The following is a 140,588-nucleotide window of genomic DNA, read 5'->3' as shown; positions in this document are numbered from 1 at the left end:
AGGTTCACTTGCCAGTGGTCAGTGAATTTGGCTAAAAGTTGAAATGTGTTGACAAATTAACTTAAGAGGTTATGTTCCATTTTGCACAGGAGAAACAGTTCTTTCACAAGGTGAATGAACGTCTGTCCCGACCCAATATATTTATTTTAAATAACCGCTGGGATGCATCTGTCTCTGAACCAGAATACTTGGAAGAGGTTTGTGGTTTCAGTTCCTTCTCTTTGCCTGGACTCCATCGTGGAGACCATTTTGACTCTAGATCTTGAGGGCAGAATCATGAAGCGTTCTTAGATACGATTGTTTTACAGTTTGTGTCTTTATTACAATGGTGTGGAAACTAGAGGGAGTACAGGCTAGTGGTTACAGCATGAGTCTGGAGATTTCTAAAATGGAAATTAAGATCTTCGCTGGACAGTTTATAAGTTAGATGATTTGGATGACTTCTAGAAGATTTTATAGGCCACAGGGTTGTCTTCTTACTCTTTCATATTGATAACGTAAACCTGCAGAGGGCATCTGAGTGCCTGATCTGACTTACTGAGATGGAGCTCAAAGTGGATCTAACTGCACTGGAGCTGTTCCCGTTTATCCCTCAGGTGCGTCGACAGCACATGGAGCGGTGTACCAGTTTCCTGGTAGATGAGCTGGGTGTGGTGGATCGAGCACAGGCAGGGGATCGGATCTTCTTTGTGTCAGCAAAAGAAGCGCTGAATGCCAGGATTCAGAGGGCCCAAGGAATGCCAGAAGGAGGTGAGGAAAGCTAACAGAGCCTTTCTGATAGCGGGGAAATAGGAGAATATCTCATCTCAGAAGCAGGCAAAACTGAGTTTATCAAAATTATCAAATTATTAAGAGAGCAGCTAAAACAAAAGAGAATGAATTGCCAATTTTATTGCATTGTCTTCAGGATAAAGCAGGAGTATTTCCCAATGTCCAACATCTCATTGCTTTCTGATAACCTGAGTGGTTGTTTTGTACTTTCCTACTCTCAGGTGGAGCGCTGGCAGATGGTTTTCAAGTGAGAATGTTTGAGTTTCAGAACTTTGAGAGAAGATTTGAGGTGAGTGTTAAGTGTCCAAGCCTTCCATTTAGGCTTAGTCCTGAAAGGCTGGGAAATGGAGTTTATGAACACGGAGTGGCACCACACTTCGGAGGTAGAACAGTTGTGTTAGCGTGTTTCTGCCTGCTGCTAATCTCGGCTGCCTCTTGTGTACAGGAATGTATCTCCCAGTCAGCAGTAAAAACAAAGTTCGAGCAGCATACAGTGAGAGCAAAGCAGATAGCGGAAGATGTCCGTCTCATCATGGATTCTGTGCATGTTGCTGCCCAGGAACAGCGGTGAGAAGATGCTGATGCTTGGTGCTTTCATGACAGAAGTTTGTGTTCTGGGGAAAAAAATAAAGGAACATGAAAATTTAAAATGCAAAGAAAAAACGTGGCAACATTGGGAGAGGAACATCCTTTTTGTCCTCTGTGCTGTGTGTATGTGGCGTACTGTAGGTATTGGGACACTTTGTGCTTGGGTTGGAGAATGGTTTGTGTGTGGCATTCCAGGTGTTTGTAGATCAGAAATGTGCTTATCTGGCTTTTTCATGGGTACCTTTTTTTTTAATCAGTGTTTACTGTCTGGAAATGCGAGATGAACGACAGGAACGTTTAGGTTTTATTGACAAACAGATGGAGCTCCTCACCCAGGACTACAAGCGGAAAATAAAACAGATCACAGAAGAAGTGGAGAGGCAGGTAAGGAGGAGGGGCTGCTGAAGAAGAGAAGAGATTCTCTGAAACCACCACTGGTGTGGTGGGAGAAATGGGAAGTACTGGCAGGTCTGAGGGGATAGGAGTGTGGGAGTTACAGATGGGAAGAGAAGAAATGCTTTCAGAAGAAGGATTTGATGTTCGTTTGCTTTCCTTGGGGTTCTAAAAGGAGAAGTAAAACACCTGGGGTTAACTTCCGGAGAGATTCATAAGATGCTTTCACTAAATGGTCTGCTAGCTTTGTCCTTTGTGGCTCTTTCTCCAGATATCAAACGCAATGGCAGAAGAAATCAGACGCCTTTCAGTGCTGGTGGATGAATACCAAGCAGATTTCCATCCATCTCAAGTGGTTCTTAAAGTTTACAAGAATGTAAGTCGTGTTTGCTTTTTGTAGGTTGCTAACACCTTCTGTACTGGCCTTCTATTAGTCAGCAGGCTCTGAGTCAGTAATTACACCAGCTTAACGTTTTTCCAACTAGGAAGAACTGAGCTTTTAGTATTGCGAAGTGTCTTCTCTTAAAATTTCTTTTGCATTGGGATAGCTTCTGTGAAAAGTGATGTATTGAAAAAAGGAAATTTATTTTTAGAACTAACCTCAGTGTTAAACATATGCATATGCTGTATTACATTATGTACCTCAGACAAAACCTTTCCAATCTACAGCATACACCTGAGATTTTGTGGTTTGTTTTTTCCCCTCCTTCACTGAAGAAAGGAGAAAAATGAAACTGATGATAGAAGAGTGGGCAGACAGAATGCATGCTCTTGCTTTGGGAGATTTTTGTAACTGTGAAGCTCTAGCACCTTCAGCTTGTGTCTCACTTATGTTTGTTTAATCTCAGTAACCCTTCTCTGTTTGTCAGGAGCTGCATAAGCACATTGAGGAAGGCCTGGGCCGCAACATGTCAGATCGTTGTTCCAATGCAATCACAGCTTCCCTGCAGACAATGCAGCAAGAAATGATAGGTCAGTTCTGCAGGCAATATTACCCTTTGTTCCTGTTACTGTAATGCAGAGTAACTAGGTGGATGTTCTGGGTTTCTCATTCCCCTGATGCCCGATTACAGGAGGCGTTGTCTTAGTTTCCATCTTGATTAGTAATGCTTATAAGGAGAGAATGAGTTATTTCTGTTCTTTCCACTCCTTGGCTAAACTTGTTCTGTGCTTTAGTAATGAATATAATCAATCAGCTTAATCCTTCATTACTGAGAGAGAAGCACTTCTAGAACTGGCCTTCTGTTTTCCAAGCTATTGCTAAACTGTAAACTGCAGATACCTTTAGGGATTTGGGGGAGTGTCTGTGGAAAGACATCCTTCCGAGCTGAAAGGGTTAAGAATTGATTGCATTGCAACTTGCTTGGCTTCAGGAAATTCGAGGTACTAACAAAAATAACTGCAGAGGATGGAACAACCAATGTCCATTCTGATTATGGAATGAAAGTCCAGTTAATTATTGTGAACTCCATTTCCTGTTTTCTGAACGTGTTTATATTTTGTTCTTGCAGATGGTTTAAAACCCCTGCTCCCACTCTCTGTGCGAGGCCAGATAGACATGTTAATTCCCCGACAGTGCTTCACACTCAGCTATGATCTGAACTGTGATAAGCTTTGTGCTGACTTTCAAGAAGACATAGAATTCCATTTCTCTCTTGGATGGACAATGCTGGTGAACAGATTTTTGGGACCAAAGAATGGCCGTCGGGCCTTGATGGGCTACAATGACCAGGTAAGGTAACTTAGTGAGTGCTCAGGGGTAGGTGGAATCTTCGTAACTCCAGTGTCTGCTGAACAGATGTTGCTGGGAAGGCAATGTCTTGCATTTTTATTCTATACTCTGTTTTTGTTTTCTTTGTCTTTGTGTCTGCTTTTCTAATCAGATTCAGCGCCCTTTAACACCAGCAAATCCCAGTCTGCCTCCTTTGCCTCAGGGTTCTATGACCCAGGAAGAGCTCATGGTGTCGATGGTCACTGGACTGGCCTCGTTGACTTCCCGAACTTCCATGGGGCTCATTGTGGTTGGTGGCGTGGTGGGTTGACAATCTGAGGAGCGCTGACTTAGAAAGTCACTGCAGAGTCCTGTAGATGTTTCCAGTTCACAGACAGTGAATTACTTTCCTTTTTGTGTACAAATAGAAGATAAAATATTGAGCAAAATTTTGCATAGTAGTTATGCAGGGAGACAGAGGTTTTGTGAAGATAAAAACCTAATTATATTATTAAATCTGGTGTTCTTGTGAGAATAGAAGAAAAAAGGTAGCATTTTTCCTGTTGACTAAGGAATGAGGGCTGAGGTTAAAGGGGAGATTTCTATTCTGATCCTCTGATGATGCTTACCTTCCTAACTGGAACAGGAGGAGAGCACTTAATTTTAGATGCTCTGTCTAATTCCTTTTGTATACAATCAGCACTGCCTACTTCTCTATCTTGTGGGAAGACAAGGGAATGTTTTGAATCCTAAGTCTTCCAAAACTGCAGAAGAGGAGAATAATAGAGATGTAACTTAAATTGCATGGTAACTAGTTCTCGTTCTACAAATAAGTTTCTCCAGTAATAGTTCCTTACCTCTGTGCTTTTTCAGACTGTGTGAGGGTGGATAATTTCTCAAAAGGAACATGGTTCACTGAAAATAGTTTTTCCTTCAGAAACAAGGATTCTGTGAACTAGGCCAAGTTCATTTGCACATGTAAATGTGACTTTAATGACCTGGAGAAGTTAACTCAGAGGTATTCCAAGTTTGTAGACTAAATGTTAGTAGCAAGCTGTATGATCAGTGAAACTACTTGCATAAGTTCATAAGGTTGGAAAGGACCTATAAGATCATCTAGTCCAACCATCCTCCTATCACTATCTCTACCCAACTACTAAATCAAATCCTTTAGCACCTCATCTAAACGCTTCTTGAACAGCGCTAGGGATGGTGCCTCACCCACCTCCCTAGGCAGGCCATTCCAGTGCCTGACCACTCTTTCAAAAAAGAAATGCTTCCTCAGGTCTAATCTAAATCTTCCCTGGCGCAAGTCAGGGTTGTCTTTGGACAACTTTCATGTGCTTAAAATACAAGTGCACTATTGCTAGGAGGCAGTGTCATTCCTAGCTAATGACTGTCATTTGTTTTTCCCTGTGCTTATTTTAGGTTTGGAAGGCTGTGGGCTGGAGGCTGATTGCTCTCTCCCTTGGCCTTTACGGGCTGCTTTATGTGTACGAACGCCTCACCTGGACCACAAAAGCAAAGGAGAGAGCTTTCAAACGACAGTTTGTGGAGTATGCTGGAGAGAAATTGCAGCTTATTGTCAGCTACACTGGATCTAACTGCAGCCACCAAGTCCAACAGTATGTTCACCTAACATCTTTATCTGAATTCTGCTGTTTTTTTATTACTGATTTTTTTGCTTTGTTTAGAGTGATATCTCTTGTTAAAGCAAGATATCTGCTCAGTGAACTCAGGACTAAAAAATGTGTGTTTGAAAAGAATACTATGGATTATTTTGGTTTTTTTTAATAGCATGATATAGCATGTGGGTGTTCCTAAGCACTAATCTCTCAAATTTCTCTTGTATTCTTGTACAGCAGTGGAAAGATGTTTTCATCTGAGTCAGTGTCATCACTACTCATCAAATGCATTTATTCCTTGAATTGTGTGTTTCATTCTTACCTTGCACAATTCTTCCTGTTTCACAGAGAGCTTGCTGGAACATTTGCTCAATTATGTCAGCAAGTGGATGTTACACGGGAGAATCTTGAGCAGGAAATTTCTGCCATGAGTAAGAAAATTGAAGTTTTGGATTCACTGCAGAGCAAAGCAAAATTGCTGAGGTAGGATTTCTTATTACAAAAACACCAACATCTGCATACAATTGTTTTTCCTGCAATTGCCACAAGATGTTCAGTTGAGGATGCACCTCTGAGTTTGATTCACAGCGTTTGATCATCATAGCATCTGATTTGCAGATATCAGTTAGCTGCAGTATATTAAAATGTCTGGTAGAGATATCAAAACAATATTCTGCAGCCTCTAAATGGAAAGGATATTCTTGAGGTATTTGTGAACAGTGCTTTTTTGTTTTTTAACCTGTGAGAAGAAGGAAAGATGCTAAGCCCATATACTCTGTACAGTCATTTAAATCTTTTGTCTCCTAAAAACCCAATTTCTTTCTTACTTCTAGTTTGTATAAAATTACAGTTCTTTTCTATTGACCAAAACATGGTCCTCTACTCCTGCAAACTCTTGCAGGCTATTAGAAGGTCATCCAAAAGGTCTCACCCTTGCCATTGCACAGGATGGAGCGTGGTGTTTGTCTTTGCGCTGCAAAAGCTGCGGAAGAATTGTTTTACACATACCTACACAAATAAGAAGGCCAACTTAAAGTTGTGACCAAGATCTCACTATGAACCTTAAAGCTGGGGGTTGAGGGAGACGGGGATTAGTAGCAGCATTTTGGAAAGGACCTCTTTGGCATTCCTCTTCACACCTTGCTGTGGGCTAGTCGTAGTCGTTCCTCATTCAGATTGGTGTGGGAAGAACAATTTCATTCACCTAACAGGGACTTCTTGTCTTTACAGGAATAAAGCGGGATGGCTCGATAGTGAACTTAACATGTTCACGCATCAGTACCTGCAGCAAAGCAAATAGTATGTGAAAAAAACAATGCTGTTTCCCTTCAGTGCTCTTACAGTTATCGCAGAGAATATGGTGGGTGATGGAATCTCTAAAGGGAATGAGCAGAAGGCCATTGGCATGTTTCCAGTTGCTGTGTGAACAGTAGGATTCAGCATCCTTGTTTTGTGTCCCACCTCTAAACACTAGGTGTTGTAGCTCTTCTTTTCCTGCTTGGGAGACCAGGCTACTTCAAAAGGAATGTGTGCTTTGTACATTTATAGGGGGCTTTTCAAATCAAAATGAAGTACAGTAACAGTGAATTCTAAAAACAAGCACTTTTCAGTTTAAAAGTTCCTCTAACACATCTTTCTGTGTGGAGTCATTCATCTTACTACACAAAGATGGAGCTTTTGTCTTCAAAGCTCCAAGTTTATGTATGTGACAGGCAGCTGTTTTTTTTTAAACAGCAATCTTATGCACACATTTATTTCACAGTACTTTTGTAGCCTGTGCAAACAGATCTCCTAATTTCACCTTCTGTTACTGTAAGACCTGGCAGAGATCTACTGTGCTGTTTATCTTCATGGACAGGTTTATTTTTGTCAGCATGTTTAAACCTGTGAGCAAAAGCTAGTTCTCACCCAGAGCAAAAGGGACTCAGATTTTGGTTTGGTATGTTTATCATCTGAGTTAACTTCTTCCTCTTCAGAGCTCTTTAATAATGCAGCCTGGCTCATTTCATACTGTAGGCAACTAATTGCGAAGTAGCTAGCTGCTGTGAAGGAGTTAGTGTTGATAATGGGCAGTTCGTTGAAGAAGGAAATTAGGAAGGAGAAGATTAAACCAGTTGGCAGGATGAAAATTACTGCCTTGTGAGATAGGTTATGAGTGTGGGCTTTGGTAGTTGCACAGCAGTGTTTCTGGAAGCAGGCCTTTGGAATTCCATTAGCATTACCTGGCCACGAGGACAGCACAGGGAGTACAAGCTGTAAGAGATTTTGCTTCACGTAGAGTTCCCATAGGATGATACAAGTCCATGCAGTAATATGATTTGTTGTTTCTGTTAAAAGTATGAGGAGGATGATAGAGACCTTTCTTTCCTATTTAATGCTGAGGTAAGAATGGATTAAGTCATTTTTTTTTCCCAGATGTTTTCTATTTGCAGATAGATCAAAGTAATTGAGGTTTTGCCCTGAAACAGTTCTTAATTTTGGTTGTAAGACTTGAGAATTGTAAGAACTGGAGCCTCTTCTTTTTGGAATTGATAGCAGAAAAATTCCCACTGATTTCAGTAGTACCAGGATCTTGTGTTGTAAAGCTTCTTTTCCACTTGGTGGATCTGTATTGTACCACATATTGGGAGTGATCTTTATGTCGCCCACAGAATGTCTCTCAGTAACCCAGAATTAATCCTGCAGTTCTGGAGTTAGGGTCAACCTAAATCTGTTCAGAATCAAACGTTAGGGAACATGAATTGTCTGTGAGCAAGTCATGGGTGAGTTTGGGAGTATGAAGGTGCTTATTTTTTGTTGTGTTATATGACAGTGAGATTTTTCACTTGAAAATGAGATCAGCTAGCCTTAGGATTTCTCATTCATACTCAGGTGTGAATATATGTGCCTGTGACAAGTTCACTGCTTCATGTGGAGTTCCAGAAAGAAGCTGCCTGGTACTTGAGGATAGTGAAGTGGCACTAAGTACTTGAGGCTCTTTTTTGTGGTAAGACTTGAAGTATCTTGGTTATGTTGGAGCTCTTAGTGTCCCTGGAAGGCAGGAAGCAAATAAGGCTTTCGCTTTCAGTGGACAGCTTTGAATTCAGGCCAAACCAAAAAGCAGTTTTCATCAGAGGGCACTTCATTGACTGCGTTCAGTTTCCTCAGGGAGCCACCAGGACACAAATGTGGCTTGGATCAGAACTGAGAATGGGCGAGAGAGAAGTGAGGCCTTGCTTTGGCAGTGTTCTCTGGGCTTGTGGTGAAGAGTGCCAGAGGAAGTGGCACTGTGTGTGGATTCAGAGCTTTGTTTCCCAGGCTGTTACGTACATGCTTATAACAAGTAATGTGCAGTGCTGTTGAGTTAAAACATGGAGCAGATCCCTGATAGAACTGGGAACTGCCAGTTCCAGCCAGGAGATGTGCTAACCAGCAGCTCTTGACAACCCAAAGTGCTGAGCTCACCCTTGCAGACGTGCTGCTAGATCTCCTCAGCAGGCTTTAGAGGAAATCTGATGAGTGAGCTGATCTTCAGAGCTGGGCTCAGATTTGTGAAGGGAAAGAGATGAAAGGCTTCTCAGAATCTGGTGTCCTGGCAGCGTGTGCTTCTGGCACTGCTCAGAAGGTGATGGAGGCGTTCTCACTGTAGTGCTGAAACCTAATGTATGGAACACAGGAAAGGGCCACTTGAATTTTGTGAGAAGTAAAAGTGCTAAACATGGGAGAGACTTGTTCAAGTGCACGTGTAACCCGTCACTAGAAGCTGGGTGATCTCGAATCAGACTTCTAACAGAAAGACCTGCGAGCTGGATTCCTCTGAAAACACAGCTGTATTTCTTTAATTTGGCTTGGTGGAGGAATGGTCGCGATTAGCAAGGAGGTTGTTATCTTCTGCTTTTCTTAAGAAATAATAAACGAATCGTCGGAATTTAGGTAATTGTAAAAGCAGTCTTCCCCCAGGCTCTTATTAAAGAGCGGCAGCTAAATGCACTTTATCTTATTGCTGCTATGTACTTTCTTGTCGTATTATGTTGGTGGAGCTCTTGGAAATACTCTTACCAGTGAGTTTTCTCTTTGCTGTATTTAAGGTGATAAATCTGCATGAATTATCCCTGTATCAATGCTGTAAAAGCAGTGGAACCCAAAATAAAAATGAATTGGAAAAAACATTTCTCCCGCTGTGTTCTGTGTATCCTGTGACAAAGTCTGCAAGCTAAGTATGGTGTATCCACACTGTGGAACGGTTGGAGTTGGAAGGGACCCTAAAGGCCACCAGGGCCAACCCCACTGCACTGAGCAGGGACACCCACAGCCCCTCCAGCCTGAGCTTGGTGTGTGCAGGGGAGGGACACCACCGCCTTTCACCGCCCTTATTGTAAAAAAGACTTCTTCCTTCTACCATTTCCCCTTTCCCATCCCCACAGACTGCTGGAGACTCTGACCCCTTTGTTCCTACAGTGTTCCTACAGCCCTGTTGGACACGGTCAGGCTCTCAGCCTTCTCTCCTCCAGTTGCACAGCCCCAGCTCTCAGCAGGAGCTGTTCGTTTCTGTGGCCTTCCTCTCCCACGTGTCCACCTCAGCTGCACTGAGGGCCCCCCGTGTGGGCACGGCGCTCCAGGTGGGCTCCAGTTGGTGTCACGCTGCTGCTGCAGGAAACTGCGCACACGCTAGTGACCTTTAATCTGTGTTTTTACAGTGAAGAGTGCAGTGGTGCCCAATGATCTGATTGGAGGCTTTGAGATTCTTAAGATACGCTAAAAATGTCAAGCCTGGATCTGATTTCTTGAGAATATTCTGAGAAGTAATGTTCAGCAAATGCTGCGTTAATAGACTGGCGGTGGTGAATCAGCATTCTCCCTTACAGAAAGCACGTCTCCAGCACCAGGCTGTCGCAGCTAGCTAGCCGCTTCCCCCCTTCCCCGCCGCCCGGGGCCGCCGGCTGCGCCCATCAGCCGAGCCGCGGGGCCCCGCCTGCTCCCCGGCCCTCAGCCCCGCGAGGCGGAGCCGCTGTTCCCGCGCATGCCTGACGGAAACACCGCGGCGGGGCTGGGGCTGCCGGGGGGAAGCCCGCGGTGGCCGGAGTGAGGGCGGGGATCCCCGGCCCTGCGGTGCAGGTGGGCCGGGCAGCGCAGGGAGCGGAGGGCTCAAAGCTCGCGGCTCCCATGCAGCGCTCTGCGCGGGGCGGGGGGGTTATCGGCTCTGCCGGGCTCGCCTCTTGGAGGGGACGGGGAAGTGGGAACGCCCGGAACCGGGCCTGGGCAGCTGCGGAGCTGTTGGCTGGCTTTCTTGCGGATGTGTGCTTACCTCGTTCCCGCGGCACAGCTCCCTTACACAAAGGGTTCTGACTACAGCGCTTTCCTAAGCTCCAACCTTAGGTTTGTGTGCCGCAGCTTCTTGTAGGTTGTGTGGGGTGGGTCTCGCCTGGTAAAACCCTTCCAGAAAGTCCCCTGACTAATATTAATTTCTGAGTATGGGCTTTCTAATGAGCAACGATGAGGGGATGCTGTTAGTTCTGTGTGGTGAATACCATGAGAAGTTTTCTTTTGCTCCAATAATCTCAATGTAGTGTCTCAAGACTGATATTTTTATACTGCATCCAGTTATGCACCTTTCTTGTAACTGGAAGATGTGCAGTGGGTTTTTCAGTTATTAGCACTCCTTTCCCCTACTGCTGTATGGTGAGCGTGTTCGGTTCCTCGTGCTGCCAAGGCAGCAGACACAAAAACAGATCAGGTGAACTTCCATTCATGCAGATCACCATTCCTCTGGCTTTACAGTAGCACACACAGATGGAGTCAGAACACCTCAGGCTGCGTCGGGCCAACCAGGACCTTCTACAAAGGCTCAGAATGAAGCAGGAAGAGATAAGAAAAAGTCTTCCCAGCGAGTCACTTCATCCAGAATCTCTTCGTAAGAGAGCAGCTTCTGAAGGATATGTCCCCTTGCTGAGGAGAGGGGTATGTGTTAGGTGTGTGTGAAAAGTGCTGAGCATCAAATGGGCCTCATATGGTAGGGAGGCAGTGGCTCTGCCTGAGCACACAGAGCATCTGGTAGAAAGGGAAATAGAGAGCCCCTCAGAACAGTAGCTAGACCTTTGTTGTTTGTCTTGTTGTCTCAAACACGTTCTCAGTGCAAAGACTTCGTAGACTGGCTGCTGCCTGACAGCTGCAGGCCTCTTAACACAAGATAGGAAGGATTGTCACGGAACATAATTCTGTTGTTTTTTCCAAGCATGAAGACTGAGTTTGTCAGTTTCTTGGCTTGGGAATGAGGTGCATTTAGTTAGAAGTGAATCCTTTTCTTACCTTCTCCAAACAATGGAGCTCTCATGAATAACACTAAGATTGTATGTTTATCCCAACAGAAATCTAAAGGGGTAAGCAGACCAGACTGAGAGATTGATGCTTCTCTTGCTGACTAAATTGGCCTAGTAAAAGATGCTTGTAATCTCAGTGTTGCAACATGATAGAAGTGTCTTTGTCCTTACAGGAGGAAAATCAGGTTGATCCTGTGTTGACACAGCATGATCCTGCAATGTTGGTGTCTGTGGAGCCCAGAGCTTGCACAGCCAGAGCAGCACTCTGTTCATCACTCAAATGCAGCAGCAGTGACAGAAGGGTGCAGCAAGAAATGAAGGTGCAGGAATCAGTTCTGGAATCCAGCTTCTGCAGTAAAGAGAAGAATCTCATACCTGTATCTGCAGTCATTACACATGATGGAGAAACTTGCAGAGTGGTCAGGGGTAGCTGTGATCAAGGAAGTACAGAGGAAGGCTCCTTTCTTTTAGGACATGGAGAGAACAGAAAGCAGACCACTCTTCCACATCAACCTAGTGAGAAAAATAACCCATCAGTGAATAAAATACAAAGTGAGGAGGCTCCCAAGGAATCCATAACCCCTAAATCAATACTGCTGATATCTCAGTCCAAAGAATTGAAGGTAAATGCTAGAACCAACACCTTCCTTGTTTTCATAAGTCAGTAGGATTGGAGGGGGGGGGGTTGTCAAGAGAATACTGCTTATAAAACTTTGGTTCTATGAACTGAGAAGGCAGAGGTCTGGTGAGCAAATTGCTGTTAGAGCATTCTGTTAGACAGAATCCAGCCTCAAACTAAGCCACTGCTGCCTTATTTACAACCCTAACCCTAGTGGCTAGTTATGTCCCTGGCTGTACCTTTGAATGTCCTGCTAGATGTATAGGAGGCCTTCATGTTTTATTTTCTTTTCCCAGAAGGAGGCTGTTCATGTGACTTTCCAAGATGAGACTGAAGAGTATACTGTGAGTAGCTGGTCCATGCACCCATTCCTGGGCTACGACTGGATTGCAGGTGAATCTTAAACCTTGAAGCAAAGCTCTTAGCATGACATGGTAATGTGAAGAGTTAAAACATGGTTTATCCTCTGTTAAAATTGTAGTGTGACAGAATTGCAGGCCTAGAGCAGAGGAGTTCTAGTTCTGTCAGCAGCCATTCCCCCACCCAGGATGAAGGTGACCTGTGCTTCACTGAAATAGTGAAGTGGCAATTGGGTGAGAATCCAAGCAGCAAATGGCAAAGGTTAGAGGGGCTAGTGAGCAACCAAAAATGAGTGCATTGAGGAACCAAGGTCACACCAGGAATCTCTGACTTGATGTTGTGATGTTGTCTTCTCCTTATCCTCCTTAGTGCTCCACACCTTTGGCTGTCTTGATCATTTTGAATTGAGTCTTTCTTTGTCTGCTTCCTCAAATTCATTAAAACCTTGAACTCTTTCCTTGATGTTCTCAGGGCTCCTGGATGCAGACTCTTCAGTAACAGAAAAATCTGATCAATATTTTGCTGAGCTGCATGAGTTTCGACAGGCCAACAAAGAAGCGTGTATCTATGAGCAGCACCTGGAGTAAGTGGGTACAGGGGAAGGGCTGAAACAGCAATGAATCCCTTTAGAGTTACGAGTAGTGGGAAGGGGTGGCTGTGAAGGCCTCTGTGTCCCATTCAGAAATGTATGCTCAGGAAAGCTATGTTTGGAGGGGAGGCAATCCTGTCAGTAACTTGTTTTTTGTGTGTGTTTATTTAGGCCCAAGGCTCTGGAATACATCATTCCTGAACAAGACTTGATAACAAGTTCCCATAAATGTAAGGATTTCTCATAAGTGTTACTTCCTAATCCAATTTCTTTGAACAACTGAGAATTCTTCACCTGTTATTCTGGGTGAGCCCCACATCACTTAAGAGAGGGAAGGATGTGTTATTTTTAGCTGCAATTTTTAATCCATTCTCAACTTCCTCCTCCGAAGAGAATTGAGTCTTCTAGGCACTATCTCTGAATCAGTGTAAGGATTTTTCTTGTAGCTCACTGAAGTTCTCTTTTTTAGTTGAGAGGGTTGAGTTTTGGTTTTGCTTTTTAGGAACTTAATTGGGGCAGGAAACGTAAAAGCTAATTTAGGGAAAGCAGCACCATTTCTATAGAAGGCACGTATTGCTCGGAGATAAAAGACTGCTGTATTTTGCTGATGTTGAGGAACCTTCTGACAAACCAGAAGTACTGTTATGTTTCATTATTCTGTGGCAGGTGTTTACTGTTACCGATTAAACCAGCGCCTCTTTGTGGTCCCCATGGAGCCAGACTCTGCCTGTCCTGTATGTAAGGTCCCACGTGCCCACCAGCCCCCAGGGACACTGGAAGAGCCAGCCTATGTCAGGTAGTTGATGGTTGTTTCTCTGTAGTATGCAGAACTCAGGGGACAAAAGCAAAAAGCTGATCACGCGAGGTAGAAAAGAGTCCAAGTAGTTCCACAGAAGGTTGCTGCACTCAAGGGAGAGAGAAATCTCCTTCTTAAAATCTCCCTACTAATTTTCCATGAGCAGAAATAGTTTTGAAGGTGGTGAGATATTATTTTTGTATCTAAATTTGGTCCAGAATTAGAATGTGTTTTGTTTTTAAGTGTCTGATGAATAGTTTGCCTTTGTTCAATTTTGAAATTAGATCCTTGAATTTTGAGTGGAGAAGGCACGTGAATTTACTTTACCTTGTGGAGTACGTGAACAATTGCTCTCCTTGTGTGGTTGCAGGGTCAGCATTCCCAGGTCTACTCTAATGCCTGCCTACAAATACAAAGCTCACTGCAGGAAGAGCTTTGAGCCAGCAGACAGTCTAGCATTACCTTTGGTAAGTTGCTGTCTTTTTGCAGACACTAATTGCACAACCCACATTGGGCACTGTTACAGTACAAGAAGGAAGGAGAATATAGGACTTGTCCCTCACCCTCAGCATACTTTTTGCTAGAATTTCTGAGGTGAATGATCTCTGGACTGTGTGTGGTGTTGGATGAGGTTCTGATCCGGGTTGCTGGCACAGCAAGAAAAGCTGTTTGGGCATGCTTCTGAGTTCACACCTTATAAAACTGGCATGAGGTATATAGCTTATCTCCAAATGCTTTATGCACGGGAAAAGAAAGTGCCATATGAAGCTATATATACGGTTGGAACATAATTCAAGTGATCGGTTTCAAGCATCAGCCTTTCAAGCAGTACCACCGTACCTGTGAGTGTCTTATTTCCCTAATATCAGAGAGCTTAACAGACAGATTTCTGTTAAGTATCCACATTGTGTAGAGATCAGGCCAAATACGTAGTGACAGGGTTGGATTTAAAACTGTTTTTGCAGAGCTGGTCCTCTATACTAACCACTGCAGAATGTTGCGAGTGGTAACCTTGCCCTGTAGTGAAGAGGCAGGAAGAAACCTGGTTTGAGGTTTGGTGAGCAGGGTGAGTCAGCTGAGACAAGCTGAAGGTCAGGTGTTTGAGTTCACAAAGCAGGATATCCATTTAGAATGAATTAGCCAGTGAAAGGTGGAAGAGGAGACAGCTATACAGTTTTGCTTCATTAGAAAAGATTTCTTTTTGTATAAAACTCAAGAAATTAGTTAATCAACCTGCCAGTGCCTCTCTGTGGAGTTGTTTTTACTTAGAAAACACTGTCATTCCACATCCCTCTATGTTCTCACAGCATTGTTTGGTTGGCTGGGAAAATATTCCTTCCAGTGACCCCACACTGAGCAGCTTGGATCTGCGAGCTTCACTGGAAGAGATTCCTCACCATTCTCACCTGGTAAGGGTAGCTTGTGAACAGTCATGGAGATGTGAATTGCATGTATAGGAAGTGTTGTTCTGTCTCTCTTAAGAGTATGGTAATCATTGATGGCCAAGCAAAAGGAAAAACCTGGAAGACTTCCCTCATCTCTCCAAAGAAAGGTTGTTCCTTGTGCTCTGTAAACCTAAACAAAAAACAAATAGAACTGGATAAGAGCAGCATGTGTATGAAAGCCTGTTCAGCTCCCCAAGTCTTCAGCAAAACAGAAGCAGTCACTTACTTGGCATTGTTTGGTTAATGATGTCTTTGTTTGCAGAACTTGGTGTCCAGAGTGTCAGGAGGAGTCGGAACTGACCAGCTTCTAAACCTGACCCACTCAGCACTCTTCAGATTAAGCAGTGCTTCTCAGCAGAGGGAGCAAAGCAAACATGGACATTACAGAGTGGCTCCAAATTTAAATGCTACTGCCTCAGTTGTCAACCAGTGACTTGTTGGCCCTGGGGAGGGGATGGGGGCAGGTTAATTTGGTTAAAATAAATCCTTGATTTGGTTAAAAATAAATCCTTGAGCAGGAGATTTTTTTTTTCATTTTCACAGTCACATACCTCTGTGCAAGCAATCCACTTACTTCAGTGTACAAACTCATGTTCTTTCACTTTGCACATTTTGCAGCTACTTCTGAGCAGATGCATGAGCTTTCCTACCTAGCGCTGCGTGAAGAGGTGTGGACTGCACAACTAAGAGAGATACATGGTTTGCAATAGATATGCACAGAGTTCACCAGACACTTCAGTTAAGCAAACCAAGCAAATGTTATCTGAGAATGCCAGGGCCAGGAACTAGCTTGATGAATGGCCTGGTTCAGTGGGAAGCATGCAAATATGCTTATTTTCAAACATGTGAACCATAACAAACACAAACTGCTAATGCCATAAGCTTGAGTTACTCGTGTTGAGTTACTGAACTCGAGTTAAAACAGAGCATCCAGTTTATCTTTCATGTCTGTGTCTACAGGGTACGTTACAGGGTAATAATAAATCTGGAAAAGCACATTTTGTTACTCAAATACCTCGAAAATGCCTTAAGATGTTTGCAAGTTACGCTTACCTCTTCTTTTCCAAGATTTTTGGAGGTTAGCAAAAAAAACTTTGTGGAGTTCTTAAACTGTACCAAAGCATTGCGTTATGTATGGTTTGAGTTGTTTGGACTTGGTGGATTGATCTTTCCTTGTCTAAAAATGATAAAGCTGATGTTATGTTTTGTCTCCAGTAAGCCTGAAAGATAAATTCCTTTCTGAAGACTTCTGGAAGTTATTGTGAAATCAGGACTAGTAATTGCATTTGTGAGCTTTGAATCAGATTTATTGCTGGGATCTAACTTCACAGAAAACTTTGGGTTTGCACCAATATTTTCAGCTTCTTGCTGTTCAGTGTTATTAATTAATGTATCCAATGCTTTATAAAACAAATGTATGATTAGACTTTTTTTTTAAGCAAGGGAGCAGTGTTGCAAGTTGGTGAAGTCTTACTGTGTGACTGGAATGGAAAGCAAATGGCATGACCAACTAGTTTTGCTTTGGGTTGAATATTGAGGGTAAAGTGAAAGGAATTGGTCACATGCTTTCCATTAAAGCACAATCCCAAGTTAACTCCCCCTTTGTAATGTTTTTTACGATGTTCATACGTGCTCTTTCAGATGGAGCTTTCCAGAAGTACTTAGTCTCGATCCATCTGTCTAGGTGGATGCAACCATTTGAGCTGTCCCCATGTGCCCCTTTTGCTAATAAAATTGAAAATTTCACTTTCACAGTAGGAGAACTGTTTCTGGTTTCCATCTTTAAATACTGGTAACTTCACTTCTCTTCCTTGGCTGAACTATTTTGGAACAGAAAATGTGGTTTGCTTATTAACATAGAGAATAACCTCATGGCTCTATGCAGAATTTTGTCTCCACATTTGTGTGGAGTAAGTATATATCATGATCCTTTTTGCACAGGGAATCTAACCAGTGTTACTCAAGTTTTCTTGATGCATGTTTTATTGCCATTCCAAGCAGTCACTGTGTCATTTTATGGTTGGTGGTATACAAATACACTTTTTTGTGGACAACTTGATTTTTGTCTTTCCATTGCAATTGAAATCAGTAAAGGCTTTGTAGTTGGAACTCGGCTAATACTGTTGGTATGTGGGCCAGAACTGAGATCTGGTAGTCTGATGGAGAGTAAGTGTTTGTTTGTTTTAATCAAGACACCTGACTACAGATGTACGTGGTGGCCTCATCTAGTAAAAATGTGGTTCATAGTCAAGTTTCTCATAATAATCACATTTAGAAATAGAACCATGAAAGAAAATGAGGCATGCTCCAATTCTGTTTAACCCACAGCTGAGCTAAATGAGTGTTTTCCCTTCATATGTTTTCTCACAATTGCTCTGCTGAGGGTATGTGCAAAGCAGTGTGGCTGCTGATTGCATTCATGATAGTTACAAATCCTAGTTAGCTTACTTTCAACAACAGTAATGCAGGGAATGACAGGTCATTTCTAGAAAGCGAGGTCAGGCTTTCTGAGAACCAGGTTATTTATTTATTATTTTTTAGCATTGAATATGAGACTAAATCCAAAAGACTGGCAAAGGAAGTTTGATCCAGCCTAGAATAATTATAAATAACTACAAGATGCAGTTTTTGTACAGTGTGCTATGAGTAATCTGGGTTTGGGTTAATGAGTTACAGTGTATTAAGGTTTTGTACAGTGTCTTTTTGCCTTCCAGTAGATGTTATGCAAACAAAGATGCTGTGCCTTTTCAGGAAGGAGAGCAGCTGAGAAGGCACCTGAGAGTAATTATAAAGGAAAACATCTATTGACAGGTTGAAAAGTTGTGTTCATCTAGTGTTAAAGCAGCTTGTGCACTTGGACTAGCTGTGATGAAGCCAGTGCTGGAATCTGCACTAAAAGGGAAATGTGGAAGGTGGGATTAGCGTGCTTGGGATTTTGGGACTGTGGGTAAGGAAAATGTGAGGTTGGTCAGGAGAGGAAAATAAGCAGAGGTGAGACTGTGGGATTATATAGTTGGAAGCCAGAGTGGTAAGAGAGGTGTGGCAAGAGATAGAGGGCATAAAAGAGGGAGTGTGGAGAGGAGGACTGGATTGGGAAAGTATGAATTTAAGAAGTGGAATGGGGGGAGACCTTTGTAGATCAAAATAGTATGGTAAAGAATAGGATTCCCAATGATGTACCAGTATCTCCAGGATTATGTCACCCACAAAGTAATACAAATACAGAACTCGATTGCACAGGCACAAGGCCCCATGGTAGCTTGTCTTCATTCCTGGAGGCAGTTGTGCTGTTATGTGTCCTCTGACTGTGCTTTAGGGACATTTGTCTACGTGCATATTGATGAGCAAGAAAAGAAGTGACCCCACATGCCTGAAATGAACAAGAATCCCCAAGGAGAAGGAGCTTTTCTGATTTAAATACGACACAGTAAATAATGCTTCTGTTATTTGTTATAATAGACAAATCTGTTTTTTAGTAATAGCATTAGACTGCCATCAGTGTTATTTTGTTTGCCTCCTCTACGATTGCTATAAGATGGATTTGGTGATGTCTCTGGATCGGGTGTTTCTTGCTGACAGTACATTTCAAGAACCAATACTGAGTCTTGAATGAGTGTGGTGCTGGTTTATTCATTCTGTTTAGTTATTAGCATGTCAAGGAATGACATCTCAGGAACCCTCAGGTGAATCATTTGCTTGTGGCACGAACTTGTTTTTTGAGTGATTTCCAAACTTTGATTTTTGGGGCTTTCATCTTTTTGGAACTTGGGTTTTCGTAGCCCAGAACATGTTTGCAGTGCATCACATCTGAAGACACAGATGTGTTTTCTTCTTTTCTCTGTTAAAACCCTTCGTTTCACAGATTTCCTGGGATGGCAGACCAATGTAAGGACTTGTCTTTCCACTTCAGACAGAGCTTTGGTTTCTGCAGAACAAAAAAATGCTGTTAGGAAGAGGAATCACAGAACTGTAGGGGTTGGAAGGGACCTCCAGAGATCATCGAGTCCAACCCCCTGCCAAAGCAGCTCCAGCCCAGGCTGCACAGCTCAGCATCCAGGTGGGTTTAATATTAGTCTCCAGAGAAGGAGACCCCACCACCTCTGTGTGCAGCTCCAGTGCTCCATCACTGCCCTGTGAAGAAGACCATTGAATTTCAGTGTTCAGATGTGTTTGAAACGCTTGTTGGGAAAAACAAAACCAAACAGTGTGATCCTGCAAATCCTTAATCCTTCTTGTTTACATCACAAAAGTCGTTTAACATTTCCCCAAATTCTCTCTGTGGTTCCAGCAGAGCAGTACTCATCTTGTTTCTGTTAGTAGATAAACTTTATAACTCCCAGCTTTTAGATGAAGAGAACCACTGTACCATGAGAGAAATAGTTTCCAAACTCCCACTCCTTTGTTTTAATGATATAGCCAATCCTTACCAAATATTTTCACTTTTGTTCCGAATTAAAATGATATGATGGGAACTTTGGGCACTTTTGCAATTTTCTTGTTTTATTTCCTACACATACCCATGGAGCACATTTCAATTTCAACAATAAAAATTGTCTGTCAATGAACATTATCTGTGTTTATACAGCTAAGCCCAATTTTCCTTACAAAATACTAATTATTTGGATTGAGTAACCTTCTTTTCCTTTCTGCAGGGGCTGCTCTGAAAATAATGCCTCCTGTTTTATGATGGCCCACAACATGGTCAGAGGCAGATGTTCATGGGATGGCAGTAGAGGTTGAACCTTCCCAGCAGATATCCCATTACGTTTTGTTGCTGTGTGACAGGTGGCAGCAGAGAGGCAGTCTGGCACAATGGCATCTGGCGTGGAGAGGTGTGCATGAAGCAAAGGTGTGGAATTCCTCCATGCTCAAAAAATGGCATCCGCTGACATTCATTGGTGCTTTGAACCAATGAAAAATGGGCTGTGTAGGCAATGTTTTCCCAGCAGTTATACTATCATAGCAGCTGTGAAACAGTGGACCACTTCTGCTGATGGAGGCACTTGTTCATTGCTGGTGAAAATGCGGAGTTCTTGGTGACTATGTTGAAAAATAGTTTACTGAAACTGTGAGTTTGTTCTATCAAACTATCAAATAGTGCTCCTTGTAGCTGTTGTAGTTTCTGTGGAAATAAGTAGGAGGCATTACTTCTGGAGTGAGCAAGTGACCCGGAGTTACTTTGTTGAATTCATTAGAGTTTGTTTGGAGTCGTGTTTCTGTAAATGTGTGCAGAAATTATTACCAGAAGGAGAAGAAGTGCTCTTAACTTCAGTAATCTTCTGAAGGAGACTATTTATTTCCAAAGTAAAAAACCAGTGGTATTGGGAGTGCACTAAGATTATAAGTAATTTCCTGTAAGTGATGGAAGTGTTTCGTTCTGAAACAGGTAGTTTATTTGGGAATTGTTCAGTGCCTTACAGGTGAACTGTACGGGTTCAATGCTTTTCTGAAATAAATGTACCTACAAAAACCTGTCAGTTCACACTTGTTAACATATCTGAAAGTAGATCTTTTGTGAAATGACAGGGCTCTGCAAAAGCTCTTTTACCTCTCAGTTTGGTTCTGTCCTGTGTTTGAGTCTCATGCTTTTAGGTGAAGTTTTATTCAGCATCTTCTGCCAAAATTACAGGCTGGAACTTCTTGAGTGCACGAGCTTGAGTGGCATCTTCTGAAAACTGGGTGTGAAAACTGGATCTGATGATTTTGTTTTATCAAAGGAAATCTTGAACAGAACCCTGAGTCTGGAGTACCAAGAGCACCATTAGAAGTGCTGAGTCTCTGCATAATGTTGATGCTCTACATTTAATAAATGCTATCATTAAAATTTCTCTGTACATCCCCCTTCCCTCAAACACAGCTTTTACTTTCAGTATCTGATCACTCCAAGTTTCCCTTATCAGCTGTTTTCCTCCTTACAGTCCTGATTGGGAGTTTCTTCTGGTCTAAGCTGTTTCATCCCTTGAGCTGATTCTTCTGAAAGTAGACAGTCTTTCTCCTAGTTTGAATTTCTGGTCGTATTCTGGTGGGAATCCAATGATGAGAGAGGGAAGATCACATTAAAGAAGGACTGATTTTGCTTTTGAAAATCCAGGTGGGAATATAATGATGTGAATTTGTTGTGCTTTAACACTTGATAATGTTACCAGTGTGTAGGTAGCCAAAAACTCAAGGTATCTATGTGCAAGGTGAAGCTGAGGAGCAGATCTGTAAGGAATAACTGTGCAGCCAAAATCAAATAATGCAAACCTTGAGCATGCTGCTTTGGCGACGACTGTAGACTTCAAGTAGACTTTCTGTGTGGGTGAAGTTATGATATAAGATGTGAATTTACTGCAAACTGCTGCTGTTTATGGGCTTTGTAGGCAGACATTCTGTACATTTAGAAACTAGCTGAAGGCAGTACATACTTGGTTTCTTGCTTTTTACCAGTTCTTTCATGCAGCTGATGGCGCTGTAGAAGCCTTCCTGCATTTTGTGGTTAGGGAGAGGAAACTATGAGCTTTGCAGTGCTCCAGACAAAGATTGTGACATGATTTAAGACCAAGCGAAAGTCAGAAGTGGGTGCTTGTGGATTAATTTGTCTCAGTGCCATGGTTGGGGTGTGGGGAAAGTGGCCCTAAGCAACTCCTGTTGGGTTGTGTCACTTAGCATTATGATTACTAAAGCAAACGAGCAGCGGCAAAGACTGCATTGAATTAAAGCAGCACTAAAGAAGTGTGAAGAGGGGGCATGAAAGATCTTTAAAAATACCTCAGCCTTCACACAAGAGTTTCTGCCCAATCTTTGTTACCCACCGTTTTCCTTAGAGCTGTAGTGATCAAGTGGCTGTCCTCTCGACTGTGGGATGTGCACTGTTGAAGGGTTTAATACAAATGATATTCAGATACCATCTCATCTCTATCAAGTCCCATCTCATTCTCTGTGGAGAATGACAACGTGTAAACCTAGCTCTCTCAGAAGCTACAGTTGGAATTACAGAAAGTACAGACATGATGTGATCTTTTTTCTAAGGTCATCTCTCTCTCAGCTAGCCTGTGGGCATAGTAATTCTGTGATCTGGTTTTGGTTTCTTTCATGGAAGCCAAGTCTTTCCCAAGTGCACAGAGTTCTCTGTCAGCTCTTCTCATTTTTCAGTCTGACTCAAAGCGTGCTTCAGTTTTGAAGCTACAATGCACTGAAAAAAATGACAATTTATATAATTTTTTTCCTCTTGTATTTCTTATTCTATCTCTGTATAAAGCAGTAGAATTAGTTGAGAGGACAAAATCAGCATTCTAAGGTTGTTGCCCTCTTCAGCTTCATATAAACAACATTTGTTAAAGAAAATGGATTGAAAACTAATTGCCGTTATTGCTGTTGTTCAGATGATCAGCATGGCCCATTTTTAGCTGCTTACATTTTTGCTTCATTCAAAATTATCAGTGATTCAAGAAGTGAATATCCCAGCTGCCCTGAGAAGCTGTGGATGTCCCCTTCCTGGAGGTGCTCGAGGTCGGATCTGATGGGGTTTGGGGCAGCCTGAGCTGGAAGGTATCTGTGCACATGGCATGGTTGGAACCAGATGGTCTCTGAAGTTCCTTCCAACCCATACCATTCTATGGATGAAATTTCAGACATATCATCATATCTGTTTTTGCATATAAACAGCTAAGCCCAAATCTGTGGTGGCAGAAATTGAGAAAATTGGATGTTTAAAGTATAGCAATGCTCAGAATGACTTTGGTATTTCTGGAAGGCGAGGATGTAACACTGCCGTATGTTGTATGATGGCTGCACTGAAAGTTATGCCTCCTATTCTATGATATTGGCCGCAAATATCAAGAGAAAGAAGTTGGTGGGATGGCAATAGAGGCTGAACCTTCCCCCCAGTATCCTGTTATACTTCACTGCCGTGTGACTATGGCAGCAGAGAGGTGATCTGATGGAAGTGGGAAGCAAAAGTGGGGAACCTTTTTCCTCCATGTGGAAAAAAATGGCACCCACTGATACTCATTGATGTTTGCTGAGTGTTTACAGAGGCCAAACAGTGGATGTGAACTCATTGAGGAGTGCTTTCAGCAGTGGTGACAGAGGGTGACCACCTCTGGTGGAGTTTTTTTACAAGCATGGCACGCAAACTCCTGTTCATTGCTGATGGAAATGCACTGCTAATGGTGGTGACTACGCTGAAATAAGGGGGAGGCATTACTTTCAGAGCAATCTGTGTACTATTTGAGGCGAGGTTACTTTGCATGGAAGTAGCTGGAATGAAATTAGTCAATGGGCTTTGCATGTGGGAGTTTGTAGATCTTGGCTGAAGCAGGACTTGTTGCAGTAAGGCCCATATCAGCTGAGGAAATTCTTTTATTCTGAGAAGAGAGAGGTTCTGTGCTTTCTGGAGTGCTCTTCCAGCAGCTAACTTATGGCTCAGTCAGCAAACAATTACGGTTAACAGCACTGCTGAACTTTCCTCATCAGGAATTGGCTGTTCCTGGTAGGTACTTTTTGACATTATACTTTGAAATAATAATAAAAATAAATAAATACATTATTGTTTGGGAACAAAGACCAGGATGCATCTCCTTCCGTTGGCTGTTCATTAATTGCCAAGGAATTTTCTGTGCTCAGCGAGAGCAGCCTATTGAGGCAAAAGTCCCCAGTCACAAACAAACAAGAATTGTTCTGTTCTCCTTTTAGACTTTCATTTGCATGTATGTGAAACTGTATAAAGCAAGGAAGTTAATTTCTTTTTCTGTTACTTTTACTAGAGAACAGAAATGACGTGAAACTGTCTTCTGAAGCTGCAGCTGCAGAAATGACTTGGGATTTCCCTCGTGTATCAGGATTTTATTATGATCCCACCTTGTTATAACCAGTTATTTTCCTGCTGGGAACTCTTGATTTAAGTCATTGCTGTATTTCAACTAGTGTATAACAGGCTGCATGCCATCCTTCTTGTTGCTGATCACAGAGGACAAAGGTAAACTGGAAAATAACGAACTCTGCAGGTCATGTTGGCAAGATCTCCTGCACTATATTTTTCCATATTGCAGTGTGGCTTGATTAATGAGGCATAATTAAGTGGATTGATGAGTATTTAATACAAGGAGTATATGGCACAAAATAAGGATCAATACTAGATAGGTGTAGAGGGATAGATTCTTGCAAATCTGTGGCACAGTCGACATAAATGAGATGTATATTTTTGTATGTATATTTTTACATGTTCAGACGAGTTCAACTATTGGCAGCTACAGCTTCTTCAGGCTGCCGTTGCTTGCTTACTGGGTGATGGTTTCTCAGTGAGGTGAGGTGTTGCACCAGCGTTGCCCTTCTTCCCATCTTTTTTGGGTTCTGAGTTCCAGAGAAGTTCGGTGTGTTGACTTCACTTACAATACCTGAAAGCATTGGGATCTTGAGTGCTGTCACTGCAGGTTCTACCTCTGTGCTATGCAGTATGCATCCCAGCAGATGTTCCCTTTGGTACTGCTGAGTTTCAGTGGAGTTTCAGGGTCTGGTGTTGTTTCATCCAGCCGAGCAGCAGGACGTTGTAGTGCTTTCCATCCGTGCATTGTGGTGCTCGAAATAGCGACGCTGAGAGACACTGAAATACAGATTTTAGACAAGGTTATTTTGATGTGTCTTTTTCAATTCAGTGATCTCCTCTGTGCGTCTGGTGATGTTTAGAGATGATATGTCTTGGTGGTTTTAGTCCCAGCTAGGTATGTATTTCAGAGCAGGAGGAGCTATGCTATCTGTGCAGCATGAGACTAAAATCAGCCACCTCAAAATCAGAAAATGCCATGAGTGCTTTTGTTGGATCGTGTGTGTAACAGTGCTGCTTCAGTAGCATTCTCTAAGTGCTTCCTTCCCTCAGTTAGCACACAGACGTGCTGCAGGAATGGCTTGGGCATGAGTTAAGAGACTTCTTGTAGCTTACCTGGTTCTCTGTGCTCTTTTGCTCCACGCATCAAACAACATTTGAAGAACCAAAGACTTTAACAGGATCAGCTCCATGCAGCGCATGGAGGTATACAGCACAGATGAGATAGCTGGGGTGAAAATCAGCTAAGTAATAGCTAAATTGACAAAAGAAAACGCCAAGCAACTTTATATTCACCATTTCTACCTTGAACACCTACAGCAAAAGGAGTTCTGGGTGTTAAAGACGGAGGCGTGTAATCAAGTCAGTGTTTTGATTAATAATATCGTGCTCATCGGGGCTTTTCCGTTTATCTAGTAGACATCATCCCCTGACAGAAGAACAGAGAAATGAGGTTGTTTGTTTGCTTCAATTTGTTCAACTCTATTATTCCTTTGAACTTGCTTGGAGGATTTTCTAGGAAATCCAGGCAATGTTTAGAGAATGACAGCGTGGGTTTGTTTGAAAACTGAGGGCCTTCTGCACCGGTTACTGACACAGCTCCTGTTGGAAAGCCCCTTTCACTGTGTTTGAGATCAAAACACACAAACCCTGAAATGAAGGGTGCATTCAGATTGGAGCGTTGCTGCTGAACACAGGCTCTTCACCTGCTTGTTGTGCCATTTGAAACAGCCCTTTATAAGTCGTGAACGTTGCCTAATGGCATATTACTGCACAAGATTAAGACATTTTGTAGCTCATTATTTAATTAGGAAAAAGAAGAATGTAATATTTGAATGTTCAAATGCTTAGCTGTCTCTAAACCTCGAAGATTTATCTACTAAAATTGTCTTTTCTAGCTAAGAACACATAGATAGTGAGAAGTAAGCTGCTGAAGTGCTGAAAGGAGGCTGTATCTGAAAGTATATGTCAGGAACACAGTATGCAGTCTTCTGAAAATGCCTGTTTTGCTTTTGTGAGATGGTATTGCTAAGAAAGAAAGTGTTCCAGCACGGAGTTAAAGGCGATACGTACATCATCCTTGGATCCCTGAGGAACACTCTCACCTTTGCATCTCTGTCACGGTGGCAGTGATGTAGCTGGCAATGCAAACACCAGTTACCCTCCTTTTGAATTCTTGGGTTTTTTTCTGCTGGTAAGTGTGGAAAGAAGCATAGAAACGTGTGTGTGAGAAAATGAATTCTCATTGTTTTCCTGGGCACCTCAGAGGGATTTTCAAGGCCGTCTGCCTTTTTGTTTGAAGTGCGTAATTTTTACTTTTGATAAAACTTTCAGGGCAGATAAGAATACTGCACAACACTTTAAATGAGCCAAAATATTTCCATGTCACCAAACGTTATCCAGAGCACCAAATCAAAGAGGTAAAATGAGAAGTATATCAGTGCATGGGACAGCTCTCAGCAGCAGGAATTGATTTCACATAGGGTTGGAAGGAAGAAGGGATTTTCGTGAGGATGCTCTATGATGTGTTGGTGTTCAGTTAGGAGTTTTCACACACCTTTTCTGAAGTTTTTTGTTGTTTTTTTTTTACTGAAACACTGTGTTTCTTAGTGAGAAGTCTCTCAAGGCCTGATTGCAGCTCTGACAGTGGACAGGGCAGGGCTTGGACTCGTGCCTGGACCAAAGCTTTGGGGAGTGCTCTCTGAGAGCAGCCTATGATGCCTCAGATCTTTAGGGGCAGTCTGCATTTACTGCTCAGCCAGACACGTCCTCGGGTGACAACCTTGGTGCACGCATCTGACTCACAGACACCCAGCAGCTCGGGGAGTAGCAATTGAAGTGGTTTTGTTTTGTTCTTTTTTTTTTTTTTTAACTTTTCTCCTTTTGGGCAGCCCCCTCCCGCTTCCTTCCAAATTGTTTTCTCAGCCTGATTGACTCTCAAATCTGTCGCCTTCATGTCTTGAACAGCTGGAGTGGTCCTGGACTTAGTGAGCCGACACCGAGTGAGGCTGGAGTGGATGCTGGGAGGGTCCCAGACTTCAAGAGGAGCAACCTGGCTGTCTGACCTGCAATGCTGGGAGCTCAGGAAAGCTGACGCTGCTGCACATGGCTTCCTACAGCCTGGGACTGGGACTGTGGCTCCTCCTGCTTCTCCAGGACATCCAGGGAGCCCCACAGGTAAGGGGAGATCCTACAGTCCTGCAGGACCAAGGATCTGGGAGGGGATTGGGAGCACCCTGGGCTGTTTTTTTGCCTTTTTTTCCCAGCAGTTGCATGCAGGGTGGTGAGCATCCATAGAAACTAGCTTTGTTGATAAAGGGATGATAAATGGTGATAAAGGGATGATAAATGGTGATAAAGGGATGAAACAGAGCTGTTGCAAAGCAGCAGTTTGCCCTTGCTGGGAACTTTGCCCTTGCTGGGAACTCGACTGGTGATAACAGCTATAATTTTTGTCTTTTTTCTTTTTTTTTTGGCATTGCTAATGTTACCGTACCTCCAGGCACATCCCAGCTAGGAAATGAGGAAGAATTTCATCAGAATGGGGACTGACCTCATTTACTTTGAATAAATCTCATTTTTGCCCAGAGAGCCAAGTGCTCTGTGACAGGCACATTCCTTACAGAAATTTGCTTGGGCTCACTCTGCTGATGTGAGTCAGGGCTGGCAAAATGAAAGGTGTAAAGAGGCAAATGAAACAATGAAGTACCTTCCTCTTTGCATCCACCCACCCCTTTGACACCAGCTTTCCCATGAATGGGCTCACTTTTCTGTATCAGATCAACTTAAAATAAACACAGTATGCTACTTACACAAAGCTGTTGCTGTAGATACAAGTCAGCTCCCTGCTCAGGTCATATCATCCAAGACACCAAGACATTCGTGTGTTTGCTCCCACATTCCACCCCACTTGTCCCTGCCAGTGGATTGTGTGGCATTAAGCCCTCAGGGCCTGGCATAAATCCAGGTAATTCCCCTGGCTGACACTTAGGCATACATAGGAAAAAAAAAAAACAAAAACCAGAAAGATTGGTCATAGAGGCTCTCTGCTTAGGTAAGGTCAAGTTGGTGGCTGATGGCCCGCTGGGTTGGATCCTGGAATTGTGGAAGTTTTCCTTGTGGTGGAAATATTAGCATGTGCTCATTTAAGACACCTGTCTGTGCACTGTAAATGGATGGTGCAGCTCATCACATGGGCTATCAGGAGATTTTTAATAAGAAGCTGCTTTTGATTAGATCTTTGAGTATAACCACGTCCTCTTCATAGTTGTTTGAAAAAGATCCTCATGGCTCTTACAGTAAGAGTAGGAGTTTGCCTAATGTCTTTAGCTGTAAAGTCCCCTCCCACATGGTAAGTTTGCTCTACCTTACCCTGGTCTTTCTTCCCTGCCACCATCTCCTCCTTGAAGTACATCGATCCTTCTTTTCTTCTATGGGGTCAGAGTTTGCCATCCTTTCTCACCCGAGGAGTACTTAGGGGGGCATTCAGGTCAGCATATCTGGCCTGCTGAATGCTGGCTGCTTTAGCTAGTTCTTGTTATTTGACATCGCTTTGGTGCATTCACGAAATGAAAAGGATAGTATTAAATTGTTTTCTGTTACTCATGGTCAGCATTCAGACTCACTGCGAAATCATCAGTTAACCTGGAATAAGTATGTAAACCTTGCTGAGCTTGGAGATTGCTTTAATTTTCAGTTAGCTCTCACTCGTTAATAATGAGTGTGAAGCTTGACTATTTGAAATCCTTCGTTATCAGCTTCTTTTTTTCAAGCTGACAGAGTTTGGATAGAAGCTTGAAAAAGAGCCGACTGTTTTGCTGCAGTATTAGTCAGTTCTAGAACAGCCAATGCTGGTAGGTTTTCTTTTCTTTTTTTTTCTTTACCATAATACACTTTCTTTCTGACTTGCAGCTTATTTGTAGTAAGCTGATTTCTTGCTCTGCCTCACCATCGCTTTGTGAGCTCAGGAGACCATAAATAAATGAGTCAAACCTTGTCCTGACTGAATTGCAGACTGGCCTGCTGAATTTGGCACCATCTTTGCAATGGCTGTTATTTAAATTGGGATAGCAAATGTGATTGTAGAAATTCTCAAAAACAAACACTGAAAAACCCAAATGCTTTGTGTCAAATGTGGTGGTTGTTTGTTTTGTTTGTTTGTTTGTTTTAAATTGGGCTTTGATTGGCAACACATTAAAGAAGAGAAAAGCCAACAGCAACATTGGCCTAGTAGGTCAGTGAAACAAGACCAAGGGATCCCTGGCCATCCCATTATAGAGCAATCCAAGTATGTTATGTGTGAATTGTGGTCTTTCCTTTCAGCAGATGTAAAATTGTAGGCTGGAGAAGACCTCTAGGATCATCTTCCTGCTAAATCCAAAAGCCTTTCCTTGACTGCATGCAGAAAAGAATTAGTGAAATTCAGTCTCTGATCTCCATCCACTTTAATGGACAGTGGTACTAACATTGCCTTAAAAAATGAAATTGTGCTTGAATTTTGAATTTTCCTGGCCAAATCTGCTGAGTCCTGTTCCTGTCTGTCTTGAGATTCATACAAGAGAGTGGGTAAGAAAAAGGAACAGTCAAAAGATGAAAAGATTAAAATAAAACTAGAAGATAACTCAGCAGGATTAAGTAATTTCAGTGTGTTCCTTAACATCCGTTTGTTCTGTATAATTTATTGGGGATCTCCTTGATGAATAAAAGCCATGTGGTTGTTGCAGATAACTATGATTTATATCACACTTTTCAGTGCTTCTAGGTACTCCAGAAGGAAGAGAGAGGAGGGCAGAACAGAAGGTTATCACGTACATGTCCTTCCCACGAAGTGAGCAATAAGAGGCAGAAATTCTCTTACTGGCCAGTTGGCCATTCCTGGAAGTGTACTGGGACAAGGAGAAATAGCACCAGAAATACATTAGAAATGTCTTAATGCTGAGATTTTTGGCAGTGAAAGCAGGAAGAATACTCTTCCTTCCTGCTGTCTTCTTCTTGAGCTCTCCTATGATAAAGCATCATTTTTTTCCACGAGTTCTTTCCTTTTCCCCTCACTGCCCCCAATTCCTTCCCTTCTTTTGGATGATGCCCATTCTGATTCAGGCATGTTAGGAGGGGCATTTACTAAAATCTGCCTCCCCTGTCTGTCATCAGCCCAGACACAAAGTGCAGTATAGCAGGCTCCTGCAGCTGTTGGTAGCACAGCTCAGAGCAGGGCTCAGCGTGCATCAGTGCTGGGAATTTTTCTCAGAATTTCCCCCATTTAAACAGAACCGATCTGTGCTGTCACCAGATTCCTTTATAACCACAATACAACAAGGCAGTGATAGCTTTTCCTCTGCCTTTTCTGATTATGATGTGATATCCTCCTGACCAAAGTGCTTATGGAAGACTTTGAGGCATTCTGAGCCCTGGGCTGTTTACCTCTGCCATTTCTTCAAGGTGTGTTCTTTTCCTTTGGGCAGTAATTTATTTCATTCCCCCACAAACCCATCTCGGGCAAGGGTTGGTCTCGCAGCAAAACTTTTTATTCCATGTGATGCATGAAAATTTGAAATTGAGCTGAGGAAAAGTTCAGTGTTGGGAAGGAGATCCGGTACCGTTTGTGGTGATGCGTACCTTTCCACACTGCCATTTTTGCCTGTGTAAATCATATTGGACATTTAAGCTAGATGTATGGGAGCCTGGTTAATAGAAATAGAAAAATAGCCTGCCTTTCTGCTTAGGGGTTTGGTTTTTTAGCTTTGTGGTTTAGAGAGGGGGGGAAAAAGGCACTGATGAGATGATGACTGAATCAACTATTGGCCTGCACCTTATTTCTCACTATATATTTCTCACAATATATAGTATAGTAAGTTTTGTGCTCATCAGGTGGCAACCCTTAAAGATATTTTCGTAGGATGGTTGGAGTTGGAAGGGACCCTAAAGGCCTACTGATCCAACCCCCTGCAATGAGCAGGGACACCCACAGCTCCGTCAGAGCTCAGAGCCCCATCCAGCCCGACCTTGGGTGTGTGCAGGGATGGGGCACCACCACCTCTCTGCGCAGCCTGTGCAGTTCCTCACCATCCTCATTGTAAAAAAAACTTCATTCTGATGTCCAATCCAAATCTCCCCTGTTCTATTTTGAAGCCATGTGCCTTTGTCCCATCACAACACATCCTCCTGAAGACTCTGTCCCTTTTTGTCTTGTAGCCCCCTTTAGATTCTGAAGGAAGCAGGCAGTGGTGGGATCATCAGAAGATGGCTTCTGAGACATAGCATTGTGCACGTCACGATTTGTTAAAGTGACTTTTTACAGCAGGGCACCTCGGGATTGGCTCAGAGAACAGCAGAGGTGCCTGCAGACCTGTGCTCATTGCTGAGTGCCTGAAAGCTGCGTTTGTTGCAGAGCTGCAGGTGGCAGGTAGCATGCAGTTGGCTGTGGTGTGCAGCTGCCCTCTTGTGGAGGGAGAAAAGCCCTGAGTACTTTCTTGGGTATCATTTTCTGATTTGTGCAGTATTTATGTGTGATTGCCTCATTAATTTATCGCAGCATTGGCATCAGGGGAAATTCATAATCAGGATTTGCATCACCATAACTAAGAGCAGAATCTGTTCCCCAGCGCATTATTTCAACATTTTAGATTGATGGGATCACGTTTTGAAAGAAGCTCTTCCTTCACACTTGTAGGCAGACCCTATTCCTTTGTTTAAAAGCCAAACAGGCAGTCAGTCAGCTCTGTGTGCTGCCTACTCCATCCTTGAACTCTGTTCCCTCTATGATTTAGACTTCTATGATTTAGCCAGCGTTGGTTTTCTAGAACAACCAGAAAGAGAAGACCATGCTTTTGTGTTGACATCTCATAGGTCTTAAAGAGGAACTAATCTAAGATGACTTAGGTATAGACAGGATGCTGTTGTTGTCTAGATTTTCTTTATAAAAGCATTCAATCTGCTGTACATCTCTGCAATGCCTCCTGGATGACTCTGCATCCAAACACATTGTGCCATTTCCTGTTATTTCCAGGAGGTGTTATTTTTTAAGGCTGGTGGGAAATGCAGAAGGTGGTGGGGTCATTGCAGAGTAATTTTTCTAAGCTAACATAGGAACTGCTGTTATCTAAACAAGTATTGGTGATATAATCATATCAAGAAAACTCAGAAATGGGTTATTTGAGTAAAGAGCTTCACTGTGTCAGTACTTGCAGCTTTCATTTCAAGGCAGAACACACTTGTTCTCACTGTAGGATTTGTACCCAACTTAAAAGTAAAATGATTTATTGGTTTACAGTCAGCACACTGTGAGGTTGCTAAATTCAAGTGTTCTGAGTGAGCGAATAACTGAACAGGAAGGTTTGCTTGCTGCATTGATGAATGCTGTGAAGGTGAGCACGAGCAGAGTGGAAAAAAATGGAGCTAACTCTGAAAGAACAGATTCCAGAATGCCTTAACAAGGGGCATGGGATGTGGAGAACTAGTGTACAAACTGCCATGAACTTAAAGAATTAGCTTTGTGAATTACAGACAATTTGCAAGCTGTAGATGAGGTTGAGTATGGCACTACTTCTTGTGCCAGTGTATACAGAGCTGGAAATACACTGCAGATATTTAGGGATTCTGTTTGTACTATTTTTATTTTTATTCCTTACCTCAAGCAAAGAAGGAATTGTTTTAAGAGCAGAGATTTTTCCTTATTTTTTTTTCTGGAGTTATTTAGCTGTAAAGAATTTTTCTGGGGCAATGCTGCTCCTCTTTGTTGTATGAAGCAAGGAGTTCATTTCTTTGAGTTCTGAAATGCTTGTTGGAAAGATGGGGCTATGGTTCTCCTTTCCAGTATTTAAAACCCTTTCAGAGTAAAGAGGTTGCTAAGTGAAGATACATACTGAGTGTTTGTTAAATAGCTGAGTGTCACAATCTTTGCTGAAGGTTATGGGCAACAGTTATCTAATTGCTTTTGAAAAGGTTTGAACTGTCAAAAACCCATAGACTTCTTCCTGCCATCTGTAACCAATGAGACCAATGCTGGGATCTGTCCTCACACAGCCCTAATTGTTCTCTAATTGTGTCTTTGTGTGCTTCAATTTGTAGCCACCATTGACCTCATCTCATTCCTGTGACTCACTCAAGAATTGGTTCTACGATGAAACCTTACGAAGGTGCTGTTACCGGTGTCCTTCAGGTCAGTATGTTCGTGCTTCAGTCAGATTTACGCTTCTCATAGATTTGTGTGCAGACCACACATGTCACAGCACTGCTTTTTGACCCTGCAGAATATTTCACAAATCACAGCTTGGTGTTGATCCAGATGTGAATTTGTTCTCTTCTTCCCTGCCTCTCTTGGGTCTGCATACAAACTGCCTTTGAATTGCAAGCAAGATAGCATGCTAGAATTTTGTCTGTTTTCTGTTGGTTGGTTTGACACACAGAAGTAACTACAGGTAGTCAGGCCCAGGAACTAATTTCTGCTTGCCTTGGGATATGAAATAGTGCAGTGATTTTAGTATCTGATCGAAGGCACAAAATAATACATGACAGTGCAGAAAATCTGTCACTGTGCTCATAGTCAAAACAGTTCAGAAAGCATCTCACGTGAGAAATGGAATATGCACGTGTCAGGGGGCAGAGAGGGCTTTGCCTGAAGCTGTGACTCAGGGGCGTATGAGGTCAGAAGTACGAAACATCTGTGAGATGAGAGCTCTGGAAATGTCAGAAACTCCCCCTCAACAATCGGGGCATTTTATGGTACTTCACCATCACCAATCTTTTCTTTTAGAAGTGTGGCCTGCTCTCTCTCTCTCTTTCTCTTTTCTCACTTCTTTCTCTCTTTTCTTTAGGTGTTTTTTTTTTGTTTTGTTTTGTTTTCAGAAGGGAAAATTTTGACATTTATTTGTGCTACAAAGAGAAGGTCAGTGCTTGGCTACTAGTATTTGCATGCAGTTACATCAGAGACTTCCTGTACTGCTTTGGTGCACTCCACTAAAATCATTCAGAAAAAGGATGAGTAAGCAAGACCAAGGGATGGAGAAGCTGCTCCTGTAGAGGAAGAAAAGGGGCAGGGAGGCTGGGCCACTCCCAGGGGAAGAAGCTCTTTTCTCCTTCAAAAGCTCCCACGATGATGGATGTCATAGCTGGGTTTGTGAAGAGCAGAGATGCAGTTTGCAGCTAGCTGTCATGAGCCACTGTTCTCAAACATTTCGCTTCTGCAATCAGCTCCAGCCTTCAAAAGAACTGTCTTAGTAGTTTTGAGAAGGTGGGAGTGATGTGGTTAGAGCTTGTCTGGTACTATTTATAGGGCCAAATAGGAAGTGGCTGTTTTGACTTGTGCTCTTACACTACGTTTGCCAAAACGAATAGTAGAGCTATAATATAGAGTATATAGTAGAGCTAATAATAGAATTATTTTCCTGCTAGGTCTCCCATTCCTACAATTAACCCTTTGTGATCAGGTGATGTGGACTGGTGCTGAAACTGGCTTTCATTTTTCTCCTGTTTGTCACCCATTAAACATTCAGCTCAATCTTTTTGTTGCTGCTTTAGCTTTTCCTTCTGCAGCTGTCATCATTCCTTGCTGTCTGGTGACTACTTCCACCTGCTGGCAAGGCCACCAGCTCACAGCTAGCTGCTGTGCCCTCTCGTTCCTTTGGCTTCAAGGCCAGCAACGCTTCAGGATGGATTTCTCCTCCATTTTTGAATGGCTATCCCCACATTTTGGCTTTCTTTCTCCAGACTATGCTAAAAAGAAATCATGTCCCACGGATCCAGACGAAGATTGCATGAGATGTGGACCTGAGCAGTATTTGAATGAAGCATCCCAAAAGCCTCGATGTGATGCTTGTGTGCTATGCACAAAAGGTAGATGCTTTGCTGTTACCATCTGCAGGTTTCTGCAGTCACTCACAATTTAAAGTGCCATTGCAGAGTGCCAGCAGCCCATTCTGCTTCCCAAGCCTTTGCAGTGGTGTTGCTCACCTTTAACCCCTGCTTTGCCTTTTCCTCACAGGGCGATCCTTTATTACTCCATCTGTTTCCTCCCTGCAGAATTTGACCTCGTGGAGAAGGTTCCCTGCTCCTTCAATTCCAGCCGGGTGTGTGAGTGCCGACCCGGCCTGTTCTGCCAGACCCCTGTTAAGAACACCTGCATGCGATGCCAGCAGCACACTGCCTGCAAGCCTGGTTTTGGAGTCAAAGTCAGAGGTAAGAATTCCTCCCGGTCTGTCTTGTCTTTTCTGATCTTGGCTGTAGGCTCGGAGTTGATTCATTTTCATCAGTCCATCCACTGTCATTGCTTTTATCCAGGCACCTCAGAGACTGATGTTTTGTGTGAAGAATGCCCTCCTGGGACCTTCTCTGACCAAAGCTCCAGCACGGACATCTGCAAGCCCCACACGGAGTAAGTCCACGGTGTTTTAAAGTGACCGAGCAATTCCTTAAAGCTAATCAAGGACCCAAGGGGATTCCTGTGTGCTTTGCTCCAGAAGTGATAGATTTATCTGAGAGGCAGTGGGACAGCTTTGAGCCTATGTGCTGTTTGCACGGCTCCCTGCTGGGAGGAGGAAAGGGTCTGTCCTGCCTCAGTTCACTGAGTACAGTGCGTTCCATGTGCATGGGGGTTTGCATCCAGGCCAAGAATCAGTGCCACAGGGGTGAGCAGAAGGTGAATGACTTTGACTAAAACCAGAAAATGCATGTGGTACAAACGTGACCAAAAAGGGCATGTGCCACATGGAAAATCTTACTGTGCGTCATGTCCTCTTCTTCTAGCACTGGTACACTGTTCTCTCTTTTGTTCCCTAGCTGTGCCAGGTTGAACAAAGTAGCACGAGGCAAAGGAAATGCCACACATGATCAGATTTGCATGGACCAGGTGCCCTCCTACCTCACGCCAGACACTTCCTCCATCGGATTCAGCAGTGAGTCAAATGACTTTGAAGTACTGAAGCTTCAGACAAACCTTTCAAGTGCCACAACTGAAAATCCCAGTTCAACTCCTGAGGAGAAAGCTCTGGCTGGCACTTTTCCCACCTCAGCCAAGGGGGAGACCACAACAAGAGGTCAGAAACAATTTATTCTACCTGGCACATTGTATTCACATAAATCTTTAGTAAAAGCAGTACATGAGCTTCCTGCAAAACCCCTACAACTTGTGACATGATGTCCAGCAAACACACAGATCTGCTGATGGTTCCCCTTCTGCCTTTTCTTGGTCTCTCTGCTCTCCCTTTCCTCTTCCTGTACTGCAGGTGTTATTTTCTGGGCAGTGGTTCTCTCTGTGATGGTGCTACCTGTGGGCATGCTGCTACTTTGGCAATGGAGGGTCTGCAAGAAACGGATCTTCGTCCTCAAAGAAAAGCGTGAGTTTTAAAACTGTAGTACATGTAGTACATTAAGCATGCTGCTTCATCTTTCCACCTGGGAACTGTAACATCAGGGAGGACAGGAGGGGATATAACATTTCCTAGCACCAGGTGAAGTCAGGTCAGTTGAGGGTTCTAGGCAGACTGTTCCTGTTGGAGAGTATTTTCATAGAATCATAATTGGGTTGGAAAGGACATCAAACATCATCCAACTCCAACCCCTGCTGGTTGCCAACCACTAAATGAGGCACTGGATCAGGCTGCCCAGGGCTCCATCCAATTAAAGCAGCTGCAATGTAAGGAGGAAGATGGTAAAAGCTGCGTGGGGAAACCTTTTCTTCTCAGCACAGATACTAATATTAAATGAAGCCTGAAATCTTTTGTCTGTCTTGCTTTCCAGGGTGGGGTTGGACTTGGAACCTGTTTACTGATGTGGGATGTGCCTGCATAACCACATTCCCTCTTTTATAAAAAGCAGAGTGTGCACTTTGTAGGCTGGTTGTAGTAGACCTGTGGGTGCAGTGCAGCCATACAGTTCCCTGCACTCCACCATGAGTTCTGCTAGATGAATATTTCCTTTTATCAGCACATCTCATGTAACAGAAATCCAGGATCAAACCTCACAGCAAATGACTGACCAGGAATTGTAGTGCATATGATTATAATTAATCGATATCTAGTTTTAATATGTAGCTTTAATTGATGGAACTTGCAGGCTGGTAACACTGTGGATGTGACAAGCCACTAGATGGCTCTCTAAGATACTGTAAAGTATCTTAGGGCATGGGTGGGTGACATTTCAAAGCAATTATTAATGGCTCTAGTGATTATGATGAATTTTTTTCTGATGATTCATCTTTCCATTGCAGGTTCTGATCTAGTGGACAAGTATGCAGTAAGTGTCAAACATATTCCAGACAAAGATCACTTTCCATTCCGATGTAAATAATTAATGCTATTTTTCAATGTCCTGTTAAAAAGTGCCAGCCTTTTTATTTGGCATTGTAATCCACGTTCGTTTCAGTGCAGAGATCAGACACATTAGGAACTGCCACTTGTCTTGGGCTATGTAAAGGGAACACTGTTTTCAAATGTGGCCTTAAGGAGCGCAGGAGCCTAATTCAGAGGAACTTGAGTTCCTGTATCTGCTGGGCACTTTGCTTTTCTTCACTCCCTGTGACAGCGGTGCTGTTGTGTTACTTCTGACTGCCACAGAAAGATGCTGTTGACCTACTGCAGTCTTCACAGTGTTGTTCTTGCACTGACCCTTCTTCTGCTCTCCTCTTTGTATTGGCAGAAGATCACACTGAGCACTGACAAATGTCCAGAAGTGGAGAAGTTAACTGACAGAGCCCTCCCTTTGGAAACCAACAACAACTTGATCTCCAGCACTGAAAAGGCAGGTAGTGCTGTTCTGAGTCTGACTGAAGTGACCCAGGGCAATGGAAAAGCCCTGGATTGCCCCATTGAATCCCAAGTGGGAGACCACACAAATAATCAAATCGGTGAGTCTTAAGGGTTTTTTTTCTTTTTTTTCTTTTTTTTGCCTTCTCAGTTTTTCAACCCTGGGCATAAAATATCATCCTGAAATTATTGGTAAGCTGGAAAAGTGTCTAGAACTTCTAACAAAGATGGCTGTGACCTCTTGACTCTGTTTACTATAATCAAGCTGGGTTTTATAATAATAATTATTATTGTTATTATTGTTATTTTTCTGTGTGAGTCAAATCCAAAGACTTCAAATGGCTAAGCTGATCCAGAACTGTTTCCTTAAGGATGCTGGAATCCAGTCCTGCTTTTCTGGGATGCAAGAGAAGCACAGAAAGAACAAGGAAAAAACAGAAGCAGAAAATGCATCTTCTGTTGCCACTGCCACAGACCAACAAAGATTTTAGTTATCCTAACTACCTTGAAGAACAGGCTTTTGCAGAATGCTGATTCCCTGTCTGGGGAGAGAGGAAGCTGTCTGTGGAGGCACAGTCAAAAGAAATGAACAGCAGAGCTCACTGCCATTCCCTACTCCTGATCCAGTCCTTTCTATGTTGCTTATGAAGATGCCCTGTTTGTCAGAACGGGCTCAAATCATAAAGAGATGTGGGCATGCAAAGCAAAAACTTGTTTGCTTAGCCTGTAAAGTGCTGGAATGTAGCCCCCATGATAGAATGGCTCAAGTTGGAAGAGACATTTATGCCCACCCAGCCCCAGCCCCCTGCCCTGGGCTGGTTGCCTCCCAGCAGATGGAGCTGCCCAGGACAGCCCTTTCTGTAACTTCGACTGAAATCACTGTGTTAGTTTTCTGAATTAGGTACTTCATGACAGTGCAGAGCAGGGCGGATGGGAGGCTTCTCTCTTGCAGAAGAGGTTAACCAGGATCTCAGGAGTTATTCATTGGGCCCATGGAAGGAACTTAGATCGTAGATAAGCTTGCAATGGGCTTTGGCTGTTCTTGGCAGCTCTCATTCCAAGCTGCCAAAAGTGTAACACCCTTTGGTTAGATATTGTGAAACAGCTTTTCAACTTTTGAGATCTGGTTTTTTTTTCTTTTTTTTTTTAACTATGTGTGTGGCATGGAAGGGTCCCTGGGAGTTACTGGTCTTATTTTAAAAGGTTTTCATCAAACAGCCTAAAAAGTGCCACCTGCTGGAGACAGATTCGGTGTACCACTGTGCTTGTCATCTTTCTAATGCCCTGAACAGAAGCAAATCACTAACAGCAGAATTATTACGCTGAGGCCTGAGGTCAAGGTTCCTAGAAAGGTTTTCATGTGAAGTAGGAGTTCAGACATTATTTCTTCCAGTCTGTTTCAGTGTCTGCTGTGGCCTTCTGGCAGTAGGCTGAATCATCTTTCCCAACTTACACAGCCTCAGTTTTTTCCTACACTGTCATCTTTTGATACACGTTCCACCAGTGCTGGGAGAGCCAACATGTCAGGATACAAAATCTCCATGATATCCAGTTCCCAAACCAGTTTACTGTGGTCTTACCTGAGCTAACCTCTCCTTGTTTGTTATTTATGAGTGATGGACTTGGGATTAATGCGATGATCTGACTTACCATCCCCGAATGTCTCCAAGCCATTGTGAACAGTAACATACAGTGTCTATGTGCAGCCTTCTTCTGAATAGGATTAGTGATCCAAGCCACAGTGCAGCCCTTGTTACTTCCAGAAGTAGAGTTGGATGTAAGGTTTGAGTCTACCTCAGAGCATTTTGTCCTTGATGCTCTGCTGGAAAGAAATTGATTTCTTTGCAGATCCTCAGATAATTGCCAGAATTTCTGTGCAGGACTGATCTTAATGCAGGTATTAAAAACAGCAAGAGCATAAACCTTGAGTTGTCAGTTGCTGTCTTCCTCAGATTCCACTTAACTGCTGCTTCCAGCAGCCTCTTGCAAATATCTCACTGTCTAATTTTCTTTCTCCTGTAGTCTGTCAGCTTGATAATAGTGGCTTAATTACATGAGAGATAGATCAGCTGGATCTGAAATGCCCAGAATCCTCTTGGTGGTGGCCCCAAACCAAGGAGCAAAGCTTAAAATGTGCAGGCCATCTTTACCACTAAGTATGTTCAGTGCTTTGCTTCCAAAATGAGAAGTACCTTATAAAGAGACAATGAGCAGCCAACTCATCATGTGTGGACTGCATACGTTTTAGTGGATGAGTGAATCTGTGTTTTCCCCGAGAGAGGCTTGATCTGCATGTCAGAATGTTGCATGACAAGGGACCATCTCTAAGAACAGCAGCACTGCTGCCTACGCTCAACACTACTTTTTTTTCCCTTTCTCAGGAAAAATATTCATCATGAATGCTGACACTGTTATTGTGGGGTCTTCAAAAACACCTGGTATCAAGAACTGTACTGCTAGGGGATATGAAAGTGGTGCTGACATCCAGGAAAGGATGGAAGAGGAACTGCCAATGCACTATCCTGAGCAGGAGACAGAGGTTTTTCCAGGGAACGATGTCATGGTTCCTGTGGAAGAGGAGGGAAAGGAATTCCATCACCCCACCACCGCCACTGAAAAGTGACTGTGTGCTGAGAAGGTGTGTGAAGCTACAAAAACACCCACTGTGACACTAAGCCTGAATCTGCATTGAGGAAGGTGGACAGAGTGTCTCACACGATCTGAAAACTCACGTAAAGTGACAGAAACATTCAACTAATGAGAGGATCATCCAAACCACTGCTTCACATCAGATACTTCTCTCTTTTCCTTGCCCTCCCAGTATCATGCTGGAAACAAACTGGACTCAGAGTCATGGAGCTCAGAGGACTCCCAGGTGCTAACTTGAGTTCCTCAGCTTGCTTTCTCTGCATGAAGGGTTGGAATCAAGCTGTTTACTTCTATTAGCTCTGAAAACTCTGGCCAGAATTCCGAGTTAATCTTGAGACCCAGCCGTGGTCCACTTTTGTACTCCATTGTAGCTTAGGCCAATCCTATATTTTAAGCGTGATTCATGTTTCTTCAGATCATTTATAAGTGCAGAAAACGTCCTCTTCTGATTGAAGTCAAAGTGGCAGAACACTTGGATGTTGAATGTACTGCGGGTGAAGGGCAATGCTGAATCTGTCCAAGGGGAAAAGAAGAGGTGGTTTTCTACAACAACAAAATGAAGGGCAGAAGAATAGGTGCAGCAGTTATTTCCTTTAACATCATTAATATCTGCTTCTTTCAGAAGAGCTGTTCATAATCATCACAGTGACACTGATTTGCATATCTGTTCTTCAGAAATAATTCTGTTTGGTTTTGTGGTCAGCTGCCCTGTGTTACACAGTTTCAGGTCTTTTATGCTGCATGTTTGGGAGCTATAAATGCTGCAGTGCTGACTGTGTTTTTGTACAGGAGAACGGAAAATGAACAAGATGACAAAGTGTGCCTTAACAGTCAGAAAAAAGGGAACCACAGAAACAATTTCTTTGTAGTTTTACCCTGAACAGAGTACTGTGATAACAGCAGTCTTGTCTGGTACAACAAAGGAAACAGAAAAGCATCAAAATCACCTTCTTCGGCTAGGCTCGAGTGCAAGCTGCCTAATAGTTTATCTCTGTGCTATTAGGGAGAGCACATAGTGCAGTTAATACTGCTCCTTCCACTCCTCCTACTTCTGCAGCATCGGAACTGGACTGAGGATGTTGAAGTTTGTCCCATCCTTTAGCACTCTCATTGCCATTGTTTGGATTTTTAATCTTTTCTAGCTTCCTGTGTCCCCAGCCGCTCCGTGACAGCAGATTACAGTTATATCCACTCTATAAAGAATTGCTTAGTTGCTGGTGTTAAGCTGACTCCTGACTGACTGCAGCAAGTGCTGCTAGTTCCTGTGTTACAGGATGTAATGCAGTGCTGTGTTGCCTTAATGATTCCTGCCTGTATCCTCCCCAGCATCCAAGCCTGTGTTCCTGTAAGAGTTTATAGCTCTTATCTACGTTGCTTCACTGCCCTGATCGTTTTAGTTGACCTCGTCTTTTCTAACTTCACTATGTTCTTCTGGAGACCTGAGCCATACATTTAAGAAGAGGATATATATATATCCTCTCTCTATATATGTTGTTGTTCTTGCACAGGTGACTTGAGAAGACCATCAAAGACAAGGGGGAATGGTTCTAAAGTAAAAGAGGGGAAATTTAGGTTAGATTAGATATTAGGATGGAATTCTTCACACAGAGGGTGATAAGGCCCTGGCACTGCTGCCTAGAGATGCCCCATCCCTGGAGGTGCCCAAGGCCATGGGTGGGGCCCTGGGCAGCCTGAGCTGGTGAGGGGGTCAGAAGCTGTGTGATCTGTAAGGTCCCCTCTAACTCAAGCCGTTCTGTGATTTTCTGAGCTAAATCACTGTATGTTTTTTCTAATTTTCGGCATAGAGCTGTCCCCAGCACTGATTCCTGTGACTGCACTGCTGCTCCATCCTGAACAGTGACTGCTGTCCTGTGCTCTTTCCTTCTGCTCTTTAAACGGCTCCAATTTTCTTATCCTGTTATCTTTTAGGAAATCCTTTCCATAATTGACTTGAGGATGACTTAGTTTCATTAATGACCTTAGGTATGGAGCCTCATCAAAGGCTTTTAGAAGGTCTTCATGTGTTAGGTCTGCTGGACGTCCTTCATCCCATCAACCTCAGCACATGGGGAATGTGTTACACAGATTCTGTGACCAAAGAAATAAATTGGGAGAAATTCATCCTTCCTTGGGCCCACAGCCCCAGAAATGAAGGGGAAGAATCTCAGCATTATGGAACCTCATCACTGACATCCAGCAGTGGGTGATCCATCTGCACAGAGTACATCTGAAAACTGCTTCTAATTCCAAGTGTTCTGAGTTGCAGTATTTACTTGAATTCTGTCCTTTTTGAGTGCAGACTATAATACAGTTCCTAGATAAACCTGTTATCTAGCTCTGGGTTGTCTGCTGCGTCCTGCGGGACAGGCACCGTGTGGGGTGTGTACCTCTGTGTGCTTTGTTTCATTCAGGAGCGCTCGGGTGGCACTTTGCTGTGGCTCTCAGCAGTGCCAATGGGCGCTATGGGAGGGGGAGGAGGAAACAGAATTCATGTGCTTTGAGGGCAGAGGTTGTCCACACAGAAACAGCGACGGGAGGAGGATCTGGAAGCTTCCTGTGGAGGGCTGGAGGCTGTTCCTCTACTTGCCCAGCATGTACCAAAACACAGCAATTCCAGTTTTGCATCAGAGGACCCTGATTTGTCTGTGCGTGACCTCGCAATGGCTGTGCCCACGGAGGGACGTTCTATAATGAGACTCTATTTCATCTCTGGGCATAAATGAACCTTTTTTCTTTTTCCCCATAACGACTTTCTGGATGAACCATCAGTGCTGCAACCTCAGCAACGTCAGTCTCAGTGTTCTATGAATTAAACGTGCACGGATATTATCCTCCAGCTGCACTGTTCGTGTCTGCGATGAACGCTCACCGCTCCAGGGCAGCTTTAACCCGACAGATCTCTGCGTGGCTCCGACCCCTGCAGGAGCTGGGGGTGGGGGGGTGAGCTCAGCCCTTTGGGGGCCTTGGACCCCACTTCCAGGCTTCAGCTCAGCTCGCCCCGCTCCCTTTGGCATTGTGGTGTTTTCGTTGGAAGTGGGTGGGATTTTCAGGCTGGTGGAAGCTCAGAGCACAGCTGTGTCTGTATGTAACGCTGGTGGTTGAACAGGAAGAGCTCGTTGTGCTCTGTTGCGTCCCTTACACCATCCCTGTTTACATAGCAGAGCTCTTGGAGTTGCTTTTAAGAAGTGATGTGATGCAGCTGTGGCTGTTCTCTGCTGTACGTGGCTGTTACTGAGCCCTGTGGGTAAAGTCCTTCAGCTGTTTAAACCAAATTGCTCAATGGGACCTTTGATTGTGTATATGCTGTGCTGATGCAAGAACCATTTTCCACCTGATTTTAAAGTGTACGGGACTGCAAAGATAAATGTGGGAAGAGTTTAGAGACCATAGAACTGTAGGTTGGAGTTGGAAGGGACCCTAAAGGCCACCAGGTCCAACCCCACTGCACTGGGACACCCACAGCTCCATCGGTGCTCACAGTCCCTCCAGCCTGAGCTTGGGGGTCTGCACCCCCTCTGTGTCAGCGCCTCACCGCCCTCATTGTAAAAATATTCCTCCTTACACCCAACCTAAATCTGCCATCTTTTAGTTGGAAGCCATTTCGCCTTGTCCTGTTGGTAAGCAGTCTGTCCCAGCTTGTTGCTTCTTCATGCCATGTGTGTCATCTCCGTGTTTCTTTCCCCACAGTAGTTGAGCCTTCAGGTAAGGCAAAGGCTGAGTTCAGCCCTGGGCTGTAAGGGGGTACGACTGGAACGTGTTTGCTAAGTGGCTGCAGGTGGCTCTGGGCACTGATGGAGCTGTGGGTGTCCCTGTTCATTCCAGTGTAGTTGGGCCCGATGGTCTTTAAGGATCCCTTCCAACTCGAATTATCCTATCATTCCAGATATCTCAGACACAGCAGAGCAGGACGGGTGTGGGAGCCTCAGAACTGTGATATTCCTTCTCACCAAAAGTGAGCTGGGAGATTTGTCACGCTTCTTGCTCCCAGCCTCAACAGAGGGATTGTATTCAAAAGGAATTAACTCTTCTCTCACCCTAAACGTGATGCTATAACGGTAATGAGCACGGGGGAAAGTTTCAGTGTCACTGTTTGCACAGCCCTCAGGCTCCTGGCAAACAAATGCTGTGAATGGTCACCATACGTCAATTTTTACACAATTAAAGAGAACAGATTTTGTCTTTAAAGGAGAGAAACTGGCAAAGCAACAGTTCTCGAGTGACACTTTTTCTTGTTTTCCTCCACCTCATTTATCTGAAAGACTCTAGCCTGAGGTTCTGCGTTACTGATGGAACTGAACGCTGTTTTGCCATTTTTCAGACCTTGCTCACTGGACATTTTCAACAGAAAGCTTCTCCATAGCCTCAGCCTGAAGTGGCTGTCCTCTGCAGAGCGGTGCGGTGTGCCCTGCAGTGCAGGGGAACGCGTCCTCTGGGTGCTGCTGGTGTGTGAAAGGTGCACTGATATCCACGTGCGCGCTCTGAGCTGCAAAATGGTGCACAGATAACGAGGTCTTCCAGGGGAAAAGAAGCCCTGCAATGAAGGGCTCATGAAGGGCTCGAGGCAGAGCGCTCAGGTGCCCTTCTCTGGGTGGTCAGAGCCTGGAGGGCAGTGGGGCACCTGCAGCTTTGTGCTGTACACACCCTCCCGTAGGGTGGGAGAACAGCTCCTATCACAGATCTTACTCTTAACCCAATCCTGCAGTGATACGACAAGGAAAGCAACGTGAAGGAAAGATAGATGTGTTGAGTCTCACTAGTGTGGCCTGATGTCCTGGTACAGCTCCCACTGATTTTGGTGAGAATTCAGTTATTTAAGGCGACCCTAATCACCTCCTATTGAACTCTTTCTCCAAGTGGCCAGTGTATATATTTTCAATAGAATTTTGGGGGTCTTTTCTTCCCTGTCTTCAGCACGTCTGGTGGCTCAGTGGTGGTTCTCTGTGCTTTGAGACCTTTCTATAGCAACAGATTTTTATGTCAGTCTTCCGTGACTTCATTGTGGGTTCACATGTGTAAGGAATGTCAGACACCACGTGTTCCTGTTCAAGCTGCTTTGTTTGACAGCTTCAGTTTGAAGACTGAAGGAAAGGAGAAAAGGTGCAGAAATGTGAGTTAGGATTAAAAACCGTGGTTACATCTGTTGGAGGTGACCACGTTGAGTGCAACTGAAAGTCATAGGAATGGCTGAATATATATGTATGTATTCATATGTATGTATATATGTATGCATCGTATGTTTTATTTCTAACATGGAAGCTCTAAAATTTAATTACAGAAGAAATTATTTCTCCTCTAATTAACCTTGAGCATGTAGAGAATGCTTTTCATTGTCACGTGCCATGATTTCCCATCTTGGCTTTCCTCACCCGTGTGCAGAGCCAGGTTTCCATCGCCTTTAGTTCTGCAGAAGTCTGAATTCCCATTGTGGCTCAGCTCTGGCATGGACATCGGACTCTCAGTTGTGGTTGACCTTCGTAGGCCTTCACCCTTCACTTGTGCTGTTCCACATTGCAGCTGCAGCCCTGAAAGCCACGAGGCCGTGATGTACTCTCCTAATTTACCTCTCAGTGGGTAGGGTGGAGGGAATCTTGGAAACAGTTGTGCAGGTGTATTTAGAAGAGTCAGTGCTGACCGCTCTGAAGGACAGAGACTGCTTTTAGTGCTCTTCTCCTGTGAGAAATGACTCCTGGAAGTCTGTAGTGCAGATGGGAAAGTGATGCAAATAATACAGAGAGAGGATCTTGAGTAATTGGCTTTTTGGATGTAACTTCTCAGTTACTGCCTAATACACAGGCATTGCAAAAATCTCTCCAGTGAGTTGTGTGGTCAAGGGCAAGCCCAGAACTAATCCCTTGCTACTTTGGGCAATCATTCATCTTTCTTGTGCTAATATCCCAGCTCCAAGATATGTTGCCTAATCCGACTGATTTGCATTGCGGTAGAAATGCTGACTAATGTTTGTGTCTCTGCTGCTAGACAGGTGAAGCATTTCACCTTCCAATCGCACCTGTTAAATTAAATGAAGTCTTCCAAATCCTCTCACCCAGTGGTGGGTTGGATATTAGGGGAAGAGCTGCTTCTGGCACAGGCTGCCCAGGGAGGGTTCAAGAACCATGGAGGTGTGGCACTAACGGGACATGGCTTAGTGGGCAGTACTGGGGGTAGGTTGATGGGTGGACTGGATGGTCTTAGAGGTCTTTTCCAACCTTAATGACTCTGTGATTGTGTATCAGGGAGTCCCTTTGGTTTTCCCATAATGGTCTTCAAGGTTAGTTGGCATGAAACTGTCAGCTGCACACCACTGAGAACCACAGCGGATAAACTTTCAGAGATGTTATCAGTCAGAAGTATCCTTTCAAGCACTAGTTAAGAGGAACAGAAGTGACCCATTGACCAGCAGATTTTCCTTCACCTCTCGCTCTCCAGACAGTAATTGCAGCAGAGAGAGAGCAAAGGATGCGATAGCATACTCTGCTGGGAAGCCTCACCAGCAGGATAACTGTGATGTGGTTTGGTGCAGTTCCTTCTCTCTTTCTTTTTTTTTTTTTTCTATGTGTTTTCAGTGAAATTTTCCTCTCTAAAAAGGCTCTTAAGTGTGTGCAGTAATGAAGTTTATCATAGTGACGGCAAAAATGCCACTATGGCACTTTGATCTTCTTTTAATAAGCATCAAATCATTTTGATGATAGCAGAGCCCTTCTCCTTCCCTTCAGTGGATACAGTACCAGTTCACGTTTACAAATAGTGTGGTTCCTCTCATTAACTCATTAACAGCGCCAGCATTAGCAGTCATCAGGAACCCAGAAGGCATTGAAGAGCCTCATTTTTGTTATCCCATTGATAATGTTGAAGCCAACTTCATGGTCCCACTTCAGAGTCTTCCATCCCTGTGCCAAAACCCTTTTAACTCAGTTTTCTTTGCTGGGAAGCTGCATTTCAAGGCACTGCATAAGAAAATGTTGGGTTCCCATTAAGCAGTTGTTGGGAGTGCAAAGTGTCAAGGCTACTTTGTCAGTAATGTGAAGACACAACAGATAATCAGCGTGGTTTTTTCAGTATCAAGGAAGGGTATTTTCATTACTGGCCACCAAAAGCCTTGTTCCTGTTTTGATTTCTCTTTTTCATAACATTTTTTAAGTACTTCTCTAGAGACATTTAGGTTATACGTGGAATAATCTCCTCAGCCCACAGAAGACTGCGCGGTGTCATGCATGTTTTGAACGGCTCCTTTCTGATCGAGCAGGAAACTCCTACACTTACACCACCAAACGTTTGCTTTTTTTTTTTCCCCTCTTATTCAGTGAGTGTATATTTCCTTTTCACAGAGCTGACAGGTCCCCGGGTATTTTCACACTTGTTCATTGAAGTCATCCAGCAGTGCTGATTGATAAGAGCTGAAAATTGGGTGCACTGCATTATGAGATAGGGTATTTTAATTGTTGTTTTTTAAGGCTTGCAGCCAGCTGCTCCGCTGCACAAGAAGCACCGTGGTTGGTTTTAATTTTGGAGAGATTGTTTTCAAAACCTCAAGGCTGTTTTTATTTAGAAAAGGAAGCACAAAGCAATATGAATGATAGAAGTTTCTTTTTTTCTACTCTTTCTTTTGCCCAAACAGCTTTAGCAGTACAGGTGCTTTGTCTAAAGGGAGATTATCTTGCTTGGGGATTGCCCTCCCTTATGCCCAGGCATAACAAACAGTAGAGGTGTCCTCTGTACCCAAAGGTGATGAGAACAGGCTGCCCAGAGAGGTGGTGGGGTCACCATCCCTGGAGGTGTGCAAGAAAGTGGAGATGTGACTCTGGGAGATGTGGGCACGGGGGGATGGGCTGGTGGTTGGACTGGATGACCTTAGAGCTCTTCTCCAACCTTAGTGATTCCGTGGCTTTTCACAGAGTCCTTTTGTAGGAAATGCTTCTCCCCACAACCCCACAGGTAAGAATTGGTCACTCTGGTGTTTTCTCAGTGGTGTTTTCTCATGCAGAGCCAGGATAAAAAGGTCAGTCCTTCACTGACCTTTTAGAGTTTATCTCTTTAGCAAGACTCAGGGGCCAGGATGGATTGGCGACTAATGATTTTCCTTTAACTTCTCCTAGAATTATTTATTGCCTTATACACCACAGTCTGCACAGCACAAAGACCCCAGCACTGAATTCTATGATGAGAGATAAATGTTGTAGCAAGTGCCCTCCAGGTAGGTTATAATTTAAATTATTCCTTTATGCAGCCAAATTCAGCCAGTGCTCAACGAGAACACCACATTTTGATTACTGACACATTTGAAGAGCATCAGCTTTTTGCTGTTAGAATTCACTCTCAGCTGGAAGACAATAAAATGCTCTAAAGAGCCCATGAACAACAGAAGAACTGTAAAAGAGAGCATGAGGTAGAGCTGAAGTTCTGTACTTTGACATATTGCTTACATAAGGGGCTTTCCACTGGGCAGGTTAATCTCTAATTGCTCATTAAGGGCATTTTGTTGTCTTTTAGCCTAAATCAGACACTGCAGAGCACTATCAGAGGGAGACTAGGTACAAGACTACACAAACTCTCTGCCCTGAGGTTATGTCTTAGCTGCAGTGACAATTATTCATGTTAGCAAAAATTGACTGCAGATAGGAGAGTCTGGAGGGTTATTGCTTAATTATTTTTTTAGGGTACAAGTAATGCCAGGTGGATATTTTAATAGAGTTTTTGTGAGAAGGTGGCATTATATAATTGTATCAGAGACAGCAAAAAGCCCTGTGTATTTGTCTCACAACATGCTGAGCAAACAAAACTTGTCTCCATGAATGTTGAGTTCCTGTCAGAGAGATCCGGAAGTTAAAGCAGGGAATCGGTATGGGCTGGAGCAGCCACAGTTGTTTGAATTAACTGAAAATGCCCTGAGAGATCTGTCGAGCATCACTCGTCAAAACTCAGTAGGGGAAAGATGACAATTTGGAATTGAAACTTTTTTCCCACTGTTGTTTGTTAAGTCTACAGGAAGACCTCTTCCTCACAATTTAAACTAGAATAGAGGAAGTTTAGGTTAGATGTCAGGAAGAAATTCTTTACTCAGAGGGCAGTGAGGCCCTGGGAGTGCTGCCCAGAGCTGAGGGTGCCCCATCCCTGGAGGTGCCTGAGGCCATGGATGGGCCCTGGGCAGCCTGAGATGGTGGGGGTACCCAGCCCATGGCATGGGTTGGAACGGAATGACCTTTGAGGTCCCTTCCAACCCAACCATTTTAGGATTCTGTGATCAATTTTATTGTTTTGACTCTGGGTAATCAGTTGTAGGAGAGCCAAAATCTTTGTGGTTTTTTTTGTTATGAATTTGAGTTTTGATTATTATTTTTTTTATGATATCACATCAAAAAAATTGAGCCGAAATCATTATCAGGATGTCATTAGCAGGATGAGGGAGGCGGGATTTTAAGCTTCTAGTTGAGTACACCGAAAAACAAAGATTGGAAGCACTTTCCCTGGCTCACCTCCAGGACCCCTTCATGATGATGCCCTGTCCTGAGTATATTCTTCAGGATGTTTCTGTACAGGATATGAGACATTGACTGCTGTCCTCTTCCTCTTCTCATGTAAGAGGGAAATGGGAACTGAATGTTTTTCATTCTTCAAGCAGAGTACTTCAGAGTTCATTGTTATTGTAATAAGTACTGCACTCTGCTTTTGGTGAGAGGCATTGGTTTCCAGCAATAACCACTTGCTAAAACCCAACTGACCACCCCCAGTTCCTGGAGAAACTGACACTGAGCTGCTTTTGGTATTGTTTGGAGTGGTAGGGACTGCAGAAACTCATTTCTTTGGTGTGTTCATCCTTTCTTTGTTGTTTTATTTTTTCTATAGGTCAACACAAGGCAGAGAGATGCAGCCACAGTGTGGACACAAAGTGCATCCCTTGTTTACCTGACCTCCAGAGATCAAGTCCAACCCCCTGCCAGAGCAGCTCCCTCTCACTATGAAGGAGGTGTTTGCCTTTACAGCCTGCTCACAGCGATGGCTTGCTTTAAAATGTGACTTGGTAAGCCCTTAGAGCATTTGTCTATTGCTTGTATAGTCCCATTCTTAACACTTTTACTGCTGGTTAAATTTTGGGAAGAAATCAGAGAGCACAGCCCTGGAGGTGTATTCATGGTTATGATACGCTGTGGTGCAGCTGCAGATTCAGAGTTTCGAGTGTGAATGGTACGGATGCAAATTTCACCTCTTCAGACAGACAAAACCCTTCTAAAATGTGGATGTTGGGGCCGGTAGTGTATTTGCTTTAAGGTGATGTTCTCACCTGAAACTGCAAAATTGTCTTTGGTCTGTGGTGTGTGAACATCGCCTCATGTTCACCCAAAACACTGCAGAGCACAATGTGTAGTGTTGCTAACGTAATCTTGTTTTAAAAACAGGATTTGTAGAGCATCAAACGTGCACGCTGTCACAGGACAGAGTCTGCAGCTGCCCACCCAATGAGTACTGCATTTCAGAAATGTACCAGAACTGCCATATATGTAAAGAGCATAAGAAGTGTGGGAAAGGTTACTGAGTTTCCAGAAAAGGTCATTTAATTCTCAGCTCTCAGAACCTCTGCACGAAATGATTGTGTTCTTTGATGATGGTTATTTGTTGCCTTAATAGTCTTTGTTGACAGGTATCGTAAAGCTCCCCAGCAGAGCTTTCAGTCAAAGGTTGGTTTAAGTGATGGTGATTCTGTGCTGCCCTGCAGAATGAATCTTTCTGCATTAGATGTTGAAATTCACCACTCTGATGAACACAGCTGACTCAGGATGATAAAATAATACCCAAAGGTGTGGAGTGTTGAATATGATTAGGAATGATTTGAAATGATACAGAGCTCCAGCAGAGTTCAACAGGCAATCAACCTACGAGGGACTAGTGGAAAAAAGCTCTGCTGTTGTCCGTAATTGCACATTTTTAACATTTTTGGCAGGTTTGAACAGTCTTTGAAAATGTCTGACTGCCAGGAGTACCAAAATAACACCTGACGAATCTTCTGATCTGTGTCTGGGTGGGGTGTGTCAGATTAATCTCACCCGTGACAGACTGTATGCTGTACACTGCCCCTGTTCCAATTCTGGGATCTGTACCACGGGCTGAGATTATTCATTCTTGTTTCTTGCTAGGTGACTAACTGGAGTTTTCTATTTCCTTTAAGGAACAGATAGCACGAACACAGAATGTAAGCCCTGTCACCCTGGCACTTTTTTGAATGAGGGCTCTTATGATACCAGCTGCATACTACATACAGTGTAAGCCAGCCTCTGTCTAATAGCAATCTTTAACTGGATGCAGGGTTTTCTTTCTTTCCTGACTTTTTCTTTCTTTCAGTTGCTCATCAGTGGCTGTTCCAGGAAACAGCATGAATGACACAGTTTGCAGTGACTCAGTTGCCACAGTTCTACCTCACACTGCTGTAAACCTCCTCCAGAGTCAAAGTTCAGCTTCCAACAATTGGGAAATAATAACTCAGCCTGTCATTCTCAACTCTCTACCTGACATGCTCATCGTTGGCGAGCTATTAACTTGTTTAACGTTGCTTCTGTCTGGCTGGGAAGCAAGATTGTCTTTAGCTGACAGTTTCTTTCCAGAACTAATTACCTGTACCCAAACAGAGCAGCTGAGTCAGTTCGGTGATGCTGCTTGCATTGGGTTGCATAATGTCACATCTGTCCTGCCTTACTGCATTCCACAGTCACTGCAATTCTTTATGTGTTTCTAAGAAGCCCAGAATTAGATTCTACATTGCATTTCCTGAGAGTGCTATGAAGAAGCTGGGAGAAAAGGTTTGTGTGTTAGAAGTTAGGCCAGGGCAAGCCTGACTTAGGGCAGCCTTTATAGTGTTCACAAGTGTGGGCATATTCTGTGCTGTTCACAGTCTGTCCAGAGGGTATGTGTGTTTAAGAGCATTCTGGACAAATAATAAGGGCAGTGATAAGAAAGGAAGTTTTCAACAGTTTTTTATTCAGCTGTGGAAGGGTTTAAGCTTCACTGTGGAGACATGCACAGCTCTGCAAGTTCAGGTAAGAGTGTCAAAGAATGCATATCAGAACGTTCCAGAACCTCTTGACGTTTGGTTGTCAAATATAAATCTTCACAGAAGTTTAAGCAAGAGAGTAAAACATCAGATCCACCTTCAGCAGAGAGAATGCCTTGTTACTTTTGAAAAGGGATTGTTTTAAGTTGTTGGCCTAGAATAGTAAAGAGAGTGTGCTCAGTGGAGAAAGATATCTTCAGACTTGGGGGTCAGACGTTGCAGAATCACCTCCACCAGTTTGCCTAAATCAAGCGAAGGGAGGAGATGTAGAGTATGTAATTGATCTTCTGAGTCAAAGAACTATAAAGAATCCAACATGACGTTGCAGGTTGTGTCTTTCCTTGCTTTATCTGTTTTTTTCCTTCTTCAACAGAACTCTCAGGTAATGGAGGAACCCAGGTGAATGTGACCTGTATTGTTAAAGTGTGTAATTCAGACTGTGGCTCCCAGTTTCCTGAACAGACTGGTCCAACTGGCATGGATTATGGAAGAGCTCAGTGTTCTCCGATAGGGGGAGAAGTTCCCCTTTCAAGAGAAGAAAAACCCTTGAAAAAAGAAACTGAAATTCAGATATCGGTGGGAGCCAAGGACAGCTTACTCCAGAATTTACTTCCAGAGGCAAAGAAGTTTCCTCTGGGTGCCCAAGATATGGGGATGAAAACAGTTTAAAGGAGATGACAGATTTTATACTGAGCGACTGATAATCTGATCACCCCTTACATTCAAAGCCAAGCCTGTTAAATGTAGCATTTCCACAGAGGTTTGAAATCTCAGATGAATACAGACATCTATTTTTTGAGGTTTTAATCTCCTCTTCGTCAGCTTTGAGAGCCAAAAGGCGATGGTTGCAATTTTGAACTAGTTACCACTTTTTAATGCTTTTTCTTATGAATGGAAAGGCCGACTCCTCCGTTCCTTCCGTGGCATCCTGAAGAAACCTTTAATAGCTTCAGAAATAAATGTTTTTCTAACTTTATGTCATTGACTTTTCTCCGGAGACATCTGGTGATGATACTTTGGGTTCAGGTCAAGAACACAATGGTGACGGCCACTTCTGAAACTGCCTCACAGATGATTCTCTTATTATTACAGTTTGCTTCCTCTTGTTATCGGACCCAACTTTTCAAATAAAGCCTTAAGTGTATCAAGGAATGTCAGCTCTTACAGGAGCTTTTTTTTCTTTTGCTGGATTATGAATATCATGTCTGAACAATAGCATTATTTCATTTAGCTGTACACAGTTCATTGTAGTTTAGAAAAGAATGTGTAGATCTTCTTGGAGTAGGAAATAATTTCCTTTTCTTGGCAGCTCTACAGTATGTCATCTTTGTGTCCTGACTGATTTCATATGGTTTTCTCATCGATTCTGACCTCATTTATGAGGTTATAAAAGCAAACCATCAACCCCAAATATTTTCTCTGCATTCCAGTGGATAATAGAGAAGATCGCTGTATGCTATGCTAGGCAGCTCACCCCCACCGATCTCAGGAAGACAGCTCTCTCCTGAGGGTTGTGTAGAGTGATCTATAAGAACTGGAAGTGACTCAGACCTCAGAACCAGAAAATCCTGTTCTGTCCTTCACTTGTTGCTCAGTGCTGAAGATCCATCCACACACTTCTTTTCAGTAGAACAGCATCTACTCTACTGTGATAAAAATAACACTATGAATGCGGACGAGAATCAGACTTTTAAAACACATACTTAAAACTTGCATATAACTGAAGAGGTTCATTAATATTTCTAGAGCAGAGAACTGGCAAATGGCTCTTTCATCCCACTACGAAGAAACTTTCTACAGCTTCAGACTAAATGTTTGCTCAAAGATCCTTTTCAGGAAAAGACTTTGAAAAATGGGAATACAAGCTGTTACAAAACTGAAGGATCTGTGCAAAAAAAACCCCACAAAACACAAAAACAACAAACAAAAATCACCTGCTTTTATATAATGCTTTGACCTTTTTCTGTTGTACTGAGTATTTTAATGTTTTATTTATCAGCTCCCAAGGCCGGGACCGCACTGAAGGAGCAGTGGCAGATTTTTGAAGAAGTTTTAGAAGGAGGGTCCAGTTATGGCAGCTCATTTTCTGGCTTTTTGGATTCTGGAGAAGGAAAATTCAATTTTTATGTTGAAGTATGAAAAATGTGCTTGTATTTGTTAAGAAACAGATGAAGACTATATTTTTATACTCATGTTTTATTTCCCTACCAAACCAAAATACTGCTTTTTAGCATGGGTCGTTTCATTCTATATGCTAAACTACTGCTTTCAAAACCCTTCTATTTCAATACTAAATTAAAACAGGATTGATCCACGTCTGTCTCATCTTTTGTTGTCTACAACCAGGCCCTGTTAGTGAGGGCATTATAAGCAACCATTACCCTTCCACTTGGAGTGATGGCTTCAGTTGACAAAGGAAGGGCAACTGTTGTCTACCCAGACTTGTGCAAGGCCTTTGACATTGTCCTGCACTACATCCTTATCTCTAAGATGGAGACATAAGGGTTCAAAGGGTGGGCTATTCTGTGGATAAGGAATCGGTCGGATGGTCACAGCCAGCGGGTTGTGGGCAGTGGCTCTAGGTGCAGGTAGAGGCCAGGGATGAGTGGTGCCTCTCACAGGCCCATCTTGGGAACGTTGGTCTTTGATATCTTTATCGATGATGCAGATGATGCAAGTTTGCAGATGACCCTAAGCCGAGTGCTGCAGCTGACACCATAGAAGGGATCCATCCAAAGGGACCTGGACAGGCTTTAAAAATTGGCCCACGAGAACCTAATGAGGCTCAGCAAGGCCAAGTGCAAGGTGTTGCAATCCCAGGTATGCATACAGTCTGGGAGAAGAACTCACTGATAGCAGCTGTGCAGAGGACTTGGGAGTCCTGATGGATGAAAAGCTGGAGGTGAGCCAGCCATGTGTAATTGCATCCCAGGCCAGGAGGGGTGTGGGGCTGTTGGAGCAGGTCCAGAGGAGGGCTGTGAGGATGCTCAGGGGGCTGGAGCACCTCTCCTATGGAGGAAGGTTGGGAAAGCGGAGCTTGTTCAGCCTTGAGAAGGGAAGGCTCCAGGGAGACCTCATAGAGGCCTCCCAGTGCTTGAGGGGGAGATTGTGTTTAGATGTTACTCAGAGGGCAGTGAGGCCCTGGCAGTGCCCAAAGCTCCGGGTGCCCATCCCTGGAGGTGCCCGAGGCCGTGGGCAGCCTGAGCCGGTGGGGGCACCCAGCCCACTGCACAGCAATGCTCTGAACTGGATGACCTCAAGGTCCCCTCCAAGCTCAGCCATTCTGTGATACCAACAGTGATAATCCCGACCTCCAGCCTGGCCAAGCTCAACTCCGATGCTTCCAAGAGCCCGCCTGCTTACTGCAAACCGTGCCACGCTGCAGTCCCCCGTCCCCGAGAAAACCAACTCGCCCTCAGCTCCACAACCCCGCGCGGAGCGGAGCGCGGGACCGCCCCTCGCGTTGCGCAGCACAGCCCCGCCCTCAGGAGGAGGAGGAGGAGGAGGAGGAGGAGGAGGAGAAGCTCCCATCGATCTCTCGGCGCTCCCCGCCCGCCCGGCCCCGTTCTCCCCTACACCGCCCGGCCGCGGTGCGCTGGGCCCCGCGCGGCGCTGCGGAGGTGGCAGCGGCCCCGAGCTGAGGTGAGTGCGGGCGGAGCGGAGCGGCGGCGGCCGCGGGTGTGGGCCGCGCTCCGTCCTGCGTCACCCCGAGCCGCTCAGGGGCTCCTCCCCGCCTCACGCCCCTCTCCGCGCTCCGCCCCGTGGGCCCGGGGCTGCGGGGCCGCGCTCCGCTCCTCCCCGCGCGGCCTTGTCCGCCCGGCCCCGCGGGGTTCCCGCCGGCTGCGGGCAAGGTGACCTTTCGCTTGGCCTCTCCGCCGTGTGCCGGCAGCTCTTCGCTGCTCCGCTGCGAGCTGTTCCTTTGTGTGTTATGTGTGTGAGTGGGGCTGAGCTGCGTGATGGTCTGGGCCTTGCCAGAGGGTTGCCTCTGGTCCCCGTGAGCGCTCGCTGTTCCTTTTGTAGCACGTAACAGGAGCGAAAATGCGGTGTGGCTTCGTGTCTTTTTTTTGTTTGAGCTTCACGGGATTGCGGAATGGTTGGGTTGGAGGGGGCCGTTTCCAACCCCTGACATGGGCTGGATGATCCCCTCCAGCTCAGCCCCATCTTTCTAACCAAACTTCTTGCGATGCAAATCTTTATGATGCGGTGACCCCCGTGTGTATGAATGCTAAATCTTGAGAGGCTTTTCAGCCTTGAGAAAAGAAAACTCAGAGGGGATCTGATCCACGTCTATAAATATCCAAGCAGCAGGAGGCAAAGGGACGAGGCCTACTCTTCTCAGCAGTGTGTGGTGATAGGAAGAGGGGAAATGGCCACGAACTGAAGCAAAGGAAGTTCCACATGAATGTGCATGGGAACTTCTTCACAGGGCAGTGATGGAGCACTGGAGCTGCACACAGAGGTGGTGGAGTCTCCTTCTCTGGAGACTAATATTAAACCCACCTGGACACCGAGCTGTGCAGCCTGGGCTGGAGCTGCTTTGGCAGGGGGTTGGACTCGATGATCTCTGGAGGTCCCTTCCAACCCCTACAGTTCTGTGATTCTGTGAAGTCTTTGTTGTGTGGAATATTACTCTTAGTTTTGAAAAAGTGCAGAGAAATATGACAAGCATGATACTAATTAAAAAAAAATACCCAAATCTTAATCCAAGATTTGACATTTTAATGTTATAACTTTAAGAGTTAAGTTATAACTTTAATGTTATAACTGGTACTGCTGCCCACAGGGCTGTGGGTGCCCCATCCCTGGAGGTGCCCAAGGTTGTGGGTGCAGCCCCTGGCAGGTTGCACGGGTGGGTTGTGTCCCTATTGATGGCAGAGGGTTGGAACTGGATGGGTTTAAGGTCCCTTCCAACCCAAAGAAGTGTTTGATTCAATGATGTAACTTTTCACTGTAGAACTCTGTTGAGCTGGAGGTTTTGATGGAGTTTACCGTGAGCTGAGACAAATGATTGGAGAAGAGTGAGGGGAAATGTTGATGTGTATGACCAGTGGAGAAGAAACAGTAGCAGTGTGATCAGCCCTTACAAAGGGAAGGAACACTGCTTCTTTGCCCATTTTGAGGACTGATAGATGTGGTTTTATTAGTTTTTTTTTATAAGGGGAGAGCACAGGGACACTTGTTTTTGCAAACTAAGCTTCCAAAGCCAGTGCACTGGCAACTTGAAGGAAATACTACGAGTCGTGGCAAAGTGGCTTCAGATCAAAGTGAAAAGAAGATTGCTAATTGGCGTGGCTGATAATTACCATTAAACACGGTGCTTTGGTTAGGTGTAGGATGGAAAGGTTAATTTAATTTGCGTATGGGAGTAAACTGTAATCACTGAAGCTCTACATGAAGCTCTGTGTTTTGAGACTTAAGGGAGAAGTTAAAGCATAAGGTTGGTTTCTACCTTTCAAAATGCTTTAATATTTTAGATTGGATACGGAGGGAGTTGGTGGTAGCAGAGTGTCTCTGGGTGTGCTGAGGCTTTACTTCAGACACTCATTTATTTCATTATTATTATTTATTTTCCTTTCAGAGTGAGACTGCAGTAATGGAACAGAGATCCAGAAAATGACAGGAAGATGTTAGATGCTCTCTTCTAGGACACAGTCATGTTGGAAGGGTTGGTAGCTTGGGTCCTCAACACCTACTTGGGCAAATATGTCAATAACCTGAACACAGACCAGCTCTCAGTTGCTCTTCTGAAAGGTGAAGTTCTGTAGCATTTTCTGTGTTTTCATGCTGTGATTTAAGAACAGTGTTCATGTTTTTATTCCATCTTACTGTTGTTAAAAACACTTAATATTGTGTTTACATTTTATATAAATGCTTCTGATGAATTTTTGTGCCAGCACTTCACAGTGAATTGGAAATTCTCTCACGTTTTTATTTCTAATGTACTTACTGCTGCTGTTTGCTGATTTTGGAGAGAATATTTTGTAACACTTCAGAGCTTTTCTTTGTGTGCTTTGATAGTATTCAGAAAACACTTGAAGTTTCTCTTTGGAAGCAGAAGAAGCTTTCTCCCAGGTGGCAAAGTTCAGATGTAAATCCTTGCTGAATGTTTCTAGGTGACCTCATCAAATGGTTTGAGTACGTGGCACTAAAAAATTAATGAGCACTAAATATCTGTGACAGTTGTTGCACAAGTTGATGTGATAGGTTGGCTGTCTTTATGAGATGCTGTTCTTTTTCTTTGAAGCACGATGCTGGTTATTCTGCAGTATTCAAGTTAGTGTCTTTAGCATAACTTCACTCAACAGGTGTATTTTTTTGTGTACCTTTTATAGGTGCTGTTGAACTGGAAAACCTACCACTAAAGAAGGATGCCTTGAAGGAGCTAGAACTGCCATTTGAAGTAAAAGCAGGTATGTATTTTGCCTGTGTGTGAAAGACACATGTTTATAACCAGGAAGGATTGCATATGTTAGAACTTTTACCTGTGAGTCAGAAGCTTGAACGAATGAAGTAACCTAATTTGTAGGTAATCCAGTTCTGTTTTAGCTTGTTTGGTTCCTTGATTTTGCACAGAAATCTGAGAGCATCTCTGCTTTGTATTTCTAGGTTTCATTGGCAAAATAACACTGCAGATACCTTTTTATCGCCCACACGTGGATCCGTGGGTAATATCTGTCTCAAAACTGCACCTAATTGGTGCACCAGAAAAAAAGGAAGATTTTGATGAGGAAAGGGAGAAGCTGAAAGAAAGAGAACATAAGAAGGCCCTTCTTGTAGCACTTGAAGAAAAATGGAAGGTAAGTCATGCTTGTTCATCACAGTGAAAGAGTTGCTGTGGTGCATGGTACTGTTTTAAGTCTCCTAAGAAGCTCCTGAGAATAAATGCATAGGAAAGTGAAGTTAGGATTTGATACGTGCTCACACAGTGCAGTTCCCACTTTCCAGCCCCTGACATTGGTGCCACTGCAACCTGTTTCTCTTCTCTTTGTTCACTAATTTTGGTTTAACATATGCGTGAATGTATTGTTTCCTGTGTTACAGTGTTGGTTTATACTGATTCCTATTTTCTTTCTGTTTTATTTTTTCAGAAAGAACGACAGCAGAAAGGGGAATCTTACTGGTACTCAGTTACTGCATCAGTGGTCACCAGAATTGTAGAAAACATTGAAGTAAGCCTTTCTGTTAGACAGCATTGCCATTTTCCTAGAATAACCTGTGCCCACTGCACTTCACACTGTGCAGTCCTCAGAGGAGACAGATGTGAAGGAATGGTGGATGTTTGGCAGAGCACTACCCCTTTTTACCTGGAATCATTGTGATTTTGGTCTCAAACTGGGCCTGATAGAGACTGCTGGAAGAAAGAGAGCAACTCTTCTTCAACTGTAACCCTTGGTGGAGAATGGAAACTGATGGTCTTTGTTCACATTTTATTGCTTTTGGTTATAAACCCACCAAAATGTTGATTTATCAGGAAGAATAGTATTGTCTGGATGAAAGAGAAGTTTTAAAGGAATTAATGGCAGAGTTTCTGCTGATGTATTTTGAATATTTGTATCAGCTCTCAAACTTCCTGGATGAAGAACGTGGTGATCCTTTTTGTACACAAAAGATCTGCTATGGCAAAATGACTCAAAAATATGGCTGCTGAGCTCTGCAGGTTTTCTCTTTGGAAGTCCCAGTACGGTTAATGACACTTCAGTGCTTGGCTGTTGGTGTGGGTTAACTGAACTGTGTAATATTTTCAAAGTAAACTGATGCAGTGTCTACCATGACATGGAGCATTGTACACATTACTAATTGTTTGTGCTTAGGAGCCTCAATTGGCATAGTTTATCTACTGGTCTCTGTGAAAGGACTGCTCCTTTCTCAGGGCAGATAGAGTGGCTGTATGTTTGCTTTTCAGCTCACTAGTGGCAGTGGTGGCTCAGCCCATCTGCTTTTCCTGATAAGTTTGAGAAGGATGTATGTACTGCCAGAGCTCGAGGCGAGAGTGTCTCTGCGTAACGAGGTCTCAGACCTGACACACACTGAGAAGCCACTGTAACTCTGTGCTCTGTGGGTTTACTGACGTTAAACTACTCTTATGGCTCATCTTTTACTGCTCTTAGTTTATAGCTGTGCCCCGTATGTATGATTCCAGTGTATGGGACATATCTGAGTCCTTGGTTGGCAATTAGACATCTGTCTTGAAAATGGAAAATACTGATAGCAAAATAAATTACACTGACTTGTGGAAGGGGCTAATTGATTGGGGGGAGAAGGGCAGGGAGCTGCACAGCACTGCTGTGCATTTAACGATGGAAATACTTGTCTCCAGTAATTCATTTCTTTTTTCCCTATTTAGTTAAAAATTCAGGATGTCCACCTGAGGTTTGAAGATGATGTCACCAATCCGTTGAAGCCTTTTGCATTTGGCATATGCATCAAAAATGTCTCAATGCAAAATGCAGTGTTTGAACCAGTAAGTTTTGTTCAGGAACTCGGGGCAGCTAAGACATGGTGCTGTACTTTATGAATACTGGTAAATATTTGCTAAAAAGATCTTTGTAAGAATCTGGTTATTTTTATAAACTGACTCCGGGTATTTCCTATTGTTTATTGAGTAAGTAGAGCTAAAAACTTTGTGCATGAGGTGTGAGCTTACTTTCACTCAATCCTTCTATTTCAGGTAGAGAAACTGATGCGGAAAAAACAGTTAGATGTTGCTGACTTCAGTATTTATTGGGATACAGATTGCACTTTATTGGGTGACCTGCCTCCTGCTCAGCTCCAGGTACAAGAGAAAGAGATTTGTTTTTCTTTTCTGTTCATTCAGTTAGTCTTCTTTCTGTATCATAGCCCTTACTGACTTAGATCTCATTGGATTTGGTTCTTTTAAGCACAGCAGAAGTTCATAGTTTCGTGCTGTTGAGGCAGAATACAAGGGTAACCCATGACATTTGTGCTGTGAGAGACCTTGTGTTTAACCTTAGAAGAGGGAAAGTATTTTAATAGTTATTGTAATTGATGTGTTAATAGAGTGTATTCTAATACATTAATCCAGTATATCCTAATATGTATTGTACACCCATTTCATGTAAAAAAAAAACCCATCCTTGTAACCCGCAGGATGCCATGGATAAAAGTATGGAAAACCATGATCATAATTACATCGTGGAACCTGTATGCACCTCTGCTCTTCTGAAGAGGAATTGTTCAAAGGAGCCTTTGAGGTCTCGCCAGACTCCGCGACTCGAGTGCGACATTGTGCTTGAGACCATACCCCTGAAGCTTTCCCAGGTAGCCATTGCTCACCTTCTCTTAACTCCCAGTACCTGGGTCAGGGTTACTTAGGAGCAGGGTAGTTGAGGCCACTGGGAACTCCTGAGCCTGTCTAGACTAGCTGGGCTCCAGGGTTGCTCCATTGTGTGTGCTTTATTGCAGCCTGCTTGGTGGTCAGGTTCTAACCAAGTGGCTGATGGAGGAAGGTACTCCTTAGTGGATTGTTTTGCACAGTGTCTGCAAAGTCACACTGCAAGTTTGATGCAGGGTTTCTCATTCCCTTCCCACCTGCTGCCTGTGTTGTTCATTTGTTCCTGAAGGTTCTGCTGGTAAAATGAAGGCTTGAATTATGTATCTCTTCCTTTAGAGTTGCTGTTTCAAACAGTGAAATGTGTGTAGGACTCTTGCAATTTCTTCACCTTACTGGTTGCAAAACAGTAACAGATTAGTGTTTGTAACAGATTAAATAGTAGCAGCCTAAAATCAATACTTTCTTAAAGCTTTAACTTTAGAAACAAGTGAAAGGAATGCCCTAAAGAACTGGATTTAAAATCAGGTCTTCCAAATAGGAAGCTTGTAAATGGAGTGTCTGCTGGGATGTATGTGACACCAGAGAGCAATGTTATGATAAACATCAGTCTGAATTCTGAAGCTGATTGCAGACTGTCAGTGCAGATAAGCAAAACCTGTGGTTGTTTCACCTGTCCCCCATTTTCATTTGGAAAGCACTCCAATATTACCTAATTATCTTTCTGCTCTTTAACTAAAAGATGCAGTATCAGCAGATCATGGCATTTCTAAAGGAACTGGCCAGAAAGGAGCGGCAGCTTAAATTCAGAAAGTGGAGACCAAAGGTGACAGTAACAGAGAAGTAAGTATATCTGTGGATGTGTTGTTGAATTAGTGTGATGTTAAAACCTGTACTAGGCAGAATTGAGTAAAGACAAGTATTTGTAAGATATGGGATGGTAGTCATGTGTTAGAATTAAAATGCTTGTGTTGTGTTTCCCTACCTCATAAAACAGTTTTAAATATGCACACGTAACCCAAATTCAGTAGCACGAGTGTGATACTGCTCAGTTTGTAGAACCAGCCCGTGTGTGCTGTCTCTAATACCAGTGCCTTTTCTGACCAGTTCCCTTTGTTTCCTCCCTGAGCTCCTCTTGGGCCTTTCACCAGTTTGACATGCATTCTTCTTTTTGTTTTCTTCTTTTTGGGGGTAAATATGAGTGATTTGATAATTCTGAAATATTTCAGCTGCCGAGAGTGGTGGATCTTTGCTTTGAACGCGAACCTGTCGGAGATCAGGGAGCAGAGGCAGCGTTCCACGTGGGAGTTTGTGCTACATCGAGCCCAGGATGCAGTATCTTATACTGACTTGTATTACTGCAAGTTGAAGGGAGAACCTCTCTCTGCTGCAGAGCAGGTATTTAGATCTGGAATTGGGTGGTGTTGATGAGTTTCTGTCTGCTCTGTTTCATCTCTGATTTAAAATCTGTTGTACTTTGGACACATCTTTACCCTTATGCGGGTTGTTTTCACTGAACAAGCTGTTTTTTAACTACAGCTGAGCTCTTAATTCTTGAAACCTGGACTGGTGGGAGGTGTTTGTGCAACAAGGTTCTCATGGTTTTGTTTTCCTATGCAAAAATTTGTTTTATTTTTAATCTGTAACTTTTTACCATCAGAAGTAGCAGTGGGTCTCATAGAATGCTGATGTCTGTCTGACTCCATGTGTGTGAGGTTCATAAGTGTTGTCACACCACACTTGTGGTGAGGGAGGTAAAATGGGAAAAAAGGTGTCAAGTTGATGTTGTCCTTCAGATGCACTTATTTATTTTTTTCCTGCACCTAATGTTAGGCTTAAGAGTTCAGGAGAAGAACGTAATGAACCTGTGTTCTACTTTAGGAGGGAGAAACTTTGGACCATAATTAATTGCTTCCTATCTCTGGGTGTAGTGGTTCATTCTCCTTAAATCCATTCAGGCCACCATGTGCCTAATCTTTCTTATGCAATCCTACTGAATTCTGAATTGATATGCTATCCTTCCCTGCATTATTCAGATGTGAACTGTATGGGTAGCTCAATGTACTGGGGGCTTTTATATTAACTGTCAGAGCAAGAACCATAATATACAATATGAGACATTTGGTTTCATGCAGTGTCTTCAGCAGAACTGTGAAATGTAACAGTGGCAATGCCATTGGAAAACTGTGCTTGGCTGGACCATAACCTTCCAGAAACAGCTTTGTAATCTGTGCAAAGTAGATGAAGTCAAGTGCAAGGACGACAGGCTTAAATGACTGAGTATGCTACTACTCTGCCTGATTTTACACAGTTCAGCTACTTTTGTTATTCATGATAAAAGGCTTTTTGCTCATCTTTCCATGGTTTAGATTTTATGCTGGACCTTGGTCTTGATTCATGACAGGAAGATATTGTTGGGCAAGTGGTTTTTAGTATTCAGTATTAAAACAATGTACCTTATTTCAAATAGCTTTGGATTGTGAGGGGAATGTCAGTATTAGGGCTGCCTGTGTGACTTCCTGTGCTGAGGCACTTGATGCTGACATGAGCACCATGTTAGTTCTACTTTTACCACGGATCCCAAATGCATTGTAGAGGTGTTAAACATTTTTGTGAGCCAAGGTACTGTGTTGTGTTAGAACAGCTTCTTTACCTTTTTTGTCTTCTTAGGCAGAAATGCATCGTATTGAAGATGAGCAAACTTACGAAGAATTGAAGATCCTTTATGAGATAGTTCATGATAAATTTCATGACCTGGCAGAGGTGAGAAGCATTCTGCATCCACGGCAGTATTTAGAATCTTTAAGTGAATTATTTTGAGTTGTGATCACTCCTAGGGAGTGTTAGCTTTTATATGTTTTGATTTTTGAGGTGTGGCATCAGTGCTAACATTGCAAACAGTGCTTGATTCCTCCACTGTTAATTTTGTGTCACCTTACATAGTGAGCTCATGACCATCATATGATGGTCTTCCTCAGTAGTGTATTCTTGACAGAATTTGTTCCATAGTAGAAACTGGTGTACTGAACTTAAGAGTGTTAAGTAGGCAGAATCACAACTTGATACTGTGATGTTTTGTATGCTCATGTGATATTCTTCCATTTATACACATTTATGTCTTCAATGTTCATACACAGAGCATTAAAGAACCATTGCCTGATTCTCCTGGAGCTTCTCCTTCAGCAGAATCTGCACATGGCAGTAGCACTGGAATGCTGCAGTACCTCCAGTCTTGGTTTCCTGGTTGGGGAGGTTGGTATGGTTACACGCAGCAGCCATATGAATGTGAACCTTTTGAAGGGCTTTTGTCAGACCCACAGGAGCAATGGAATCCAGAAGACATTCTAGGTATGACCATGTGGGGTTTTCTCTTTCTTTTTAAGGCTGCTCACAAGCATAGACAGGGAAAAAAAAAATGATTCTGTTGTATCCACTTATTACTAAAATGATACATGGGATATGTTTAGTTCTGAAAGAGTTTTGAGACTTATCTTCATTCAGGTGGGTAGGTGATTGTAGCAGTAGTGTGTTGTTGGGGTCATCTTAAATTTAGGTTTATTGTGCATGAATTGAAATAGAAAAGTTCTGCTGAACCATTCAAGGAAGAAAGTGTCTGCGTGGCTTTTTGTTGCTTTTCTTACTCTCTTTAGATCTGGGGAAACAGTTATCTTAAAATTCAGATAAACCCTTCTGTTTTCTTGTAGCCTTCCAGAAACACGAGTTGTGTAACGTAAGATGTCTTTTGTTGTTGATTTCTTTTTATTAGGTGCAGATGATTTTTTTGATCCTGCTGCAGATGCCTCCAGCATGAATACCTTCACAAAGAGAGATCACGTATTTGCTAAATTAAATCTGCAGTTGCAAGGTGGCTCTTTCACTCTGTTGCATAAGGAGAAGAAAGTGGCACATGCTGAGGAGAGTGCTTTTATGCAGCTGGAATTTTCAGGTATTGAGTCAATTTCTGTTTGCTCTTTCTTAAAAAAGAGGAGCTTTGTCCACCTTCTCACCTTCCTCTGACACTTGTTTTTAATCCATTAACATTTCTGTACTGAACTGAAGCTTAAAATAAGTACCTCGAGCCAGCTTGTAGAAACTGATGTCTCACATCAGAAATTTTCTCATTTCATATGTATTTCAATGATTTCAAAATCAAAATCAGTTTTAAACATGATGTGTAAAAGGGGGACAACTGTAGAAGTACAGGTTTCTTAATCACTGTCATATATTTAAAAGTATTATTGCACTATTAGTTTAGTAGAAGTAAATATGTACATGAGCCCTTCCAATGGATTTGTTTGGGTAACATTTGTCATCCAAAGAATAGAAATAAAAATTATGCCAGGTTCTTTTAGAAATAAAATCATTTTGTCTCTGTGTTCTAGGTGTGAAGATCTTAGCAGAATCCCTTCCTCGCAGAAATTCTTCACTTCTAAAAGTTCAGCTTGGTGGTCTTTTTCTGAGGGATTTGGCAACAGAAGGGACCATATTCCCTGTCCTCGTTTTCCCTAATCCTGTACGTGGAAAAAAACTCTTAAGATGTGTGTGTATGTTACAAAATGCAATGCAGACGTTTCCCTTGGTTTGTGTCTTATCCCTGAAGGAGAAAATGAGCTTTGGAGAAAAATCTCCATTTCTTGAATGTACTTTACACTCCATTTCCAAGGATAATTCATAGAGATCTCCACTGTTTGTTCTGTGTGCTTGCAACTTCGACATTACTGTTTTGTATTGGGAAAAGAATAATGTACTGAACAAGCTTACATTTTGGAGCAGTCAGCATTGCTGCTTCATCATGAATTGGTCTCTTTCAAAGGGCTGTTTGCTTCAAGTAAGGAAGGCTGTATTTCACCTGCTTACTGTTGCACTATGAGCAGAGATACAGAAGCAGGAATGCAGAAGCTATTTTTGTTTCCTGTGTTGCTGAAGGGATTTGAAGTATCCATTCAAAGCAAAAGAAGAGTTGTAGTCAAATTCTATGAGAGTTTAACCACGTGTACTGTTACTTTATAATTTGTAGAGAACAGACTGCAATTTGCACCTCAGCCTTCAGCTGCTGCATGAGCAGATGTACTTCCTTATTGTTTGATTGTATCAAGTTAAAAACACCTCAAATAGTCTCAGACAATACGTATGATTCACTAAAGATAACCACAAGTCTGATAAGGAGAAGACTCTGTTTTTATCAGGTGAATTGTTTGACTTTTTTTCTGACAGTTTTTTTTCTTTCATCTTAAATCCTTTCAAGCAAAAAGAGGTTGGCTGTGTATCTTCCTTTGGGCTCCAGAATTTGTCATCTGAAGTGACAAATCAAAACAGCGGTGAGTATGATTGAGATTTTGTTTGATTAAAGCAAGCATGTGAAGTTATTCATACCAACCAGAAATTAATTATTAAGTGCTTGGGGTTTCGATTGTTTTTGGTCTGTTTTGGTTTTTTTGGTGGGAATTTGTGTGTGTTTGTATGGTTTTTCTCCCCCTGTTGTGTTGTTCTGTGTTAACCCATTTTCCATTTGGTTGCAGATCCCGATGCCCCCGTGTTTGAGATGCTGTATGAAAGAAATCCCATCCACAGCAATTTTGAGAGGCGCCTGGAAGTCAGCACCAGACCTCTAAACATTATTTACAATCCCCAAGCCATTAAGAAAGTAGCTGACTTCTTCTACAAGGGAAGGGTTCATACCTCAGGTTAACCTTTAATTTTTTTTTGTGTGTGGCTTTTTTTTTCTTCATGATATATATCTTTATTTTTATTCTTAGAAATTGAAAGCACTAATAACATAAATCTCCTCTTTTAAATTCAAATTTGACGATTTCTGGGTGATTTTCCTGTTTAATTGATAAAGAGGTTTCCCATGGGCAGACTTTTGTAACTTCTACTTTAAAATTGCAAGTTACTGCTACACTGCATGATGAGTATTCATACTACCTAAATTAAAATACCTAAATAAGGAGGAACATTTCTGTAAGCTGTCCTGGAAAAGGATGTGGAACAACAGGTTGTTCTAGAGTACAGTGATACGAGGCAAAATCGTATTCCTATCTTACATTTGACTGCTAAAATGAAGTGATTCTCTGTCAAAATAAGTAAAATAAGTCTTTTTTTCCCCCCTTTTCCCCTCCTGATTAGATAACAGATAAACAAAATTAATACCTATTTCTCTTTTCAATCTCCTGCACAGGTTTTGGGTATCAGTCTGAATTAGAGGCGAAAGTGGCTGAGGCTGCCAGAAGGCAGTACAACAAGCTGAAAATGCAGACAAAAGCTGAGATCAGGCAAACTATCGATCGTTTGCTCGTAGGAGACTTCATTGTAAGTTGTTGACCACGAGTGGTTGTGTTGGCTTCCTTAACAAATGGTTTAGCACTTGAAACTCAAGAGCAGAGCACTATTTTTCTGCTCTTGGCTGTGTGAGATGTAACAGTGGAAATGTGCCTAACTAGAGTGGTACGTTTGCTATAGCGTTTTTATTTTATGTTACTTCTGTGTTTTGAGTCATTATTTCTTTCTTCTTAAACTTCCAGGAAAACAGCAAAAGCTGGACAGTGTGCCTTGATATTTCTGCCCCACAAGTGATCTTTCCTGATGATTTCAAATTTGTGGATCCAGTGTTGGTTGTTATAGATCTGGGAAGAATATTGCTTACCAATTCTCAAGGTATGGTCTAGATGCAGTTCCCATTTTCTTTCCACCTTCTTCCAGAAACTCCTGTTTATTCATAGAAAGTAGCAGTGTTTTAAGAGTTTTTCCTCTGTGTATGTTTAGTTTCATAAATAATTCTGCAGTAATTTTTGAATTAAAATTTAGCTGCTGATTTTTTTTTTTTTTTAAGTAATGGAATGTGGGACGTGGGTTTTCTTTGGGGCAGGGGGATCTAAGAGGGGGATCTAAGATCACCTTTCAAAAGAAATGCTCTCCTGTGATAATCACACACCTCTTGAAGGCTTTGAGTAGGTGTGTAAAATGAGTGTTTCAGGCACTTCACCACTGATGAGATTTTGGCTTTGAGGGATACAAAATTTAGCTGTGGAATGATTTTTGGGGACTGTTCCCAGTGAGAGCATGCTTTGAAAAAGCCCTCCAGCTCTGAAGTCATATGGATCTCTGTTCTACTAGGAAAACTGTGAATGAAAATTAACAGGGAATACCAGTGGACTTCTAAATAACATCAGATCTGTTTAGACTCCAGATGAACTTTATGGTGCTTGAGAATACATTTAAAAATAATTAAAAAAAATGAAAGAGATACCAGTGGGATATTAATTTCATTATTTAAAAATACTTCAGGGTGAGCGGATTTGTGGTGAAAAGTCAAAAGTGTTGAGCTCATTGTTGTCTCCAGTGACATTTTGTCTACGATGCAGTAACTTCTATGTTAGGGCAAACTAGAACAACAATAAAAATTGTTTACAGAGGATGCATTTTTGTTTCAATGAGAAAATAGTGTATTTTAATAGATTCTTCAGTACATTGTGAATGATATCTGCATCCATGTAAGAGAAGCATAGTAGATGTCCTGTTGAGAAAAGAAAAAGTGACAGTGGAAGGGCCAAGGACAGTACTGGATGTACCCTGTGTTTTAAAAATACAGCGTCAGTCAGGGAGATCAGGTAATGATGGGAGATATCCAAGGAGGGGGGAGAATACTTCTGTTTGTTTATTTTTTTGTTTGTTTAATCCACAGAAGAATCTAAAAGGAATGAGGGCGCTTTTTCACCAGAATTCAATGAGTTAAGTGATGAGGAATATAAAACACCTCTTGCGACTCCTCCCAATACTCCTCCACCTGAAACCAGCACTGACAGTGGAATCAAACTCTCTGAATTCACTGGAGTAGAAATAAGTGAAGAGCAGCTGCAAGCACACTTAATGAGTAAGAAAATGTACGAGAGATACACGCTTTCATTTTTGGATCTTCAGATCATGGTGGGCCGAGTGAAAGACAACTGGAAACACGTTCAGGATAGTGATGTGGGTCCAACACACGTGGTAGAAAAGTTCAACGTTCACCTGCAGTTGGAACGCAGGTTGATATACACCTCTGACCCAAAATACCCAGGAGCTGTCTTGTCTGGCAGTCTACCAGACTTGAAAATTCATATCAATGAAGATAAAATATTGGCTCTGAAGAACTGGTGCACTCAGCTGAGTGCATCTGAAACGAAGTCATCGGATGGCCTCAATTTGGGGAGAGAGAAGATTTTTTCAGAAGTAGACCAGCTTGGCACTTTGCATGATTCTGTAATGAATCTAACGCAGAGTGTTGTGATGCTCGAGCAGCACACCAGGGAAGTTCTTGTCGAATCTCAGCTGCTATTGGCTGAATTCAAAGTGAACTGTATGCAGTTGGGTGTTGAAAGTAATGGGCGGTATATCTCTGTACTGAAGGTTTTTGGCACCAATGCCCATTTTGTGAAAAGGCCTTATGATGCAGAAGTGTCTCTGACCGTTCATGGACTGTTACTTGTTGATACTATGCAAACATACGGAACAGATTTTGATCTTTTGATGGCTTCTCATAAGAATCTGAGTTTTGATGTGCCAACAGGAAGCCTCAGAGACAGCAGGGCTCAGTCACCCACCTACGGACCGTGTGATGCACGTCCCATTGATGCTTCCAGTCTGACGGAGAGATGCTCTGCAGCACTGAATACTTCATCTGGTAACAATGGAAAAGATCAAGAATCTCTGATTAAATTTGAGTATCAGTTTGTGAGTGCAGAATGCCCATCGATGAATTTGGATAGCAGTCTGCAGGTGATCTCTGTACAGGTGAACAACCTGGATATCATCCTCAATCCAGAGACAATTGTTGAACTGATTGGGTTTCTCCAGAAATCTTTCCCGAAGGAGAAGGAAGATTCTAGTCCTCAGCCTTTAATGGACAACACAGAAAGAGATTGGAGGGAGCAGGAAACCTTTCAGTCTACTTATGTACAGAATACAGAGGTAGCAGTTGATATTCACTGGTTGAATATCCTCCTCCTCAGGACAGTTGGCATGACAAATGGAGAAAAATATGGCAGAAAAATTGCAACAGCCAGTATTGGTGGTACCAAAGTCAATGTTTCCATGTGTAGTAAATTTGATGTGAATGGCTCTCTTGGATGTCTTCACCTGATGGATTTAACGCAAGACAGCGTTAAGAACCAGTATGTTGTCAGCATAGGGAATACAGGGAGGTATGAAGATCTCATTGGTGATGTAGATTACTTTGAATCTTTATTCTTTAGACTTGATGATGGAAGTAGCCTTCCGGATGCTTTGAGTTTCACTCTGACAGAGAAGTCAAAAGAGGAATGCTCTCTCAACCTCAAAATGGCCTCCTTACACTACAACCACTCTGCTAAATTTCTGAAAGAACTGACTTTGTCAATGGATGAATTGGAAGAGAATTTCCGCAGCATGCTGAAAAGTGCAGCTTCTAAAGTTACCACAGTCTTGGCAACTAAAACTGCTGAATACAGTGAAATGGTTTCTTTGTTTGATACGACGCCAAGATCAAGAGATGTTGCCAACTTGGAAGATAATGATGGCTATGCATTTGGTTCACCACCTCTCCAAAGCGAGACCATTAAGCTTATATTGAATGTCAACATTGAATCACCAATTGTCTCCATACCTCGAAAGCCTGGTAGCCCTGAACTGCTTGTAGGTCACCTAGGACAGATATCTATTCAGAATTTTGTACCAGGAGAAGATGAGTCTACAAGTGATAGACTGCAGGTTGAAATAAAAGATATTAAAATGTATTCTTTAAATACCAGCCAGTTTATGAGCAAGAAAGAGTCTGCAAGTGAGGTGTCTCCAGGTCTTCATTCTTCAGGTCCTGCCAGTGTTAATAGCCAGGAGGAATCCCAATTTACTCGTCACGACTTCTTTGAATCATTACATAAAGGCCATGGTATGTTAAATAGAGGACTCTTAATTATTTTTAATATTATTTGTAGAGACGGATAAACATTTGTTTTGGTTGTAGGCTTGCTTAAACACTGCCTCACCTCGTCCTCCTGAAATATGCTGCTCAATTTTAGATAAAAAGGGAAAATCCTTTTATTTCCTAATCAAGAACTGAGTAATGTCTTTAATGCAGAAATTTAACAAAATAGGGCCAACATCACTAATAAATCTTGGTTAATAGCTTCTTAATTATCCCTGCTGTGCAATCTGTAAACAATAATCAATGCATGTATTACAACATTGTTCTCATTTCACTTTTTCTTAACAGCTTTCCACATTCTGAATAACACCACCATCCAGTTTGAATTAGAAAAGATACCCCTAGGGAGAGATTTGGATGTAACGTTCCCGCTGAGTAATGAAGACTTTGGAATATCAAGCATCATGAAAATTGAAGGGAAATTTGTGAACTCTCTTCAGGTATAGTAACCTAGCAGTCCTGTTATCAATATGAACGTTTTACTCTTCATGTAAGATAAGAACTTTTTAGGGAAATATCTTCAAATAGATGTAGTGATTTTAGTGTTACAGAGAGCTAACGCGATAACTGTGATTGTTTTTTTCTATATTGTAGGTCGTGTTAGCAAAACATGTGTATGAACAGGTCCTGCAAACTCTGGATAATTTAATTTACAGTGAAGACTTGAACAAATTCCCAGCTGCTACTGCACCTTCGACTTGTTGTAGTTCTCCGTCAGCATCAACTCTTAGCACAGGCACAGAATTCTCATGTGAACGGAAGGAAAACGGCTTATTCAGCCACTCTCGTTTTAATTCAGTTCCAAACAAGTCATTGACTATCAGGGAAGCAAAATCTTTCACTCAGATTCAAGCAAACTTCCATATCTCTGAGCTCCAGGTTCAGTTAAGTGGGGATCTTACGCTCGGTGCACAAGGCCTTGTCAGCCTTAAGTTTCAGGATTTTGATGTTGAGTTTACTAAAGACCATCCTCAGACTTTGTCTATTCAGATTGCCTTGCGTTCACTGCTAATGGAAGATCTTCTGGAAAAAAAGCCAGACTCTATGTATAAGAACCTCATGGTGTCCCGTGGAGCTCCCAAGCCATCCAGTTTAGCACACAAGGAGTACCTTTCACAGTCATGTCCCTCAGTATCCAATGTTGAATATCCTGATATGCCACGTTCACTGCCGTCTCATATGGAAGAAGCATCCAATGTCTTTCAGCTTTACCAAAGACCAGTTTGTGCCTCTCGTAAGAAGCAAAAAGAAGATGCTGATTCCGAGTACCCCCTGACTCCACCTCCTTCTCCAACAGCAGATGGATCCAGATTGCCTTGTGGAAAAAGTCACTTTGATGATTCATTGGTTCATATCAATATATTTCTAGTGGATAGGAAACATCCTGAATTTTCTTCTCGCTTTAACAAAATAAATCGCAGTATAGATGTCGATTTTAATTGTCTGGATGTCTTAATAACTCTGCAAACTTGGGTGGTGATACTGGATTTCTTTGGGATTGGCTCCACTGCTGATAACCATGCGATGAAGCTGCAGACTGAAGATACTCAGCAGATGTCTAAATCAGAAGTAAATACCTCATCTGCTTCCCAAGCCCAAGAGCCTGTAAACACCAAGCTGGATTTGAAGGTATTGTACCTGAGATGCATAATCATAGTTGTACTGTCTGTCATAGACTTTATAGAAAGTTAAGGTAACTTTAAATCACATTAGCATTTTACAGTGAAGGATGGTCTTAAAACAGTAGATACAGGATGTGTGTGGATATGTAGATTTTTATTTATTAAAAAAAAGGGCAGAAGTTAAAGAAAAACAAATTTATTTGCAAATGGATTGACTCCCTTACGCCATCCATTATCTTGGAGAAAAAGCCAAGGCAGTCCGTTTGTGAGCTCGACCTGTTTAATACCAGCCTGTTTCTTTTTCTTTGACCAGGTCCATTCTTTGTCTTTAGTACTGAATAAGACAACGAGTGAGCTTGCTAAAGCCAGTGTGTCTAAACTTGCTGCTCACCTGGAAATAATTGGTGAGTAGACGGGAGCTCTGAGGTTAGATGTGGTTTAAAATAAAAGATGTGCTTTTCAGTTGTGTTTGCTGCTGCTTATTCTAAGTTTCTGCTCATATGTCCTACTTCCAGGTAATGTGATGCTTCTGTTCCTCCCATTGATCTGAAATTCTCACAGTCTTCCCAGTTGCAGAGCAGCACAATAGTGTGTATTACTGTTTCAGAGGAAAAAAAGAGTTCTGGATGATATGTTTAATCAGCATCCTTTGCTGAGTTACAGTGGGTTTATTCCACTGATAGAAGCTTGTGGAAAAGTTACTTGGGGTTTTCAGTGAGGTTTGATGCTTACAATGGTTTGGCTCTTGTTTTGCAGATGGGGATTTAGCCCTGCAGGGAAGCATTGGAGGTCTGTCCTTAAGTGACCTTACAGCTCACGGAGAGTTTTACAGAGAGCGTTTCACTACAAGTGGTGAAGAAGCACTCATTTTTCAAGTCTACAAGTATGGATCAAACCCTCTTGTTACTGTCCTGAGTGTTAACGAGATGCTGTGATATAAACTACAGTGTATTTTTTTGTATTTGAAATCGTTTAAGTTACATATTATGAGCACTTGTTAAATCCTATGCATGTTTTGCAGTTAAATAAGGAATGGCTCTATTCGTAAGGTGTAGTTAAGAGAGAAAGCTAACTGTTACTTTGGCCCTCTGTCAGATATGGGAGGCCAGATCCACTGCTACAGAGGGAGTGTGATGTTCGTGTCACGCTCCGGATGGCATCTGTTCAGTACGTGCACACCCAGCGCTTCCAGGCCGAGGTGGTGTCCTTCATCCAGCACTTCACTCAGCTTCAGGACGTTCTGGGCCGGCAGAGAGCAGCGATTGAAGGACAAACAGTACGTGGGTTTGTTGGTTTTTCTTTTTCTTTCCCAGCAGACTTTTGTGAGCTGAAATGAATTTTTCATCGTGAATGCTTTTTGAAGTTGTGAGTTGTCGTAGCGTCTTCTTGTTCCTCTTTTAGTTCAGTGGGGACAGTGCAGTGTAATGTTGATTTTGGCACCCTTTGCACTGGTGCTTGCTGTTTGCATCAATCTTTTTGAACTGGACTTTGTTCTCTGCTGAAAACAAGAGTTCAGGTTCCCTTTCAAACTTCTTGTATAAAGTCGTTACCAAACTTGACCTTAATTTTATAAATTGAGAAATAACATTCCCAATTCAGTACCAGTCAGTGTGAAATAACCACCTACTTCCTGTAAATTTGGGTTTCTGAGTGTGTTCTACATGTAACAATGCCAGAAAACCCTGAGAAGAATTTCATTATTTTAATCTGAAAATGTTATGATAAACACTTTTCTAAAAGTACTAAATCAAAAAAGCAGCAACGCGTGCAGCGTGCTTCCAAGTTGCTCTGATGCTTGAACTAAGTTTTCAAGTAAATGTTTGCTCTTCTTTTGGGTGACCTGGTCTGGTGGGAAGTGTCCCTGCCTGTAGCAGGGAGTTGAACTGGATGATCTTAAGGGTCCCTTCCAACCCAAACCACTCTGTGATTCTGTGGTTGTAGGTGAGAGATAAAGCACAGCGAGCTTCCCGGGTTCTTCTCGACATTGAGGCTGGTGCTCCTGTGCTGCTCATACCTGAAAGCTCAAAATCCAATAGTCTTATTGTTGCTAATCTTGGGAAACTGAAAGTGAAGAACAGATTTCTGTTTGCGGGTATGCCAGGTACCTTCTCGCTGAAGAACAAGGTAAGAACATTACTCTGTTTCTCTGGCTGGGGCTTTTTTTAGTTTCTTCTTCCTCTGTTCTTGTGGAGCTGGCTGCAGGTTTCTGAGCCCAGCTGCTCTGCTCTGTGCATGCCTGCACCTGTGCTTGCTTGATGCCTTCAGGGCAGTGGGAGTCTGTGCTGTTGGAGCTGGCTGGAACTGGCCTTGCAGGGTGCACCACCTGCAGGTGGGAGCATAAGAGACTCTCAGCTAGCCCTCCTTGTTGGCTTCTTCTATGTAACAGCAGAGAATAGAGACATTTCTAAGGTGAAAGTTGTTGGAAAATGCTGGAGATGTTTTTCTTCTTTTTTTATTTTTTTTGCTTTCTGCTTTTACTTAATGAAACTGTGTCTGTGTGGTTGGTTTTGCTAGGTGAAACCTAATGAAAGGTTTCAGTGTAGGTCTGAACCAAGGTTATAAGTGCAAGAAAAGGAACTTTGTGGTAAGGAAAATCCATGTGGGAAGGGTTTCTTTATCTAATCTATACAACAAAATGAGTGGCTGTTCTGACAATTACCTATTCCCTTCTTAAAGAGGGAGCAGTGTTCAAGTGGCCTCCAGCCATTGCTACAGTCAATTTTGTCCATTCCCTCACTCTAATTAATACCTTAGAATAGTAGATTGTAATACAGAGTTGTCTTTGGCACTCTGCTTGTCTTCTACAATCTAGTGTGCTGCTATACATAGAGTCATAAGTTGAACATTCCCCAGATAATGTTGGAAGGGTACTGACAATGTGTATGTAGTGACATTATTTCATTTTAAAAGGACTGTGTTATATAGCACTCAGATATTTGCTGTTTTAGAGTGGCATAGAGTAGATGTGTTTTGGCTTTGAGTGTTCTTGTGTGGGGCTGGGTTTTGTTTTTCAGTTTTGCATTCTTTTGTTTTCATTTTCTTTCTCTACCTTGTTTATTTTTTGAGGATCTGATTTTGCAAGGCAATGCATACAAGGATCCGGTTTTATTTGAGGTATTTCACATCTTTGTGGTGATGTTAAAGTGCTCCTCATTAACTAAGAAAAAAAAAAGCCACCTTTTTGGAATTTAGCACTTTGAAAGCTCCTGTCTATGTTGATGTGTAAAGAATTTGCTGAATTCCTTAAGATTTTGAGTTGAATTTATTGTGGTGTGCTGTTCATGCGTGTGTGAGGAGCTATTAATCTTGGTTTACCTAAATTCATATATTTACAGGTGATGTGGTGTCTTCTCTTTGCATGTGCTTTGCAGTCTTGTTTTATAGGACCATGCCAAATGCTCATGTTTCCAAAGTGTTTTTCTCAAGCTCTGCTCTTTTCAGTTCTGGAGGATAAAGATTTCTTTACAGCTTTAACTCAGCTACTGCAGATTCTGGGACACGACTTGATATTAGAGCTCATACACCTAAATCCGTGTTGTGTACAGAAGTGTTTATTCCCTTACTCTCACAAACATTAAATTTCTCATGTGATCTTGCAGAAATCCCTGCATATGTTTGTAGCACTTGAAGATATTCTGAAAAACAGCTTTTAAAATATTGATCCAGTCTTCATTGCTTAGGAGACCCGAGGAACTACAGGCCTGTCAGCTTGACCTCGGTATCAGGGAAAGTTATGGAGCAGATGATCTTGAGGGAGATCACACGACACGTGCATGGCAACCAGGGGATCAGACCCAGCCAGCACGGGTTCACCAGGGGCAGGTCGTGCTTGTCCAACCTCATCTCCTTCTTTGACTGGGTGACCAGACAGGTAGATGAGGGAAAGGCTGTTGATGCAGTCTACCTGGACTTCAGCAAGGCCTTCGACACGGTCTCCCACAGTATCCTCCTGAGGAAACTGGCAGCCCGTGGTGTGGACAGGTTCACTCTTCTCTGGGTGGAGAACTGGCTGGAGGGCCGTGCCCAGAGGGTAGTAGTTAATGGAGTTAAGTCCAGCTGGCGTCCTGTAACGAGTGGTGTCCCCCAAGGGTCAGTTTTGGGGCCCATCTTGTTTAATATCTTTATTGATGACCTAGACGAGGGGATTGAGTGTACCCTCAGTAAGTTTGCAGATGACACTAAGTTGGGAGGATGTGTCAAACTACCTGAGGGCAGGGAGGCCCTTCAGAGGGATCTGGATAGGCTGAACAGCTGGGCTGAGCTCAATGGGATGAGGTTCAGTAAGACCAAGTACCGGGTCCTGCACTTTGGCCACAATAACCCCATGCAATGCTATAGGCTTGGGGCAGAATGGCTTGAAGAATGTAGAGAGGAAAAGGACCTGGGAGTGTTGGTTGATGCTCGGCTCAACATGAGCCGGCAGTGTGCCCAGGTGGCCAAGAAGGCCAACGGCATCCTGCTTTGGCGGGGGGGGTTGGACTCGATGATCTCTTGAGGTCCCTTCCAACCCCTATGATTCTGTGATTCTATATCTTTCTTTGAAAATATTTCTGAAGAGTTTTATTTATTTTTTTGAAGACAGTGTTTTAAGCTGTAAGCTGATAGGAAAAAAGCTTGACCATCTTTCTGCAGTGATGAAAGATAATGTAATTCATAAAAACATTAATTTGTTGAACAAGGGCTTGTATTAGGCCCTTAGATTTTAAAGAGAAAACCTATTGTTAATCATAAAATTCCTTTCATTAGCAGGATTCTGTTCAGTTTTCATCTCCTCTGGGAACCCCAAAACACAGCATGAAGAAAACCACAAGTGCAGATGAATCCAAAGTAGCAATGGAAGGACTGTTCATGAAAAAGCCATCTGGAGGAAATGCTTCTAGGCTGAAGAGTGAGCTCAATTCATTGAGTAAGCAACAAGGGCAACAGTCAAAATTACCTGTTGTACCAAACCCTGACAGCCCAGGTATGTTACGAGCAGGAGGAACCCAATTTAGCTCTTCCTTTTCTGTATAGAATAATGCAGTGCCATTTCACATATACCCTGTGTGACCCTGGAAAACAGAAAGCTCTTGGTTTCAAGATTTTAGGTTTATGTGTAAGTAACTTGTTAGTTTGTGTAGATTTTGCAGCTTAAAGAGTTAGAGAATTTTAGTTCAGTTTCTGAAGAGCATTGCTGCAGTCTGGGTATGAGTATTACGAACATATGCATTGCTGTGGGCTCATAGTTAAGTTCATGTTTACCTGAGCTTGGTGTGTGATAGTTACAGATATTGATGAGTGTGGAAAAAAAACCCACAAAAAAACAAACCAACCTTAAAAACAATCAGAATAACTTCCATGAGAAATTGTCTGTTTTTAGGTAAGTTGCATTAGTTATGCAGAGATTCTTTTTTTTTTCCTTGTTTAATGTGCTATCTCCTGTGCACTTGCAGAGGATCACATCTGCCTCTTAGACTGCATTGTGGTTGATCTGCAGGACATGGACATATTTGCTGCGGAGAGATACCCGAGAGAGTATAATAAGGCTGTGGAAGACACCAGCACAGACTTGAGCTTTCCATCTTACTCTGTGAGGCAGACAGGAGGGAGCCTATTAAAAGAACCTTTCAGGCTGAAGTTACAAGTGGAGAGAAATTTAGATAAGTGAGTGGATCATGGTGGGAATCTTTTATGCTGTATTCCTGCACACACTGTTTCACATTCCTTCTAACGTGTCTTAGAGCATTTCCTGACGTGTTATGGTATCTTGAAAACCCATTTCTTTTCTTTACTATAGAGAGCTAAGTCATGCAGTTGCAGACATATTGATACATGGCAATCTGTCATCAGTCCATTGCTCTCTGGATTTGACTAAATACAAACTGATACGTGGCTTGCTGGAGAACAACCTTGGGGAACCTATTGAGGAGTTCATGCGACCTTACGACCTGCAGGACCCAAGAATTCATGTAAGGGGAACTGCAGGTTTATGCAGTTAAAATTCTGACCTGAACTACTACATTTTCTAACTAGACACAGCATCTGTTATTTTGTTGTAGCTTATAAGATGGACTGATTAATTCAAAAACAGACAAAGGAACAGCAAGGAGCTTTTTAAGTAGGTGCTGTCGGGAGTTGAAGGTTTATTTTGTAATACCTTTCAGCTCTGGCTTGCACATATAATTCCATGTTTCTGAGATTCTTAACTTCTGAAGAGATGAGAGAAATGGGTGCTATTGTGTTCCTTCATTTGTTAATTTTTTAGATTAGCTGAATATATAAGAAAAAAATGGGAAAAATTAAATCTTTTTTTTTTTTTGTCTGAGGTGTTTGTGCTTAGTTGCTATTGCAGCATGTTATCAGTACATTAAGAAGCTTAGGATTTTTCCATAGGAAATGAACGTCTTGAAGAGATTTGAAGGTTGTACTGTAAGCATTTACAGGCTCAGTGGCACCTTTCCCATTAGTCTGTGGTATTCTTAATGATTTCTGAGGTTACTAAAAGATCAAACAGAACATTTATTACTTTTTGTCAAAACCCTTCTTGTCTTATAAATACAAAAGAAAAATTCCAGTAATATAAGCTTTGCAGCAGAGTCTTTATTTCATTATTATTATTTTGAGCTGGTTATCTGTTGTTGCCCATCATCTAGGGCTGTAGTTAAACACAGCCCATTCAGAGAGGTGTGGGCAGCACTTGGAAATAATCAGCATTTATTCTTTCTATTGGGAAGAGTTGTTTGCACTTGATCTTGTGAGGCTTCCAAGCATTGTGTTGCACAGCTGTAATCTTTAGAATCAAATGTGTGACCACAGCAGGGGAAGATGCTCTGAAAAGTCTTTTTCCCAGCAATGGTTAATTAAACTCTTCAAAGGAGAAAGATGCTGCAACTGTTCACATTTGTCCTAAATAACAAAATGTAGTTCAAGGATGAAAGTTAAACAGATGTTCTTAAAAAGAATGTCCGTGTTTGACACTTTCAGACAGTTTTGAGTGGAGAAGTGTATACTTCTATGTCTTTCCTCATTGACATGGTTAATGTGAGTCTGGAACTGATGGATCCAAAAGGAAAAGATGAGTGCAGCTCTTTAGCCAGGTATGAGTTCTCATTTGTTTCTGAATACATATCTGAAACACTACATTCATCAGAATTAATGTAGTGATGAAATTATGATTTAACAGTGTAATAAAACAGTATTTCTTAATTGGTGCCCGATTTGGCACTTTGTATCTCTGTGGCATGAGGTATGATTACCATTGTTTTAACAAATAAATGAAAGAGATTAGCAGTATGACATGCATGCTTCTGACACGGGGAAATAAATGAGCTACAAGATTCTTAAATGTCTTCTTTTTATTCTCCTAGGTTTGATTTTAAGAAATCAAAATTGCTTTTTGAAAGCTCTTCAAATAGAATGAAGTCTGTGAATTTGGTTTCCCATTCCATGATGGTGTTTGATACACGTTATGCCGGGCAGAAATCCACAGCAGGCATGCCCAATGTGTTCAATTGCATCTTCCAGTCATCAAAGAATACTAGCAGTCCGGGAGAAATCCAGATTGAGTTGCATTACAGGTTGGTAGTTGTATGATTTAATTATTTCTGTTTTACTGTTGTGGGCTTTTGTAACGTTTTGACCAAATCGTGGCCTGTTTGAATCAGCACTGCTTGAAGCTTGTTAAGGCTGGACTGAGTTTGTGTGCTTGTATGCATTTGATAAGTGCTGTGCTAAAGCTGTTTTCCAGTAGGTGTCACACTTCTCATTCTGTGGGACTCAAAGAAAGACAGAGCAGTCTCTGTGTTCCTTACTGTGCTCTATGCCACGTTGTTTCTTCCCCATCTCAACTTCCAGAGATGCTTAAAAGCATCAGAAAGTGGATAATTGTTCCATTTCTCACTTTGAAAATGGGAATACAAACAACAGCATCAATGTTTAACTTGGTTGGCATGGTATTCCATTGAGAGATGGTAACCAACAGAAAGGAGGGCGAGGTGAGACAAGAAGTGTTGTGTTCATGTTGGATCAGACTGATTGGCCCAGCTCAGCTTTATGCTTTTGATACCTCCTGAAGCAGTTGGTGCAGCAACGTAGGAAAAATCTGGGCACTATTTTAGTCCAGTGGAAAACTTTGAAGGTGTTTGTTCTGAAGTTTTGAGGCCACTGAGAGGAGTTAGTCATACAGATTTGGAGGATGTGTGATCGCTTTAAGTGCTTAAAAGATGTTTGCATTGAGAAGGGCTTCAAGATTTCGAGTTGAATAAAACTGAAATGCCATGGGATTTGTTAAAACAAACAAATGAACAGCAACAGCAAAAATGTACTGGGTTTTCCTATGGTCCTTGATCCAGTGTCTGCCTAGTTGGGAGGCTTGTTTGCTTAGTGTAGCCTGATCTGTTTTATGAGTGATGGGTTCATGGAATTTTCTTCCTGAGTGTTTTACTTTCAAATTTTATCCACATAAGCACACGTTAAATTTTTATTGGTGAGAGCATCTTTGGCAGCAGATGGAAGCTTTTGCAGAGCTCCACGATTTTGTTCTACTGGTTTGAGTCTTTTGGAGATATCCTGGAGAGCCAGGGAGGGTTAAAGGATTTTGCTTTTGGAAGCAACATAGGCAGCCTGCTTCTCACAAAGGAATTACACTTCTTCAGAGATTTAAAAGTCTAGATTGTGTTGGATAGAACACAGTTTCATGGAGTTTAAGCACTTAGATTATCTTCCAGTTAGCATGACCACATGTAATCAGTGAAGTCAGACAGTTTTATCCTTCCTAACCAGCTCTTCACAATGTGATGCTGAAAGTAACAAAAGGCAGCATTATTTCTGGGTTGCAGAGGAGCTTCCTCTGCTAAAAATGCTGTCAAGGTAAGAGAAAACACAGTGTGTGTCTGATCTTTCACAGGGGCATGGAGCCAGGGCTGCGTTTCACACGCTGTGTGTTAGCTTTGATACTGAACAGATGTAAAACAATAATAATAATAAAGAGTCCAGGTAAAAAAAACAAACAAACAAAAAAAAAAAACCTGAGATTATTAATTTCCACTATGTAAAGGCATAAAAGGAGCTCTTACAATTTATTCCATCATTTTTCAGTTCACTTTCTGTATCACAGCTTAGAAGTTTTTTCTTGCAGTTAAGATATGCTAGGTTTCTGCATGTGCAGCAACTTGATGAGTTTCAATCTGATTAACTCTGCTAATTTTTGAAGACAGAACTCTCTGAGTTGTGTACCCATACAAAGTTGCATGTAGCTCTTACTTACCAGGGCTACTCTATTTCCTGTGTTTTAAAATGCAAGCAAACTGACATTCATAACTACACTTCTCTATTTTGAATAGGTCTACTAAGGATTTCTCCAGTTTCACAGTTGTACTGAACAATCTTCGTGTGTTCTTAATATTTGACTGGTTGTTACTTGTTCATGACTTTCTGTATACTCCTGGAGATACCAAAAAGAAGGAAAATGTCCTTTCTTCCCGGCAACGCACTTACAGCAGTGAAACAAGTGTAGTTCCAAAAGCAGTAAAAAGTGGAGTAGTTACAAAACGATCATCACTACGTGTGTCTACAGAAAAACAGCTGGAAGTTAGAGTCAATGTGACAGGTAAATGGGTTCTTTGCTACACTGCTTTACTTAAGGGTAGTTAAGATTTTCTTCTTATTATTTCTCATTCTGTTTTGTTAAGGAACCGAATTCGTGGTCGTTGAAGACATGTCTTGTTTTGATACTAATGCAATCATTTTGAAAGGGACCACTGTGCTTGCTTACAAGCCCAAATTGTTGGATCGTCCTTTCTCTGGCAGTTTGTTTGGCATTGAGGTGAGTAGAAATAAACTTGATTTTGTAAAGTCTCTAAGATCAAAGAATTTGTGAAGGTACACAGTGTATATATACAGGAGTAGTCTGTAGATAGTATCTAAAGTGTGTTAATGCCTCAGCAAGTGCTCTTATTGTACGGTAGTTTTAGGACTGAACTTGCATTCTTTGGGCTTGAAGTGCTTAACTATAATTTCAAAATATTGCTAGCTTCATCTTCCATATGTGAACTGGCAATTTAGTTGGAGTGATGAGGTAGGCAGAACTTAACACATCCTGTATTGGCCTGTAGGCTGCGATCATAACTCATCTGAGAACAAGCAGTACCATGCTGTTGGAATATATGCAAGTAGGAATTTGGAGTATGTGAAGTGATCCTTGAATCCTGTTCAGCAAATTCAGACCACAGCTGAAGAGCTGTGGCCAGTTTTGGGAGAACTGGCTTGAAGAAGCTCTTAACAATATAGGAGTTCAATGAAAACGCTGAGAGCTGTGGAGTATAGAATATATCTGGCATGATTTATCAGCAAAGCTTAAAAGAATTTGCTCCATCTAGAAAAGAAGACTGGGCAGAGATGTGATAAATCTTAAGTGTTTTTTGTAGACCAAAGAACAAAGAGCTTTCCATATCTGTGAGGGGAATAGTGGAATTAAGCCCAGAAGTGAAGGAAATAGTTGGTTGGGTTTCAGAATCTTCTTTTCTTGAGTTCACAGTGTTACAGGTCATTGGAATAAATTGTCTGGAAAGCTTTTTGGAGTCTGCTCTTAAGAGTTCACAATGGAATTGCTATTGTCTGTAGAGAACAGTTTGGCTATAGTTCGTATACATCTTGTGGCTGAGAGGCAAAGCCCAAATATGTTAGCTTGTGCTTTCAGATCTTAATTTCTTTTTTTTTTTTTTACACCATTACTTTTAGGTGTTTTCGTGCCGGTTAGGAAATGAACAAGAGACTGCACTGTCAATTATTGATCCAGTACAAATTCAGGTGGAACTCATTGGGAATGCTTCCTACCCGAGTGGTTCTGGACTGTTGGATGCTTTCAACAGCGAAGACTTCCCCCCTATTCTGGAGGTAATATCAGAGGGCTGAATGACTCTGTGCAGTGCAGGACACAATAAAGTGACCTTGTACAGATATTTCAGGCAAGAGAATCCAGTGAGTAGTTTCAGTAAGAAAAGAAGAGCAGTTTTTACTGGAGTGGAAAGGGCAAACACACAGCCACGCAAGAAATGCTGTTAGTGGCAAGGAGCAAATGCTTTCTGGGATCTCTTATAGAAAATAATGGTGAAGAAGAAAGTGGTGAGCATATAATGCAGGCATATCAGACAGCTACTAACAACAGAATTAATAAATAATTGTTTATTTACTGTTAGTGTTTATTGCTGTGAGGGGAAATGTATTTAGAGGTTTTGTTCTCCCATTACACCAAAGCAAAATATTTTCCCCTGCCTCCAATTTTTGTTTTAGATGGTAAGAGGATGACAACAGAAATGTAATAATTTTATTACTGGAATTTTAAAGCGTGCTCATCGTATGTTAGTATTAAATTTTGTCCTATCTTTAAGTACGCAAGAAAAATGCATAGAAAAAGATAACTGAATCTTATATTTTTTTGTCCATTAGATTCAATTGCAAGCATTGGATATTCGACTGTCCTACAATGATGTCCAGCTGTTCTTAGCAATTGCTAAATCAATTCCTCAGCAAACGTGCGCAGCTATGCCTGACTCAGGTGCACTGATTGCTGAGGGTACTGCTAACCCTGCTTCATCACTGGTGGCTGAGACTTCTTGCTTGGCAAGTGAAAACAGAGAGACACCCAAACGTGTGTTGGATCCTCTTCTCGGTAGGTTTTTAACTCTTGTCACTTCTGCAACACGTTGTTCTGTTTTGTTGATTTGGTGTTTTAGCACACGCTTCTTTTTCTCCCTTTTCTTTTTAAAAGCAGCACTGAATCGTATGCTTTTTCTACAGCTTAAATGAAATAAAGCTCATTTTTCATTCAAGTGTATTTTATTTTAGAAATAAAAACCAGTAGATAACTGTCAAGCATTTCTAATTGACTGAGTGTTTAATTGCAGAGGTCCAACTGGCTCGCCTTCGGGACTTGGGCTTCATTATGGAGGACTGCCGCAAAGCTCTTCTGTATTGCCAGGGTGAGCTCAAACATTCAGAGTTGGCCTTGGGGCTCTTCCTGCTGCCAGACTTTCAGATTGGAAGGCAGCAGGTGGATAGGCAGCGTTTCCTTCTCTACTTCACTTTGGCCTGTGATTACAACATTGGCTCTGTGCTGACATCTTCTTAAGTGTTCTGTTCTACTAAAGGCCACTCTCCAAAGGTGGTTCTTAGCTCTTGAAATGCCACACATGGGGCTCGTGGCTAGATATCTCTGCTGTAGTTCTGTTTCTTTTGTGGTATACCTACTTCTTAGCATTATCCATCTCTTTGGAGCAACTCTTTTTGCCTCTCCCTCCTTTTTGAATGATTTATTTTATTTATTTCTACATACAGTAGACAGAAAGGAAAATGAAGATGCGTTTTCTTAGATGCTGTCTTGTTTCCCAATGTATTTATAGGTTTTTATAGTATTAACTCAGTTTGCAAACATCAGATGCAGTCCTTATTCATAGAAAACAGCATTGTATTTATAATCTTACCCTGTATGTGTTTGAATAGAGCAGTGTTTGTGCTTTGCTGTGCATTGTAAGGGAGAGGTAATGAACTTGTTTCCATGTGGCTTTCACAACATCATCTACTTTCTGAACAAAACATCCTTGTTTCGAATGTTTTTATTTAAGGTGACCTGAAAAAAGCAGCAAGTTGGCTATTTAAGAATGCTGAACCTTTGAAACCACTTTCCCTGACTTCCTCTGGTCAAGATAGCCAGAGGATTGTGCCTTTTCAGTTCATCTCTGGCGTGGAAATCAAAGCAGAAAGTATATGCATTTGCTTTATTGATGACTGCATGGACTGTGATGTTCCCCTTGCTGAGCTGACGTTTTCACGTGAGTATCTGTTTTGTGAAGTGAGTTCCATAGAATTCCTGTTAGTTATGTGTACGTATGTATATATACATATATATCATATGTGTATGACAGAGCCTCCCATTCATTACTGAATAACACTGCAGTAGAAAGTCAGTCATGCTTATTTTGCATAATGTTCACTTTTCTGGCAGGTTTGAATTTTCTCCAGCATTTGAGGGCCAACCCTGAAGGCTGTGCTCATTTTACTCTCTCTGGAGATTATTATAACCGTGAGCTTTCAGGTAAAATATTGGGGTTTTGTGGTTTGTGTAAGTTTAGGAAAGCAATTTTGTGTAGTACGGGAGCCCAAAATTCACCCAGCATGAGATGAATACAAGGGAATGTTGTGTGGATGTGATCCTGGACAAGATAAGCTTACCTTGATGTCTGATGGAACAGTGTGGAAAGTGGAGTGATTGCTGGTAGAAAAGTTACACTGAAGTATTTGCTCGTGATTACATAAAAAGGTTATCCAGGAACATGATGGTTTCCAATTCAGTTTTTTAGTTCAGCATGTTAGAGCACTTGAGGGCACTGATGAGTCCTGAAGGCAATGGATTAATGTAATGAGGCCATTACAATTTATATTAAATTCAAATTATGCCTCCAAATAGGTCAGCTGCTGACAAAAGGAATAAGCTCTTTGTCTGGCTTCTCTGAGTTGAAAATTGAAATTTTCTGTTACAGAACTAATGGTAATAACTATTGATATCAAGGTAGTTTTTTGTATTAGAAAATCATAGGGCTTTCTAGTACCTTTTTAATATCCTTTAGCCCTTAGCTTAGTTGTAATTGTGTGAAATGAGTTTTGAAATCTGTTTTGGAGTTAGCTTCATACTGGAGCAGTGCAATAGAAACAGTGATTTCCTATTAATACTTCCCCCCAGAACTGCAGTATTTCTGCAAGTCTCTGCATACGTTATCAGCTGGTTCAAGTGTAGGATCTGGAGCAGCTTTCTATTAATGACCAATTGAAACCTGTAGGTTTACAAGGTCCCTGCATTCAAGATGAACTTATTATTGAAGTTGCGTTATTAAAAGCTTAGGTATGTGAACAGCATTCCATTGTGGCCTTCAAACATGTAATATGTGTGATGTGTTGGGATTGTTCTCAGGCTGGGAGCCATTTATTGAGCCATGGCCCTGCTCAGTTTCTTGGCAGCAGCATGCTTCAAGCCGCCTCCACCCTTCCCGACTGAAGCTGGAAGTAAAGGCCAAACACCGTTTGGATGTAAACATTACCTCTGTCTTCTTAGGTATGTAGGAATATTCCCTGAGAACATCACCTTATAGACTTCATTTTCACTTCACTAAAACAATAGGTAGTTCTCGTTGAACCTTGCTGGCTTCCCATGGAGGGAGGGAGGGAGGGAGGCTTGGCACGAGTTCCCAGATGCTTGAGATAATATTGTACACAGGTGTGCATTTAGGCAGCTTGTATTTTATCAGATACTGTGAAAGTGTAAAGACATGAGCTACATGCTATAGAAGTTTGTAGGAATTCTTTCATTGGTCATATGAATTCTATCAAATTCATATGTTACTTGACATTTTTCTGTAATTGGGAACAGGCTTTCATCTAAAGCTTTCCATACTTTACAGTTCTTAAAAATATTTTGGTAAGCTCATCAGTTTTCAGTACATTGGCAGACATAGTGGGGAGCTGCTTATTTCTGCAGTCTGAAAGCTGGAGTTTTCAACTGCCACCTCAGGAAATTGAAATATTTTGTTCATCATTAACTCAGACTTTGTGGACATTTGTGTCATGAGGCCGTGTACGTTGCCAGAAATGCTATGGCTTATTCTGCATGCAAGTCTGTGTAGTTTAATGGTCGTAATCAGTGTAGAAGCCATCAGATGAAGCAGAAGAGCCTTCCTTGTTCCTTGAATATTCACTTGTTTCTTCAGCAAAGTCTGTGAGGTTGTTGAAAAGAGGGAGGTAAGGTGGAAGGAAAATGTCATCAGCAAGTCCTTAGAATCCCTGTGATGCTTTTTACTACCAGTGGCAGCAACAGGCTGGTTTGATAAATACTGTTCCAGAGCACTTAATTGGTGTCTTCATATTTATGGAGGAATAGATGTATACCTCTTAAAAAGAAAAGAAAAATGGAAACTGCTTCTGACACAAAAACATCTTCAGATTAATTGCCTTTTCAGAGGGACCTCCTATGTTGCCACTGGAGTATCATGAAAAATGGGAATTCTGCTGCAAGTTTAAAAACAAAAAAGTCCCTTAAGAATATAAACATTTGTTTTTGAAGACAGCACTGTGGTTTCATGAGCTGTTATGTCTTTAAATTATGTAAGTGGGTCATAGAAAAAGCAGTGAAATAAAAGCTTTCCCATTAAAGCGGGGCAGGTTTAGGCTTATAAATTTCAACTGCTTTTTAACTGCTCTTCTTCTGGTCACTTTGCAGACATTTACTTTGTGTGCTTATATTCTTGTAGAGCAGTATGCAAGTACCAAGCAGTCATGGATGGAAGATTACTGTAAACAGGACAAAGAAGTAAATGCAGTCAGTTCTGAAGATTGGATGGACTCTTCAGCGGATTCACCATGTTTTGGACAGAGTATGCTGTTAATTAATCACCCTTTATTTGAAAAATCCTGACATGCTCAGTCATTTGTCTAATGTATTACAAACATGAGTATTTGGCCTTCGCAGCATACAATGAGTTGTTAGAGGTATCTGGCAGAAACATTAGAAATTCTGTTTTCTGTTCAGTTGTTCCATTCTTTAATGACAGAAATCTTCCTCACTGTTTCTCTTTGAGTGTGAACTCAGCGCTGCTAGTTCTGCTTCCTTTTATGATCACACTTTGACAGCAGCTCTCTGAGTAAGAGTGTGTGAGGTGTGGCAGCTCTTTCATATTCTCTTCTCCCAGTATTAATTCTGGAAGAAGATTTAGTAACTCAAATCCCAACCTCACATAAACAAGTGGATGGAAACTCATACAGAGATTGCATGCTGCCAGCTGTCCCTGTCTTCCTGCTGCATGGTGGGGAAGAGTCTAACTGTATTTGTGGTTTTGCTTACCTGCTAACTTTGTCTTTCCTGTCTGCCAGGCCTTCCTCTTGTCTACCTTAGAACTAGGAGTACAGCCAGTTTGACTAACCTAGAGCATCAGATCTATGCTAGAGGTACTGTATAGCACAGAGAGATTAAATGCTTTTTCATTTTTTGAAATCTGTACAGCAAATACTGTGGTGTATGTGTCACTTGCCAGTAGAACAGTGTCTGTATTTTAAAAGGAAAACAAACAAACAAGTTTTTATACATAGCATTTCATCCCATCTGTCAGTTTAAGGGCTCCTCTGAGCCCTTTAGCAAAGAAGGGAGGAGCTGTTTTTCAGATAGGTTGTATGAGTTGTTGGCTACACAATGTTCATTTTCTGAGGTATTTTTTCAGGAAGGTGTTTTATTTTTGTGGGAAAGAAGCATTTATTGCTTGACTTTTAATGGGCACAGCAACAAACGGAACAGCTACATGAATTATGAAGAAACTCCTTTTTGTGATAAATACTTTATTTTCCAGTGCTGGTCTCAAGATGCAACTTGATATCATGTTTTCTTTTGAAATCCCAAAAACTCCTTCTCATGTGTCCCAGAAAAATGAGTGGCCAGCCAATGAAATAGCAGAGTAAAGTTCATCTGGCTCCTGGTCTGTGATTTTATAGAACCTGAGCTAGGCAGAAAAGTCAGACTTTACACCTAAAACATGTATATTTTTAAGTTTCATTCAGCAAAAAAAGTGTTTTCATTGTAAAGAATTTGTACCTTTGAATTGAAAAGTATTTCCTCTGTGAGATATTGGGTGGTCAGGTTCATGTCTCCATTGGCACCGTGAGGAATTTGATGTCCTTCATTTGGGAGAAAGGTGTGTGCAGTCATCAATAACTCCTTCACAGGTACCCCCACCTGCTCCCCCCCCTCCTGTGTTTGTACTCTTGTGCTTCAGTTCTTCTTGGTCAGATGCAGGGCTGCAGTGGGCTGGGTGGGTCTCACAGCATGACAGACTGGAACTTAGTGTAAGTCATCCTTTGGAGAGAACGTCCACAAGATGTTTAATTCCTGTCTTTGAGCGGCTGATTTAACGTGTCTGCCTTCTGTCAGCTCTCATACAGGAGGATGTATGTGTTTAGGGAGCAGCCATTTATCTTCCCTCCTAAGTAGTTGCTGGAATTTGGCAGGGTTTTTTTTTTATTTCTGTCCAAACACAGTAAGTATTTTCACAGACGTGATGTACAGCAGTGCAGAAGAAGAGAGTAACACTTGGGTGCTTGTTAGTAATGCATCCTTGAGAAATGCCAAACATTGTAGGTGAAATTTCCTGTTCAGAGGGTTTTGCAGAGCTAGCACTTTAACAAGACTGGATTACCTCTGGTTGCTGTTAGTGCACAGCCATTAGGTGTATTTTCCCTTTTCTCTTTTTTCCTCCTTTACTTCCTTTTTTATTTTCTTTGTTTCAAGTTGATTAAACTCAGTTCCTGTGGTGTTTTTAGGTAATATCACTAAGGCCAGCAGATGATGCAGGGAGAGACTTCGTACCATTTCTGTAGCAGTTAATAAATAAAACTTGAAATGTTTTTAGTAATCTGTTTCTTAGATCTGCTTTTCTGGAGGCGGTTCAGTTGTGGTTCTCCAGCCACTGTCTCATCCTTCGTCATAGTGAATTTAGATGATCTTAAGGGTCCCTTCCAACCCAAACCATCCTATGATTCTATGGGCATTTCTTTCATAAACCTTTAGACAAGTCTTTATTCTGTCTTACAGCTGAAATGAAGACCCCAAAACGTAGGCAGCCATTTGTCCCATTTGCTCTGAGAAACCATACTGGATGCACTCTGTGGTTTGCTACCCTAACTACAACGCCTACCCGGTAAGAAGGGGCATTGCTTTGACAGTACCTGTGTGGCTTCTCTGGGATATCAGCCAAACCCAGTTGTCCTCAGTCCCTTTGTTTTCTTGCAGGGTTCTTACGTAACTCCCTGTCTTTCTTAGTCAGGAACCTTTTCTTTGATGCTGAGGTATTAACATTTCAAAAAACAAAAAGCTAAACAAGCCCAATTCCCTCAACCTTTCTTCATAGCAGAGGTGCTCTAGCCCTCATCTCATGGCTCCATCCCAACAGCTCCACATCTTTCTTGTGCTGGGGGCCCAGAGAGTGTATGGTTCTGATATGTGCTGGGCCTCCAGGTGATGTTGTGATTCTCTGCACAGGGCTGCACTGTCTCACAGTGGGAGTCCGGGAGTCGTTCCTGAGGAGAACGGAACGTTGCTGGATGATGCCCACAATGTCAGTGAGTGGAAAGAAGTTATCACGGGGGAAGAAGTGCCATTTGAGTTTGAAGCCAGAGGGAAACTCAGACACAGGTGAAGGGATCACGCTGTGAGGTGTGCTTTGACACACTCCTATGTGGAACTCTTGGCATCATAGTTGTGAAGATAGTAAATAAAAAGTGGAGTTTTTAGAAATCTCTTCTAATGTTTTTGTTTTTTGATATTTAAAACTGTTTATAATGTGAAATTAGCAGTGGTCTACTAAGCAGCTTATTTGTGAGAGGTGGAAGCTATTCCTAGATGTGAGTTGTGGTTTAATTGTAACAAGGTTTTAGAAAGATTGTTATGTGGCAGTGTAAGTATTACTGGTGTTAAGAGCTAGCACACAAATATTTAGCATGATTTATGTTTAATTTTGGCATAGTTGTACTTGTCTGTGTTAACTAGGGAGAACAGAGCAATGAAACAAAACTCATGTCCATGAAATGGAATAAATGTTGATTTTTTTTTTCCTCGTTATGCAGAGGATGTGCTTTATTTCAACTGTTTGGTATTTACCCTGTAAGAGAACACAAAGTAGTAATTTAACTTGATCTAAACCGTAGGCACACACATGATCTGAGGATTCACCAGCTGCAAGTGAGGGTGAATGGCTGGGAGGAGGTCAGCCCAGTGTCTGTAGACAAAGTGGGAACCTTTTTCCGATACGCTGCGCCGGACAAGAACTCCTCCTCTTCCACTGTGAGTTCTGATTTGGGCTGTGAGTCCTACCAGGCATACATCGTTTAAGAGCAATGGTGTCTCCAAGGCTTTGGTGTAACAACAGTTCCTGCATGAGATTGTCCTTTTTTCAGTTGGTGTGAACTGGGAGAGCTTGAAATGGTGAACTGACAGTGTTATGCACAACAAACAAATCTAGAGGGAAGGCAGCACTAAACCCGTGCTTAGCACTCAGAACTTACAGTGATGGAGCTCATGATTAGTGACAACATCACAGAGCTGTGGAGATGGAGCTTCAAATCATCACAATGTTTCAGCTTCTATTTTTATTTCTTTTATGGCAGGAACTCTTTCTCTGTGGTTAATTTACTTAAAATAAACAACGTTGGCAATTTCCTGAAAGCTTAGGGGTTGATGAAATATGTGTCAGCTTGGACCAAATATACTTGTCATGAAGGAAAAGCCCAATTGCAGTGAGCAGCAAGCTGGCAGGCAGTTGTGGTTGAGACTTGGTGATAGAAATGGTTGTGGAATGTAGGAACCAGCCAAGTTTTAAGGTTAGCTACTGGAGAGGATGAAAGCGAGGTCTTGGTGGTACAAAATAGAATTAGAATTTACTACTAACTGTTGCTACTAAAAGGAGCCATTAGTGTCTTATTTGGATAATTCCTGATGGTTTCATATTCAAGTGTGTTAAGCATCATCTCTGTCTGCAACTTGGTTTGTGAAGGAAAAGAGTGCAGATGAGCAGGAATTGCTGTTCAGAGACATCTGTGGGTAGTTAGTTTTTAATGAATACTTCATTGCTTCAATTTCTTTCTTTTTTAAAGCAGAATTACAATTAGATTTGGCTAATATAGTTCTGCTGTTTTCAAAGTTGTGTTGAATATGAGAAAGGACAAGTAATGAAACTCTTCAGTTTATTTTTCTGCAGTAATGTTCTGTGTTGCAACTGACAGTAATATCTTAAAGTGAACACTTCTGTCTTTCTTGTTTGCTTCTCTTCCAGCTTGGAAGCCCAATAAGTAGAACAAATATAATACACCCACAAGTTTATGTGAGTATATATTTTCATTTTTTGCGAGCTGCTTATGTCAGACTGGTGTTACTCTACAAGTGGGCTGGCTTCTGCTTTCTTGATAGGAAACAAAGGTCAAGTTCAGCGGAGACAAATGCCAGTTCTTGCAGTCTCAGCAAGCACTGGAGCTAGGCATGTGCCCATGTAATAAAGCTGACTTTGGAAACGGCGAAGCAGTGCAGCTTGTCATCTGCTTTCCTCAGAAATTTGGAGTGATTGAACTCAGTCACATTTTTTAAGTGCAATGTAATAAGCACCAGGTTTTAAGTTGAAGTCTCTACTGCTTATTTTTGCTGAAGATCATACTCTGTAGTTCCAGAACTTGCTGTGCTGGTTTAAGGAAATGGAAAGTAAAATATGCTCTGTTGCATGAACACTTTGGTCGGAATAACCTGAGCAGATGAGTTCTAAGTATGCCTCTGCTGAGACTGCTGAAACATCTGCCTCTCACTACTTTGTTGTGTCAAAACTTAAAGTCATGTGATCCCCAAATTGGTATATGTAAATGGAAGGATGATAAATCATACTTTGGATGCTAAAAACTAGACTACCTAACACTACAGCTGGAACAAAAACAAACTAATCGGGAAAATTGGGCTGCATTGAAATTTCTTCTTTGCAGAGCTTCTCGAACACGTTAGTGTATACATCTGAAGATGAAACTTGGCAAACAGCATCTACTGTTGCTGTTCTTGCCAGCACAGATAGCCTGAGTAATGAGCTCTTGGTATCCCACCTGAATAAGGCTTAGGATTAAAATTTCAGGAATTTATAAAATAACGTAATTGTGATACTGCAGTGAGGTTCTGTATCCATCATGCTAGAGCTTGGATCATTTTGAAAAAGATGCTGAGTTAATGTTTAGAAATGCTTCTGGATTGCTTGGCTGTGTTTTAGAAAGGAGCTACGGCATTACAAAGCATTATTGTGAAACTGCCTGTTCTGTCAACGTTGTATTTGGTCGCACTGCCTTCACAGATTCTCACTCCAGCAGTTACTGCTTCAGTGTTGACCTCTGACATATTTTACTACCTTTTATTGCCTTTCTATTATCTTTCAGTTTTCTTCATTGCCTCCTGTGCGTGTGGTGTTTGAAGTGACCATGGAAGGTAGCGCTCGGAAGGTGATCACCGTGCGCTCAGCCTTGATTGTGAAGAACAAGCTGGAAGTACCCATGGAGCTCAGGCTGGATAGTCCTTCTGCTCCCGACAGTAAGTGGTGTATGTTACTTCCATGTGCAAAATGTTGTTTCCTTCCCTGGAAGATTCATTGCAGCCTGTAGCAGCTATTGGCAAAGTCAACCTCCCTGGGTGGAGAAGGGGTGATGTTAAGGAGATGGTGATCAGCACCATGAGCTAGAGAAGGCAGTAGGATTTTCCTTGTGGTTCAGGCAAACAGGGAAAGCTGAGACTCTGTGAAGATGGATTTGTATTTCTGTACATGCTGTGTTACATCTTTTAGTGGTAGGAGGTTAAGGATGTTGGCATGCAGAGGTGAAGTCCAAAAATGTAGTGACATGCCAGTAATGTACCAAAAATATAACGAATGGGGTTTTTGTGGAATAAGCATCACTGAAGTATCTGAGGAAAAGGAACTTGAGCTCCAGCAGCTTTCAGATTTGCATGCCTAAACGAGTCTGCTACCAGAATAACATGGCTTAGAACAACGGATTTATGCTTGAAACATAGGTAAAACAGCTTGTGTTTGACTTATTATTTGGAAACAGTTTTCAGTAGAAGATACTTTTTAGTAAAGGAGCCCACTTTGTTACGAGTTTTCTTTTCTGTTTGGCTGCAGAACCTGTAGTTCTTCCAGCAGTTATGCCAGGAGATGCCTTTGCTATTCCGCTGCACCTCACATCTTGGCGTTTGCAAGCCAGGCCAAAGGGACTGGGGGTCTTCTTCTGTAAGGCTCCAATTCACTGGACTACTGTTCAGAAGACAGCAGAAGTTTGTAGCAGCAAGAGGGAGTGCCACGCGATGGAGTCTGAGAACAGCCAGTTCTTCAGGTGCTTTAAGCCCTAATTTTTTCTGTTATCCCCTTCTGGCAGATGAAATGCTATGAAACTGAATAACAGGAAAGAAACTTTGTAGAGATTGAAGCTTCTAGAGTTGAATGGGATGCTTTGCTTGGTCACTAGCTTAATAAAAAAGCACTGAATGCATAACTATTTCTGCAGGGCTCCTGAAGGTCCACGTGACAGTACCTGTTGGCAAACATCGGATAGTGCTTCACTAATGCCTACTGTAAGGGATGAGATGTTAGAAAATAGTGTGTTCTTCTTGTGCAGAGCTGAGATTTGGTTATTCCTTTGAGTTCATTGGTGTCTTCTGACCCACACCTGTTTATCTTCACAGATTTTGTGTGGCAATCAAGAAAGAAAACTACCCTGATTACATGCCCTCCAGTATATTTTCTGACAGCGCTAAGCAGATTTTCAGGCAGCCCGGCCATACTATTTATCTCTTGCCAACAGTGGTGGTCTGTAACTTGCTGCCTTGTGAACTTGAGTTTTACGTTAAGGGGATGCCAATCAGTGGGACACTGAAACCTGGCAAGGAGGTGGCATTGCACACAGCTGATACATCTCAGAACATTGAGCTTGGTAAGATGCTTTATGGAATGGGAAATGCTGGGGTTTCAGACCTGGCTGTGCTTGTGATGCTGAGGCACTAATTATCCTTCAGCAGAGTTCCTGTGCAAAGCATTTTGCTGCTTGTTAAGGTTACACTGGGTGGTTGTACAAGTTAGTGCGAGTGAGCTATGTGAAATATTCAAATAGAGCAAACGATAGCAGAGATCAGTTGTACACTTTAATCCTTATGTGCCTTCTTTTGTTTCTGTTGTGTTGTTTGGTTATTCCCAGGTGTGTTGTTAGAAAACTTCCCTTTCTGCAAAGAGCTGTTGATTCCTCCTGGGACACAGAACTATATGGTGCGGATGCGATTGTATGATGTCAACAAACGCCAGCTGAATTTGACCATAAGGATTGTATGTCGTGCAGAAGGCTCTCTAAAGATACTCATTTTAGCACCATATTGGTTAATCAACAAAACAGGTGAGTCTTACAGTGTCTCCTCTGTAACATCCATTGGCACTATCAGAGCTGCAGGAGTTTTTTTTCACTTGTAGACTCCGTGCTCACTCCTATGATAGGTTTACCCCTTCAGCAGCAGATGGAGAACTGGAATGCATGCACACTGGGGCTGACATGCCAGCAGGAGAATGTGGGGCTGTTCTTTAATAGCTTTTGTCATTCTCGTCTTAAATTCTTATGAGAGTTTAATTTGATAACTCATTTGTTTGCCTTTCCTTAAAGGATTGCCACTCATCTTCAGACAAGATAATACCAAAACAGATGCAGCAGGTCAGTTTGAAGAGCACGAGCTTGCTCGAAGCCTCAGCCCACTTCTGTTCTGCTACGCTGATAAAGAGCAGCCCAACTTGTAAGTACCACTGAGAGAGGAGCTGGGGGCAGGAAAATAACATGTCAGTAATTGGCAGAGGATGGTGTTGCTGGTACATTAGTGTAGGTATCAGATAACAGAGAGAGCTTTTTCCTGAGATCACCTGTTGAGTTAGTGGTAGCAGTCACTTGGAAGCCCCTGTGCAGCAGAGGTGTGGGGAAGGATTCTGGAAAGCAGACTTTCCAATTATTTTAACTGGCATCAAGGAGATTTACTTCTTCCTTGTCACCACCTGATCCTTCCTTCAAATGAGTAAATCTGTGTTTTCTTCTTACCCTTAGCTGCACAATGCGGGTTGGGAAAGGCACCCATCCTGAAGGCATGCCTGGCTGGTGCCAGGGCTTCTCCTTGGACGGCGGGAGCGGTGTCAGAGCCCTTAAGGTGATCCAGCATGGGAACCGCCCAGGCCTCATTTACAACATCGGTATGTGCTGATGGGAGCGTTTGAGAGGTGCTGTGGAACTGCAGGAGGGAAACTTGTGTTGCTGAAGACTTTTGAGGGTCTGGAGAAGAGCATCAGACAAAAATCCTAACAACTTGTACTTCTGTATTTTGAAACTGGTCTGCTTAAAAATCAGTTTGCAGTCATTTTTATTTTTGCGTTTAGCCCTTAAGTATCGATCACTTTGTAAATACAGCTTTCTTTCATTTTAACATTCCTTTATCCCCCCTGTATGCTACTTATTTGAAATCCTACCTTGTCACTATCTCTAATTATATTGAACTGTCCATATGCTTTGTGTGTTGAAAAGAAGAGTAAGAATAATTACACTGATTTACCTGGTGATTTGAAAAGAGTGGGGTTTCTTTTTAGCTCTGGTACTTACTGTCTCTCCATTCTGAGATACAGAGGGTGACAGACAACATAAAGCCACACTTCCTGTTAATATTTCACACGTGCAGGTGGGGTGACAGAAACTGTACATCTCAAAATCACTGAAATAATCGTTATGTTAAATGTGGTTGCAAAGTTATCTTTAGGATTGTTTATTTATTTGCTCTTAATTAACAGCATTGCTTTTAATTTGTGTCTGTTACTAGGTATTGATGTTAAGAAGGGCAGAGGACGTTACATCGATACCTGCATGGTGACGTTTGCCCCCCGTTACCTGCTGGATAATAAGTCCAGCTATAAGCTTGCCTTTGTTCAGAGGGAGTTTGCCAGAGGCCAGGTAAGGGCCTTCATTTCTGTTCCATTTAGTTAGGCACAGCATCATCTAACTGTGGAGGGTACAAATGTTATACCTGAAAGTATTCTGGTCTGATTATGAGGATCTTTTAATTCGTTATTCTAATTGCAGCCTTTTACCTAACAAAATAATTGCTGTGAGAGGTGTATGAATTTGAGAGGTGCGTTTGGTCTGAGAGGTGCATGGATTAATATTGTATTTTTCATGCCCTCAGGATAGTGATTTCCTGATTTCTGTTACTAGGGGTCGTCCAACCCTGATGGTTACATCTCCACGCTGCCTGGGTCCAGCGTTGTGTTCCACTGGCCACGCAATGACTATGACCAGCTGTTGTGTGTGAGGTTAATGGATGTCCCAAACTGCATTTGGTCTGGGGGATTTGAAGTCAACAAAAACAACTCGTTCCATATTAACATGAGGTAGTTATTGCATGCAAGTGTCCTGTGACTTGCTTCCATTTCTTTTAATAGAAGCAGCTGTTGAGCACTTACTGTAATGCTCATCAGGAACCCACCTGTCTTGCATTTGCTCTTTCTTGCTCAGGGACACCCTGGGAAAATGTTACTTCTTAAGGGTAGAAATTACTCTTCAGGGAGCCACGTACCACGTTGCGTTCAGTGACACAGATCAGCTGCCACCACCTTTTCGCATAGACAATTTCTCCAAGGTAAAAGAGCAGAAAATCGTGAATTTCTTTTTCCTTTTTTTCTCTTAGGTTTAAGTTTTATAACTGTCTAGCTTCCATAAGTAAATACAGTAGTACTGTATAGAAAGATGTATTTGTATAGCATTGTCATTTTTTTCACATAACAGTGCCTGTATTGTAGCTCTTGGGTCTGTCAGAAGCTGTATGAGGATGAGCATCGTAACGTTGGGAAGGTTGTAGTAAAACAGCAGTTTATTATCTGCTCTGTTATTTTCAGCACTTGGGTAACACAGAAAGAAATCAGGCTATTGATACTACTTCCTTTCTCTCTATCTTTGGACTTCTTTATTAAAATACAAAGCTTTCTTGCTTCCCTCTTCTTTCAGATACCCTAGTTCCTCAGTGTTCAAAATGAGAGTCAATACTGAGCTGATGATAGTGGGTGTGAGAGATGAAGAACGAGTTCCATGTCAATGATTATAAAAAAAATCAGAGAATTTACTTTGCTTATTGGACACAAGCTTGCAGACTGCCTTGTGATTAGAACAGGAGACACAGCTCTTGGTAGTGGTTGCTATTCTGGATTTTGTTACTGGATTGCTCAATGAAACTGGGCACGTGTCCTAATTTTAATTGGAAAGGTTTGAGATGCTACAATGGGGACAAAGAGTTTCTGAACCTAGGATGATGGATAAAAGCAAAAATGGTTCTTTCTGGTCCCTTTGAGATGATCTTTGAGGTTCACACAGAGGTGGGGGGGGAGCTTGAACTTATTTCAGTGTTCAGTGCCTGAATAACGATTAAATGATATCAACAGTTCTAACTGATGGAGAATTGGTGTGAAAGTAAATGCTCTTTTGTTACTGTTACAGGTCCCAATTGTTTTTAATCAGCACGGTGTTGTCGAGCCAAGACTGTACACTGAGGTGAAGCCCATGACCTCTCTGGATTATGCATGGGATGAGCCTATCCTGCCACCATTTGTCATGCTGACAGTTAAGGGAGCAGGCTCCTCAGAGATCGTCTGCAGCATGAATGACTTCCAGGACAGCAAGCAGCTTTATTACGAGAACTTCATTTATATTGCTGCCACCTATACTTTCTCAGGGTAATTAATTAGCTAATACACGAACATATTTTGCATGCTTGTAGTGTTGTAAGCTGTTCTAATTGCCATTTTACACCTTCTGAAAGTATTTCAAATTCAACTGAGTGTTTTGGCTAGCAGAAGAGATGCCAAAATTCAGGAGGTGTCCGACTGTGTATCTCACCTGATTTTTATTGTTCTGGATTTGTTCTACAGAAGCTGCAGCTACTCTGACTCAGCATGCTGATGTTTTCTTGGTGTTCTAGTTTACAGGAGACGAGTGTGAGACCCGTCGCTGCAAATAAGGATGCTGCGTATGCAGAGCTAGTCCTTGATGTTTCTCCAAAGACACAACGAGTCATCCTGAAAAAGAAGGTACTGAGACACAGTACATTTTATTGAGATGCTGTTGCTCTGTGATGAAGTAAAATCAGGAGGTGGTAGAAGGGAATAAGAAAAATGTAATCGTGGTGCCTTCTAAGGCTAGTTACAATTTAGAGATTTGATAGGAGAACTGAGCAGTAGTGTTGGCTCTGTGCTGCTGTACTCATTGAAATCTCCAATGCTTGTGCAACAGGAGCCAGGAAAACGATCCCAGCTTTGGAGGATGACTGGCACAGGAATGCTTTGCCACGAAGGCTCCTCAGTTCCTCATAACCCTCATAAACCTTCTCCTCGCTCTGTGGAGTCTTGTATGATTTTAGATATTGCTGGCCTGGCAGCTGTCACAGATAACAGGTACTGCAAATAGAGTTTGTGGTGAGACTGTACAATGTCTTTGAAAGCACGCTTTACGTGACATTCTCTGAATAAGGAAAGGAATTATTGTGAAGGCCTGTGTAAGAGCTGAATTTTATCTGGTATCAGGAACAGATTTCACGATCACTTGTGTGACTTCGATTCATTTTTGAATAGGATAATGAGTATTTCTCAGAAATCAAGGCCCAATTAATATTTTTTTCAGCAGCTTATTGTTAGAGAATCTCACTTGAGAAGTTGAGGGAAGTGAAGGAAACACAGGAGTGAAACCAGTAGGTTAGAATCGTCCTAAGTTTGGGTTGTCATGCCTTTGTTGCAGATATGAGCCCCTCATGTTGAGAAAGCCTGATCGGCGGCGCAGCACCACGCAGACGTGGAGCTTTCGTGATGGGAAGTTGACCTGTGGCATTCATGGACTGGTTGTCCAGGTCAGTGCTGCTCATACTTCAAACTTGTTTTGACTCTTCCCCATATAGATAACAGGAAGTGAGGTTGTTATTGAAGAGAAGTCAAAGTTCTGAGTCCAAAATTTGGGGTTTAGAGGAGACCAAATCTATACAACAGTACGTGTTTTAAATGGAAGTTTGGAATTTCTTGTCAATTACTAGTAATTAAACATCTTCTGTTATTAATTTGAAAGCAAATCATTAGAGAAATAGTGTGTGATTGAAAATAATCAGTATCATGATAAATAGGGTCTCTGTATTCCCACAGAAGCAATTTGAGAATGCTGCAGCGTCAGCTTATACCACTGGTGAGAGTCAGATTTTGTTGAAGAGTTTTGCTGCTTTTGGTTACTTCAGCCATTTTTACCCATTGCTTACAAGCAGAAGTTAAATAAATAATCCTACGTATTGCTGAGACAGCAAATTGTCTGTGGTAAAATATATTATTTCTGGATACTGTGTTGGTCATTTTGTGATCAAATTAATGCACCTTGCTAAGTTACTGCTTCCCAGTTTGCAGCAGCCCAGAAGCCCTGCACTGCTGCATTAAGGTGCCAACACCGTGAGGATTTAAATTCCCACCTTATCTGCAATGCAGAGTTCAAGTTAGCTGTCATGTTGGGTATAATTTCAGGAGGGGCTTCCAGTGTTGGATTGTGGTACCATAGCTTCAATACTTGAACATTAAGAGAGAATATTTAATTTCTGATCTTGGCTATTTCTTCTGGCTGCCAAGTTGTCTGAAGGCAGGTTACCAGAAGCTGTAGTAATACTAAGTAAAATTACTGCTGGACTGTTTCTCTAAAGAGCAAGAGATGTGTAATTTCCCTCACTTCCTGACCTTGGACTGAGTTTCAGACTGCTTTCTTCTTCACTTGTGTAAAGATGAAGAAGTAAAACACGTTTTAAATCAATATATATAAATAGTTATCTGAAGTTCCACCTCTCACATTCCTTTTCTGTTTTGTTTTTGACTTCTGTTTCTTTATCCAGGCAAAGGGAGGAATGTTAGGCCTCCATGATGGAGCAGAAGTTGTTCTTGGTCCGGACACTTCTCTTGAGCTTCTGGGGTCAGTTCCACCAGAGCAGCAGTTCATAAACCAGAAAATGAGGCCTGGCTCAGGAGTGCTGGCTGTTCGAGTCATCCCAGATGGGCCAACTCGAGTTCTGCAGGTGAGGGTCCTTAACTGGAATTGAGTTTTATTATTTACCTGTACTTGAAGTGCTCTTATGTATTGCATCTCTACATTCTGAGAAATAGCTGCTATTTATGAATAGGAAAATGATCACAGGGGTAATGTGCTTTGTGTTTTATTAGATAACAGATTTTAACCAACGCAGAAATGATCGTTTATCCGGTGGAGGAGATGAACTTCCAGTTATGGAGCAAGATCTACGCAAAGTAAAGAATCCAAATAAGGAGCAAGAATTAGAAGTGAGATATTTCAACCTGTACAACATTTATCTTTCTGTTCTCTTTTTTGTTCTTTTTGTCTAGTTTTTCAAAGTTGGGTGGTGAGGTTTTGTTTTGTTTTTGCTTTGTCATTCATTTTCCCCTTGTGAGCCTCATGCTGTGAACTTGTGCATTTTCCTGCTAAAGCTCCTTGTTCTGAAGTGTTGGGTTTATAGGTTCATGATCTCTTCATTTGAAGAATTAATCATTAATGAGCTGTTCAGATAAATCTGAGATAAAACTTCTTCCAAGGTGTTTAGTACCACAGGGTTTTTGGTTTTTTTTTTACAGTGCTTTATTCTTTCTGCCAATGCTCTTTTTGCAGGTGCTTGTGAAACTGGAAGGAGGAATAGGATTATCGTTGGTCAACAAAGTCCCTGAGGAGCTAATATTTGCAAGCCTCACACGAATTAATGTCCACTACACACAGATGTCAACAAGTCAGGTGCTAGAGCTCAGCGTGCAAGATGTGCAGGTATTTATTGTTCTGAAACAAATACATTTGTTTGTGGGTCTTCTGGAATGCTGGAAAGTGTTTGGAGCTCTTAACGAGAACATCAGGAAAGTATTCCTTGGCATCAGTTTTGATCTTTCGTTGTCCTCTACTCACTGATAATTTATTTGATGACTTTTGCTCCATGTTATTAATTTCTAACAGTTTGATCAGTTAGATTTTTTTTATTTATCTGTAATGAAAAATCAGCCATTCAAAGCAGGAGTCCTAATGCTCAGAGGACCACAGTATAACACACAAACCTCTTAACTATTTTTTTCCAAAGAGATTTTGATTCTGACTTTAAAGTTTTGCCTTTGTTTGCAGTTCATTCTTTCAAATTCAGAATGAGCAAGTTAAACTAAGCACTGTGATAACTTCTTTGGATTCATTAGAATTCTGTTCCTATTGTGCAAGATTTCCTTTAAGGAGTGCATGTGCTCTTGTAGTCTACCATAATAAATGGATACTCCTGAGTTAAAGAAGCTTGGTTTTGCTGCTCATTGTCACCTGTTCTAATTGTTGTGCCCATCTTGGCCACACTGTAGGTGGACAACCAGCTCATTGGCACCACACAGCCTTTTATGCTCTTCCTGACACCTAGGATGAGTGAAGATGAACCTGTGGAGACTGCTCCTGCAGTGCAAGTGAACGCCATGAAATTTCCCAGTAAGAATGCACTGACTGACATATACAAGGTAAACCACAGGATTTTGGTTATGCCCTGGAAATTTCAGTCTGGTTAAATGACTTCACCTGTTCTTAATTTTTACTGTAATCTGAGTGAAATCATTTATTGAATGAGGCCTGAAGCATGAAGGCTTTGTCCACATTCTCATATTTGTGGTGTTTGAAGCTGCAGTTCAGTAATGAGCAGGATTTAAAAAAAAATAATGAGGTCACTGCCTGTAAATGTGCATCCCCTTATTTTTCAAGCCAGTTACTCTCTTCAGAGTTGGTAGGTATTGTATACTGAACCTAAATATCTCTGCTGTGTTTCTGATGGTTTGCACACAAGGTGATGATGTCTCCCTGGTAACATGTCATCTTGCAGCATAAGCTCTGTTTTATTTACTGCAGCAGTTAATGTTTGGAATTTTATCTACCAAATGGAGTATGCGTTGTGAGGGCAAAATGTGTGGCTATCAAAACCACTTGGAATATCCAGGTGTGTATTTTGATACTCTTGAAAAGCAGCTGATGTCACTTTTGGAATCCAGTTTAGCATCTCATACTGAAGTGTTAGCATTGGGTAAGAAAGCACAATGCATTTAAACAACAACAAAGTTTAACCATCTGTAGTTGTAGGTGAATTCAGGTGAAGGAAGCTACCAAAGACATTTTTGAAGATGGGAATATTAGTACAATTCTATTCCAGTGAAAATACTGTTAAGTAGAAGATATTATCCTATTCAATGGCTTGCACAGATTGTACTTCATGTACTAATACTTTAAATTATCTTTTTAGCATCTGATGATCACTGCTCGGAAGTTCACAGTGCAAATCGAGGAGAAGTTGCTTCTGAAGCTGCTGAGTTTCTTTGGCTATGCTCAGTCTGAATCAGGTATGGCATCAAACTGCCAACACTGGTTTTACAGTATGCATAGCTTCATTCATATGCATCTGTGTATGTGAAATCCTAGCTGCTTGGCGACTTGCACTGCTGGACGGAGCTGGGAAGGAAGCTCATGTCTCTGTGTCCCCAAGCTGTTTGTGTATACTGTGCTTGTTACAGTGTTCATGCAGTGACCCATGTACATGGCATTGTCTGGTGTGCAGTGGCTGAGCCACACCTCTGGAAAGGAGTTTAATGTTCATTTTAAGCTTATGTAGTTGAATCCATCTAACTTAAAGACTTAGCTTTGTAGTGAAGAAGAAAAAAAAAAAAAGGTATTTCACTCTTATGCTGTTTACCAATCTGCCCTTTAAGTTTACTCCAATGCATTTTCTTTTTCTGTTTACTTACTTCCTGTATGCTCTTTGTATTTTATCCACTCATACTGATGTCACCCAAGATTCAGACAATATCTTTTCTGCATTTACGTTGTGTGTTCAGTTGTTCAGCCTATTCTGTGTAGGTGTTTTCTCCGTTCAGTAGTGCTGATTGAAAGCATCAACTTTGCTTGTTCTCTACAGCATAATAATAATTGGTCAAATAAGGAAGGATAAAGAAAGCAGAGAGGAAAATACTGTAAGGTCATGGCTGTGCAGTAGGAAGGTAACAGTGCATAGTTTGTATCACTTTGCTTCTATGTGATGACAGATATATTCAGAGCAAGATTAGAAGCTTAAACCTTGCATTTGGGTGACTTCAGTTTTATCTAACTGCAAATATATTCAGGCTTTGGAGATGCAGGGAGATAGGAAAAGAATCCCTGAACCTCAGAGGTCAAGTTCGAGTCATAAGGCATGAGTAGTTTTGTTGGCAAGCCTAACAGTTGTACATTGTTTGTATTTATATAGGTAAAGCTGTAACTCCTCATGGAGTATGCTTCCATAACAGCATATACGTTCAATCTAAACCAATTCCTGTGTTTTTTCTGGATGTAGAAGTTGAAAAGTATGATGAAAACCTCCATGAGAAGGTGGTGGAAAAAGGTGGAGGACAAAAGCGATACTACTTTGAAAACCTAAAAATCAGCGTGCCTCAAATCAAGCTGAGCGTCTTCACTTCCAACAAGCTGCCTTTGGATCTCAAGGTGAGCCAGCGTGCTCAGAGAGCGTGCTTCCAAACCAAGAGATGCTGTGTCCTGTTTGTTAGCTTTCACAGGAGGTGTTCATTCAGTTCTGCAGCACAGGAGAGTTCAGAACCATCACAGTAGAACCTTTGTAGAGGTTTTTCTAACTACCTCTAGTGTTTCAGGGAGGTGTGGACGTTGCCGTCTGCTAATGTGGAGGTAGACAGATTATTTTTATTTGAGGCCACTATTAACAAAGTTGCCTTATGTAATATCTGATAGTTAAACAGGAAATTACTTCCTGCTGAAATGAATAATGAGGGCTACTCCAGTTAGTCATCCACTTACTGAAAAAATAAATAGGTCCTTTCTTACTTGCAAGCATAAATCGGACTGTAATTTACTGTAATTACCTGCAGATGGCAGAAAAACTCATATTACTACTGAGCATGATTCAGTGGCTAATAAAGGAAAATACAGCACAGGTATCAGGCTCCTTCAGATTTCCTGATGCTGGTGACTGCTTATGTGGTGTTATAAAGAACTGAACTGAAGTGATCCTGAATAGAATAGTTCAGTTGGAGCAGCGATCCAGTCCAACTGTGTGATATGCAGATGACAGCCCGTGGGCTAATTGCTGTCCCAGTTTCTTCCTCAGTGATAATTGAAAAAGTGGCTGGAGAGTCTCAGCACACCAAGTCATGAAGCAGGCCCCAATCTTGGAGGGAATTAGGGATGCTATTCCAGCTCATCCTGACAGTTAATCCACTTGGAGAACTTCAGCAAGATGAAAAACACGCAGTTTTGTCTTCTCTGCTTATCCTGTAGAGCTTAGTTTAACTGACCATTAGAACAGTTAAAGAAAAGTGCTACACAGAGCCTCAAGCACGTTTTGTTTTGAATATCAGTGTCAGGTGTAGGAGGCAGCTTATGTCATGAAGGTTATTTAACCACTGCCTCATTACCGAACAAACGCAGATCTACTTATTTGTTCCTGTCTTGAAAGTAAAAGGTTTGTGGAGTGATTGCCCTCCATATGGAAGCATCTGTATGGCAGTGGTAAACTAGCAGCTTCATCTTAGCTTTTGCCTTGCTACCCATTTAAAGATTAATTCATTGGAGTGATGTGAATGCGTAGAGGGAAAAATCAAATAGCAATATCTTCTATTTGATTAGGCATTGAAAAGCACGCTGGGATTTCCTCTAATCCGATTTGAAGATGCGGTGATTGATCTGGATCCTTTCACCAGGGTCCATCCATATGAAACTCAGGAGTTTATCATTAATGACATTCTGAAACACTTTCAGGAGGTAAGTGTCATTCGGGTTTTGTTGTGGGAAAAGCTGAAGTTCTCCTGGTGGATGAGTTCTGTAGTGAGGATTATTCTTTGGCTATTGAATGTGTAATGAGTTTGAGTATGCAGAGAAATGCCACAATGTGTTTCTGAGGGACACTTCACTTTATGGTGAAGCTGTTCTTGATCTTACTGATACCTGTGTTAGTCTGTAGCATTTCTCCATTTTTAATCAACCTTGCTGGTGTTAACATGAGATTATTTCAACCTTCCTGTTGCTTTTACAGGAGCTGCTTAGTCAGGCAGCAAGGATTCTAGGTTCTGTGGATTTCCTTGGCAACCCTATGGGTCTGCTGAACGATGTTTCAGAAGGTGTTACCGGGCTCATAAAGTATGGCAACGTTGGTGGTCTCATAAGGAATGTCACACACGGAGTATCCAATTCAGCTGCAAAGGTAATAGTTACAATAGTAAAGTTCCCTAAAAGTGGGGAACATGCAGAATGGAATTGTTGGCCATCCTTAAATAGATTGCTGTTTGTTCTGTACAGAAGTTGTACTTGGAATGCAGATGTTTTGGAATGCTTACACATGCATTTTGGGGGTGCTGGTAACCCCACAAGAAGCAGAGCAGCAGTTCAGTACCACGGCACAAACATCCATTCAATTTTCAGATTGGATGCAGTAGTTAATGACATTTTAGTTCTCTGGCTCAGGTGTGGCATCATCTTCTGTGTGCACGTGGACAAAGCTATATTACATGGGTTATCAAAACAAAAGCACTGTGGGAATTGGAGTACTTAAAGCATTATTTAGTGTAGCAGGAGAGATGATAATTTTATTTTTATTTACTGATTAAGCTGATGCAAAAATGTATTGTTCTGCAAACACTTGAGTTAATTTTCTTTTGATATGCCACGTAGCTACAGCTAAGAGATTTTACATTGCTGTGCCTTTCCCTTTAGCTTAATGCCAGAATTGGTGCATGTAATGTCTTCTTGACATGAAGGCTTGTTATGAAACATCATTTCCGTGGTACTGTAGTTCCTAAACATGGGGAGTTCGTGTGGATGGAGAAAGACAATGTCAGGAGGGAGATGTGGCAAAGAGACCTGAATCAAACCTGGACAGAAGGGATTAAAAGTGCTTTCTGTGGTAGTGAGGTGTGGTAGCTAGTTAGTGATACGTCTGTGTATTTGCAGTAGGTGGCATTGAAGCATGCCGTGGTTGATACAACCAGATGAGACTGGCACTCAGAATCTGCCTTTCCCACCAATGGGTGTACACACAGTACAAACAGTTACAGAAAACCTCATGTTTTCCAGAGGTGTTCTGTGCACACAATCATGAGGAAAGGAGAGATTGGTTGGGGATGGTTTAATAACAGCTGAAACACAGAAGAAAAGCTCTTGGCGCTGCCCTGGCATGCTGGAGGGTGTGCACATATGCCTCTTTGCTTGTACAGTCCAGCTTTCCTGACATCATTCCTAAAGGTATCTTAATGAAACTTGTATTCAAGGAAATGGGAGGAAAAAGTAAAAAGTCCTTCCAAAATTCCAAGGTGAGGATAAATGGTGGTAAGAGTTTCTTGTTTTTTCTCCCTTCACTTAAAGAGGGATAAGAATAGTCATCCTTTCAGAGCCTGTTGCACTTGTTTGTATATGTGGAAGTCTGCCTTTTTCCTGCATTGGTGGGAAGAGGTAGTTGAGAAGATTAGAAAAGCAGGAGGTAGTGTTTGTGTAATTACAGGTAGCTCCAGAGGAATATTTCCAGATCCCCAGTCTGTCACTGGGTTGCATGACTGTGGGCATGAATGGCTGAACTGTGAGGAAGATGACATAAATATTCTCTAGAACAATTGCCTCATTCTCTGCATTACCCCATTACCTTTACAACGACTTAAAACACTGTGTTGCCAACGCTGCTGTCCCAGTCCCATTTCCATCTCTTCTGAGATTCACTACAGAGGTGATTACAGGTCATTAAGGTGTCCTGAGGTGTGTGTGTTGTTAGTGTCAGCACTACGGATACAGCTTATCCACACTGCAGGGTAGAGTCCTTCCTGAGCTTCTGTAAGGCAGCATCCATCTGTGCCAGTGCCTGTGTGCATGCTTCCTCCTCGTAGCTCTCGTCTCTTGTGACCCACTTACTCCACCCAGTAGAGTACGTTTCTTTAGAGTTTCCTTTCTACAAAGTGTTGTTTCCTCACTGCGATCACATCTGCAGCAACGGGCTCATAAATCTTTTTTTAAAGGCACGAGCCTTCCTACGTTTCCCACAAGGGCAAGGTCACTCCCTGAACTTTGCAGTCATTTGTAACCGAGGGGTTTCTGAAAGGACGTTTTCAGAGGAGGAAGGGCAGCTGGATGCTGAACTCCTCTTGGAATCCACCAGGCCCCGAATGCCTGCTTCCCATTTGTACCTTTTGAAAATCACCCCGTGGACTGTTTGTTTGTTTTGCCAGGTATTTCTTTTCTTTCCTCCTTGATACCTCCAGAGTGGTGGGGGTGCAGCTCTCATGCTGCTGCATTATAAAAATCTTTCTATATTGATTAAATATTTCAACTTTCCTCGTTTAGTCCTCTCTCCAGCGTTATCTTTGCTGCATGGAAGGAAGGTGGCCAAAGAGAAGGCGGAAATAATCAGGATCACGAAATTGGAAGGGTTGGAAGGGACCCATAGAGGTGATTTCTTTGTGCCTTGCACTGCTCATAGGCATCTAAGTCTGCCTCAGGTTTCACAGTTATCTCCATGGGATATGAGTGCACCTTGTGCCACTGCTCATGTGTGTGGCACAGAGTGGAGCATTGTTTCCTGCTCTACCACTAACACACCTTGTGATCACATGGAGGTTATGTGAAGTAAGGAGCAAGATAGGGGGGAAATAATTACAGTTACTCAAGGAAAACATCACTGAAACAATAGATCCGTTGCCCTTGGAGCTGTCTGTAGAGAAGATGTCATTAAATATGTGTTCACCACAGACATTTCCACCTGGCTCAGCTGTGCCATAGAGGTCCACTGTGGCTGTGACTGATGTAGGCAGAAAGCCCAGCCTCTCTCCTGCTTGAGCTGGTGGCTGGGAAGAGATCTCCATCTTGGTTGTTCTGGGTACCTAACTTCAAAGTGTCTTCAGCAGAAGTCTATCCTGGATTTTAAGATGAATTAGCTTTTAAGATGTGAATGGAAAATAAACCTAAATACCGTAGACATCACTTTAAACCCAACACTGCTTGACTGAATTGAAAAGTAAGCTTTTTGGGTTGTATCTGGTTTTGTCATTTTATTGCTTTTGTATTTTATAGTTCTGTTGCTTATCCCTGTAATGGCTTTTCCATGCATTTCAGAGCACACAGTGGGTAATGCCTTCTTTCAAGTGAAGAGCTGCAGTGTATTTAAGTTGGCACAAAACCTTAGGTTAAGTAAAGTTCACTACAGAGAGTTTTGTAGATTTTATCCCTTGGAGACTCTGAGTTCTGTATTTTAAAAAGTTCTTTGATCCTAAATATAGACACCTGAGGGAATTTCATTCCCTCTGAATGGAGCCTTCTATAGTTGCCATATGCGTAGAAATGTCCTGAATTCTTGGCATTCACACTTCATTTCCCCTTTGGGCATGATGGTTCTAAATCCTGAGCTGTTCCTGTTTCCGAGGTGTTTCAGTTAGAAACACAGAGTTACTGTCTGAACTGTCTGGTGCCCCCCGGCAGGTCCAGCTGCCCCATCCAGCCCAGCTATGGGCACCTCTGTGGGTGACCACTTCTGCCTCTGGACCCACTCGAGCAGGTGCACAGCTTTCCTTTGAAGTATACGTTGTCTTTTTGGGAAACTTTATGGATTTTGAGTTTTGCTGTGGGAAGGCTGATGGTTGTCCTTTACCAGAGCAGCGTGGGTATTGAAATGGTGGGGTTTAGTAGCCACTGCCATAGATGGTTCAGCTTAAAGCTAACGGTAGGTGGATTTTCTTGCTTTATCAGTTTTAGTGCCCTCTTTTTGTTGTGATTCATTTCATATGAAGATGGTTCTCCTCCCGTGTCCCCTGGTATTGTCCAGGTAACGCATCCAGGTGGCACTGCAGCTCAGTTTCAGTTCAGCTTGTGTTTCAGTCTAAGACTGTAGCAGAGGTTCAAGTGCTGAGCAGTGAGAATCTGAACTCGGATGTGCTAATTGTGTGTATCTGTGATGGAAAGTACATGAAATTCCCAGGCAGAAACTTCCAGTTCTGGAGGGACAGTTGTGGATGAGGCCTTTAACCCATTTCCCAACTGCTCCAAAAGACAGCAGGATTTACGACCAACTCGTGATGATCAAAAGCCATGGGAAGTGTCATCTCTTATATGCAGGACATCGGGTATCAGTATCTTCCTAAAGAGATCTAGGGAGGAGAAGAGAAAGGTAAAGGATCATCTGTGAGAATTTGGAAGGACTGTCTTGTTCTCCATGGAGAGCTCTTCACCACTCAGGCCAAATTCAGCATTTCTTGTACAGTGCATCTTAGGCAGGGTGTGGTGGGCATGCTCAGGCTACGATGCGTTGTTGACTCGAGCTTTACTCCAAAGAATGTTCTCGAGAAGTAAAATGCAATATTGAAGTGAACAATTAGAAGTTAAAATGCAGTATGTGAAATGTTGTGAGAGGTGCAAACTATGAAATTAGAAATAAACATTTTTATCATAAAAGCAGGAGGAAGTATGGTGTGAGCAGGTTTTGAATAGCCAGCATATCGTGTCTGGTACCACAGTTAGGATCTGAAGGAGAGAAAATGGGGTGTGGGTTTGAAGTTCACACCTCAGTCCTGACACAAAGCAGGGCTGCACCTCCACACTGTGTTTTAATGGGGATCACGTAGATGGTTGTGTGTAATATCTTAAATTGAGGTTTAAACTCAAAATCACCTGGGCGTGCGTCCCTGAGGAGGGAAGGCAATACTTGTGTGTCCTAAGGAGATCTCCAGGTTTGTGTGCTGTAGTGCAGATGGTTGCCATCAGTGTTCCTGATGGTAGGAACAGGTAATAACCTAAAAACAAACAATAAAGCAGTCAAGCCTAGCTCTGTATGAGGCAGCTACAGGACTGGTAAAGGTGGTGGTTAAAATCCAGCAGTCTGCCACAGTGCAGTGCGTTGCTCTGCGTCAGCCCCATCAACCACACTCAGGTTTTTGCCTCGGGTTCTCAGAATCCAGAGGGCTTGGGTTTTATTTTAAGGAGGGGGCAATGGCAAAATAATTCTGTTCCCAAAACACAAACAAACAGGAAGACCTTAAAGCTTGGCAAGAGTTAAAGTGGAGGGAGGAGGGGGGGGGGAGGATTATCTGTTAAGAGTATTAGTTGTTTAATAAAGCACAGTTGTCCTCCAGATGAACCCGCCAGTGACTCTGCAATTGGGGTCATTCCAAGTTCACGCTGTGGACTTTTGACTGCCTTCTGTGGATGTGAAAACAGCCGGCAGTCCCACAGGGATCACTCGGCGGCCGGTAACACAAAACTGTCCCAGCGGACACCTGCGGCCGTAGGGCCCTGAGGGGCGGGGCCGGGCTGTGGGCGGCCGCGGGTTGCCGCCCAGCGGGCCCTGTCAGGAGGCATTAGGGGCTTAGTTAACGAGGGGATGTGAGCTAATTAAAGCTCCTTTCCGTTGGTTATGACACGGAATCTCAAGAAACCTGTGTTTGTTCAGTGGGGGAAAAGCCGTTGTCTCGGTGTCAGTAATTTAAAGAGGGCCAAAGTTGATGCATCTCTTAAAATGAGAGGCTGGTGGTTTAGTACTTTCTGAATTGCGGCTGTGCCGGATCTGTGCTCGGTTCTGGTACGCACTGCTGACCTGGTTATGAGTGTGCCCCGGGCTTGGCCTGAACCATCCTCTGCTGCAGGGGCTGCTTTAACCTGTGAATTAAAGCAGAAGTGCCTTAAGCCCACTGGCCGAATCCACAAACCTTTCTGTGTCAGCACATGAACACTTACCTTCCTGGGAGGAGGACAGTTGCAATGGTATGTGTATTTTGTGGAGCAACTTCAGATAGGCAGAGATTTTAAATCTGAGGAAATAAACCATTATTCTTCCAAAAATATTTGAAGCCCTTTGTTAGTCCCATTGCAGTGCATGGCTGACCAGAGGGGAAGGTGGGAAGAATCACACAGTGGTTGGAGTTGTAAGAAACGTTTAAGACCATCCAGTTGCAACCCCACTGCTGTAGGCAGGGGCACTTCCCACTAGCCCAGGTAGCTCGGAGCCCACCCAGCCTGGCCTTGAGCACCTCCAGGGTGGGGGCATCCACAATCTCACTGGGCAACCTGTTGCAGTGTCTCACCACCCTCACAGTAAACAGTCTTCCTAATATCTAGTCTTAAACCTACCCTCTTCCAGTTTAACACTGTTTCCCCTCATCCTGTTGGTGCTCTCATAAAAAGCCCCCCCAGCTTTCCTACAGACCGCCTTCAGGTACTGGAAGGCCACTAACTGAGGAGGAAAAATGTTGTCTTGTGACTTAGTGAGTCCAGTTTGCAAAGTGAAATCGCTAGTGTTCGCATCTTCCAGTTCCTAACAGTGCATTTAAAACTAAAAAATGTATGAAATGTATTAAATTTATTAAATATCAGTCTTGAGACATCATGATAAAAGTACAGGAATTTGGGCTGGAGAATTTAGAAGATGAGTTTATCTGTCCTGCTCTACCCAGTCACTGCATATGCAGAGAATGCTGCATTTTTACACTTCACCTGAAGAATAACACCACAGTTTGAGGAGGGCTGCTGGCCTGGGAACTGGCTTTCTTTACCATAGCAGCCCCTAGCAGCATGGTCGTGGGTCTGCTTTGCCTCTAACTCAGATGCTGGGAATGCTTTGGCCCCCATGCACTGAGGAAGGGCTTCATTTGGGACTGTTGTATTTCACTGCCTGAGGTCAGTGCAAAATCTCCTCTAAAATACATGTAACAGGTTTGAGAGATGTAGAAAACAAATATAACTTTAATGATGTTGCTTGAAGGCAAATAACCAGAAGGGATTAAACTTACAGATAGGCATTAAGTGCTTAGACATAGTGCATTGTATTGAATCACTCAGCTGAACAGCACTTCCAGAGCTTCCACACCTTCCTTGTTGAGTAGAAGTTGTTAGTTTTAAAAAATAAAAGTGAAACTCCAACCAAAGGAGCCTCTCATTTCTAATGCTGTCTGCTGTATCATCTCTAGTTACATGTTACACAAGAGAAGTGTTAAATGTATGTATCATGTTGACATTTATAGTAACACATATTCAGGTTTTACCTAAAGGAAAAATGATGACAAGCTCAAGAGGCAGCTTAAAAAACAGAAGGTAAAAATAATTTTGTAAGTAGTTATGGAAGTAAAACATCTTGCTTTAGGTAAGTTTAGCAAAATGCACTGTGGGGAGTGTTCAGTATTCTGCAGTCGATATGCTGTGCTTCCACACGTGGGTTGTTGGTTTTTTTTCCCAGCATGAACATCACCTGCACGAGGTGTTCAGGGCAGCAGAGAGCATTTTGAAAAGGAGCTCTGAAAAGCCTGTGTTTTCTAATTGCAGTGCAGTCAGTTATGAGGTTTGTGCAGAAATTCAGACTGACCTATATTTTATTTAATTTAAACACTTTTTTCCTTAACATTCCACGGGATGTTCCACTCTGCTCAGTCAATAATATCTGTAAAAGTACAGTTCTCTGATGCTAGAATTACAATGGAATGTTTGGACTTAAGTCATAATTGTGTATTTATCCTTTTGGGATGTCCTTCGAGAACAAAGCGGTGCCAAGAGCTTAAAAAGACTTTAAGAGATTACTTAAAACTGATTTCCATGCAGCGTGCCTCATGCATCTGGCTTAGAGGGAACATGCAGTACAAAGTCTAGAATTAATTCCATTTTTGTTTGCTCTGAATTCTTCCTGTGCCACATAAGCCTCATTATTTGGCATCGGCTTGGATGCACAAACACTGTATGTGGTTTTATTTTCTTGGTAGTGGTGTTTTGTGTTCCTCTTTTGAGTGAAACAGTGAAGGGATTGGGATTGGACTAAACGATCTTTGGAGGTCCCTTCCAATTCCTGACATTCTGGGATAGTGAAGTTGAAGTGTTTTAGTACCTGGAGTGGCACAGCTCGGCGTGCAGGCAGTAGTCTGGAAGTGCTGTACTTGGCTTCAGTTGGAGATGTGGGCTGGCACTTCGGACCTTCTCACGTGTACCTGATGTGGAGGCTTGCTTCGTTCAGTACCCAGGAAAGGGTCTCTGAAGTGGGGAAAAACTCGAGATAAAGAGCACGTTACTGATTCTGTGATGAGCAAGTAGACAAAGAACACACTATGAAACTAAGGTGGGGGGGAAGGTTTCTACAACTCCCTTATTTAGTTCTGTGTTCGTTACATGGTTGTAATTTGTTGCTGGCATTTGCGTGGCGTTACCAACAAAAGGTGGATCACATTTCTGTTGGCACCTTTTGTTTGTCTGGAGGCTGTTTTCCAGATGATGGGTTTGCAGCACTGTAAGCTATCATCACTGCTCTCCAGATGTTGAACCAGGATGAGGCCAGTGCTGTGGCACAGGTTGCTCACCCGCTCAGCACTGCTGACTGTGACTGGCTCATGCCTGGGGGATGCCTGGTTGTTGGCTTTGTAGTTCTGGTTTGTGGTCTCGGAGGTTTGTTGTTGGCTTTTTTCATACTCTGCAGAGACTGTGACTTCTAACCCATGTGCGTGTGGTGTTTTTCTCTTTTTCCTCTTTGTCAAGAGAATGAATTGTGATTATGTTAACATTCTGTGTATGGAAACAGGATTATTGCTGTTAGATGTCATTTCTCCCTTCTCAGTGAAGCAGAATCTGAAACAAAAGAACAGATGTCCTTCACCAGGAGAGCTGGTGTGGTGGAGCCAGTCCATTCAGACAGGACAAAATGCCAGCAAGCGTAAAGAGCACTTACCAGTTTTGATCAGTACTAAGATGTTGGGTTATTCCTGCCAGGTTGTCTGAATATGCACTAACGTAGCTTTCAAAATGTATCCATAAAATACCATTTTCAGGACTTGACAGATTTCTTAATGAGATCTGAATTCTGAAGGCCTGTGGAGCCCTTTAATTTTCATAGCTGCTCCTCTAATCCTCTTAGAGGAAACTATTTGCACGCGCACACGCGGAATCCAGCGCTAAACACAGCTAATAGATAACATCAGGTTGGTTTGTATTCCTGGGCTAATTAAAAAAAAAATAGCATCTACTTTAAGTTCACAAAGAGGTCAGAAGTGATGCTGTCAGCAATCACCGTGCACTGCTCAGTGTCCATACTGTCAAGTCACTAGAAGGGTCATGGGATGTAATTTTTATTCATGTCGCCAAAGTAAAGCCCACTTGTTTAGTGAAGTGGAGCCGCCGGGCTGGCGTGTTTCTGTGCTGGAAAGAGGTACCTGAAATGAGGAAATGGTGTCACTGGTGGAAAAGGAGGTCAGCCTGGAAGGGCTGACAGAAGGAGGGAGGTCTTGGGCATGGCATTGGGCACGCTGGCTGTTTCCTTTGTAACTTACAGTGTGTCAGAATTTCACACCAGGCTTTAGTTGTCTTCAGGTTCATACCTGAATGGTGTGGTTTGTTCACATGGGTGCAAAAGAGACAGTATGTGCAAGAAAGCAAAGCTAAGCTAGCACTGGAGAGCAGCATCCATATGCAGTTCTGAATGAATGAAGTACTTCATTGAGTACAACATTGGTTTGTACATCCATATGCAGTTCTGAATGAATGAAGTCAAGAAGCGTCTCATCTAAAGATGAGGTGCTAAAGGATTTAATTTAGTAGTTGGGTAGAGATAGTGATAGGAGGATGGTTGGACTAGATGATCTTATAGGTCCTTTCCAACCTTATGAACTTATGAACTTACTTGTGGGCTGTGTCAGTGCAGGACCACACGGTTCCTGGTTGATGTTCTGGGGCACCTATGTTCTCCAGCCTTCTCTTACGGAGAAGAGTGTGAGAACGCTGATGATAACTGAAGGACATACAGACACACACCAGATAACTCCATGCAAACAGTAAGTGATCTCGTTTGGAGGTTATGATAGGAAAATGCCTGCTAGGAATCTCTTTCCATAATAACATCCCAAATATGAAAGTTTCAGAGTTTGTTTGTTGGTTTTTGTGTTGTGCCCCTTTCTTTAGACCCTCCCTCCCCCCTCAAGCTTCTGTTTTGTATCTAATTACATTGAACCTAAGGGTCAGCAGATCACAATCGATCACTTTTGTTTGGTGCTTTTCCATTGATTGGCACTCAGTAATGGCCAGAATTCTTGGAACAAATCCTGTTTGGACTTGGACGTGCTCTTTTAGCTATAAACATGACTCCCATCTCCCCGTTACTGTTAAGCGTAAGGAGTAAAATGGTGTCCCCTGAGACTTCGGTTTGGCACTGTGTTGTACCTGTGGACACCTCCTGGCCTTCCATTGTTGAGTGGCTCCTCCCATGTGCTGCAGTGAACATGGCACAGCTGTCCTCACTGCAGGGCCAGCCAGCTCAGCTCTGCGGTACTGAAAAGAATTGAGGTGGCACTTGCCGACATTTTGGTCTCCTGTCAGGAATATCTGCCTGGAAGCTTTTCACACATCTCCCCAGAAGAAAAGCTTTGTGTCTAAACTTCCCTGTGAGTTTCCCAGAAGGCTGCACCTGCGGCTCTGCACCTTCTTTTTGTACATCTTTCACAGACTTCATGTATTTTGGCTTGGCTGCTCTAGCTGGGCACCTCCCTCAGGGTTTGAGTAGCACCAATGGGCAGCATGGGTCAGTGTACTTCTCCAGAGCTCTTTTCATGGCAAAAAAGTCTGGAGTAATTGAACAATCTAGGAGTTTCTTTAGTAAATCTACATAAGAGAAGCAGCTTTTTTTTTTTCTTTTAATGATAGAACTGGTTTTTCTTTTCCAGTTTGCTGGGACCTTGTCAGATGGCTTGGGAAAGACAATGGACAACAGGCATCAAACCGAGCGCGAATACATCCGCTACCACGCTGCAACGAGTGGGGAGCACCTGGTCGCGGGCATCCACGGCCTTGCACATGGTAGGCTCAGCTCCTCTCTGGGAGCAATGACTGCACTGAATAGAACAGTGTTCCCAGTTTGCAGTGAGCTGTTGTAGCCCTTGCTTTTGGATGAGGCCTTTTCGGTTGTAACTGTGAATAAAAACTCAAATGTTAGAGAGTGTTTCTCCAAAACTTCAGTTTCCGTGCAGACATAAAATACCCACACACAGAGTCCTCCTGAGAGCCAGACACTGAAATAGAAATGCCCGTGGCTGGATTTTAACCTTTTTGCTTTCAGTTCTCAAAACTTGGTTTTCCTCAGAATCACTGCTCCACTTGGAAGTACTGCTTCCCCAATTGGTTATTTGTTATTATTTGATTTAACCTTCTTTTTAAGTCTGGTCTGAATGAGGGTAATTACTTTGTGCAGAAGACAGCGGGCTACTCATAATTTGGCCAGAATCTCACATCGATTTAGTTCATGATTTATCTGTTAAAGAGAGTTAAATCAATACAAGCCAAATTTAAAGCAAATATTTATATTATGCATCATCTCGACTCAGTTTGTTTAAATGTCATTCTTTGAGTGTGACTGTTGCAGGCTGCGTAGTCTTGCTTTTCCTAAAACAGCAGTGTTCTGTGCTGTCTTTATGCTGGTGTTCTGTCATAAAGAGGCTGTGTAGGTATTTCAGTGGATCGTGAGAGGTCTCTGTCCTGCTCCTCACGCGCTGTGAAGTCTGCTCTAACCAATGTTGGCATGAAAGGAGGAAAGCCAAAAGATTTCAGGCGTTGCTGAGAAGTCAATTGAAATGACTTAACCTATCATTAGTGGGACTGCTTTAGTTTCAGTTCTGTGGAATTTGTGCGTGGTTCCCACTGCTCCATTAAATCCTGTCTGGTGAAATGCAGGAATTAACCAAGTGATGGAAATGCTTTGTGCTTTGTTCCTAAGTTTGCAGGTTAAGATGCTGCCTGGGCTGTATGTGAGTTATGATGTTAAGAGCACCTGGTTGCTGGAAAGCTGGAGAGCCAGGTGGGGAGAAGTGTTCTTATGGAGCTCATAAGAAGTGAGTGAAGACTCATAAGTGGCTCAACTTCACCAAAAGCTGTGCAATATGACAGCTGTAAAGCACATTCTCAGTTCATATGAACTGTTCCAAGTCTGGAAGACTCAGTAGAGTCTTGATTTCTTCTGAGCACTTAACAATGGAAACGTTAACAGGAATTTCAGTTGGCCGCATCAGAAAATCACTGATGCCAGTTTCCTGGAGTTGACTTCTTCCAGCGGATGAGTTTTCCATAGGCAGGCAGCACTGAGGGAACACAGCTGTGCAGTGCTTCCTGCCTACTCCGCTGTTCTTGTCTCTGCCAGGTATCATTGGAGGACTGACAAGTGTAATCACTTCAACAGTCGAAGGCGTGAAGACTGAAGGAGGTGTCAGCGGTTTCATATCAGGTCTTGGGAAGGGTCTGGTTGGCACAGTGACCAAACCTGTTGCTGGAGCTCTGGATTTTGCATCAGAAACTGCGCAGGCAGTGAGGGACACCGCGACTCTAAGTGGCCCCAGGTCAGTAAGAGTTTTATATTGACTATCGTTTATAATATAGAACGTGTTTTACAATATCTGCTGTAATTTCTAACCTGATCATCTTTCCTTACCCGAAGAAACCATTGTTCAGTCAAATACACCATGTCACGTAGCCCACTTTAATTAACCTGATTTTCTTTGGTGAGTTTTTTCAGTGTTGTCTACTGGTCCTTGAAAAGCTGCACCATAAAACAGGAGTCAGGTTAAAGTCCTTGTTTTCATTTGTACAGTGGTTCTTGTTAGTGGATGCATGCCCTTATTTACACGTGCTTGTGTTAAGAGTCAGTACATCTGGATGGCTGCACTGACCTCCTGCCTGTGCTCAGCATAACGTGGTCTTGATAAAGTAGTGAGTATCTGTAAAATAAGTGAAGCATCTCACAGGATGAACCCAGGTGTGCTTGGTTTCGAAACTGGAAGTGTCCATGTGTATGTCCCAGGTATTCAGTACTCAGCTTGATTTGTAAAACCAAGAGGACAAGGTTTGCTGTTGGGTAAGTAAAGTGCACCCCTGAGATAACACACGGACTGTTTTGTTGGCACGTTTTCTGAAGTTGTGACTGCAGATTTATTTATTTATCAAAAGGTGGGGAGAAGCACACCTGGCTGTCCTGCAGGCTGTCTCAGCAGCTGAGCTGTGTCGTTATAACAGATAGTTTCAGGATGCACACATACTTAAAGTCCATGTTTTCAAGTACTTCTGTGAGATCCCAGACTACAAGGAGTGATGATAAACTGCCCAGCAGCTGGGATGGGACCCCCAGCCAGCCTTGTCTCTAGCTTCTGTCTGTCTGGGTGACATATTTCCCTGTAACTTGTTAACTGTCTGTCAAGAGATGAGGGCAGGTGAGCTGAACCCCTGTATTCTGAAGTGCTACAATCACAGACAAGCACTAGGAAATGATTTTCTTCTTTAAATGCACTGTGGTAAATGTTTGACCCACCGACACTACAAGGAAAATCTTTGCCACTTACATAATGAAGCAACCAAATTGTTTTCTTCAAGAGTACAAAAGGAACAACAAAGGATTTGGACGTTTTTTGGACTGCTGTGTAGCAATATCCCCCTGCTGCATTTGTTAACTGTTCAAATATGTGCAGTTTGGAATCAAAATAGATCAGTGTTCCAAGCTCAGGACTCTGGCTCCTGTTGAATTTTCTGTTTTAAGTGTGTGCTGGGCCGTGCAGACTCCTCCCAGCTCAGCACACCAAACCAGCTAGCTCTGATGGAAATGAGTTTGTGGCAGTAACTGATCTCAGATGTAGCTCTGAACAAGTAAGCACAGGGGGATGATAAGCATGGTTAGAACTGTCTTGACTTTAGCTTGAGGCTGACAGCTTAGGTGCAAGTTTCAGGTATTGGTGCAAAAAGTGGAGTCAAGCAGTTAATTACAGCTCTGCTGAAGTAGCATGGGCTGTAGGTGTAGATTTAAGGTCCTTGCAGTTGTCTTTATCATATGATTTAAACTTCTTCAGTATTTATTTCTTTATTTAAAAAAAAAAAAGCCCACAAATGATGCTGCTTGGCTTCAAGTGTTACTGAATTTGAGCTGGAGAACAATGAGGAAGACTCTATGGCTTGTGTTACTCAGTGGTTGTGCTCTTTGGACGGAAATCTCGTTTGGTTTCAAATGTATTGGATTGTACTGGGATTCCTGCAGCTTACAAAACCTCTGTGTTCAGAATGTGGAGCCAAGCTAAGGCCTGCTGAGACACAGACGATGGCTTTATAGCTTACTGTGGTAGTTTAAAATGTGAGGTGTTTAAAGGGCAAGAAGATATCTTAAAGTCTAACCATAGGCTGGACTTTTTCAAGGCTCATCTTAAAAGTTACTGTATTATGTTCGTAGTTTATGAATAGAGCTGCCTTAATATTTTTAAATTTTAATGCTGGGGATAAAAGAAAACAGTTGTTGGCAGTGCAGTATGCATCTAATTTATAAACAGTTAATGCTTGTGACTTTATACCTTTCTGAGGGGGTTTTCTGTGTTCCAAGTACTGCAGCATCACATACGAGAGCAGTGATTATTTCCATACTTGTCAAACACTGCCAGAAGTCCTAAAGTCCAGCTCAGAGACAAAACAGCTTTCCTGTTCTAGATGTGCTTGGAAGGCTCTCCTAGAAACGTGTTTTAACCCCTAGCACAGCCCAAGTTGGGGTGTGTATTTAGACATGTGTCTGACTTGGGAGCAGCACGTGGAAGTGCCCATGCAGTGCCCTCGGGCTTCTGCGGGATCAGGGCAAGTCTTGAGACATGAGCTCGGTCACTCCTGAGCTGCTGCTGGGGGAGCTCACGTTCTTATCAGATAGGCAGAAGTAAGGAGACTCCTTCCTGACCCTCTGTGTGTCCATCTCACTGTGAGCTGCGACTCTGAGTGTAAAGCATTAGACTCAAAGGGCATGGGAATACCCCGAGAAAAGGAAAGAGGAAATGTGTAATAATTATCTGGACAGTCTTCCGGGCTAATACATTCTGAAGGCTTTGAATGTTGGTGACAGATACTGCTTGAACCTTAACACCTCTGTCTGTGTCCCCGGATCCCTCCGTACCATGTGCTCCATTGAGGTCTGACCTGAAGAGTCTTCAGAGCACTGTCACACGTGGGCCAGAGCTGTGGTGCAGTTGCTGTTGTTCTCCAACTGGGAACCCCTCTCAAGGTGTTGCTACACGTTCGGGTTGCATTTACAGCTCGTGTTCTTCGTGTTGGGGAAATCTGGAAGTGGTTCATACATTCCAGTTGAGCTGATTTATCAGTCAGATCTGTAAATAATTTCAGCGCTGTGATTTCCTTCATATCCTCCTTCCTCTCTTTTTCCCAGCAGTACATAATAGGCCTTTATTATGAACTGGTTTCTCAAATGAATTGGTTTGTTGGCTTTTTTCTTCTTTTTTCACCAAGTTTGCATGGCACCATGTTAAATCCCACTTGCTTTTCCTCCTTGTTAGCTCTGCCTTCTTCTGTCTTCAGTCACCGTGGAACTTTCTAGCTAGTCTTTCTAGCTTCAAGCTTTTGTTATCTGCCTGTTCAGGTCCTTCCTGCTGTTGAGCTACTTTGAAATCCCACCTGTCTGTGTGCTCCAGTCCACACTGTGTGAAAAGGGACTGCCACATCCCTGCTCTGCGACAGGCTGCGCTCTGCAAGTCACCCAGAGCCATGCTGGCTGGTTGGACTGCTGTATCACATTGCATATTGATGTCCACTTTTCTGCTTGCTATTTTCCCTCAAGAGTTTGTTTTGTTTTGCTTTACTGCATTGCACATATCTCACTGTCATTTAATATTTGTGTTCTGGATTGTTTTTCCCTGGATAAACTGGGCTGCAGTTTTGTCGGTCGAGTCCCATTTCATTTCCTGCCATATTTCTGACCTCTTTGGGTTCTTCAGTGCTTCACTGTCCTCACTGGAGCTTTAAACACCTTTTAGTTTGTCCTCTGCAAATAGAATGTTATATGCTGCTTTTATTAGAACCTTGAAGTTAACAAGTGTGATTTTGTGCCCGCACGCTCTGCATGGGTAGACACTTCTTGCTGTTTTAATGGATGGTTTTCTGTTGCCAGTCTCACCTGCTCAGTGTTCTTCTGTGAGGCTTTAATTTATCACTGGTAATGTCCTGTAGTTCTTCAGTTGTCTGCTCGTTTGTGGTGTAAGTGAATGTAAATCTTCTGGTGGTGGAGACTGATTCCTCAGAGTGCAGTCATTGTGCCTGTTCAGTGTGGATACTTTTATTTCAAAACCTTATTATTTTTTTTGTTTAAGATGCACTTCTTAAATATCTTTGTTTCTTTACCAGAGAGAGACAATAGTCCAGCATCTCATCACTTAAAATAATTTCATTTTCAAATCAGGCTGCCTTTAATGGTGAGGACCAAACCATCCTCTGTTCCTTCTGCTTATTCCAAGAGTGTTTTTACCTTGCAGGACCCCCTGGCCTGTAATTATGGCTGTGGTTTTCTCTTCTCCATCTTTCTGCAAGAACAACTTTTTTCTTGCCTTTGCTCGGAACTGCTTTCCAAATGAATGCCTTTTGGATTAGAAGGAACTGTATTTGCCTGAAGTGCAATCCTACAGGATTGACTCATATGTTCACCTGCTTCCCTGTGAAGCTCAATGGAAGGAATCCAGGTGTGTCTGGGGCACTCTGATGGCTCTTGTTTCTGGAGTACCTCAGGCCATGAGAAGTGGGGATGGCGTGCACTGCTGTCCCATATTTCACTCTTCCTCTGAATCTGCATACGAGTTCTTAGGAAGTCAGTGTTTTGGGAATAAAGCTTACTTTTGGAGTGTTGAAACAGTGTAATTTGCAGAGTGATAAATAATTTTTTGGTCAGATTCCAGAGAGGACAACAGAGGAATTTGTGTATGTGTGAGAAAGCAGTACAGTGGTTGTCACTGCTCTGAAGAACAATGATGTGGGAGCACAGCCTTTGTTTTTCACAGGAAAGCAGAATTTGCAAAGAGTGGTTGAAGAAAATAAGAAAATAGCTCTGGTTCATGCCAGTTTTCTTTTTTTTTTTTCCTTACTTTTTTTTATCCACATGATTTAGTAAAAGAAGGGTGAACCTTTAAAACATCCAGGTGTCTGAGTGTGGCTGCTGCGGGGTCTGTGATTCAGAGCTGTCTGCACAGAATGCCACTTTGCTTCCAGAGCAGTACGTTGTTGGGCCCCGGAAGGCAGCGGTGGCTGCTCAGCACCCAGGACGATTCAGAGAATCCACACTGTGCATTAACATATCCCTCTCCCTTTCCTTTTTAGTGGGATGAATGGACATAAATTGGTACCAGCTGGAAAACCGAAGTAGAATGCCTCTATGCATTACTGCAAACATCTCTATTGCAGAGTGTTTCCATGAGGTTATTGCTTGGCGTTCCTGCTTAGCATGTGAGGTGTGTTTGGAATGCTTTTGACATCAGCTGTCCCACCAGTTGGGTGTCTCTGTCCTCTTGTCTTGAACTCGACCCAGTTTAACTGTTCTGGAGGAGTAGGGGTATAAAACCTTCGCAGCGTGCAGGCTAGACTTGGAGCAGTAGCTTGATCTGAGTGGAGGTCAGTAAACTTGAAAGCAAACATCTTACCTGTTTCTAAACACACCTCTTCAAAACAGAGGACTGGAGTTGCTGAGGCAACTCTCCATTGCATTTTACTTCTGATTTTAGTGCAGTCTCCATATTTGCAGAGTTCTAGGTGCTTTACACTCCAGTAGGAGGGAGTGTTAAGCCTTAATGAAGACTTGTGTAACTTCCTTTAGCTCTGCCGTGACAGTGTATTCCTGCTCTTACAACTGATTGAAAGGTTTGCTGGAAAAAGCAGCGTGGTCACTGGGTTCCTTCCTGTTAATGTTCTTAAGTCAGTTGCCTATTTTATTTTACAGAAGTATTTTCCACCAAGCATCAGTGTTTAACTGGACATTTGAGGACAGAAAGGTGCCCTGGTTGCCTGCAGGCTGTTGGGCAAGGGGCAGATGTTGCAAGGGGAGGGCAGATGAGCAAAGACAGAAAACACTGAAGTAACAGTGCTGGGCAGTTAACAGAGCAGAACACATGAAATTATGTTTTCCTTTAAATGTCTATTCATGATTAACAATGAACAGCTTCAAAAAAGGAAATGAATACTGAGGTTTTAATGTGATGTCTCCACAAAAGCAAAATGCTTGTAGCACCTCGGAGTGTTATGAAGCTTAATTGGTTTTGAAAAGGTAAAAGCTTGTGAGGAAGAAGCGTTGTTGTTGTTGGACCAGTCTGCATTGGAAAGCTGAAAATGAACTGTGGGTACCGTCTTGCTCACTTTCAGATGTAACACTTCTGCAGTGACCTGGGGAAGTTGCTTCTCCTTCAGGTGGGATGACATTTACAGCAGATAAATGTGCTCAGAAGGTGAGGTGAGATCCCAGGTGCTGTTGTGGAGCTGGTGTAGTCCATCATGCAGTGGTGCTCAGGGACGTGGTTTGGCAGTGGGTTGGTAGATTTAGGGCGCTATGGTTTGGTTGCGGTTGGACTTGATGATCTCGAAGGTCTTTTCCAACCTGAGCACTTCTGTGATTCTGTGATCAGAAATTCAGGCAGTTTCACAGATCTGGGAAGGGCAGAGAAATCCCTTGCTGGATTTAGCACAGGTTTACTCCACGAGTTATGCTGCAAGTGGCAGTCAAGAGGACTGGATTATTCACTTCGCAAAGTGAAATGCAAATACCATGTGTGTACTTGACAGTGTTTAGCTATCAATTCATTTCCTTAGGATTTTAGACTAATTAGATAGAAACTTATTTACTGAAAGGAGTGCATTTAGACAGGAAGAAAAAATGCTTTCCTCAGAAACCCCTGGATTTCTGCAGCCTGCATATTCTGCCAAATTCTGTTTCAGCGGCTTTTGGACAAGAAGGAGAAAAGTAAATGGAACACTTTATTGTGTTGTATATTTGCTGTCTTCTGGCATTTGTGTGGTTTATAGATCCCTCCTTATTCAGCAAGCCCTCTGCTAAAAGGAACTGCTGCTCCAGTGTATTTCTCTCATAGTTTGTGGTTTAAGACAACTGCACAGAGCTGCAGACTTCACTGGTGTGCAGTGATGCAAATGGTGTGCAAAAGTATCACCTCGAGTGGAATTGGACAGGCTTTGAAAAGAAGGAAAAAATCATGTCCATATGTTATTAGCAGCCAAACAAGCTAAAAATTCGACAAAGACCAGGGAGGAAAGTACTCCGAATTTCCGCTCACAGGTCTGCTTGCTTAGAATTAGGTGGGATGTTAAAGCATAGAAGCACCAGAAAGGAACAAAAGCTTTATTCGAAACAGACGTGTCTCTTGGAATGCATCAGGCCAAACCATCAGACTGCACCAAACCAGTCAGACTTGATCCCTAGAACTGAAAACCTTTAATGCACGTTCTGTGGGTTTTTATAATGTCTTTTGGCCGTGTTATGAGTATTTTCAGTTCATAAAAATAGTAGAAAAGATGAAACTGGTGTTAATGCAATAGGAATATAGCATTTGTTTATTTACTGGAGCACAGATGGCATGAACTGCTTGCCAGTGCAGTGGCTGTATGAGCTCATGTCCTGGAATACCTGTGTGCTGTGCCAGAGGGGTGAAGTCTGGTACAGCAGGGCTGGGGCAGCTGTCTGGGAATAGGTTTTACTGGCCTGGTACTGAGGAAGAAGCAAAGCACAGACATTTTCAGTACGTGTGCATCTTATCTTACCCATCATCAGTGGGAGTCCTTGTGCCTTTCCATGGATGGACTGGTTCCTGTTGCCTGTATTAGGAATGCCATCTTCCAAGTTCTTTCCATTCACTTCCACTCCTGAGAGTTTGCCTTGCTGCAGGATTTCTTTATGCCGTTCATTTTCTGTCCTGTCACAGAATCCTTAGAGTTGGAAGGGGCCTCTGAAGGCCATCTAGTCCAGCTCCCCTGCAACGAACAGGAACAAGTGTCCTTTAATTACTGCAGTAATAAGGCCTTGAATAGACAGCATGTGAGCGCACTGCAAGGGGTGTGCTTCTGTTCTGAGGGCAGATACAGAGATGGGGACTTTGTAAGGCACAAAGAGGAAGTCTTACTTCCTCTCCCTCTGTATTTCCAGTAGCTTTGTGTGTCAGCAGAGTTACTTCCTACTGATTCCTCCCGAGTGCAGATACCGTGGCATCGGGCTCTGAGGTTTCTCTGTAAATGTAAGATGACAGAAATATCACAACGTGCTGATGGACTGCTGGTGTTTGCCTGACAAGCTCTGTTTTCCAAGGGAAGCTGCAGCACTGCTGTAGGACTGACGCTGTTTGCAGGCAGCGCTTTGAGCCAGATGAGTTCATAGTTAGGCAGTAATTACAGGCTTACTTGAAAGCAAACGACCTTGCACCAAGGTGTGTGCTGACATGCCGTGAGCCTGTTTACCTCTGCTGGACGGACTTTTCTTCCTTTGTCATTAATGGTGAGGTGTTATGTTCAGTCCTAGTCCGGAGTCCGTATATGGGGGCCCGGGGCCTGCTGGGATAGGGTTTTACACTTGTGCTGTCCTTTTGCCCTTCCACTGAACTCTTTTCATTTCAGTCATGAGCAAACAGTCAGTGCCTGAACTAACAACCCTGCAATCCTCCAAAGCACGCCTCGCTTACAGTACCAAACAAAGGGAGGCCTGCGTGGGCCGGCCCAAGCCAAGGAATGCAGCTTCGGGGTTCTGCTCCATAAATTTAACCAGCACGACAAAAAGGAGATAATATGAGCCTTCGTGATGATCTGAAAGGGGGAGGTTTGTGTCCCATTGATTGCGGTCTGGCCTATTGCCAGGCCCCGAGCCTGACCGACAGTTGAACCATATCGTTAAGGCGTGTAATACAGCTCAAGTCTTGTACAGCAGCCAATGAGTACATATCCAGAGGGCAAAAGTTTATAAAGAGTTGAGGCTGTCCTGTTTAACCCTCTCACACTGCATGTAATATATACTGCTGCCATTCAGAAATAGTCCCATTGCTATTAAAAATGTAAACCTTCAACTTTCTTTACTTGGAAGAAATACACGTGTGTCTGATTTCTAATGTGCAGCAGATTTATAAAGTGATCGGAGAGAAATACGTAAAACTGATCCTTCAGAAAAGAAAAGAAACAACCCATCCCACTTCTTTCGTAGTTGGTTACTTCTGCTGAGATGTCTTCTGGTTGTTATGCAGAATCTTTCGTACAGATGGAGCTATTTATTGCCTTGATGTCACCTCATTTAGCACGTGGCTGGTATTTTTATAGATAATTTTTCCACCTAATGCTGCTGTTAACATGTGGAGCGCTCTTCAGCAGTCCGGTAAGCACAGGCAGTTGATTTAAATTGCTCTCACAACTGTTAGCGTTAAGGAGCCAAACAAAGGTCCCCAGGAGCTCCGCCGCTCAGTGCCTGCTGTGCTGATGGGCTGAGAAGGGCTCCACGTGGAGTGTGGAGCTGCACAGGGTCAGCACGGCCGTTTCACTGAGTCCTTCACACACGCCTGGTGCTTAATGCTGGGCTGGAGCCAGTGCTTTGCATTGTGTGCTCGACGTATTTTAAACTCAAAGTGAAATGAGCACTTCTGCAATTACTGTAAGAGGGCGTTGCTTGGCCCGCGTGGATGGTTTTTGATGGGACCATTGTAAACATGAATGCATGTCAGCAGACTGTGCGTGGAAGTTTCAGGGCTTCGCACTGTGCTCCCGGGCAGAGTGACATTGTGGCCCTGAGCTCTTTAAAGTTCAGCTCTTCTCACTCAGATGGATGCTGGAAAGAAAGCACTGCAAGGAGCCTTATCTTTTACTGTGAGAATGGGAGCACCTTCAACGCGTCAGTGAGACAAGAGACATCAAGGCTAGGAACAGCACCCTGTGCTCAGTGCGAGTCTGGGAGGAACTGCAAACTGAGAAGGTGTTTATTTACATGTTTTTTTCCTCTCTTTAAGCTTGATGGTACCAAAGTGCTTGAAAAAGTTTGCTGTGCTATTAGGTAAGGAAGCACCAACAGAGAATGATGTGCTGAGTGCTGCAGCTCCTCAGGGTATAAACACACACAGCTTGTGCAGACCTTGGATTTCTGATTGGGATCCTGAAGGCTGAGGACATCTGCTGCTCTGCTGTTCACAAGGACATGATTCTTTTAACTTCTCGCTTCCTTTTGAAGTGTAGCCTTTAGAGATTGTATGCAGTCATAACCCCAGCAAGTAGCATTCAGTTTTGGTTTGATCTTGTATACAAAGGAAAGGGGGGAGGGGAGAAAACAGCTCCGTCTCAAAGAGGTTGGCAGGAACTGCCTGCATGATAAGCAGTTCCTTCTTCAGCATGCTGGAGCTGTCCTGAGTCAGATAAAGGCCCTCAGTATCTGAGCTCGTAGATCCATCCAGAGGAGGGATTTGACTGTAAGTGGGAGGTTTTAACCCAGGGCACCGTTTATTTGTGTGTTTCTGCCTGAAACTAGCATTCTGGGAGCACGTTTAACGAGTACAATATATTCCGTGCATTTGCTGGAATAAACAGTGCATATAAGCTTCCTCAGATATGCAGTCAGCAGGGAGCTGTCTGACTCGAGATTTTACACATTCTTGCATCTAACTGAGATGCTCTAATGCCAGATGCAATATTCAGACTGCACTGCTGTGTGCATTTGTAACGCACCTTAAAAACATCTGTCTGAATTGCTGAATGAATTCCATCACAGATCTGCAGCAGCTCTCTGGGTTCAGGTGGCAGTTCCTTCTCCAGGCATCCAGCTGCAGCCCCAAAGCCTGGCAGGTGGGCAGTGGTCCTGGAGGTACAGCTCTGCCACCTGCCATGAAATCTTCATGGCCACAAGGCCCTGTGAAACAGCCCAAGTCGTGTAACGTTCTCATTCTCAGACTCACAGAGCACACACACTGCTCAGTGAGCGTGGGAGACATTGCTGCTTGTCACAGTGCTCAGCATTGGAATCAAAGTACCATTACATACATCACTGAGGAATTGTGGCAGTGGTGGACTTTGCAGAACTCTGATAGGAGATATAGGCCTACCTGGAAGTGGCATACATTTGTTCTCATTTGTTATCCATGAGATCCCGTGGTATGACGGTGTGTTCTGCAGCTCTGCTGGGTCTGATGAACTTGTAGGTTATTTTCCAACAGACTGTGGCACTTCTGAGTGTACCCACACTGCGTCCTCCCATTGTGGACTTAAGAGACTGCTGAACACTGTCTTCATTCTGCTTCTTTTGGAAATATACATGGGTGAAGGCTGCGGGTGGAATTCAGTCTTGAACTCCCAACTGTGACAGGGATTTCAGCTTGTACCTTTCCAATAGAAGATGTAAGACTATTCTTCCTTCAGTTGATTGGATTAAGTCTTTCCTCAATGTCTGAGATGCACTAAAACCCCCCGAGACAAAGCACGCACTGTATTTATGAAGCAGACTTCTTCCAGAGCCACGGAGGTAACAGGTTTAGTATTATTTCTCCAAAATACCAGCAGCAATTGAATTGTTTCGTAGGCTTGTGCTGCTACCTGCCAATTTTCCTTTGTTTGAACGTAGGTTGCTTTATAATCATTGCAGTGGGGGGAAATCGTTCCCAGGCTGCAGGTCAGCATTGCCAAGTTACAGCACAGAGCAGGCATCCAGTGAGAAATTTTATGCAAACTTCAGGGGAAAAAAAAGCAGGTTTACAATGGAAACAGTGACAGGATCTGAGCTAGACCAGAACCAGTAAGTTTATTGCTCTAAACGGGTTCGAACAACAAGGCTGTTAGACTGCAGCACCTTTGTGCACGCCACGTATTGGTGATAAAGCTGGACGCTTTTGGCAGCAGGAACTGGGTCCAGCTGAAAAAGAAACCATTAGTGGGGAGTGTGGGAGTGCACTGTGCCTCTGGACGCCTCTTGGAGGCCGACGTGGTGGATCTGCACACTGCTGGTTGCCAACCAGGACTTGGGTTTGGGTGTCAGTCAGTACAGCAGTTCAAGCCTCTGTCAAGAGCCTCTTCCATTAAGTGCTGCTTTCACAGTGCCAGAATGACGTCCCCTGTGCTCCCAGCTGTTGTTTGTGTTGGGTTTGGGGTGTCCTCGTGCCCTTCTGATGATGGATCATAATCTGCATGCAGGTTATACGTGCCTCAAGTTGAGCTTTTCTGATAGGTTAATAGTTGCCAGTGCTGCTCCTTGGTCGGGATAACAGGTTTGAAATTGTACAGATAAACACACTGAATGAAGTTCCAGTGTTGGTCACGGGTGATAACACACAGTGTGCTGCAGATTCACGTGTGCCATTTCAGAAGTGCAGTGCTTTGTTTCCACAGACTGTTACCTGGTGCTGGTTCGTTCCCTTCTGATTTAAGTGACTAGGAAGCGATCTTCTAGGAAACGTTTATGCCCAGAGGATGCTCAAATATGTGTAACAGTAACTGCTCTGCAAACACTGCAGCTACAGCCCACTAAGAACCACTCTGATGGTGTGAGAGGTAAACCTGTGGTAAAGGGACAAGGCTGAAATGTAGTTCCCTGAAACGTGCAGTGTCTCCTGTGGAAGTTTTTCCAGTCTGAGTTGGCAAATAGGTCTCTGTGAGCGGCAGAAGCGAGCAGCCTTCCCACATCACCGGTCTGCGATCTGTTTGAATGCAGAAATACTGGTTGAAAACTGCTCAGCTGAATCACAGGAGTTCTGTGGACTGTTAAGCAAAAGCCAATTAACACTGCGAGCTGTTTTCAGAGGGGGTACAGCCATCTGAAATGAGATTCTCCACTGTTCAGCTTTGTATGAACAGTGAAGAGCTGTAATGTGTGCCTCAACCTTCTGACACCATTTCCAATCTCTTTGTGTCTTCATTCAGCAGCACTCTTCCCTGCTGTGACTAGTAGACATGAGGGCATTTCTGTCTTGTATTGCCTTTTGTGTGCTTATTAAAAAGGAATCAGCAAATCTGTTGAGTGCATGTTTAATGTAACACAGATGTGGGCACACCACCGTTCATTCTGCTTTACAAGTCTTCGCTTTTTGCATTTCATCAGTATTGCTTATTGTTTACAGAACGTAACTTGAGACGGTTGAACAAATTTTTAGATTATAAAAAAAAAACCAAAACCAAGTGGAGCTGTGTGGAATGCTGTTAGCTGTCCAGAGCAAACAGAGCGCTTTGCCAGGGGGCTGATGGACTAAAGCAGTGCCATTTATGCTAGCTGTGGTGGCACTTCATTGAAAAGCAGCTGGCTTCCTTACCACCGGGATGAAGTTTGGCCACGGAGTGTAGTGATGGGGACAGCAAGTGCTGTACTTCCATTACTTCCTCTGTTAAAAACAAGAGCCCCACAGGCCAGATGTTGCCAAGTCTCACTGTGCTGCCCAGGCCTTCTGCTGCATTCTGACTGCTTGTAAGCCAGGTATTCGAAACGATTTCTGCGATGTCCTGCTTGCTGCAGGATAGATCTGACTGAAAGGATCTGCTCTTTCCTCCCTTCTGAGGTAGTTTTGCTTCCACTGCTTCAGGTACTTCTCACACTGCTACTGAGCATTGGAGAAAATCGTGGTTGAATGTTCATCTGAATGTTGGTTAATACAGAAAGCACTACGCAGTGCTGTTGCTCATAACAGGGGAAGTGTCAAAGTGAAAAACTGATGATTATCCCATGGTGAGTTACATACTGCACTGTGCTTCACACGTTTGCCCTTTACACAAAGTTAATAGGGAGTGCGGGTGCTCCAGAGGGGTTGCACAGCCAGCCAGGGCTTCCTGGGGAGGAGAAACATTGCTCTTGTACTTCTGGAAGTGAGGGAGCAGCACAGGCAGCACGGGGTGAATATTACCGTGGTTCGAGCTCTTTATTTGGAAATTTGCCATAGTGTTTTGCATTCCATAAACACAAATACATGTTTTGCTTGCTGGTCTGTAAGAATGGGTAAGAAAGGCTGATATATTCAGGAATAGACTGATGCAGCTGCAGATAAATGCTGCTTTTACCTCTGAGGGGCAGGAGAGGTGAACTGCTCCAGAGTTGCAGTAATTAATGCTGAAGCTCTAACAACTGCATACAGCTGTTACTCAGAGGGATAATTGTAACTGGGATGGCTTGTGAAATCATCTAGTACCTAGTGTTGAGGTTACTCTGGCTCAGATGAGTGCTACTGATGGTGCAGTGCCGTTTTAAGGCATTACAATTTGCAAATAAGGGGAACAAAGTACCTCTGCAGCAAACTGAGTTTTCAGTTATTTTTTAGCTCGGATGCAGAACTCTGTAATTAATTAAGAAATGTTTTACTTAAACCCAAAGCTGTGAGAACATCTGCGAGCAGAGGTACAACTCAAATTGGGTCATGTTTTACTGGTATCTTTAATACCTGCATTTGTTACGGTTTCATGAACCCCTGCTTTGTTTTGTGTTTATTTGGAGAATTTCCACTTTCCATTTCATTCTCCCTGCACACAGAGCGCATTTCCCATCTCAGTGTAACTGCAGCTCAGCAGAAGTGCACTCCCTGAAGCCTTCATCTTTTTGTCCTTCCTGGAGTTCCTCAGGAGGATCAGCACTGAGTACTGCTTCTGCACTGCTGCAGACGTGCTGTGATCTCATAACAAAATCCGAACGTAGCAGGCAGCCCGGGCACATGAGAACCGTGAGCTGGCTGATGGCTTTGTGTGCTGTGCTGGGAGTCGGTACCTTTGACTTCTCTACCTTGTTTGCAAAATACGTGACTGATATCAAACAGAGCAGCAATAGTCAAAACACACTGAGAGAGGTCAGTCACCCAACGGGAGGGCAGCGGAGATATGCGAGGGATTCTCTTCCAGCAGTATTCACTGCAGCCAAGAAGGGGCAAAAAAAAATGGTCTGTCACGATTGAAAGGCAGAGGTGTCTCAGACTGGGAGGAAAACACATTTTCGAAGTGTGCGTGTGTTTTAAGCCTCGGCCAGGATTGCTGGAGGTGAAAGGTAACAAAGAGACAGGGCTCCGGAGAAAACATCTGCAGAAAGCAAAGCGTGGAAGGCAGGTCCTCCTGTGTGCTATTGCCAAGCAGCTTAGAAAGAAAAGCCGTGCTTACGTGGGATTTTCTCCTGCTATCTTCTGATCAAAAAGCAGAGAGGCAGTTCACTGTACGGAGCCTTTACAAAGAATCAGGATGGGAAGGAGAGTGAAAATGGTGCGTTTGGCTTGGAGCACCGGTAACAGCAGCAGTATGGGAGGTGCAGAAAGCCATGCAGCAGCCCCAGAGCAATGCTGCTGGGAAAGGACGGAGCGTAAAGCAGGGCTGTGCTGCCTGACACAGCTCTTCTGGGGCAGGGCGTTCCAGGAGCTTAAAGGGATTCAGAAGATAGTTTTTAACAAAATACTGCCAAGGGAGGAACCTGCCCTGTGCTGCTGTAGCTCTGTGGCCTGTGTCATCCCCTGATGTCTCAGGCTGTGTATATCCTTTGTCTTTTTGAATAGATGCTCAGGAAAGGTAAAGTATGCTAAACCTTGCTATGAAGGCTCTGATACTGTTTTCTTTTGTCTTCACTTCACTGCACGCTCCTATTTTCCAACTCCTGACACCTGTCCGTTCATGGGAGCTCTACCTTGGTCAGTGTGCTCTTATTTTCTGTAGAGAAGTGAAAAGAAATGGACACGTCAATGAAGCTGTTAACAAACGGATCAGAGAACTTGCAGACTGTCTGCTCAGTGTGTTTCTTCATATTACTTCAGCACACTGCCCCTTGTAGGAGAAAACTGAGATTTATTTGAAATGGAAAGCCGTGTGAATAGACACTGTGCCTTTGAGATCGTGCGCTGCAGAATCCATACGTTGTGCTTGTGAAGACCTCGTGCTTTTTAGAGGCTGACACACCTCGTATTTCGAAACAAACACAGCTCTGTGTGCTGACAGGTGCAGGTGGAATTAAAAGCCCTGCTGTTGCACTGAGTCGTTTTTCTGCATCTATTCTGCATGCAGGACACAAGCAGAGAGAGTAAGAAAGCCACGCTGCTGCAGAGGACCCCAGGGGCTCCTGCCCCGTTACTCAGAAAGCGAAGCAGAAGGACAAGAGCAGCTGTTCAAACTGACTGACAACATCCAAGATGAGTTGTAAGTACTCATTTACTTTAAGGAGTTCCATTTGCTACCACTGTGTCTTCAAGAAGGAGAGAAGATGTACACACGTACAGGCCTGTTTCAGTTGTTTTCTCTGGGTACCAATGCACAGCACAGCCCGTGCTCCTCGTGCCCTCCATGGTGGCCTTTCTGCTGACTGTACTGATGTCATGGCACGTGCCACAGGGTCCTGTTTTTCACTTGTTGCCAAGTGTCACTGATCTCACGTGGCATGCAGTTTCCAGAAGAACTGGAGCCATGGCTTCTCATCTCTCATGCTTTTTCATGATCTGGTGTCCTTCTGTCATTACAAAAGACGAAATTTCAGCAAGTTTCTAAGTAATTAGCATCTAGCATGTGTGCCCAATGCAGGCTAAACCCTCCTGAGCATAAGGAAATGTTGCTGGAACCTGTACTTGTTCCACAAGAGGCACGAGCTTCATGCAGACTGAACCAGTATCTGTGCCTTCCTCTGTCTGCTGTTTCTCACAGCCCAAGGCTTAGCTCAGTATCCTGCAGCTCCGTGGAGCAGTGTGTGAATCACAGTGCTACCTGAGCGCTCTGCTTCACATGTGAGGGAAGCTAGTGTGGATGCCTGTGCTATGTGCTGTTCCCAGCAGCATCAGTGATGAGGCACTGAGAGCTGTGTGCCCATGAGGAAGAGTTTGTAGTTTGCCACTTGTGGCCCTGGGATCTTATGGTCGTATCACCCTATTTTCATCCTATTGAAAGGACTTAAATGGTGTCTCCAGTCTGGCTCCTAAGTGAGAACTGGAAGAGAACAATTTGTGACTGAACAAACAAACAGTGTCAACTCTTCACGAGTGTACCCCTTAAGGAGAACTGTGGGCTTCTGTCATTTCAGTCACACTGTCCATTCACTGTGACTTTCACCATTAGGAGCATCACACAACAAGAAAACAGCGTTTCTTGTCATGGAAAATAAGTACCAAATTATGCCTCTGACTTTTATCCCAGTATCATAATCAGAAACATATTTAGAGACCTGATTATTTGCATATTTTCCTTCGGAGTTAAATCCATAAAAGGGGTTTAATACCTTGCTCTACTGTTCTAACTAAATGTTTCCACATTTTTTTCCAGTTAGACTCACTGTTTCACTTCTGGAAAATATTGTGTAATTACTTCCTGATGCTGTTAAAAACCCACAGATTCTCCAGAGATCTGGTTGCTTCTGCTTTGTTCTACTGGATCGTGTTTCATTTAATCTTCCATTTTATTAATTTGAGATTTTTTAAACAGTGTCGATGCACGTCTGTTGGGCTCTTTAAAACAGATAAATCAACGAAAGTAATATCTTGTAGTCGTATCTTAAAAGGTTAAATACCCATTTTGAGAACTGGGCATGGAGAAGAAAATAACAGTTGGCAAGAGAAAATGCGTAATGATGCATGACTCAAACTCAGAACAAAATGTAGAGCTTGAGCACTGGACTGGCTCATGTTTCAGGGCTTCGCCGTAAAATACGTCCTCTGATGCCATTCCTCAAAGGACATACATGGCACCATTAAAAATCAGAGCTAATCTTCTTATGGGGAAAAAATAAACCCCGGGTTTGGGTTTCCAGCTGTTCCCACTGAAGGTCACAGGGGTTTTTGGTGGTTTGGTTCTCTCCAGGGCCATAACCCCATACATCTGGGAAAAAAACCAACAGTTCTGCTTTTGTGGGTGTACAGCACCTCCTGAAATGTCTCAGCTGTGCACTGACAGTTGCAAAGAATGGTGGCACAGTATATTTGGGATTTCTGATAATTACCTTTGTAAGATTTTCTTTCCCTGCTGGATAAGGAGCAAAGGCCAGTGCGGCAGCAGCTCTGCTCTTCCCATGGAAGCATCACCCACATGAAATGCAGAGTGTCTGTAAAATGCTGGACTTTTCTTTGCCTCTTTTCAGAAACAAGACTGTCCTGCAGGCTACCCAGCAGCTCATGAATGACTGTACTCTTCACACCACTTAAAATGCAAATTTAAGTTAATGTGAATGAGCACCGTGTGCCTCTTTCACTTCTAGGGAAGCAAAAGTGTTCTTAGCTGACGTGACAAGGAGGCAGAGGTCAGGGAAAAGACAAGTTCAGCACTGAACAGCATCTTGCAGACAAGTATTAGCAGAGAACTACTACAGTCATCCCTTCCTATCACAAAACATAACATGGTCTGAGCTTTTGAAATAGTTTTGGTTGCTAACATTCCATTTGTAGCCAAGGGTGCGTTTGGATGCAGCTCACTGCAGTTGGTACGAAGTGTCAGAGCAGACAGTAGCTGTGGAGCTGGTTGGTGGAGTCTGTAAGCTTTCAGTGTAACTAAAGCTCTTCAGACTGAAAGCCATCAGTGTTTTCACGCACAGTGGAGTACACTGCTGGACACATTGGGGCACCAACAGATGTGTACAGATCAGAAAGTAGTGAGTGTGAACCCACCTGAAAGCAGCAGAATCCTGGTTTTGTGTTCTGTTTGTGCTTTGATACAGAACTCTGCACTGTTTATTTCCTTCTTGCTCTCCATATATAATTTTCTGAAATTTTCAGGTTAAAAAACCAAAATCATCAGTGAAGCTCTTTTCAGCAGTAATGAGATGTGAGGGAGTGTTTGAGCGTGAATTATCTATTCCACTTCTGCATTCCTTCCTGCTAATTTTTACACATCACCTTTTCAGCCATCGTAATTCTCCGTCTTCTTAATTCACTCTTTCCTACCTCCCCTATTCATCACTCGGACTAATCTCCCTGGGGAAACCTGCTTGCTGCTTAACCTTTCACCCCAGTGTTAAACAGCTAATTTCTCTTTTCTAGCTACTGATCCAGCAGCAGGTCGCACTTGTTTTTTGTTTCACAGAGGTGTGGCAGGAGGAGGCTCCTGGGTTTATAATGCTTAAAAAAAAAGCTTTTGTCATAAATATCTCCAAACCTTTTCACCCATCAGTAACAGCTGAAGTTACTGTTACACTTCGGTGGAAGTCTTCCTGTGTTCAGATGCAAGGAAGTTAGTCCTCCCAAGTCCCTTCAGAGGATCCTTTATATCCCCTTTTAAGGTCCAAAGCTACAAGGGAGGCAGTTAGCGCTCCTCTTTGGTCGATGAGGGGATCTTTTTCCAGCTCGGCTTCTAGAGCAGCTGAAGTACAGATGAATTGTATCTGCTACACTATTCTTGTTTCACTGGAAATGCTCAAGGTTAGGACGTCTGTTACAGCCGAGCATTGGTGTCACGTCATTCACTTCTTGGTTTTGTTTTTCTCTCTCTCGCAGCTTCATAGCAGTGGAGAACATCGAGAAGTACTGTGTCCTCATCTCATCCAAGGCCGTGTATTTCCTCAAGAGCGGTGACTACGCGGACCGTGAAGCCATCTTCCTGGAAGTGAAGTACGACGACCTCTACCACTGCCTGGTTTCCAGAGACCACGGGAAGGTGTACGTCCAGCTGACCAAGAAAGCTGTTAATACGAGCAGTGGTGTAGCGATGCCAGGCCCATCACAGCAGAAACCAATGGTAAGGATCCGTGCCTGCTGCTCCTTCCACGCAGGCGTTTCTCTTCCCCTCACTGCACGTACTGGAGCTATTTCTGATTGTCAGTGCTTGGTTCCTTGCGCTGCTCAATAATGAAAACTTACTTCTAAGCTAAACCTTTCTGGCAGCAGTTGTTTTCACTGCTGAAGAAGAACTTGATTCATAAACTCTTGAGGAAAGCTGAAGGTAAATGTAAAATAGTCCTGAATGCAGAAGTTACATTAGGAAATATTTATTTACCTGAGAAATGATCTTAATTATAGATACGTGTAATAAGCACTGTGCTATTTACTGTAAGTTTTCTCCCTACATACATAATCTTTTACAAAATAAATGATTTATGTCATACACATAAAAATGTGTGAGCATTCTCACCTCTCAACCTAGTGGGATTTTTGCCTTATGACAGTAGTTGCTCCAGGTCTGTTTTACAGACAAGGGTACAAGCTCACCCCTGACCTAACTCAGTTTACATTCCAAACAGCAGAGGCAGATGAAAGGTAGGAGAGGAAGCAAAGGAAATAACCTGAGATAGCTATGCAAGATGTTTCTGTTCCCAGCCAGTGTTACCAAGACCCCAGTTCCCTGTCGTTCCCTCTCTCATTTCTTCCATGCTACACCCTCAGCTCTGAGAACAAGATCTCCACTGAATCCCTTCTATTCCTTCAAGCATAGCCACCCCCATTCCTTCAGTTAGTGAAATAAAAACAATAACGGTGCCACTTTGACAGCACACACATCTCTTTCTGCAGGTCAACGTGAAATCTGAAGTCCTTGCAGTAAAGCTATGTCAAGAAATAAACTATGCAAAGAGCCTTTATTATGAACAACAGCTGATGGTAAGACTCAGTGAAAATCAAGAACAATTAGAGCTGGACTCTTGAAACATCTTCCTTACTGCCAGAGCAAGCTGCAGGAGTCGGTCTGGAGCTGATGTGTTCTGTAATTAAGAGAAAATACTATATGGGAAGGAAATAAATATGATTTTAGTATTTAACTGTACGGAATCGTTGTAAGAAAACAAGTGTGGTGGGCTTTTCTTGTTTTGATTTTAAAGCACTAGTTGTATAACAAAGATACAGCTCAACTGCATTCAGGTTGGGAGAAGCCTTGTATTTTGCTAACATGTATATATGTAAAAGTGTTTCATGTAAATAAGAGTGTCCAGACCAGGGTGTCAGTATAAACGAGTCTGTTTACAGTGTAAAGAAATTAAAGGAGCTATACTGAGTCTTACTGCAGTACCTGAAACTACCTGCTCGTTCCCTCTCTGCTTTTCACACTTCAGGAACGTTCATTAAGAGTTAAAAAGTTGCCTGCAGCTATTGGAGCACAGAAGCCCTGTAGTTCTTAGCTTTAACACTGTGATTAGGGTGCATTGGTTTCTGGGTTGTTTTTTTCTTATGAGTACAGCTAAGTGTACCTAATATTGCACTGAAAGGTCATTGTTTTTAACAGAATTGTGGTGAATACTGCAGAGATGACTCACTAGTTTAACTCCATTTCCAAAATAAAACAGAAAGCTGAATCTGTTCTGAATCCAGAACCCAGAAATCCCTGCAGTCAGTAGCTCTGGACACCCCTGCTTCCAGGTGGGTTTGAGCATCGTTCGTGCAGGTGGCCTTGGAAAATGAAACCTTTACATTCAGCTTTTCCCTCTGCTCTCAGTGTCTGTAGTTGGCTGGTTAGTGCTGGAAACGTCCGGGTGGGGAGACATCACTGCATCGTTTGTCTTAAGGACAACATCTTCTAACTTAAAAGTTTTGAAATAAAAAAGTATATGCTTTTTCAAACGTTGCATGTCACACGAGCATTTGTCTCATCAGCTAGCTTTATTCCCAGGAGCTAGGCAATCTAGTGGGGCTTTCTCGGGGGGGGGGGGCGTTCCAGCACTGACACTGTGCTCCTCTCAGCTCACTTATTCACCTAGAGACAAGCAAAGCTTTCTCTGCCGGGTATGCACACAGTGCTGATTACCAGGAGTAACGTACAGATGAACGTGCAAGAAGCACACTGTCTCTTTTAGCATTCCAGAACAAACTGAATTAGAACTGTTGTTTTTTGATGGTGGTTGTTTTTTTTCAGGCTCAGATGATGTTGCTTGTTGCCATAACCCAACTATTTTTGTATCATCTTGGAACTCCTACTGTGGACTTCCTATTGTTATTGGCACTATTAACATTATTACTAAGTGAATAAATACAACTTTCAGATGCCAAGGGCCATACTCAAAAATAGATTTTAAAGGAGGTGGA

At 42.7% G+C, this 140,588-nt stretch overlaps 5 protein-coding genes across 9 annotated transcripts in view; all 5 read left to right on the top strand.

Annotated features, from left to right (window-relative positions):
• The window catches only part of MFN2 (mitofusin 2), a 10,439-nt gene extending 4,035 nt beyond the window's left edge, over positions 1-6,404 (top strand). For both annotated transcript variants that reach the window (XM_065738152.1, XM_065738153.1), the window contains 12 exons: positions 90-197; positions 597-750; positions 993-1,060; positions 1,217-1,338; positions 1,617-1,743; positions 2,024-2,128; positions 2,622-2,724; positions 3,264-3,484; positions 3,636-3,785; positions 4,892-5,088; positions 5,437-5,571; positions 6,319-6,404. In XM_065738152.1, the coding sequence (XP_065594224.1) occupies positions 90-197; positions 597-750; positions 993-1,060; positions 1,217-1,338; positions 1,617-1,743; positions 2,024-2,128; positions 2,622-2,724; positions 3,264-3,484; positions 3,636-3,785; positions 4,892-5,088; positions 5,437-5,571; positions 6,319-6,388 (1,560 nt within the window). In that variant the 3' untranslated portion in view covers positions 6,389-6,404. The remainder of the gene's footprint in view (positions 1-89; positions 198-596; positions 751-992; positions 1,061-1,216; positions 1,339-1,616; positions 1,744-2,023; positions 2,129-2,621; positions 2,725-3,263; positions 3,485-3,635; positions 3,786-4,891; positions 5,089-5,436; positions 5,572-6,318) is intronic.
• Positions 6,405-10,857: 4,453 nt separating this feature from the next.
• MIIP (migration and invasion inhibitory protein) lies at positions 10,858-27,042 on the top strand. 2 transcript variants are annotated; one of them, XM_065738151.1, is made up of 9 exons: positions 10,858-11,025; positions 11,558-12,007; positions 12,300-12,396; positions 12,835-12,946; positions 13,124-13,182; positions 13,619-13,748; positions 14,119-14,215; positions 15,056-15,157; positions 26,964-27,042. In XM_065738151.1, the coding sequence occupies exons 1-9, from the start codon at positions 10,858-10,860 to the stop codon at positions 26,982-26,984; spliced, it is 1,236 nt and encodes a 411-aa protein (XP_065594223.1). In that variant the 3' UTR covers positions 26,985-27,042. The 2 variants fall into 2 exon arrangements, with proteins under 2 accessions (XP_065594223.1, XP_065594222.1); XM_065738150.1 differs by lacking the exon at positions 26,964-27,042 and adding an exon at positions 15,812-15,976.
• Positions 27,043-27,089: 47 nt separating this feature from the next.
• Positions 27,090-40,482, top strand: TNFRSF8 (TNF receptor superfamily member 8). The gene is made up of 10 exons (XM_065738149.1): positions 27,090-27,173; positions 33,063-33,153; positions 34,701-34,826; positions 35,013-35,168; positions 35,271-35,364; positions 35,769-36,025; positions 36,215-36,325; positions 37,198-37,223; positions 37,626-37,833; positions 40,114-40,482. Exons 1-10 carry the CDS (start codon positions 27,102-27,104, stop codon positions 40,353-40,355), a joined length of 1,383 nt encoding a protein of 460 aa, XP_065594221.1. The 5' UTR covers positions 27,090-27,101; the 3' UTR covers positions 40,356-40,482.
• A 6,155-nt stretch (positions 40,483-46,637) lies between these two features.
• Positions 46,638-53,516, top strand: TNFRSF1B (TNF receptor superfamily member 1B). Its single transcript, XM_065738274.1, is given in 11 exon segments — positions 46,638-46,649; positions 48,363-48,377; positions 48,475-48,545; positions 48,547-48,572; positions 50,222-50,320; positions 50,773-50,922; positions 51,540-51,633; positions 51,713-51,925; positions 52,209-52,338; positions 52,341-52,404; positions 52,792-53,516. Coding segments are annotated over 11 exon segments (1,170 nt in total). The 3' UTR covers positions 53,088-53,516.
• Positions 53,517-55,971: 2,455 nt separating this feature from the next.
• VPS13D (vacuolar protein sorting 13 homolog D) lies at positions 55,972-139,250 on the top strand. Of its 3 annotated transcripts, XM_065738154.1 has the most exons (70): positions 55,972-56,060; positions 57,997-58,169; positions 58,751-58,828; positions 59,025-59,215; positions 59,507-59,587; positions 60,763-60,879; positions 61,087-61,191; positions 61,527-61,697; positions 62,450-62,550; positions 62,937-63,105; positions 64,378-64,470; positions 64,845-65,055; positions 65,474-65,653; positions 66,090-66,220; positions 66,953-67,025; positions 67,227-67,391; positions 67,886-68,016; positions 68,229-68,361; positions 69,389-71,608; positions 71,933-72,084; positions 72,239-73,273; positions 73,580-73,670; positions 74,023-74,149; positions 74,362-74,542; positions 75,208-75,390; positions 78,016-78,229; positions 78,699-78,909; positions 79,043-79,214; positions 80,230-80,342; positions 80,613-80,822; positions 82,587-82,852; positions 82,935-83,068; positions 83,983-84,138; positions 84,691-84,913; positions 85,149-85,223; positions 85,866-86,072; positions 86,246-86,335; positions 87,209-87,349; positions 88,542-88,664; positions 89,161-89,235; positions 90,869-90,974; positions 91,316-91,468; positions 91,981-92,116; positions 93,105-93,152; positions 94,234-94,384; positions 94,971-95,181; positions 95,531-95,778; positions 96,040-96,231; positions 96,493-96,619; positions 96,922-97,064; positions 97,682-97,812; positions 98,074-98,249; positions 98,374-98,497; positions 99,349-99,584; positions 99,830-99,938; positions 100,141-100,301; positions 100,642-100,750; positions 101,762-101,941; positions 102,087-102,203; positions 102,547-102,696; positions 103,263-103,412; positions 104,183-104,279; positions 105,266-105,414; positions 106,570-106,704; positions 106,976-107,143; positions 117,594-117,726; positions 119,060-119,255; positions 134,674-134,805; positions 138,075-138,315; positions 139,086-139,250. In XM_065738154.1, exons 2-70 carry the CDS (start codon positions 58,073-58,075, stop codon positions 139,215-139,217), a joined length of 13,167 nt encoding a protein of 4,388 aa, XP_065594226.1. In that variant the 5' UTR covers positions 55,972-56,060; positions 57,997-58,072; the 3' UTR covers positions 139,218-139,250. The 3 variants fall into 3 exon arrangements, with proteins under 3 accessions (XP_065594226.1, XP_065594229.1, XP_065594227.1); XM_065738157.1 differs by lacking the exon at positions 89,161-89,235; XM_065738155.1 differs by lacking the exon at positions 89,161-89,235 and having other exon boundaries at positions 78,013-78,229.
• The last annotated feature ends 1,338 nt before the right edge of the window (positions 139,251-140,588 follow it).

This window comes from Cyrtonyx montezumae, unplaced genomic scaffold, assembly GCF_038088225.1.
Source record: "Cyrtonyx montezumae isolate F1298 unplaced genomic scaffold, pur_monq_1.0 scaffold_21, whole genome shotgun sequence".
NCBI lineage: Eukaryota > Metazoa > Chordata > Aves > Galliformes > Odontophoridae > Cyrtonyx > Cyrtonyx montezumae.
This window is presented reverse-complemented; position numbering and strand designations above follow the sequence as displayed.

Excerpts from the sequence above, each read along its gene's own strand:
- MIIP (XM_065738150.1), top strand. The coding sequence starts at position 10,858 with ATGGAGTCAGAACACCTCAGGCTGCGTCGGGCCAACCAGGACCTTCTA. Across the intron at positions 12,008-12,299 it reads CTCAGTCCAAAGAATTGAAG|AAGGAGGCTGTTCATGTGAC; the intron begins GTAAATGCTAGA and ends TTCTTTTCCCAG. Across the intron at positions 13,183-13,618 it reads GATAACAAGTTCCCATAAAT|GTGTTTACTGTTACCGATTA; the intron begins GTAAGGATTTCT and ends ATTCTGTGGCAG.
- TNFRSF8 (XM_065738149.1), top strand. The coding sequence starts at position 27,102 with ATGGCTTCCTACAGCCTGGGACTGGGACTGTGGCTCCTCCTGCTTCTC. Across the intron at positions 35,169-35,270 it reads TTTTGGAGTCAAAGTCAGAG|GCACCTCAGAGACTGATGTT; the intron begins GTAAGAATTCCT and ends GCTTTTATCCAG. Across the intron at positions 36,326-37,197 it reads CTTCGTCCTCAAAGAAAAGC|GTTCTGATCTAGTGGACAAG; the intron begins GTGAGTTTTAAA and ends TTTCCATTGCAG.
- VPS13D (XM_065738154.1), top strand. The coding sequence starts at position 58,073 with ATGTTGGAAGGGTTGGTAGCTTGGGTCCTCAACACCTACTTGGGCAAA. Across the intron at positions 60,880-61,086 it reads AAAATGCAGTGTTTGAACCA|GTAGAGAAACTGATGCGGAA; the intron begins GTAAGTTTTGTT and ends CTTCTATTTCAG. Across the intron at positions 64,471-64,844 it reads AATTTCATGACCTGGCAGAG|AGCATTAAAGAACCATTGCC; the intron begins GTGAGAAGCATT and ends GTTCATACACAG.